The sequence below is a fragment of the Saccopteryx bilineata genome, chromosome 4, assembly GCF_036850765.1.
Source record: "Saccopteryx bilineata isolate mSacBil1 chromosome 4, mSacBil1_pri_phased_curated, whole genome shotgun sequence".
Lineage (NCBI taxonomy): Eukaryota > Metazoa > Chordata > Mammalia > Chiroptera > Emballonuridae > Saccopteryx > Saccopteryx bilineata.
Genome location: NC_089493.1, coordinates 41086679 through 41230857, shown reverse-complemented (window position 1 = coordinate 41230857; position 144179 = coordinate 41086679). Strand labels below are relative to the sequence as shown.

General features: G+C 41.7%; 5 protein-coding genes across 9 annotated transcripts in view; 1 reads left to right on the top strand and 4 right to left on the bottom strand.

The window, feature by feature from the left end:
- Window positions 1–26306: 26306 nt before the first annotated feature.
- On the bottom strand, window positions 26307–28537 carry GPR135 (G protein-coupled receptor 135). The gene has a single exon (XM_066276201.1). The coding sequence runs from the start codon at window positions 28535–28537 to the stop codon at window positions 27035–27037; it is 1503 nt and encodes a 500-aa protein (XP_066132298.1). The 3' UTR covers window positions 26307–27034.
- A 6456-nt stretch (window positions 28538–34993) lies between these two features.
- On the bottom strand, window positions 34994–51484 carry L3HYPDH (trans-L-3-hydroxyproline dehydratase). Of its 2 annotated transcripts, XM_066274190.1 has the most exons (5): window positions 50854–51484; window positions 42590–42759; window positions 39325–39447; window positions 39096–39233; window positions 34994–35505 (listed from the first exon to the last, which is right to left on the bottom strand). In XM_066274190.1, the coding sequence occupies exons 1-5, from the start codon at window positions 51368–51370 to the stop codon at window positions 35380–35382; spliced, it is 1074 nt and encodes a 357-aa protein (XP_066130287.1). In that variant the 5' UTR covers window positions 51371–51484; the 3' UTR covers window positions 34994–35379. The 2 variants fall into 2 exon arrangements, with proteins under 2 accessions (XP_066130287.1, XP_066130288.1); XM_066274191.1 differs by lacking the exon at window positions 39325–39447.
- A 53-nt stretch (window positions 51485–51537) lies between these two features.
- On the top strand, window positions 51538–70538 carry JKAMP (JNK1/MAPK8 associated membrane protein). Of its 3 annotated transcripts, none has more exons than XM_066274194.1 (7): window positions 51538–51644; window positions 53849–53922; window positions 54852–55006; window positions 61708–61914; window positions 63402–63583; window positions 69075–69151; window positions 70271–70538. In XM_066274194.1, exons 1-7 carry the CDS (start codon window positions 51641–51643, stop codon window positions 70487–70489), a joined length of 918 nt encoding a protein of 305 aa, XP_066130291.1. In that variant the 5' UTR covers window positions 51538–51640; the 3' UTR covers window positions 70490–70538. The 3 variants fall into 3 exon arrangements, with proteins under 3 accessions (XP_066130291.1, XP_066130292.1, XP_066130290.1); XM_066274195.1 differs by having other exon boundaries at window positions 51545–51644; window positions 53799–53922; XM_066274193.1 differs by having other exon boundaries at window positions 51555–51644; window positions 53831–53922.
- A 948-nt stretch (window positions 70539–71486) lies between these two features.
- On the bottom strand, window positions 71487–139599 carry CCDC175 (coiled-coil domain containing 175). The gene is made up of 20 exons (XM_066274189.1): window positions 139443–139599; window positions 137591–137676; window positions 135192–135303; window positions 127547–127682; window positions 124470–124698; window positions 120759–120881; window positions 116593–116702; window positions 112294–112375; window positions 110525–110661; window positions 107842–107952; window positions 104738–104809; window positions 103932–104067; window positions 102852–102983; window positions 90484–90622; window positions 86700–86779; window positions 85263–85415; window positions 82232–82334; window positions 80536–80579; window positions 78318–78480; window positions 71487–71569 (listed from the first exon to the last, which is right to left on the bottom strand). Exons 1-20 carry the CDS (start codon window positions 139597–139599, stop codon window positions 71487–71489), a joined length of 2388 nt encoding a protein of 795 aa, XP_066130286.1.
- Window positions 139600–143861: 4262 nt separating this feature from the next.
- Window positions 143862–144179, bottom strand: part of RTN1 (reticulon 1) — a 213250-nt gene continuing 212932 nt past the window's right edge. For both annotated transcript variants that reach the window (XM_066276382.1, XM_066276383.1), the window contains one exon: window positions 143862–144179. This exon is cut by the window's right edge and continues 496 nt beyond it. The gene's annotated coding sequence lies outside the window, so the exon portion shown is untranslated.

The following is a 144179-nucleotide window of genomic DNA, read 5'->3' as shown; positions in this document are numbered from 1 at the left end:
TAATAAAAAAGATACACAAAACTAGATTATGTTATAAGAAAGAGTTTTAAAATATTAATGAAAAAATACTAAATGATAGCTGACAAAAAAAACCAGCACAAGTTGTCACCCCCTGGTTGTTTGGTGTGTTTACTGAAGTAACAAAAGCAAGGGAATTAAAATGCAGTATTTCATCAAAGGTATAATGAGTTTTATGAAATGAGTAAATAAATATTACAAGCATAGTTCCATCAAAATTTTTTCACCCATGGACGGAATGAACATTGCTACGGGCACTTAGAATACGCTGTTGTGTAGATAAACGTTAAAACAGAGTAAGGAAAGTAAATTTGTGATTTCCACATTGGGCGGCTGCCCAGGCGCCCACCTTAGAGAGAACCTTGATTACAAGTGCCATTTTTACAACCGGTTCGCTGAACTCAACAACAAAAAATAAGGTATAGCTGTCTCACGTATGACCCTCTGCCACACCCAGGGCCCTGACTTCCAGCCAGGAATCTCTATAAGAATGATCATTCTGAAGTTTAAATCCTGACAACCTGATCTTTGCCTAAAATCTTTTACTGGCTTTCTTTAATCTTCAAAATTAAATTCTCTTTGGCCTGATTTAGCAAGCTCTCCAGTCTTAATTCTTCTGTCTGCTTCTGCCCCCGACCCCCTGGCTCTCAGTTCAACCAACACGTGAGGTCCCGAGCACACTCTAGCCCTCGGCGTTTCCGCCCGTGCCCCGCCCCCCCTCCCCACTCTGTATGTTTGTACATCTCACTTTCCTTTATGACAGGGGTCCCCAAACTTTTTACACAGGGGGCCAGTTCACTGTCCCTCAGACCGTTGGAGGGCCGGACTATAAAAAAAACTATGAACAAATCCCTATGCACACTGCACATATCTTATTTTAAAGTAAAAAAACAAAACGGGAACAAATACAATATTTAAAATAAAAAACAAGTAAATTTAAATCAAGAAACTGACCAGTATTTCAATGGGAACTATGGGCCTGCTTTTGGCTAATGAGATGGTCAATGTGCTCCTTTCATCGACCACCAATGAAAGAGGTGCCCCTTCCGGAAGTGCAGTGGGGGCCGGATAAATGGCCTCAGGGGGCTGCATGTGGCCCTTGGTGCTGTAGTTTGGGGACCCCTGCTTTACGAGTTAATCTTCCCACTTCTCACTTCTGACCCTTCTTCCCCCTTTTAACTCCTTTCTTGCCTTCCAGACTGAATACAAGCTCTGACTCTTAGGAGGATTCTCTCTGTCTCAGTCTCCAGTCTGAGTGTCTCTCCTGTGGGCTCCCATCACCCTCTGCAGAACGTCACTTGGTGGAACTGCTGAGTGGTTTAGCACGAGAACTCTGGGATCATGTTCAACTCTCAGTGCTTCGTCTTGCTGTCTGTGTGACTTTGGGAAAGTTATTTCACCACATGTGGAGACTGGGGCTTGTAATAGGTCCTTCCTGATAGCTGGTTATGAAGATTAAATGAGATATTTGTAAAAAAGCCCAATGCCAGTTTTAACCATTGTTTTCAAAGTGTCTCGCTTCTCTGGCTGTTGGCACATGGGATAGAGGGAACTCAAGAATTAGAAATTTAGCTTTAGTAATAATAGCTTTTAGTTATGATAGGCTTAATGATTAATTCAGGTAAAAAGCTTTGTTCCACCCTGGCCGGTTGGCTCAGCGGTAGAGCGTCGGCCTAGCGTGCGGAGGACCCGGGTTCGATTCCCGGCCAGGGCACACAGGAGAAGCGCACATTTGCTTCTCCAACCCTCCGCCGCGCCTTCCTCTCTGTCTCTCTCTTCCCCTCCCACAGCCAAGGCTCCACTGGAGCAAAGATGGCCCGGGCGCTGGGGATGGCTCTGTGGCCTCTGCCTCAGGCGCTAGAGTGGCTCTGGTCGCAACATGGCGACGCCCAGGATGGGCAGAGCACCGCCCCCTGGTGGGCAGAGCATCGCCCCTGGTGGGCGTGCCGGGTGGATCCCGGTCCGGCGCATGCGGGAGTCTGTCTGACTGTCTCTCCCTGTTTCCAGCTTCAGAAAAATGAAAGAAAAAAAAAAAAAAAAAAAAGGCTTTGTTCCAGAAGTCGGATACATGATTGTGCCTACGTGACTTGATGAGGTTGCAAGCGATCCACCCTGTGCCCCAGGCCCAGGAGATCCACAAGCATGATGGTATCTAAGCCTGTGTTCCAAGGACAGACGCCTGCTGATGAGGACGCAGATAGGATACTGGTCAGCAGATGAAGAAACGCTAGAAGAATCCCTGGACTGCAGCTTTTACCTAATTAACTTCTCTCCAAATTCCAAACCCCTTACCTACCCTTTTCTTTCCCTTATAGAAAAGGTTGGCTGAGATGAGGTGTTAAGATGGCTTGGGGGGTACAGAACCCCCATCTTCTCAGACTGCTGGCCACCTGAGTAAAGCACCCATAAAGATTCAATCCTCGTCTCCACTTATTTGGCTGAGTGGTGACAAGCAGCACGAACGCAAAAATTTTTCCGCTTTCACATGCACGATTTTGAAGCCAGGACACACATGGATAGTACGCTGCTTTAGAACACCATTCCTCTGCTAAAACTCACAACCGCATTTGTTTTGGAAGGGCCAGGACCAGATGAATACTATAATTGTCTTGATTCCATAATTATTTAGGGATGGGCTCAAGTCTCACGTTTTCTTAGGCACTAGGGCCTTCTACTTTCTTAAGGAAAAAAGAGTGAATGCTTTGCCAGCCCCGGGTCCCCTGGCCTGAGTTAAAGTGAGTTTGGTGGGAATGCCATTAACTTCTTAAGGGAAAGATGAAATTGGCCGGCACCCTGTGTCTGCCTTCCAGTTTGCTGGGGTCCTGGCTGGCCCTGGGGAAGAGAACCCAATGGAGCATGAGCAGAGGCAGCGCACGCTCCTTCCCCGGGGCCAGTCAGCAGCGGGCCTCTGTTCTACCTCAGCACAAACTCTCCTTCTAAACATTTACTTGTGTTTTCAAACTTCAGGTCCAATGGGATCGTAAAACATATTATTCCGAAAGAGATTACCCTCCACTAATTCATTCTACCACACACAGAGAAAAACGAAAACCACGCACAAGCCGATAGCATGGAACTTCTCCAGAGAGCCTTCTGACCACCATGGAGGAAGCCCTCACATAGAGCCGTGGGGAGAGCACAGCGTCTGGGGAAGGTACACGGGCAGAATGAAGACACGGGAGTGCACTTTGTTTCGATTTTCTTTTCACCAGGCCTATCCTTGACTTTTTACAGATTTGCCAGCAGAAGGATCGGGATGGATGAGAACATGGGAGAAGAATGTTCTACTGTCGTTTGTGTTTCTCGGGAGAGCCATTTGCATGCACGTGGATGTGCAGCTGAGAGGCCTGGGTGGCTCCCGCAGAGAGTGGGAAGGGCAAGCCGCTTCCTGGGGGTTGGGATGAAGTGGCCTCTAGCTTTTGGTCCTCTGGGAGCATGCAGCTCATGTCCAACCACAAGCTGTTACCTCAGATGGCCTCACTGACACAAACCGAGTTCCTTGAGGGTTAGCATCAGCCTGGCTGCATGACATCCTCCTGGGTCTCCCTCCAGGAGCCCCGACTCTGACACTGCCACCGATGGGCTGTGAAAATTACTGGGACAAGTGGGATATGGGTTGCTTCTTTTTTAATGTGAAGAATTTTTTGGTTTTTCTCAAAAAAACATCTCTTCTAAATAAGAAAGCAAGAGGGCCTGAGTGTGGGAAGAAAAGTCTAAGCTACTAGAGACTGTAGGGGAACTTCCCTCTGGAGAATACAAGGTTACAGCCTAGCTATGCTCCCTGGGAATGGTTTCGTTTCTAGCGACTGATCTACAGAGTCACAAAATCAACACATCATCATTGTTAGATGTTAAACGTATATTTATATCCAAGGCACTACAACCAAATTATAAGAGCCTTTACTTACTTTTTATCCTTCTACACCCATGCCCCTCCTGCCTGACCAGTAGAAAGGTGATGGGTGTGCTAGCCCTTTGTGAAAGGAAATTGCTACAAACTATCAATGAGAGATGTTTTAGCCATTTTTAAATTAGTGAGAAATAGAATGTTCTTTTTTATGTATTGCTTTTAGAGAGAGGAAAGGAGAGAGGGGGGAACATCAATTTTTTGTTCTACTTATTTATACATTCATTGGCTGATTCTTGTCTGTGCCCCAACGGGGGACTGAACCTGCAACCTTGGCGTATGGGGATGACACTCTAACCAACTGCACACCCAGCCAGGGCAATATTATTTCCATTTTTAAAAATTAGAGTCACACTATAGTCATTCATTGTAAAGGAATAACAAAGTTTTAAAAAGAGCACATGTAGGCTTAAACTTTTGAATATCTTTTTATATAAATATATTTGAGTGTATTTATTTCTAACTGTGAATTTAGTTTTTGTCTCTAAGATTGTGAGAAGTCATTTCCTACAAAATAACCTGAAAAATAGATGAAGTAAGTTGAATTCACACTTTTTTCCTTTAACAAAGGAAACTTTGTTTAAGTGAAATCTTGCTGTGAAGCCCAATATATAAAATGGGTAACTAATAATAATGACAGACAAGCAGCTCTGGCAGAAGGACAGGTTACAGGAGCCTTGCTCTCTTGACTGGCATGTCCACCTCATATTGACACCAAGGGCCCTCTGGACACAGCACATTGAAATAAGCAAATAAGCACATGCAAAGATATTCATTATTAGCCAATAGGGAAATTCAAATTAAAACTACAATGAGCTACCACTGCACACCTGTTAGAACAGCTAGAGTGACAACAGCAATTCTAACCAGGATAAGAAGAAACAGAATCACTCATGCATTCCTGGTGGGAATCTAAAATGATGCAGCTACTCTGCAAAATAATGACAGTTTCCTAAAAAATGAAACATGCAATGACTGTACAACGCAACAATCAATTCCTAGGCATTTTATCCTGGATAAATGACAGCTTTGGTTTATGTGAAAGCCTGCACACAAATGTTCAAATGAGTTCTATTTGTTATAGCCCCCAAGTGAAATAGCCAAGATGTCTTTCAACAGGTGAATGTTTAACCAAACTGTGATAATGTAAAATAGTACTCAAGATAGTACTACAGATTAGTACTCAGCAATAAAAAGGAAGCAATTATTAATATATGCAACCTGGATCAATCTCCAGAGAATAATGCTGTATGAAGAAAGTCAATCCCCAAAGGTTATATACTGTATAACTCTATTCATAAAACATTCTTAAAGTGACAGAATTATACAAATGGAGAACAGATTAGTGGTTGCTGGGGGTAAGGTTGTGGGAGGGGGCAGTGGAAATGGCTATAAAAGGGCAGCATGAAGGATTCTGCTCATGATGAAAATGTCCTGTTATCTTGTCTGTATCAGCATCAATATCGTGGTTGTAATATTGTTCAACAGTTTTGCAAGATGTTGCTGTTGGGAATCTAAATTTTTCTTTCCATGCCTGACCAGGCAGTGGCGCAGTGGATAGAGCGTTGGACTGGGATGCAGAGGACCCAGGTTCGAGACCCAGAGGTTGCCAGCTTGAGTGCGGGCTCATCTCCTTTGAGGAAAAGCCCACCAGCGTGAACCCAAGGTCGCTGGCTCCACCAAGGGGTTACTCGGTCTGCTGAAGGCCCGCGGTCAAGGCACATATGAGAGAGCAATCAATGAACAACTAAGGTGTTGCAATGAGCAATGAAAAACTAATGTTTGATGCTTCTCATCTCTCTCTGTTCCTGTCTGTCTGTCCCTGTCTATCCCTCTTTCTGACTTACTCTCTGTCTCTGTAAATAAATAAATAAATAAATTTTTCTTTCCATAGAAAGTTTAACAATAAATGTTTTTTAGGCTATCAAAAAAGTTGACGTCTCTAAATACTGTGTCTATGATTCTGAATAACCACATATAGCTCTGACTTGGATGTCACATGCCCATATACCCATGTATCAGCTCTAGAGGTGAACAGGATGCCCTCTCAGACAGATGCCAGGCACAAAGTAAAGCTCAACTTTCTGCCTTCCCAATTCCATCAAAAGCACTTACTGGACTTGAGTACTGCTTTTGAGTCAACACAGGATTCAATGCTGAAATTGAACCTGCTGGGTTTTTTTTTTAAGTTCACTTCTGATCTTAACTGGGTAGGAATTTAGGTGATAAGGCAGTGAAAGTAAACAAGAGATAAATAATATCAACAAGAGCTGCTGGGTTGTCTGATTAATTGGCAACATATACCCACTTAACTCCAAAAATATTTGTGGATGCAATTTTGAAAATACATGTTATATACTACAGCAGTCTGAATTATGGCCCCCAAAGAGATTCATGTCTTAATCCCTGGGACCTTTGAATATGTTAGCTTATGTGGCAAAAGAGACTTTGCCGGTATAATCAATTTAAGGGTTTTAAGATGGGGAGACAATCTCCTGGATTAACCAGGTAGGTCTGATGTAATTACAAGAATCTTTACAAAAGGGAAGAAAAGGGTCAGAGAGAGAAGGCAATGTGATAATGGAAACAGATTGGAATGCCTAAGCCAGGGGTCCCCAAACTTTTTACACAGGGGGCCAGTTCACTGTCTGTCCCTCAGACCATTGGAGGGCCGGACTATAAAAAAAACTATGAACAAATCCCTATGCACACTGCACATATCTTATTTTAAAGTAAAAAAACAAAACGGGAACAAATACAATATTTAAAATAAAGAACAAGTGAATTTAAATCAACAAACTGACCAGTATTTCAATGGGAACTATAGGCCTGCTTTTGGCTATTGAGACGGTCAATGTCCAGTTCCATATTTGTCACTGCTAGCCTAAACAAGTGGTATTACACGCATCCAGAGCCGTGAGGCGTGTGTCCTGCGTCACCGGAAGTAGTACTGTACGTGAGCGACGCCGCACTTTGCGGCACCGCCACACACAGTACTCCAGGAGCACAGGATGTGGGTGCATCCGGTGCTCCTCTCATTGACCACAAATGAAAGAGATCCCCCTTCCGGAAGTGCGGCAGGGGCCGGATAAATGGCCTCAGGGGGACCGCATGCGGCCCACAGGTCGTAGTTTGGGGACCCCTGGCCTAAGCCAAAGAATTCTGGCCGCCTCCAAAAGCTGAAAGAGGCAAGGAATGGATTCTCTTCTGAAGCCTTCGGGAGGAATAAGCCTGATGACACTTGATTTTAACCCGGTAAGGCTCATTTCAGACTTCTGAACTCCAAACTGTAAGAGAAGAGTAAGTGTGTGTTGTCTTAAGCCACTAAGTTTGTGGCAATGTATTACAGCAGCAATGTGAAATTAGTATATATCCCATAAAACTCTTAAATTGAAAAAGGAAAAAAAAAGAGAAATAAGATAAAGCAAGAGTTCACTCTTCTGTTTAATTTTATTCAAATATTATTTTGAAGGCAAGATTTACTTCTCATAAACTGCATGTAGACTGTATACCTGAATGTTTACTAAAGAAAATGCCAATCAACTCCCATAGTAAGACACTGGATCATCACTAATAATTGTTTTCTTTTAACTCTGCTGGTAAACAAACCCATATCAGGAATTCTTTAAAAAATCATTTAAGTATGCTTATCATTTGTCTTAGCCTCAATAAGGGTTGAACTCAATAGTCTTCCTTTTCTGTATTTGCATTTTAGAAAACCAGAAGTCAAGTAAAGTACAGCAAAATTATTTATAGCTGTCCATGCATTTCTCTATTCTTTCTCTTTGGAGGCAGCTTTGTGTTCTTTGGCACCACTAACTTTATTATTCAATCATCACCATTCATTTATTTGTTCAATGAGTAATTCCTCAGATATATATATGTGTATAACTATGTGTACATATATAATAAGAATTCAATTATTCCTCTTATTTATAGATGTGTCAAAACAGTGAAGATACTGATTTTCAAAAAGGCTAATCTTGAACATGATATGCTGTATGTAAAAAGATTCTTTAGGACATTAATTACACTGGGAAACAAAATATTTGTTGCATCCACAAAAACACTTATTCTTACCTAATTTGAGTGTGCTGATCTCAAATCTGACATTAGTTTTTCTCTGTAAGCTACAGTTTGTTTGCAATTCAAGATTTTAGGTTTTTATCTTATTGTAAAATTTTCAACATTTAGTTTAACATAATGAAGTAGAATATCTTCTTGAGCATCATCTTTGTGAAAATATAATAATTTATATAATGCAGTAAATACACTAATACACTAAAAGATATGATTGCATCAAAATTTGTCTACCATTTCAAAATAGAACATATTAAAACATTTATTTTAATCATAAAATTTATGCAAAACTTATTTAAATTCTATTCAGGCAAAAACTTGCGTTTGTAGCTCTTGCGTTTGTGTACTTGTTGAGGACAATCTCATTTGATGCTCCAAGCAGTAGTCTGTTCATCACTAACAGCTCCAAGATTTTTGAGAAACTTATCAAGGTGACTGTTCAGGAAGTGAATCTTAACGCTCATGTTATATCCAATGTCGTGGAAAGCCAACAACATCCTTTGAACCAGAAGTTCATAGTTTTCTGCTTTTTTGTTGCCAAGGAAGTTCTTTGTAACTGCCACAGAAGACTGCCATGCTGCTTTCTCCTCCTTATTCATCTTCCTGGCAAATTCTTCGTCAAATATGAGGGTTCGAATTTGAGGTCCATCGAACATATCTGCTTTTTTTTTTTTCTTTTCTAATTTCTGAAGCTGGAAACGGGGAGAGACAGTCAGACAGACTCCCACATGCGCCCGACCGGGATCCACCCGGCACACCCACCAGGGGTGACGCTCTGCCCACCAGGGGGTGATGCACTGCCCCTCCGGGGCATCGCTCCGCCACGACCAGAGCCACTCTAGCACCTGGGGCAGAGGCCAAGGAGCCATCCCCAGCGCCCGGGCCATCTTTGCTCCAATGGAGCCTTGGCTGCTGGAGAGGAAGAGAGAGACAGAGAGGAAGGAAGGGGGCGGGGTGGAGAAGCAAATGGGCGCCTCTCCCATGTGCCCTGGCCGGGAATCGAACCCGGGTCCCCTGCACGCCAGGCCGACGCTCCACCGCTGAGCCAACCGGCCAGGGCCAATATATCTGCTTTTATCTTATCGAAAGACAAGACAGGAAAAGCAGAAATAATATGTTGAAAGCATTCACTTTCTCTATTTAAAGCCTCAACAAACTGCTTCATTAAGCCAAATTTGACGTGAAGTGGGGGAAAAATGATCCTGTCTCAGTTAACTTCAAGTTCATTCACAATATTTTGCAGCCCTACTTCCAGAGCTTCACGTTTTGGCCACTCCTTCTGTGTCCAGTGTTTCTCCAGAGCTCGGCTGTCCCACAAACACAGAAAGCAAGGATACTTCGTGAAACCTCTCTGTTGTCCTAGCAGGAAATTTACCATTTTAAGATCCACACAAATGATCCAGTTATGCTCCTCATACTTCAGAAAGTCGAGGACAATTTTTATGTCATTATAATCTTCTCGCAGATGAGATGAATAACCAATTGGAACCACTGCATAAATATTACCGTTGTGTAGGAGAACACATTTCAGACTCTGTTTAGAGCTGTCAAGAAACAGCCGCCATTCTGTTGGACTGTAAGTGGTAACACCTAGCTGGCTGAGAAGACTACTGATACCATGACAGTAAACAAAGTGTTTGTCTTCAGAAAAAAAGTCCACAAAAATTTGTTCATGCTTCCTGAAATGGGATACTTTAGCTGACTGGTGAAGTACATTCTTTTCTTGAAGCCTGGAGGCTAATAACTCAGCTGCTTTCTTTGACAGGCCCAAATCTCTTACTGTCATTCAATTCAGGTTGGCTAAACTGCTGAGGGGTTAATGACTGCTTGGCATCAGAAGAAGATGCTTCAGATTCTACAACCATTTCCTCATGCATCTTGCCAAAATACACTTGATCACCATGTTCACTTTCTTTGTCCTTAGAAGAAATAAAACCATTGAAAACTGGAACTGGGAGTGTCTCAGAGTGTAGGATAGGTCATATTGCTGAAGGAATATTAGGATATGCGATCATATGCTGTTTTTTCTTGCCGATGCCCTTTGTATGGATCAGACAGAAATAATAGTCACTGCTGTGGTCCTTAGGTTCACACCAAACCATGGGAATACCAAAAGGCATTCCTTTGCATTTTCCTTTTGTCCAGTCACAAAGCATTTTCTCAAAATTATGACACACAATATGAGGAGCCCAATTCTTGTCTTGATCGCCAAGGGGAACTTGAAAATAGGCAATATATGCACGTGTCACAAATGATGAAATATTGCGCCTTTGACGTTGAAGTGTGTAACAGCCACATATATAATAGAAGGTGTCAGGACTGTTCTTACATCTACGCCTACTCGAAGAAGCCATGATTCAATCTTAAAACAAAATAAGAGGGGTTTTTTTTTATCAGATAATAATTTTTTACATTTAAAAACAACTACAATTATGTAAAAGTGATGTTTATAAAACATTAATTGCCTTGTGGTTAAGTTCAACCCAAGAGTCGTTGCCCTTTAATTCCAATTTAAAAACCAATACATGCCATTAACTGTAACAAAAAGAAATTAAAGTTGCATAAAAACTAGAGCATGCACCAAAAAAGTGGATTTCAGACTTGGAATCAATGATGCAGAAATATATAGAAACAGTTCTAAAACCTCATGCAACAGAAAATGAAAAAAAAAAAATTGTTCCCCAGTGTAATTAGTGGTTTGAGAGCATCTAGAAAAGACATTGTGATCCTCAAGAGTCAACAAAGTGGTTTCTGGTAGGCTTAGCATGACTAATCCAGGTGGATTATTAACATTCACCTAATATAGGGGCTTCTGATTAGTTGTGTTGTCCCAACATACCTGTACCTTGCATCCTACAGGATCCAACTGGTGTAAGACTGTTTTCCAGAGTGCCAATTAATATGTAATGACTTGATTAGAACAATGTTCTTACCAAGCTTATATATGTATGGCTTAAAAAACAATCATGATCTACTTTTTTTTTTTTTTAAGAGATGAACTTATTTTTATTGATTTTTTTTTTTTTAAGAAAGAGGGGAGTGAGAGAGAGAGAGAGTGAGAGAGAGAGAAGGGGGAGGAGCAGGAAGCATCAACTCCCATATGTGCCTTGACCAGGCAAGCCCAAGGTTTCGAACCGGCAACCTCAGTGTTCCAGGTCGATGCTTTATCCCACTGCGCCACCACAGGTCAGGCCAAACTTTTTTTTAAAGATTTTATTTATTGATTTTACAGAGATAAGGGGGGGAGTGAGAAGTATCACTCATAGTTGCTCCACTTTAGTTGTTCACTGGTTGCTTGTTGTATGTGCCTTGACTGGGCAAGCCCAGGGTTTCAAACCTGCGACCTTAGCATTCCAGGTTGACTCTTTATCCACTGTGCCACCACAGGTCAGGCAGTCATGATCTACTTTGTAAATGTGCCACACAAGCTTACAAATCCTCGGAGTAGCCCTACAGAATATTTCTATGTCGCCTACTTGAATATCCCTAGGGATAGGAACCTTGTCCCTCCCTGTTCGACCTATTTATTAGACATTTCCTTTATATAGAGCTACACTCTACCTCTATGTAACATCAACTCTTTGTTCATCTGTCCCTCTATTTTAAAACGTGAAGAAGGCTATCAGGCCCTCCTACCAAAATCTTCTTTTTTTTCTCCAAGTTTAACATCAACTTTTTTCTTCACTACTTTTCACAGGACAGTTATTAGTCATTAGGGAAATGCAAATCAAAACCACAATGAGATACCACTTTACATTTATTAGGGTAGCTAACATTAAAAGCAAAACAAAACAATAATCCATAACAAGTGTTGATGAAAATGTGAAGAAATTGGAACCCTCGTACACTGCTCGTAAATGTAAAATGGTGCCGCCAGCTTTGGATAAGTTTGGCAGTTCCTCAAAATATTAAACATAAAACTTCCATATGACTCAACATTTCACTACAAGGTATATACCCAAGAGAAATAAAAACATACATCCACACAAAACTGAAACTGTTCATAGCAGTATAACTCATAGTCGCTAGAAAGTAGAAGCAACCCTCGAAACAATCCATTCATTAACTGATAAATGAATAAACAAAATGTGATATATCCATAACAATGAAATATTTTTCAGCAGTGAAAGGAATAATGCAATAAAAAGAATGAAGTACTGATAGATCAGGGGTCGGGAACCTATGGCTTGCGAGCCAGATGTGGCTCTTTTGATGGCTGCATCTGGCTTGCAGACAAATCTTTAATTAAAAAAATAATAACGTTAAAAATATAAAACATTCTCATGTATTACAATCCAGTCATTTCCTACCACTCATGTTCATGGTTGCGGGTGGCTGGAGCCAATAACAGCTGTCCTCCGGGACAACACCAAATTTTTATTGGATAATGCATAACGTACATGGGTCATTGTATAGCTCTCACGGAATTACATTTTAAAATATGTGGTATTCATGGCTCTCTCAGCCAAAAAGTTTCCCGACCCCTGTGATAGATGCTACAACATAAGTAGATAAACCTTGAAAACAAAGTTTGTTAATGTACAAAGTGAAAGAAGCCGGTTACAAAAAACACATATTGTATGATTCCATTTAGATAGAATGCCCATCGTAGGTCAGTCCCTACAGACAGAAAGTAGACTAATGGTTGCCACAGGCTGGGAGGAGAGGAGAATGGGGAGCCACTGCTGGTGGGGCTGGGGATTCTTTCTAGAACAATGAAAAGTTCTGAAGCCACATTGGTTACACAGTCTGAGTACGCTAAACCTGCTGAATTGTACAAGTTAAGAGTGAGCAATAATATGTGAATGATAGGTCAATAATGCTCTTTTAAAAAGCAGGTACAGGGGGTCCTTGGGCTACAACAGTCTTGACATATGACATTTCAAGTTTACAATGCTCACTCCCATAACTTGAAAAAATTGAGATGTGAATGTTTCCGCTTGTGCTGTTAGCATCACACCTACAGACTACGTGGGTGAACTAGTTTGGTTGCACGTGGTGGAAAAATATACAGTACAGTGTACAGTACAGTATATTTATGTCCTTTTGCTTTTCCTGTGGCTTAGTTGGGTTTCTGTGTTCTAGATTATGATTTTACAACTGTGTTAGGATAGGTAAGTGACTTAGGCAAGGGTGTGTTTTGACTTACACCAAAATTCGGGTTACGTCGCTATTATAGGAATGGGACTGTGTCATAACCCTAGGATCCACTGTATGATGAAAGGCTTTTACAATTTTGCTTTATCATTTCCTATCTTTCAGGCCTGGTTAGCATTGATGTGGTCATGATGTGAACTTTTCAAGGTGTCTAACTGAACCTTGTCATATTAGACAAATTAAACCACACTATTGAAAGCAGGAGATTGAAAAGTAAGAAACCTTAGGTTTAAAAATGTGTTTTATGACTGACTACAAAACTTGGTTAAAATTTTTAGATGAATTAAAAACAGGAAAAGTGGAAGCATGTCACCATTGATATTTGTTTTATTAACTTCAAATGTTATGAAAAGAACTAAAGCAGTTTATTTGATTTGGCTGGATATACATTAGTTACTTAAAAATAAGCATAAACTTAAAATAGCAGGTTTAAAATGCCTGTCTAGTGCTTTAGAACAAATTGCCAAATATTAATTTGTTCTAAGTCTTTACATCTGTTTTATTGAGGTTTGCTAAATGAGTTAACATAAACTCAAGCATAACATATGCCTAGTATATTTTGATAAAATGTGTCACAAACATATACTTTTCCACATATACTTAAAACTAGAAAGCCCGGCGGTCATACGAAATGACCACTGTTCTAGATATTATAAATTGTAATTAAAATGATTTGTGCAAAGGTGTCTGCTAATTCAAACTGAATTACCCAGGGCAGGTGGCAAGGACACCCCTTTGCTTAGTGCCCCATGGGGTTTCCCCCTTCTACTTGCTTAATTGCTTAAAGTAGAGTGCAATGAAGGAAACCACTAGAGGTACATTTCTTAAGAGCCACCACTAGCTCAATAAATAAAGGTGATTTAAATATGTTTTAATCCTTTTTGCGTTTCGGTCAGCATTACTCTGTCGTTTTTTTGCATTTCTCTCCTGCCTTTGTTCACGGGACTCATTTTGCCGAGACAGGCTTTTTTGTCTTGCATCTGAGGCAAGCCTTGTTTCTCTATGCTCATCAGTCTCATTTTGCCGAGAAAGACGCATTTGCTCTGCGACTGAAGCAAGCCTTGTCTTTCTCTGCTCAGTGGTTTCTTTTTGTCGAGAAAGCCGTTTTTGTGCAGCTTTAGCTCCTTTTCTCTCCTCTTCAGTGCTGTATTTTCTAGGAGGCATTCTTAAAAGAAATTACGTTAAGACGTAGTTTTTATGTAAAACAGATGATTGCCAATGCAAACAAATGTTCACCTTCCCCCTGAGCCGCTCAATTTGCGTTCAGCCGTGGCAACTTCACCCCATTGGCTAGTACAGTTACGCAAGCAACCAATAAGCTATCAGCGACAAACAGACACTTAAGCCGCATATAATACAGATATACATTTAAAATAGTTGCTAGGGAACTCTCTCTCATCGTATTTTCCAGGAAAGAAATCTGTATACAGGAAGTGTATTGTAGAGTAGTCTCAAGAATAAAATTGTGAGGAGCAAGAGAAGCAAGATTGGGCAAAAGTAGAAGAACCGTGATGAAATGGCAAGATGGGCCTTCTCAGAGCATTTAAGACCTTGAGGGCTGGGATGCTCCTTCAGGGATGTCCCAAGTCAAGGTAAAAGGACTGGATTTTTGTATCTCTACCTTGACCACTCATTGAATGTCTGCTGCCCCTCCCTCCCCCCGTGAGCAGGCATAGCCCTGGATGAAACAGTTCCTTTCATCTGAGGGTCGTTCTTGGGGAGAAATTAGCTATGAGCCATCAACAGGTAATGCTTCCACCAGCATCCACCACAGGCAACTCCATGCGCTGCCCGGATCCACTTGCTTTGTATAAACTATTCCTTCCATCTGGGTACAGCTCCCTCTGGACTCGGTTGGTCCCTTTTCCTCAGGAGAATAATTAATGAGATGAACACCAATCCCCATGACTGTGGTTGACCTTAGGGATGCCGCCGACATTCCACATCTCCCTTCCCTATTATCCATCCACATTCTCCTCATCCTCGGTTAGTCTAGGTGGCTTCCCTGGTCGGGTAACGCAGACCCTCATTACTGTGTCATCTAAAGCTTTGTTCACTATGCCCTCCTGAGGGTCAGGTGCTGCTCCTGTTCCTTTACGACAAATTAGGCAGGAGAACACAAAAAGATGCCAGTAAGTCACATGGAACCAAACCTATTCTTTCTTTCCCCGTTGTATAACAGAGGGGCTGCCTCCTGCACAGCCTGGGTTTATTTGCATTGTCGTCCAAAAGCAACCTAAGTTCTCCCTCCTGGGAAATCCCGTACCTAATGAGCCTCCACCCTTTGATCTCTTTCTCTATGTCTCATGGTATGACTATTGATATTTTAATGCATTAAAAGTTAAACTGACATTCATTTTCAACTTGCATCCTCTATATAGTTTCAATAACATGAATGCCAACACATTATTTTAGAAATGTTGAAAGTTCCCCAGCAGTGGGGAATCTGTTCAAGAGAAATGTCCCCTTCCCTTTCCCCAAAGGAGTCGCTTAATTTTTAATGGACCAAGGGGGAAATTTCATTCCATGCTAACTACCTACAAGTTCCTCATAATTAGGGTGAATGTTTACTCATCCAAGATGCATTAAAAAAAAAAGAAAATAAAATCATTTTTAGGTGTATAGGCAACATCTGTGTCCATACCATACTGTTTTGATAAATATTTTGTTTATCACACCTGCAGTTTGATCATTTAAAGGTAAGTTTTAGATACACAAAGTTGATTAGTCTTTTTGGCACCAAAGCAAAGAGCCAATCTGGAATCTATTTAGAGCTTATTAGACAATTCACCTCTGTTATTGGCTTAAATGCTTTGGTATACAAGAATATTATTTTTTTGATAGGCTGTCTGGTTATCTGCTTCATGCTAAATCCAACATTTTCTGTTTAACTTCAGATTATTTTTGTCCTGCATCTATCTTAATTATTGATTTAAAACAAAATCTGCTCTTGCCCCTGACATGAAGTTACTCAGGTAGCCTGAGCACCCCCAAGGAAACCAGTTCCTCCGAGGGCACAGGGGCATCAGTGAGTCTCAGGGAGACCCTGACCACTCGGCATGGGCTGCCCTGAGACGCGGCCACCAGGGTCCTCCGAGGGCACAGGGGCGTCAGTGAGTCTCAGGGAGACCCTGACCACTCGGCACGGGCTGCCCTGAGACGCGGCCACCAGGTTCCTCCGAGGGCACAGGGGCGTCAGTGAGTCTCAGGGAGACCCTGACCACTCGGCACGGGCTGCCCTGAGACACGGCCACCAGGTTCCTCCGAGGGCACAGGGGCGTCAGTGAGTCTCAGGGAGACCCTGACCACTCGGCACGGGCTGCCCTGAGACGCGGCCACCAGGTTCCTCCGAGGGCACAGGGGCGTCAGTGAGTCTCAGGGAGACCCTGACCACTCGGCACGGGCTGCCCTGAGACGCGGCCACCAGGTTCCTCCGAGGGCACAGGGGCGTCAGTGAGTCTCAGGGAGACCCTGACCACTCGGCACAGCTGCCCTGAGACACAGCCACCAGGTCTTCTCTAGTCTACTAGCAGGGCCAGCGAGGCACAATTCTGACCTTTAGGGAGAGTGACCGAACATGACGAAGCGAGTTACCTGGCCACCTAGGAATCATTTAAAAAGTTATCATAGGAAACCAATTTCACTCTTATATTTCAAACATACTATTGATGCTTAAATTCAACTGACTGGAAAAATGGAGACCCATCTGACAGCAGAGGGGCCGATGAAGGCAGGTAGGCATGCTAAGGGACAAATCCCTCCTTCTGTGAGCACCCAGATACGACTCTACCCTCATTTCATTTCACTTCCCCTACCTCCTCCTTACTGTCAGACTCTCAGACCTCCAGCCTTCCCTCTGCTCATCCTTCCCCTCTGCTCATCCTTCCCCTCTGCTCTCCCCACCCACCTGCTGTGGGTTCCAATACCAGTACTTCCAGTACCCGTTGTCATTTGGATGGCTCTGTGCTCTTGAAGAATTATTTCTTTGAGTCTCAGTCTCTTTATCTACAGAATGCACATAATAATATCTAGCCCACAGATATAAAATAAATGAAATAATGTAGGCAAAGTACCTAATGGCGGCACTCGACAAATTCTAGCTCCATCCAAAACCCCACTCTCTAAAGAGGAGTAAAGTTTCAGGACACTGAAACTCCCAAATTACAAATAGAATTGTATTTTTCACATAAAGAAATTTGCCTTATTTCTCAGTTGTCCTGGTATATTTTATACACACATCATATGGCATGAAATAAATGATTTAACATAAATTTTTTTTATAAATAAATTTTTATTTTAATGGGGTGACATCAATAAATCAGGGTACATATATTCAAAGAAAACATGTCCAGGTTATCTTGTCATTCCATTCTGTTGCATACCCATCACCCAAAGTCAGATTGTCCTCCATTACCCTCTATCTAGTTTTCTTTGTGCCCCTCCCCCTCTCCCTCCTTCCCTCCCCCTGCCCCCCGTAACCACCACACTCTTGTCCATGTCTCTTAGTCTCGTTTTTATGTCCCACCAATGTATGGAATCCTGCAGTTCTTGTTTTTTTTCTGATTTACTTATTTCACTCCGTATATTGTTCTCAAGATACCACCATTTTGTTGTTAGTGATCCAATGTCATCATTTCTTATGGCTGAATAGTATACCATGGTGTATATGTGCCATATCTTCTTTATCCAGTATTCTATTTTTTTTTTACAGTGATTAAAGCCTTTAAGCAAACTCTTGGCCAATACAGCCAGAATCCATAAAAGAGTAGTGTCCTTAACATGTTCACCAATTAGACATGTATGACATTGGTCATATTTATTCTAAGTTACTTTTTTCAGAAAATTAAAAAGGCAAAAGAAAAAGTTTTAACATCAAACAGTGTTACACCATGTATCTATCTAGTTTTAACACTGTAGCATTGAAAAAGATCTTAATTGTATAAATTATTTATTGTGTATGCAAGCTGTAATTCCTTCTTAAATACTTTAAATAAACTCAGGGCTATTTAGAAATGTTATTACCAATATTTTAAGATATTACATCATCCAATAAGAAGTATTCATTGCTTTAATTTTAAAGAGTGATATTAAAATAATGCCATGGCCATATGTATTATTAAGTATAGAGCTACTAAACAGGTAATAATGGTTTGCCTTATATAGGGAAAGAATTTTAGCCAAAGGTTAATCTTCCTTCTTATTTGACTTCAAAAGCCAAAGTTGAATATATATGACAACTCTTGGATCAAATGTAATAAGAAGCATGAGGACATTTCTTTTTACTATAATTATCAACCTTCCACTCCTCCTGACCCCCAAAAGAGAACCTCTTTCTGTTTCTGTATACTCAGCTTAATTTAAATTATGGATTTAATACACGATACATTTGCCTTAGTTTGGCATAGCACTAAAGATGATACAACACTTCTTTTATTTGATGAAAGCCAACTGTAATCAGGAATGTTAAAGAGTTTGAAGATGATGAATGTTTAGTGTACCATGATGTGCTGCTTTTGAAATGGTTGATACTTTCCCCCTCTTTGAAAACTGTTCTACTTGGTAATAGAGCCCCCTTGTGGGAAATTAATAGTATTTCAGGCTTTCAAATCGCAGATGAAAGGCCTTTTGAGTTTTTCCCCCTTTTATTGTGTGAGCATAGGTAGTGCTATCAAGAAAATATGTACTTGTCTGGGGACCCCTGACATCCAGAAATAAGCAGGCACTTAGTGACTACCAGGGAGTGGTCAAGTCGGTGCTGTCTCTCCTTTACTTTGTTTCTTGTAGCTGAAGGTAAAACAGGGTTAAAAACGTGGGCTTTTTTTTCTACTTAAATTGATTGTTAGGTTATTTGGAGAGAGAACAAGTTGACTAACAATTGTATACTTTTAAAATGGCCCATATAGAGAACGTATTAAATTAGGCAGATGTATGGTATGTTTTGACTTGCTGTAGTGAAGATATTTTCTCTCCTTTTGGCCAGAGAGCACACTGCACTGAGAGGAAAGGGCGTCAGCCAGCCCTGCCCGTGAATGCAGGTGATCACAGCTGTTAGAGGCTGGTGACTTGTGCTTCCTGAGCCGGGGATGCAGGGAGGTCCCCTGAAGGAGAAACAGTCAGGACCAAGGGAGGGTTGATAGGAGGAGATTGTCTTCCACCCCTCCACTCCTATGTGCAGAGGATGTAACAGGGTACTGAATCCTTGGTATATTTTGTTAATCATAATATAACAGTATGATTAAAAAGGTAACATAAAAGACTGGCTGGCTTACAGCTTAACTAAATTTTTTCCAGGATTTTATTTTTATTTTTATTTAGACACACAACACCGAAGTGTTGCTATGGTGCTATATTTTCAGGGGCCTGGGCCAGCCGCTCAGGCCTTACTCCAGGGGTCCCCAAACTACGGCCCGCTGAGGCCATTTATCCAGGTCCCGCTGCACTTCCGGAAGGGGCACCTCTTTCATTGGTGGTCAGTGACAGGAACATAGTTCCCATTGAAATACTGGTCAGCTTGTTGATTTAAATTTACTTGTTCTTTATTTTAAATATTGTATTTGTTCCCATTTTGTTTTCTTACTTTAAAATAAGATATGTGCAGTGTGCATAAGGATTTGTTCATAGTTTTTTTATAGTCTGGCCCTCCAATGGTCTGAGGGACAGTGAACTGGCCCCCTGTGTAAAAAGTTTGGGGACCCCTGCCTTAGTCTGTGGTTCCAGGGCCAAAGGTCTGAAAAGGCCGAGGACCCATTGCAGTAAATACGTGAATGATCTCACTCCTCCCAAGGCCAAGTGGGGAGACTTCCCCTCTCCTTCAACGTGGATTCCTTAACATGCTCTTGGTGGTTTACCGTCATCATTCACTTTTCAAAAGTAACTCATGCTTACTGCAAAAATATAATGGGATAAATTATTCACGACTGAAATGAAGCTCTAATTATATAGTAGTTTGGTAAAAATATTATTTAATAGTAATGGCATTTCTAGATATCCTTTCAGACTCATTTTAATGCAAGTTTGTTTCTCAAAAAATGAGATCACTCTAATATGCTATATTATAATAGACTTTTTATTTTAATAAAATATTATACATATATAACATTTCCTATAAGATAATAAAGATTTCATCATAAAAACCAGCACATGCTGCCCGTTTTCTCTGTGCAGGCATCGTGCTAAGTGCTTTGTATATGTGTGCTGTATAGAAATTACTCATCTTTCTGCCTAGGACTATTTTTCAGAACTGGACATTGGGAGGTGAAGCCCAAGTAAGGAATGGTGGTCCTGCAAGCTGAGAATGTAGAGCGCAGAGTTCAAGGCAGCTGAAGTGACAGGAATCTGTGGATCAGAGTGCCAGAGAAAAGAGTTATATGATAGAGGGAGACAGAAGTGTGCATGAAGGTTCACCCACAGATCTTTGGGACAAAGTTGGGCTGTGCGTATGTAGAACAAATTGCACGATGCCTAGGAGACAGGGGCTACTACTACAGGACTGAGAGATGAACAGAGAAATACTTCAGATACACTGGACTGGATGGTATTAGAGTTCTAGTCCAACCAGAATGGAGATACTTCACCGAGCACCTCAGGCATTTATTTAATACAACTGAAAGATTCAACCTTGGGGATAAAAACGATGCCCTACCAGAAGAACCATATCCAAAGACTAAGGACCAAACTAAAGTATATATTTAGCATATTCGCAGCATGCTGCACCTGAGGTGCAGCACGTCCCCTACGAATGGGGGCTAGGTGAAGAAGAGAACTCAGCCAGGATCACCTGGGATTTAGCCTCTGCCACATGTACCCAGAAAGAGGAGTTCTCATGATGGGCTCGGCCCAGAAGCCAGCATGGGCTTTGACTGGGCTTGGGAAAAGCGGGAGCTTATTCTCCTGGCTGAGCTCACCTGAACTGAGGTTTCTGTCACACCGAGCAGGGAGCAGGGAGAGAGAGTGGGCTAGAATTCAAATTCCACAGGTTCTCGCTTTCTTCGCGAGTCATAGTAGACTCCCTTGAGTAAATATTTCTTCATCTACTCTATGCTCTTAGCACAATTTCCAGAGACTTCAAATGGTCGCTTTTAAAATAATTTTCACATTATCCTGGTTTCATTGGGGAGTAGGTCCACAGAGCTCACTACCATCCCATAAGCAGAACTCCCAATCTATACTTTATATATAACTTTGACTTATTGGCCCAACAATACTAAACTGTTTTAAGGAATCAAAAATGTTAAAAAAAATTATTTTTAAAAACAGCCTGAGACAGCATGATGGGTGCTGCACAGTCCTCTGTGGCACTGAGACAGAGTAACAATCCGTGTCCAAAGAAGATCTCGAAAGTGGTCTGATGCTAGCTAGCGCTGGGTCCTCCTGGACCGAGTGGGAATAATCACGCAGCAAGCAGTGGGTGTGACCATTGATGGATGTCTCAGCGATGCCTATAGAGATGGAGGACCTCCAAAGACTGATGCTCACAATGCCTTCGTGCCAAATAAGCCCCTGGGACCTGAATGCTGCCATCTTCAGTTTCTGCCATCTGGCAGAAGAGGAGATTGTGAGGTGGAAGGGAGGAAATAAGTTGCATAAAAATGACTTCCTTGCACCATGAAAATTGTGAACTAGGCTTTAGATCAGCAGTAAAAGTGTAGGCAATTCTTTGGACAAGTTCAGCTGAAGGGAAGGTGCTGAGGGAGAGAAAATGGGTGGAGGAATAGGAGAGGCTTCCACGCCCTTTTAAGTGAGAGCTTAGGGCATGCTTAAGTGCTCAGGGGAGGGATCTGGGCCTGCAGGAAAGGAAATAATTGATAAACATGAGGTTCCTGAGGCTGAGGCTGGAGAGGGGACTGTTTCTTGTTTTGTTGTTGTTGTTGTTGTTGTTTTACTACTGAAAAGACAGAGCTAAGAACTGGTATAGGCCTTGGCCAGGTAGTTAAGTTGCTGTTAGAGCACTGACCCAATACACCAAGGTTCAATCCCAGGTCGAAGCATATACAAGAATCAACCAATGAATGCATGAATGGCTGAAACAACATTCAATGTGGTTCTCTCTCTCTCTCTCTCTCTCTCTCCCCCTTCCTCTCTCTCTAAAATCAATAAATAAAAATTAAAAATAGAAGACATATAAATTCAGTTTAGTTACCTTTGGTGGCTAAAACATGAGTGTAATGTATCTGACGACCTCTGTTTCTTTGGTGAGGTAGGAGCGATGGTCATCTTCTGAGAAGGGAGGGTCATTTAAAAGTTTGAGTGGAGAAAGTTCATAGAAACCTACAGAGGGCAGAAAGATAAGCTGACAAGCAGAGAGGTCGGGATGGCTGAGCAGGGCGGAGGGCCCTGGTATGACTGTGGGTCTGTGTGCAGAGGGCACTACGGATCTGACTATAACTTTTCTCCAGCTGTGCTCAGCTTCCCTGGAGCAGGAACAGAGAAGAAGGCTGACTGAGATCACTCAGACCTGGGATTACCCTGTAAGTCACTGCTAAGACTCTCTTCATTTATATATATATATATATATATATATATATATTTTTTTTTTCCCTGAAGCTAGAAACGGGGAGAGACAGTCAGACAGACTCCCACATGCGACTGGGATCCACCCGGCACGCCCACCAGGGGCGACGCTCTACCCACCAGGGGGCGATGCTCTGCCCCTCTGGGGCGTTGCTCTGCCGCGACCAGAGCCACTCTAGCGCCTGGGGCAGAGGCCAAGGAGCCATCCCCAGCGCCCGGGCCATCTTTGCTCCAATGGAGCCTTGGCTGCTGGAGGGGAAGAGAGAGACAGAGAGGAAGGAGGGGGGGGGGTGGAGAAGCAAATGGGCGCTTCTCCTATGTGCCCTGGCCGGGAATCGAACCCGGGTCCCCCGCACGCCAGGCCGACGCTCTACCGCTGAGCCAACCGGCCAGGGCCAGACTCTCTTCATATATTTTTTAAACACACATCATATATAGTGTTCTCCAAATTAAACAAACCCTTTCTTTTCAGTTTTACGCGAGCCCTGGCCAGACAGCTGGTGGGTTAGCAGAGGTTGCCGGTTCCGTTCCCAGCTAGGGCACACACACAAAGAGATCAAAGTTTCTGTCTCGGTTCTGCTTACTCTCTTCCTTCCTCTTACTCAAAAACCAATAAATTGGGAAAATAAAAACAATATTGAATTGTACACTTTGGATAAATTTTAAAAATTATGCTACCTGTTTTCCTATCCCCCCCCCCTTTTTTTTGTATTTTTCTGAAGTTGGAAACGGGGAGGCAGTCAGACTCCCGCATGCGCCCGACCGGGATCCACCCGGCATGCCCACCAGGGGGCGATGCTCTGCCCATCTGGGGCATCGCTCTGCCACAACCAGAGAGCCATTCTAGCGCCTGAGGCAGAGGCCATAGAGCCATCTTCAGCGGGCCAACTTTGCTCCAATGGAGCCTTGGCTGCGGGAGGGGAAGAGAGAGACAGAGAGGAAGGAGAGGGGGAGGGGTGGAAAAGCAGATGGGTGCTTCTCCTGTGTGCCCTGGCCGGGAATTGAACCTGGGACTCCTGCACGCTCTACCACTGAGCCAACTGGCCAGGGCCTATCCCTTTGATAATTGTGTTTAACTTCTCTCCTTTCCAGATTTCCCATTGTGTTTTACAAACTAGAGAGGCAATACAATGCAGTGGTTAAGACAGGACTTCTGGCACTGATGTGCTAGGTACACTCTTATGTCTAGCACTTACTTCCCAGGTGAACTTAGACAAATCACATGGTACCTCCTCTGTGCCCACTTTTCTCATCTGTAAAATAGGGGCAGTGATCACAATAGGGGGTGGAACCCCCCACCCCACTCCCTAGGAGGGCTGCTTTGAGGATCAAATGAGCTGATGTCTGTACCATGCAGAGTATGACTCATCGCTGTTAATGTAATTAAAATGAAGTACTCCTCCTGGGAGCAGAATGCGGTATGAAGGGCTGCATTCTGGCCTTCTTGTCTTATGCTATATTGAACAAGTCCCAGTATTTCAGTCTCTTTCCTCTTTTCTCACAAAGACCTTGAAATCATATACTCAGTCAGTGTGAGAAAAGGCCGAAGTCCTAACTTTATTAGAAAGTCGTTCTTTCTCCATCTTTTATTCATGGCATTACTTTTTGTCTTAGTATTTACAAATAGACCAGATTGGTAGCTGGCCTTTATCTACATGTCTTCTGCTTCCAAATCCATCTCCGTTGATAACCACTTCTAGAAATGCTGCACCTTTTCCTCCCCACAGGTAAACTAAAGAGTCATGATTACGGGCAATTTTTATTAAGTACAAGATTCATAATTATGCTGGAAGCCTTGTTAGGGCGGGTACTGTGATTTCTACCTTTTAGTAGCTTTTGTACCCAAGAAGGTACCCAAAGTAAACTAGGAAATAAAAACAGTAGATGATGATGATGGTGGTGATGGTGGTGGTGATGATGATGACAGTCCCATAACTTCTCATCTTTAATGTCCCTTACCATTGATCTTTGTGAGGACAGAGAATGGAACATAGGGTGCTGAGCCCAGAAAGACTGTGCTTCTATCACTGACTAGTTGTATAGCCTCGAGTTAAACACAACACTAGTTCAGTAACTTATTAACAACTTTCTCTTTTCTCCCCTCCTATTCTTGTCGACCATAACTGTTAGAGCCACTAACATGAGATCTCTTCCCCAAGCCATCCCTTTCCTAAAACTTTCTACCACTCCCTACCAAGAGCTAAGGTGGGAATTTCTTTCCTGTCTTAAAGTCCTTCATGCCACCAGCTTCTCACTTCCACTCTCTCAGATGTTCCCTTCATTCACCATTTCATGCTTATTTATTATACACGTTTATGAAATACCTCCCTTCAATTCTTCATCACAGGCAATACCCTATTTGCAACAGGCCAACCCCCTTCCCCCAAGATCTCTCTTTTTCTGATTTCCTAGTCTGTGATACCTTTCATAACTGGAAGATTTTTTTATCATTTCTCCCTAAATTGTAGAGAAATTCCATTTTCTCACAATGCAAAAAATATACAACTTTTTTCCTTTAATAGGTAAATACTCTAGGTAACTTGTTAAATGTCTGTTTGGCTGCATTAAGTCTGTATACGTTTTATCACAAGTACTGAAGAGGAGAGATGATCTCATCCACTTTGTACTACACTGAATGTAGCAAAATACATATAATTTGTAAGCCTCTGATTATGAGGTGCCTTGAAAAGAAACAAGAAAATATCTTTTAAAAAAATCTTTAGCTCTGCCATAAATATATATTTCCATTTTTTATTACAAATTAATGGCATATACCCACCTATCACGCAGAAACTTAAATACAATTAACATCTTTAAATACTTTACAAGAAAAAAATATTGCTATTTCACATGAAAAATTTTATATGATAGCTAATGTATCCTATCTAAAGTACTATCCGATTAAGGCTATGGAATATTGAAGACAAGAGGGGCAGGATGGAGGAAAAGAAAGAAAGAAGAAAACACAAAAAGAGCTCGTAAAATTCTGAGTAGATGAGTGGCATTTAATGAAATTGTACAGACACAAATGCTGAATTGTGCTTCTGAATTTTTTAAAAGCATCTTTGTTTTATACATTTGTAACAATATCTCTAGATTGACTAAAGTACCTCTTTGACTTGCCTGAGTTATTAAGACTCTATAACATTATATAATATTGATAATTCCACAACCAGTCTCTCTTTCTAGTAAAGACTACATTATTTTAGGAAAACCATATCTATAAAGCCAGGATTCATTTTTTAATAATGTACCCAAACTTCCAAAAGTGCAAAAGAGTATGATCCTCTTTGAAAGTTGTTTACTCCGAGAATGGGGAGACTTCTCAAAATATTTTTAGAGTTCCTCTTAGGAAACATCTTCAATTTGTTAAAAGCCACATAGGAAAGTGAAATCTCTTATATTAATATATATATAAATGACATTACTCACTGGATTCAATAAACTTGACTTCAAATTACATTTTTGGCTGCATCCAAAAATCAACTTACCTCAAATGACAAAGATTTTCTACTTTGCAAGTTTTTGGGTTTTTTTTGTCAGGTGTGAAATCATTCTGAGAACAGCATCCCTCAAATGTATTAGAAACAAAAGTAGCAGGTGAGGTAAGGGCAAAGCCTCAAAGCTAGCCAGGGCAAACAATTTTGGGGGTAGGATGAGGAACAGTACAGTACTCTTTGAGTATAATCTTAGAATACTTTTCTAAAACAACCACATTTCTTCATTTTCATACCTTAGGTGGTTGAATTTTATGGTAATAAACTACCTTTTCAAAACCCTTCAATGGTTTTATAATGGGATATGAATTTAAAATTCCCCACAAAGACTTTAGAGGGGTGGGGTGTGAAGGAAGCACACGGAAGTGTAAGGGTGAGAATTTTCTGCTCCCAACCTAAGCACCCAAAGCATGTATCAGAGTAGCATGTGCCAGAAATCTGAAGTTTTGTTGAATGCTGGTGATTTAGAGGGATGGTAAGCAGTTCTGAGGGTCTCTGTTCTTTCCTGAAACTCTTTGTGTTTGAACAAATACTGATTTGCATTCAGTGATTTTGTTTGTTTCACAGTATGATTCCTGTAATATGAGCTTTTCGGTAATTGTGGGGTTTTAGTCATTTTTGGCACTTACTGTTCACAATAGTTGTGTGGTTTAAGATTATTTTAATTTTTGCATCTTACATTCCTTTTGGCACTTTTGAAGGGGACAGTTGTCTTGTATGTTGTTTGGGGGAAGTGGTAGGCCTCTCCCTCTGTAACTTTTTTAAATGTTTGGTTTTATGAAATACACGATTATCCCCAGAATTCTGTATCATTAAATGTAACAGGTAAAAGTCTGCCTTCATAGGCTGTGTATCCCAACCCTTCTTAGAGACTGGTGTCCCCGGCTTCAGATTTAGGCTGTTTGGTCAATGCTGTCACAGGTTCTGGTGGCCCTTCCCGGCAGAAAAGTACAACTGGGTTTTTGCGAGCCCACAAGACCACGTCCCCCGCCGTCACGCTGGTCGGATTGGAAGAGGTCATTCTGGGGCAGGCTCCCAGCGGGTTGGCATAGCGGTTTCGAAGGCGATTGCTCCTTCTGGCCTGTAGGCCGGGTCCCTGGTTGGGCAGGGAAGCGACCGCATTCCTAGTCCGGTAACCCTCTTCCCGACTGCGTCCTAGGAGCAGGGATATGTTGGGGTTGCGAATGGCATAAATAACAGGGTTGATGGCCCCATTGGCCCACGTCAGCCAGACAGCCACCACGTTGAGGAGTGAGGGGGCCTGCGTGGCCAGTGCCTGCTGGGCAGCAGCCAGCAGCACCAGGAAGCAGTAGGGTCCCCAGCAGCAGATGACAAAGAAGATCATGATGAGTACAGTGGTGGCCGTGCGCACCTCGCTGAAAAAACGCAACACATGCGCGTAGGTGGTCACAGGCCGTATGCGCACGTCTGACAGGCGCACGGTCTTGCAGATATGGTAGTGGCAGAAGCACATGAGCAGGAAAGGCAGCAGGTAGCAGGTGATCACCAGCCCCACGCTATAGGCCACACCTAGCTGCGCAGGGTCGGGGGACGTCCGGTACAGGCAGCCGTGGAAGCTCTGCGCCGCCGGGGGCTCCCGGGGCGCACGGAGAAGCTCTGAGGGCAAGGAGAAGGCCAGGGCCGCCAGCCAGGCGCCCACCAGCAACTGCAGCGCGCGGCGGCGACCGATCTTCTCCCGGGGCGGCCGCACGATGGCGCAGTAGCGGTCCAGAGAGATGAGGGCCACGCTGAGCATTGACACGATGCTGAAGCACGAGCTGAAGAAGCGGCTGGCAGTGCAGAAGCCGTGCCAGGGCCCCACGGCGGTGGCTGAGACCCCGGGCGGCGAGAAGAGATCCAGGAAGGCGGCGGGCAGGCAGAGCAGTGCTGTGAGCAGATCCGACAAGGACAGGGACAGGATGAAGGCGTTGGTGACGGTGCGGAGCTGCCGGTGCTTTACGATCACCCCCATCACCGCACAGTTGCCCAGGCTAGACAGCAGGAAGATGAGCAACAGGATGAGCCCCTGGGCCGCCACCACCACCCCATGCGACAGCAGCGGTGCCGGCCCGGGGCCCAGTGGCGGCCTCTCCGCTGCCCCCGCCGCCCCCTCCGCCTCGTGCCAGCCGAGGCCCCCGGAGGCCGAGGCGCCAGTGATGTCGCCCTCGGTCCCGCTCCCGTCGCTCTGGTTCCCCAGCACCGCGGCCCCCGCGGTAGCCACGGTGCTGAAGGACAGCAAGCCAGCCGCCGTCACCGTGGAGGAAGTCCCGCCAGGTGGATCTGCTGCGGAGGGGGCGCCGGGGTGTGGGCTGCCCAACAAGGCCATGCACACTGGCGGGCGGCCGGGCGGAGGCGGCTGCTCCTCCATGGGGCCCCGCAGCGGCCGCGGCTCTGCGCATCCCGCACAAGGGGAGGCGGCCGCAAGGCGGAGGGGTGGTTCAGGGCCAGAGTGAGAGGCCGCCGCCGGGAGCCCGCTCGGCCGGAGGGGTGGCTGTGGCCCGACCCTGCGGAGCCTTTGACGTGTGTTCTAGGCGTTTCCAAGGGAACCGCTTGTTTACGCAGGAGCGCGGGGCGGGACACCCGCTAAATTCCTTCCGAAGCCAACGTATAACTTCGCCTCTTCGCGAGGTTACTCAGCCCTGGGTCTGAGCTTCAGGAAGTGTCAAACCGATCTCCGCAGGGTCCACTTGTCTGGCCAGATAAAGCGGGAGTGGCCTTCCAGATCTTAAACTTGAGGAGCAGAATAATTTAAACCAGGTGTTGTCAAACCTGAGCACGAACGAATCACCTGGAGTTCTTGCTGAAACAGAAGTGACTGGGGTCAACCCCAGAGTTTTAGATTAAGTGGATCTGTCGTCCTGTTCTACAATTTGCATTTCTAAGAAGCTCCCAGGTGGTGATGATGCTGTTGGTTTGATGACACTTTGAGAACCACTCATGTACTGTGTTTATTAAAATACAGATTCACTGGTTGACTCCCAGGATTACTGAGGACAGGCCCATGAATCTAAACCCCATAGGTGATTCTGACACAGGTACATGGAGGAGCTAGGATTATGGATCCTGGAGGCAGAATGTCATCTTGTTTTAAAGAGCCTAGACCTCAGGGCTATAACTGGCTCTCACAAGTGTGGAGAAAGAAGGGAGAGTGATTGTTCCTTTTCCTGTGGCCTGCCCTTCATTAGTCTCTGGAACGTGATGTTTTGAGTTAAGGTATTGCCAACTGGTTAGTCACCACAAATGCAGTATCTGGTTGGGAGATACAGGAACGGGAAGTGCCTGCCTGCCCAAGGAAGCTGCATCTCAGGTTTCTGGGCATGGTTTTTAATGGAGAAAGTGTGATTAACCTTCAGGTTCTGTAAGGCTGTGGTTTGTAAAATGTGGACCCTAGACCAGCAGCATCAGTGTGACCTGGGAACTTGTTAGAAATGAAAATTCTCAGGCCCTGCCCTAAATCTGAATCTGAATTCTGGGCTGGAGTCCAGCCACCTGCCTAGCAAGTGATTCTGATACACAGTCAAGTTTGAGAAACACTGCTATAAAGAATGAGTAGTGCATTTGTAGGTCTTTAGAATCAATGATATTAATGGTTTGGATGCCTAGTTCAATGAGGAAAAACATCTTACTGGAAATTGACAGCATAAATCAGAGTCCATTTAAGGTGGTAAACTAAGACTGGGTTTCTCTGCCTCAGCATTATTGACACTTTGAGACAAAAAATTCTTTGTTGTAAGGGCTGCCTATGGATTACAGATGTTTAGCAGTATCCCTAGTCTCTCTCTACCCATGAGTTGCCAGTAGTGACAACTAAAAAATCTCCAGATATTGCCAAATGTTAATATGGCAGGGGAAATCAACCCTAGATGAGAACCACTGAATAAAGACAAAAAAATAATAGAGCCTTGGTCAGCGGCTCAGTGGATAGAGCATCAGCCTGGTGTATGGATGTCCCAGGTTCAATTCCTGGTCAGGGCACATAGTATAAGTGACCATCTGTTTCCACCCCACCCCACCCCTTCTCTCCCACTTTCCCTCCCATAGGCAGTGGCTTGATTGGTTTGAGTGTGGCCCTAGGCACTGAGGCTAGCTCCATTGGAGCACATCAGCCTCAGGCACTAAGAATGGCTTAGTACTCCAGCATTAGCTCCAGACAGGATTGCTGGGTGGGTCCTGGCTGAGGTGCCTGTGGAAGTCTGTCTCACTATCTCCCCTCCTCTCACCAAAAAATAAAAAATAATATATTAATTTATTTCTAAAATCTTCTCTGTACTATGTTTTCAGGAACAATAAATAAGGATTCTAGCAGAAAGAAACTTACAGTCTTAAGTAAACACAAATATATTACAATATCGTGTTGTTGAATATATATAAAATGAAATGGTATGGAGGTGACTAACGTAGGGTAGCTGGTGAAGACTTTGCACAAGAAGTGATATTGGACTCTCCAAAAAGGGGTGGGGAGACATTTGATGTATATATATAGTCAGAAGGTTAGTGTCTAAGTATTTACTCTTGTGTACTGGCAAGAAGAGTCTGTATCTTAGTATACATGGCAGTAGGGAATAAAGAGAGAAATAAATAATAGACATTGACTGGGGCCCACTTATAAAGGCCTTGTGTGCAGTGTTTCAGAGACTGAACTTCACTGGGGGACGATGGGATATTGGCACTAGTCTTTGAAGGAGTATAAGCCATGGTTAGGCCATGATCAGAAAGACAAGAGTGATATCATACTGTCCTGGCTTTCCTCCTTCCTTGTTTGCCTCAGTGTCCTTGGTCAGTTCATTCCCCTACCTACCTTTAAATGCTAGAGTACATCAAGGCCTAGTCTTGGCCAGCTCTGGACTTCCTCCCTCATCCACTCACACCCAAAGCTTTGAAAACTATTTATTCACAACTCTAAATTATGTCTCTAGCCCCAAACCATATATATCTTGCCACTTGGCATTGCCCCTTGATGTGTAAACGCACCTCAAATGCAAGGTGGCCAAAGTGGAATTCATGATCTTGCCTAAAAACCTTGGTCCTCAATATTTTGTATCTCAAAAGATCGTACCAGCTTCATCTAGGGCTACTAGCCAAAAACTGTGAGTTCTTCCTAGATGAATTTCTCTTCCTCGTCACCAGCCCATGTCCAATCACCAAGACCTGGGAATTTTACTTGTTAAATATCTTTGTATCCTTTCACTTCCTCCAGCACTTCATCCTCCACCTGAATCTTGGCTCTCATCCTCTCTTTGGACTACCACTGTCACCTCTGAACTGAGTCTCCCCACATCCAGCCCCTACTCCACACTATAGGCAGAAAGCTCATTTAAACAAAATGAATTTGATCATGCCAATCACTTATTTAAACATTAATGGCTTACTCCATTTAATTTAGAATAAGGACCTCAATCCGTAATATTTACTACAAGGCAGTACATGATTTCACATCTGTTTCCTTTCTAGTCTCATTTTGGGCCACTTTCTTTCTTTTTGCTCCACTCCAATCACGCTGGCCTTTTGTGACTTCCTTGGGGCATTTGCACCTGCTTTCTCTTCTGCTTGGAAAGCTCTGCCACTACCCCCTCCCCAGTCCCCTTGTCTCCTATCCCCAAGTGAATGTCAGTCTCTCAGGGGAAGCCCTCCTTGGCTTAGGACATACCACTGTCTACAACAGGGGTCCCCAAACTTTTTTCACAGGGGGCCAGTTCACTGTCCCTCAGACCGTTGGAGGGCCAGACTATAAAAAAAACTATGAACAAATCCCTATGCACACTGCACATATCTTATTTTTAAGTAAAAAAACAAAACGGGAACAAATACAACATTTAAAATAAAGAACAAGTAAATTTAAATCAACAAACTGACCAGTATTTCAATAGGAACTATGCTCCTCTCGCTGACCACCAATGAAAGAGGTGCCCCTTCTGGAAGTGCGGCGGGGGCCGGATAAATGGCCTCAGGGGACCGTAGTTTGGGGACCCCTGGTCTACAATTATGTTTTCATGACTGTAACTTGCTTCCCATAGTAGGCTCTAGGCTCTGTGAAGACTAGGACTTTGTCTTTTTTTTGTTGTTTTTTTGTATTTTTCTAAAGTTGGAAACGGGAGGCAGTCAGACAGACTCCTGCATGCGCCCAACTGGGATCCACCCGGCATGCCCACCAGGGGGCGATGCTCGGCCCATCTGGGGCATTGCTCTGTTGCAACCAGGGCCATTCTAGCGCCTGAGGCAGAGGCCATGGAGCCATCCTCAGCGCCCAGGTCAACTTTGCTCCAATGCAGCCTTGGCTGTGGGAGGGGAAGAGACAGACAGAGAGGAAGGAGAGGGGCAGGGGTGGAGAAGCAGATGGGCGCTTCTCCTGTGTGCCCTGGCTGGGAATCGAACCCAGGACTCCTGGACACCAGGCCGATGCTCTACCACTGAGCCAACAGGCCAGGGCCAGGACTTTGTTTTATTAGATTCCTAGCACTTAGCACTCTGGAAAACTGCTAGAAACACACACAAGAAAATATTTTTTGAGTGACTATTGGAGGAGAATCTGGCAACTGAGAGACCCGTTAAGAAAAGACAATGTAATGGCCCAGGGAAGAAACGAAAGAATCTGAACACAGGCCCTGGCAGCAAAGGGAAAAAGATTTAAGGAGGTAGTAGATGGCTTAAGGTCTTTGGATATAAGGAATACAAATAGGGCACTGTCTCCCTTAAGCAAGAAAGGAATTTACTGGAAAGATAGGGGACATTCAGATTACAAAAGGAGAGTCTAACAGCCAGGGTCAAGAACAAGAGAAGTCAGGGCAGCTCTGTGGGTAGAGATAGCAGATACTAATTGAGGGTAAGCTCTTTAGGGCACTATCAGAAATAAGTCTGCTCCAATCATTTTTTAGACCTTATGTCATTTCTCTCAAAATCCCAGGTCCTGGAGGAAAGAGCCTGATTGGTGTCCCCTTTGCCTGGTAGTCCCAGCAAGGCTACATTTAGGGGATGGATAGTCTCTGGAGAAAAGGAGAGTGCTGATAAAAGAAAGTAATAGTGTCATTTTTTTTTTTTTTTCATTTTTCTGAAGCTGGAAACAGGGAGAGACAGTCAGACAGACTCCCGCATGCGCCCGACCGGGATCCACCCGGCCCGCCCACCAGGGGCGGTGCTCTGCCCCCCAGGGGGCGATGCTCTGCCCATCCTGGGAGTCGCCATGTTGCGACCAGAGCCACTCTAGCGCCTGAGCCAGAGGCCACAGAACCATCCCCAGCGCCCGGGCCATCTTTGCTCCAATGGAGCCTTGGCTGCGGGAGGGGAAGAGAGAGACAGAGAGGAAAGCGTGGCGCAGGGGTGGAGAAGCAAATGGGCGCTTCTCCTGTGTGCCCTGGCCGGGAATCGAACCCGGGTCCTCCGCACGCTAGGCCGACGCTCTACCGCTGAGCCAACCGGCCAGGGCTAGTGTCATTTTTTTAGAGAGAAGTGATTCTTTACCATTGAATATTATACAGAATGAGTGGAAAATATTATTTTGTGTGTGTAATTAATTTTAGTCAGGTAATTCAATCACAGACCTAAAAACAGAGTCTATACAGACTTGCTGGATAGTAAAGCCAGTTAAAATGAATTAATTACTTCAGTTTCTGCCTGGTCAGGGGAAAAAAAATATTACTTACCTCATAACAGAGTCTAATGAATATTGAGAGCATCACATGTTAAATAAATTTTTTTTAGATTTTATTTATTCATTTTTATTGGAGAAAGAGAGAGAGAGAGAGGAGAGAGAGAGAGAGAGAGAGAGAGAGAGAGAGAGAAGAGGGGAGGAGCAGGAAGCATCAACTCCCATATGTGACTTGACCAGGCAAGCCCAGGGTTTCGAACCGGCGACCTCAGCATTTCCAGGTCGACGCTTTATCCACTGCGCCACCACAGGTCAGGCCTGTTAAATAATTTTTAAGATTTCATTTTTTAATGACTGATAATGATCACATTTATTTTTAATAGTCTCAGTTTACTAGCAAGAATACCAAGAGTTAACATTTCTTTCACGTTTGAAATCTACCTGGCCATCTAGTTGGTAGAGTGTGAGACTTGTCCCACTGTAGTGATTCACTGACTTTATTTCTACTATGTACCTATATTTCAATAACACAATACACAGCCCCTTTAATAAGGGCCTTAAAGAAATATCAAAGGTCTCATTATATCAGTTGGTCTTCTCACATCAATTTATGAAACTTCAGTTTCCTGTGGTAGGAGCTGGGTTTTGCAGCACAGAGAACATCTGGCGAGAGCTACAATGTGTACCTGAGGCAGCGCCTGTCCCGCTCCTTCCCGGGCTGTGAATGTAAGGTGTTGAGTACCTTATAGTAATCCACCTCCCTTACATCCTGCTTAGAGAGAGCACATTGTTTTACTCAAAAAACTGACTTGGCCCTGGCCTGTTGGCTCAGCGGTAGAGCGTCAGCCTGATGTGCGGGGGACCCGGGTTCTATTCCCGGCCAGGGCACATAGAAGAAGCACCCATTTGCCACCCCCCCTTCCTCTCTGTCTCTCTCTTCCCCTCCCACAGCCAAGGCTCCATTGGAGCAAAGATGGCCCGGGCGCTGGGGATGGCTCCTTGGCCTCTGCCCCAGGCGCTAGAGTGGCTCTGGTCGCGGCAGAGCGACGCCCGGAGGGGCAGAGCATCGCCCCCTGGTGGGCAGAGCGTTGCCCCTGGTGGGCGTGCCAGGTGGATCCCGGTCGGGCGCATGGGGGAGTCTGTCTGACTGTCTCTCCCTGTTTCCAGCTTCAGAAAAATACAAAAAAACCCCAAAACAAACAAACAAACAAACAAAAAACTGGAAGTCTAAAATAATAAACTTGTAAGAGTCATTATTGTGAAGGCTACAATTCAAGCTATTTTATTCAAAGAGCATTTAAAACAAAATATTATAGCAATTACCATAGAATAATATTTCACACAAGAACTAAGGTCTTAGTTTTACATGATTTTTTGGCATTATGTATGTTAGACGTGAGATTTATATGTGTGTGTGTGTGTGCGCGCGCTAGACATGAGATTTATACATATATATGCAAAAATAGGTATAATGACTTTCTATTTAGTCACAGTGTCCTGCTGTATTTTAGAAAGAATGGAACTTGGCTTACATGTACAATTTGGATACAGGTTTCCACATAATTCAGATAAAAATTACTTATAGATAATAACTACTTTAAAAAGAAAACTGTTACAAGTCATAGAAGTCACTTGAGAAGAAAGCCATCCTTCAGTGGGTCACCGTCTTCTACTATAAACCTTGCTGTCCCCGTGTAATGGGCTTGTCCAGATACTTCCACTATGACAGCATTAAAATCACCACATTTTGCTTCCTGAAAAAGGAAGGTGAAACCACAATATCAAAATACTGCATTCATCTTGTATCTGGCTGTAAGTCATCTTGTTGATTTCCATGATTTTAAAGAAAATGCACGAGTTAATACAATAGGCAACAAAAGAAGAGCGACCAGATCAGGTCTGTGTTCACATGAGTCAAGCCGTGGAGGGGGGCCGACCTGAGAGGAGGGGAACTAGGCACCCAGAACTCTGTTGAGAGGTAAGCTAATCCACTGATTGAATCTAGTCACTAGGGTAATTTTTAGTGAGGATGGAGCAAAGCAAAATATGGAGATACTTTAGAGGCAGAACTGACAGACTTGGGGACTGATGTATGTGGGAAGTGAGGAAAAGGAATAAATTAAATATGGCTCTAGATTTTGGCTTGAAAGTGAAGCTGTCACTACCATTAATGAGGCAGGAAAAAAACATTTAGGAAGGCAGGAAGGAAGAACCTTTTAACGAGTCGAGTTTGCAATATCTCTGGGACAGTCGTCTCAAGATAAATGTACTGGACAGTTGGGAATACAAGTGTTAGACCCCGGGGAGAAGCCCAGGGTAGGCATGGTAGGGAGGAAAGTGTGGAAGTCATCATCAGTGGGCGGCTGAGAGTTGAAGCTTCAGAAGTGAGTGAAATTTCCCAGTGGCATCAAATGGCAGATGAAATGAGAAGGAGGCTCAGGATGAATGCTGGGGACCTCTAAATGGAAGGACAAGGAAAGGAGGCGGGGGAAAGAGATGCAGAAGATACTACCAGAGAGCCTGGAAGAGCAGAGACAGCAATGAGAATGTGCCTGTGAAGAGGTTCTGCCAAGTGTGATTAGTAACTATTAAATAAGTAACTTCAGATCTTAACTACGGAGTAGCTTTTTATTTTCTTTTTCTTTTAAATGAGAATAACTGAAGTTTACAGTAAAATGTCAATCATTAGGTTAGGGTACAGCAATTTTGTTATCTTTTTATAAAGCTGCTATAATATAAAGCCCCACTGAAAAAAAATTGCTTTGTCTAATAGCAATGTTATGTAATGCTTACCAGTGTGGGGAGTTCAGGGAGACCCACATTCATAGTCAGGATCTTGTACTGTTTGACCTCTGGCAAATTACCTAAACCATTGAATTCTTTAATTTATCATCTCTTAAAAAAAGGTTGATAATAGTACTGACCTCCTAGGAGTCTTGTGAAAATGAAATGAAATGGTACGCATAAAATATAAAGTGCTTAACTCGGAAGTTGACATGTAGTGAAACACCCAATAAATGTTGTAGATTTTTATTTTATGTTCAATTGCAGACTTGAAGACAACGTATCCCAAATATTTGCATACAATGTAAATGGTTTGGTATCTCATAAGATCATGTATTATGTAGGAATCCCTAACGTAAAGAAAATCAATATTTAGAAAAAACAAACTTTAAAAACATCTATATTAGGATATAAAAGTCTTTATTTGTATAGAATCCTATGTTAAAGGACTCTTTATAAGTAGATTCATTTACTAGATGTAATTATATCATCCTGTAGATTTCATTTATTAATGAGTAAATTCATTAATTAGCTCCATTAGCATGTTTAAACTTTGATTCCATTACAAAAATCCTGATTTCCACAACTTTTCAGGACTTTCACATCTTATTATAAAATGAGACACTCCTACAGAACAAAAACAGAGGCTTGGACACATGGAAAACAGACAGCTGTAGGAGGGGTGGGGGTGAAGGAAGTGGATGAAAGAAGGTGAAGGGATTAGCCGCAAACTTACATATACCACAGGGAGGCAGCAGCCAGGGGAGGGTGGAGGGGAGGGGCAGGTGGAGGTGGGCAAAGAAGGGGAAATGGAGAAGGAAAGAGACTTCGCTTGGGGTGGAGGATGCACAATGCAGTGTACAGATGGTATTATATACACTTGAAACATGTATAGTGTTATGAACCAACAGTATCTCCATTAATTCAATAAAAACATGCCCCCAAAAAGTTATGGGATCTTAAAAAATATATCCAAACCCTAATTTAATGGTTCTCAAACGTTTTGGCACAGAACCCACTTATACAATACCTTAAGGTTTGACGACCTCAAAAAAATTTTTTTTACATGTGTTATATCTTTTTTTTTATAAATAAATTTTTATTTTAATGGGGTGACATCAATAAATCAGGGTACATATATTCAAAGAAAACATTTCCAGGTTATCTTGTCATTTAGTTCTGTTGCATACCCATCACCCAAAGAGAGATCGTCCTCCGTCACCCTACATGTGTTATATCTTATTAATATTTTCTATTTTGATAATTAAAGATATTTGTTCATTAATTCATTTTAAAAAGTAAACTCATTACATATTAACATTAACAACAAATTTTTGTAATTTAAAAAATTTTTTTACTTTATCTTAGTGAGGAGAGACAGAGAGAGAGAGAGAGAGAGAGAGAATGAAAGAGAGAAGGGAGGGAGGAGCAGGAAGCATCAACTCCCATAAATACCTTGACCGAGCAAGCCCAGGACCAGCGACCTCAGTGTTCCAGGTGGACACTTTATCCACTGCGCCACCACAGGCACATAAACAACAAATATTGGTGAGAATAACATTTGCCAAAAAAAAAAAAAAGATTTAATGAGAAAAATGGCATTGTTTCATATTTTTGCAGACATTTTTTGTCTGGCTTAACAGAAGACAGCTAGATGGTCATATTTGCTTCCACATTCAGTTGGTTGGTACATCACATCATTTAGCCTCTGGAGAACTCCACTGCACATTCATGAGAGAATGAAAGTAAAGAGCAAATGATGTCTTAGTATTATTATGAATATAGTTTTGACCTTGTGGACCCATGGAAAGGAGCTTGGGAACCCCCAGGGGTGTTCAAACCATACTTTGAGAACCAATATCCTAGCTAAACAGTTTTTATAGGCCTGTTTTTAAAATTCTCTTCTGAGAGCTGAGTGAAGAAACTCACGTCACATCCAATTACACCTCTTCAGTCTTTTTCTTTTCAATTGTACTTTTTTTAATGGATTTGTTGGGGTGACATTGGATAATAAATATATAGGTTTCAGGTGTACAATTCTACAATACATCATCTGTACATTGCACTGTGTGTTCACCACCTCAAGTCAGGTCTCCTTCCATCACCATTTATCCCAGCATTACCCTCTTCTACCTCCCCCAGCCCCCTCTGTCTCTTGTAATCACCAGACTGTTGTCTGTGTCTGAGTTTTTTTCTTTGCTTAATCCCTTCACCTTCTTCACCCAGCTCAGAACCCCCTTTCCCTCAGACAAACGTCAGTCTGTTCTCTGTATCTATGAGTCTGTTTCTATTTTGTTAGTTTACTTTGTTGATTAGATTTCACATACAGTACTTGTCTTTCTCTGACAGGCTTATTTTGCTTAGCATAATAATCTCCAAGTCCATCCATGCTGTTGCAAAAGGTAAGATTTCCTTCTTTCTTATGCCTGAGTACTATTCCATTGTGTAAATGTACCACAGCTTTTTTATCCACTCATCTATTGATGGGCAGTTGGGCTACTTTCATATCTTCAGTCTCAAAAGTAACACATTTACAAAAGAAGCTAAGGGTGTCACTCACCCTCACAGCCTTCCCTGTGAATACTGAGCCAGTGGCACTGCTTTTAAAGGCTCTGGTCTGGTTCAGTTCCAGAAGCCCCTTGTGATACTGTAAGGCGATTCGGGCTGTTACTCCTGAGCCAGTGGGACTTCTGTCAACCTGTTTCAGAAATAAATGAAGATAAGAGTGTTCATAGTGCTACAGTTCCACATTACATGGCTTTTGTGCCTAAAACTTAGTGTTTTAATACCTGTTCTTCTGCAAACACACAAATGTTGATGGTTGGCTCCTCACTATAAGTGTCTTTCCCATCTGTTAATATAGTTCCATATAGAAAGCCAAGGTCTTCACTATCAGGATGAGTGATTTTAAACTGCAAATAACAAAACCTTATCAACCACATGTAAAATAAATATATTGATTTAAATTTCTATTTCAAATCATATATGTGGGACATTCTTAGACATAGCTTTTCCATCTTTATCATTTTTAAAATACCTTTTGAGTCAAGGCACTAAATGCTAGAAATGGCATCTTTGTCTCTATGAATAAACACAGTTTTATTGGAAGTTGCAGTTCTTAGCATACTCTGAGGCCTTCCTAAGGAAGTTGCCTGGCATGCAGCTTCTGCTAAAGGAACAGTCCTATTTTATACACACACACTCTTGGAAGCACTGAGCGCAGCATGGTCAGTCCACAGTTGGGCCACAGCTGCTCACACAGGAAGAGGATCATGTGGAAAAATCAGGCAATGAGTATCTAGATCTCAAGTTAATCCCACTGACAGAGACAAAGACTGTGAGAGACCATGAGCAAGCAAAAGTTACAAGGACGCAGATGCTATTAGGTAAGAAACAACTGAACCAATAAAGATTTATTTTAAAGAATGAAGTCGGTTGGTATGAAAAGCAGATACAGAGAGAAGCAGGCACTGGCAGGATAGCTAAGTCACATCAGGGGTAAAGCGTGGTCAGGTCAGGCCCAGATGTGCAATGCTTCTCGTTCAATTTTTCCTGGATTTCGGTAACTTCTGATAGTTTGACCAAGATGTTTGCAATCTTACTTCCTTCTACGTGTATCCTTACAGATACTGCTTTCCACTACTACTTGCCTGTCACAAAGTAGTAGAATAGATTTGGATTCTTTTTTTTTTTTTTTTTTTTTGTATTTTTCTGAAGCTGGAAACGGGGAGAGACAGTCAGACAGACTCCCGCATGCGCCCGACCGGGATCCACCTGGCACGCCCACCAGGGGCGATGCTCTGCCCCTCCGGGGCGTCGCTCTGTCACGACCAGAGCCACTCCAGCACCTGGGGCAGAGGCCAAGGAGCCATCCCCAGCGCCCAGGCGCTGGGGATCTTTGCTCCAATGGAGCCTTGGCTGCGGCTTCAGGAGGGGAAGAGAGAGACAGAGAGGAAGGAGAGGGGGAGGGGTGGAGAAGCAGATGGGCGCTTCTCCTGTGTGCCCTGGCCGGGAATTGAACCCGGGACTTCTGCATGCCAGGCCGACGCTCTACCACTGAGCCAACCGGCCAGGGCCAATTTGGATTCTTAAAATTCAAAGAGTCCATTTATAACCAGGTTAAAGGGGCCTGCATACTAGCTATTTGTTCTCCGTCTTCTTGAAGCCTCTACGCCCTACCTGTGCTCTTGCACCATCCAACATCACATTGTTCACAGGTGTGCTCCCCCCACTAGACTGAGCTCCCTGAAGGTGGGCTTTGTTCCTTTGTGTTTTCAGCATCTAGCATAGTGTCTGACTTACAATCAGTTCTTGGTAAGTAACTCTTCATTAAAAGAATGAATGAATGAAGATGAATTTATATATACTAACTTCAGCACCCCAACCATGGCCTTTCCCTAAATCTTCATCAGCATGTGAATGGCCGGCAATTCACAAAGTAGTTCTATTGCCTGATACACTCCTAATAAAACTTCTTCTCACATATTTTGAAAAATCCCTCCTCCCTCAAGTCTACCCTTTACAACCTTGGTGAGAAGTTCAAGCTTCAATGACAACTTCAAAATTACTTCTATTAAGAAATCTGTATCTTTTCCCTTTGATTTCATTGAAAGCAGGTGAAATTATTTTATGCCAAACTGCTAATTCAAAGTATGAGTTGTCTGCTTAATGGAACAGAGAACTGATGTAAATTCAGAAGTTATAATGATAAAATAATTCTATATATTGGTATTGACAGTCCTGGAAAAATAATAATTTAGAACAGGGATATAGTATAAATTTTCATTTTGTTATTTAAGTTATAAATTATGTTAAATTAAAGCTTCAGATATGTTAAATAGGTCCATAATTATTAGTATAAGAATATCAGACACTATCTTTCACAAGTTATTTACATTCAAATGTTGTATATGAGTTATTTATAGGGTTCAATTTGAAGGTGAAATGGCAAACTGGTGCTAGAAATGAAAGAATATTCTAGGTTTGTTTATTATCTAAACTAATTTTATCAGAATAGTTTTCCAAGCAAAAACTAGAGTTAATTGAGTAGTTATTTAACTAACTTCTTAGCCATATAAGAATAATTCACTAATTAAGAATTAATGTTCTCTGTAAAATAAGAGAAAGTCTGACCAGACTTAATGAAATCTATTTTATAAGCTATATTTTATATTCATTATTTTCTTTTTGTTATTATTATTATTATTTGTTAAGTGAGGAAGAGACAGACTCCAACATGTGTCCCCACCGGGATCCACCTGACAAGCCCCTACCAGGCAATACTATGCCAGTCTGGGATCACTGCTCCATTGCTCGGCAACCAAGCTATTTTAGTGCCCCAGGAGAGGCCATGATGCCATCCTCAGTGCTCGGGAGCCAACTTTGCTTGAATCATTTGAGCCATGGCTGTGGGAGGGGAAAAGAGAAAGAGAGATAAGGGAAGGGGTGGAGAAGCAGATGGGCACTTCTCCTGTGTGTCCTGACCAGGAATCAAACCCAGGACTTCCACACACCAGGCAACACTCTACCGCTGAACCAACTGGCCAGAGCCTCATTATTTTCAAATTTCGTGAAATGACCACATATAGCAAACCATATGCATTTAAAATTAATGGAATACTATTATATATGTAGTGTATGTTTATGTAACCACAAATTATATTAGTTTGTATGTATTATTTAAATTAATAATAGTTATCATCATTAAACATATATTATAAGCTTGGCACTATTCTAAGTCCTTTACATGTATTGACCTGTTCTTATAACTCCCTATGAAGTAAGAATTTAATAATTTACATTTTACAAATAGGAAAACTGAGGCACATGGAGGTTATATAACTTGCTCAAGGGTACAAAATTGCAAATGGCAAAGCTAGAACTCTTAGGTAGTCTTGCTCTAGAGCCTGAGAGTCAAACCAGTACCTTATTCTTAGTACTACTAATTATTTAAATACAATGCACAGGGATTTAATTTTCTGTACAGACATGTAGTGTGTATTCCCTCCATGCCACGGGGAAAGACGGTTGTTTGATGGCGGCGTTTGTACTGACCTGAGCTTTCACTGCTTCTGTCACTGTACTTGCTGCATCCACAAGGTCCCTTGTCTTTGCAGAACAAACATCAAGTCCCAACTTTTCAGCACTAAGAAACGCATAAAATGCACCGCCATATGCAATATCCACTGCCACCTTTCCATGGCCAGGAACATCCACCAGGAGATCTAAAAGGATGTGTTTAAAAATAAGTTTGTTTTAGTACTTTAGAAATAAAGATCACAGAATTTTTTATAAGTGTATGTTTGGGATGGGGTGGGGGAGGAGCTTCTTCCTATCATACAAAGGAATGAAACAAAAAATCCATTTTCAAAATGAGTAAGCATCAAGTAAATAATAAGAGCTTTACTTAAGTGCATCTATTTTTAACTTGATGTTTGTATGAAGTATATATTTGAATGCCAAGTTTTCCTTAAATTACATATATATATTTGTTAATTATTATGAGGATCCTTTTTTCTAGGAAACAGCATAGAGGCATACAGAGGAAAATCCCTGGGAGATCAATGTATGAAAGTTATGAAGGAAGATGTAGCTCCCCTTGAATTTAAAAATGGTTTAAAATTTTTTTATTTATTAATTTGAGAGAGAGAAAAGAAGAAAGAGAGAGAAAAATCAAATCTGTTTTCCACTTATCCATGCATTCATTGGTTTGTCCTTGCATGCACCCGACTGGGGATTGAATCCGCAACTCTGTGCATTGGGACGATGCTCCAACAAAGTGAGCACTTGGTCAGGGCGAGAAGTGATTTTTAATAGTAAGGATTTGGAATCCTAGCCACATATTGGTTTTCTTCAGCTCTAATGTCAAAACAAAATGAAAAAAACAAAAAAAGATTTTTTCCTATATATTATATACAAACACATATTCACTTATATATTTCATTTCATGAAAGTATCCTGCAAGCAAATACTCAGAATAAAGCCATTGTAGAATCATTGGCCTTTATGGTCAGTGATTTTGCATCAGGGTTTTTATTTATTTTTTCTTCTTTTCCAAGTGAGAGGGGAGACAGAGAGACCCTACCGGGATCCACCCGGCAATCCCTGCTGGGGCTGATGCTCTGCCCATCTGGGGCCATTCTCTTAAACTATTTTTAGCATTTGAGGTACAGTTTCCAGGGAGCCATCCTCAGCATCTGGGGCCAACATGCTTGAATGATTGAGTCATGATTGCAGGAGAGGAAGAGATAGAAAGAGGAGGGGGAGGGATGGAGAAGCAAATGGTCGTTTCTCCCATGTGTCCTAACCAGGAATTGAACCCAGGACATCCACGCGCTAGGCCGATGCTCTAGCACTGTGCCAACCAGCCAGGGCTCATGCATCAGGGTTTATAATGAGTATTTTGAGTGCCTGACATACCCAGAGTTTCACATGAAGGTCAGTTGTTTGAAATCCTGAATTTGTATTTCCAAAGGAATGGGGCTGGATAATATTTTGGGATGTTAAAACTGTTTTCCCGCCTGACCTGTGGTGGTGCAGTGGATAAAGCATCGACCTGGAAATGCTGAGGTCACCGGTTCGAAACCCTGGGCTTGCCTGGTCAAGGCACATATGGGAGTTGATGCTTCCAGCTCCTCCCCCCTGTCTCTCTCTCCTCTCTCTCTCTCTCCTCTCTAAAATGAATAAAAAAAAAAAAACAAAAAAAAACAAAAAACTGTTTTCCCCCTTCTCACATTTTCCTCTGTCCCTCCTCTGCAATTCCAGTGGATTTGGTTATCACAGCCTCTTGGGGAGGCACATGGCAGAGGAGAAAGCAGGTTTGGTGGAAAACTAAGATCTCAGGGGAAAGAGATTTGTTGGCAAAAGAGTGTTCTCAGGCAGAAATATTTCTCCTGGTCAACAGAAAAATTCCCTCTGGACTGAGAAAGGAGGTTGCAGGTCCTGAGTGCAAGTTAACTTCCCCACAGCACCATGGAGAAGCTGCAGGGTGTGACAGGGGCAGCAAGGAGTAGGGAAGGTAGGGGCAAGGGACACATGCAAGGGGGCAGATGATGCTTCCCTGGTAACCTGTTCAAGTTGAGGACCAAAAGGCCCTCTTCTCCAAGGCTTTGGCTATTTTCAAAAACCTTCATTCACACATATTTCAGGAAAAGGGGCAGCAATGAAGCTAAGTTGCAGATTCAGAAATTAAGTTGTGAAAATAAAATACTTCTTCTATTCCTGAATTTGCATAGTCATACAAAGGTACCAGTATGCTATCAGTTATAGACTAGCTCACAGTGCACTTTTCACATGTGTAAAAACAGCAAATGTGTCATCAAAAGAGTAAAACATGCCTGTGGAACTTAAAAGCAAACTGACTGAAAAAAGGTCTTATCTGGATGCTGGCACAACTTGAAAAGCACATTTAATGAAAGGAGAATGAGGAATTAGATGGAAATAGGGACTGCTAGAAAGCTAAGTGTGGCTTTGGTGTCCTTGTGTGTAAAATGGAATTGCTGGCCCTGGCTGGTTGGCTCAGTGGTAGAGCGTCGGCCTGGCGTGCAGAAGTCCCAGGTTCGATTCCCGGCCAGGGCACACAGGAGAAGCGCCCATCTGCTTCTCCACCCCCCCCTCCTTCCTCTCTGTCTCTCTCTTCCCCTCCCACAGCCAAGGCTCCATTGGAGGAAAGTTGGCCCAGGCACTGAGGATGGCTCTGTGGCCTCTGCCTCAGGTGCTAGAATGGCTGTTTGCAACAGAGCGATGCCCCAGATGGGCAGAGCATAGCCCCCTGGTGGGCGTGCCAGGTGGATCCCTGGTGGGCGTGCCGGGTGGATCCCTGGTGGGCGTGCTGGGTGGATCCTGGCCGGGCGCATGCGGGAGTCTGTCTGACTGCCTCCCCGTTTCCAACTTCAGAAAAAAAAAAAAGGAATTGCTATTCCCCCCCAAAGGGTTCCTTTTGAGAATTCCATGTCATAATGTCTGGGCAGAGCTTGGCACAGATTAAGAATGCAATAAATGTTAATATTAAGGCCAAAAGTTTAAACCCAATGGGAACAGAACTCTTTCTTAAGAGGACCTGACATTACATTTGTATAAAGCCAGTAGCCACAGCCACCATCACAGCTGCCTGGCCAATGCAGGTTCACATTTGTTTTGGACAGATGATAATGAAACAATGGAGCCAAGAACTGGTGGGCCATTAGCTTTAATCCCAGCTTGCACCCGGCAGGAAAGACATACACACACTAGGAAAACACTTCTCTTTCCATTCAGGGCTCCCAAAGCCACTGACTTATCCGAGTTTCCTAGAATCAAGGGTTTCCACCTCACCAGCCTTACTCACCTCTGTTCCTCATCTCCTTCTCTCTGCACAAACTGGCTTCAACATAACGCCATCTTGGCTGCTTCTCCTCTCCTCCACATGGCCTTTCTTTGCTCTCCCCTCTAATGCTAACTGAGAGAGAGAGCAAGCTCCCGGTCTGTCCCCTTTTATAGTGTAGAAATCAAAACCTTTAATCCAATATATATTATACAAACAAGGAAGTCTCTGACACAAAGTCACTTATCTGAGGCATAATGGGATTCCTCATGAGAGTGCACCACCCCATAGCAACAGTCAAGGGTGTGGGGAAAGCTTAGTTTTAAAACTAAGCCTTAGGCTATAACGACTCTGCCTGCCTACAGCCTGTCCCCCACACCCAATGCAAACTATAAGCGAGCAAACATATATATCATATTTACAAACTTATTTGACCAACAATTTGTCAATCAGTATATTCTTTCTAGATTTCATTTGAGATACTCATTCAACAAATACTACCTACTATTCTAGCACTTGAATACAGTGATCCAAACTCAGTTTTCATTTTAGCAGGTGGAGTGGTGGTGGACTCAGTAATTTCCTGAGGTGGGTATGTTGGGCAGATAGAATGTATTATGCTCACTTTGTTAAAGAGGCCGTTGCCCAGGTGATATTAATGTGTTGAGAATCCTTGTAGCCTGGGGCTTGGTTTTGGGATTAAGCCTTTCCCACCCTTTTTGATGTGGGGTGGTACAATTCAATCATGCCTCGGAGAAGTGATTTTGTATTAGAGACTTCCCTATTTTGTATATTGGATTAGAGGTTGTGAAGCTACAATATAAAATGGGGGTGGAACGAGAGTTTGCTCTTGGTTCCTGAGATTATCATTAGAGGAGAGAGGAGAGCAGAAGGAGGCCACGTGGAGGAGGCCAGGAGAAGCAGCCAAGATGGCGGAGTGCTGAGTGAGATGCCAGTTTGTGTAGAGTTTGTATCTGGGATAAGGAAGGAGATGGGGAACTGAGGAGAATAAGGCTGGTGAGCTAGAAACCTTTGATTCTAGGAAACTCGGATAAGTCAGTAGCTTTGTGAGCACTGAATGTGATTGGATTTTGGAGCCAAGTGTGTGTTTTTTACTTGCCTGCCGGGTGCAAGCTAGGATTAAAGATGACAGCCCATCTGCTTTTGGCTCCTTTGTTTCTTTACCGACTGTCCGAATCCAATGTGAACCTGCATAGGCCAGGCTGCTGTGATAGTGGTCCTGGCCCTGGCTTCTGGCTTTACAATTGGCGTAGTCTGTGGCAGGATTCGATACAGATCGGCAAGGAGCCTTTGAGTGGTGAAGTAGAGGACTGGCTAGTGTTAGGGTTCCCCATGGCTGTCCTTTTGGGGATTGTAGGCTGGCTGACTTTTACAGCCATGCGTGAGGAAACCGAGAGCTCTGTGGAAGAGGCTGCCCGGGACCTGCAAACCGAGCAGTGGAAGGAGCTAGAGCAAACGCAGGAGAAACTGATCCTGACCCTGGAGCTGGAGGAAGCGCTGGAGGAGGAGGCCGACCAGGTTTGCGAAATTCGCCTGGAAATGGAGCAAACGCTGGAGGAGGATTCAGAGGTTCGTGAGTTGCAGCTTGCCCTGGATGTTGCAGAGAGCCAGCAGCGGCAGGAGGCCAGGGCTGAGGCTGAGGCTGAAGCTGAGGCCGGGTCCGGAGCTGCAAGGTCTGCAGAGCAGAAGGCGGCAGCAGCCCGGGGCTTGAGCCTGGCAGCGGGAGCTGGTGTTTTCAGTTCCTCTTTGGAGGATGAGGAGAATCGGACTGGAGTTGCAATACGCAGTCTCCATAAGATGAGAGCCCAGCTGGAAGGAGCACCTACTATGGCCCCGGTAGGTCTGCGATTTGGGGACATAGGGCTGGACATGCTTTCTGAAGTAGAGATGGAAATGCTGACTGCCATTGCCATGTGCCCCTCTTTGGGACAGTGTAAGACCTGCGAGGACGGCAGGGATGAGGGGGGTGGCTGACGCCCTATGTGCGTGGACTGATTTCCTGGACTACGACCGGAGTGGGCATTGGCTCCTTTGTTGGATGGACTTACGGATTATGGATTTTGGACAATGTAAAATACCCTGATGGGGGTGGGGGGTGGCTTTGCTGGAAGCACTCCCTTACCCCGGGAAGCTTTTCCCGTGGCTAGAAAGAAGGCCGAGGACATTTTGCGCTTTGGGCTAAGTGCTCAGAGACTGGTGAAGTGTACCTTTGTAATTGTTGAAACTGTATGATTTTTCCTGTTGTAATTTGTGTAATGTTCTAATTTCCTTGCACAGGGATGCCGGTAGTGTAAATTGTGGGTAGTAAAGTGAGCATAGGGGTGGATTGTTGGGCAGATAGAATGTATTATGCTCACTTTGTTAAAAGAGGCCGTTGCCCAGGTGATATTAATGTGTGTTGAGAATCCTTGTAGCCTGGGGCTTGGTTTTGGGATTAAGCCTTTCCCACCCTTTTTGATGTGGGGTGGTACAATTCAATCATGCCTTGGAGAAGTGACTTTGTATTAGAGACTTTCCTATTTTGTATATTGGATTAGAGGTTGTGAAGCTACAATATAAAATGGGGGCGGAACGAGAGTTTGCTCTTGGTTCCTGAGATTATCATTAGAGGAGAGAGGAGAGCAGAAGGAGGCCACGTGGAGTAGGCGAGGAGAAGCAGCCAAGATGGCGGAGTGCTGAGTGAGATGCCAGTTTGTGTAGAGTTTGTATCTGGGATAAGGAAGGAGATGGGGAACTGAGGAGAATAAGGCTGGTGAGCTAGAAACCTTTGATTCTAGGAAACTCGGATAAGTCAGTGGCTTTGTGAGCACTGAATGTGAGTGGGTTTTGGAGCCCAGTCTATGTTTTTACTTGCCCACCGGTGCAAGCTAGAATTAAAGACTATGGCCCACCAGTTTTTTGCTCCATTGTTTCTTTACCGACTGTCCGAATCCTATGTGAACCTGCATGGGCTGGGCTGCTCTGATGATAGTGGCCGTGGCTTCTGGCTTTACAGTTCCCCATCTCCTTCCTTATCCCAGATACAAACTCTGTACAAACTGGCATCTCACTCAGCACTCCGCCATCTTGGCTGCTTTTCCTGGCCTCCTCCACGTGGCCTCCTTCCGCTGCTGGCTCTACTCTCTCTGCTCTCTCATGCTAACCTCAGGAACCAAGAACCAAGTCCCATTCTGCCCCCATTTTATAGTGAAGCTTCACAACCTTTAATCCAATATACAAAATAGGGAAGTCTCTAATACAAAATTACTTCTCTGGGGCATGATTGGATTGTACCGCCCCACATCAAAAAGGGTGGGAAAGGCTTAATCTCAAAACCAAGCCCCAGGCTACAACAATCCTGCCTGCCCCCAACACACATTAATATCACCTGGGTGACGGCCTCCTTGTGTCATCTTTAACAAAGTGAGCATAATACATTTTATCTGCCCAACAAGTGGCGCTCTCAGAAACTACTGTGTTTATGGGGTTGGCTGCCCTGCTGTCACCAGCCCAAATTGGGGTAGTGGTGGATCCTGCTGCCTTGTCATTTCCCACAAAATTTAGAGAGCTTCCATCTGCTACGGGGGTGGCCTAGGTAGCCAAGTGCTTTAAACTGTTGAGGTTTTTGAGATGCAATCTTAAATATAAATTCCTGTCTCCTTCAAGAGCCCTCTCAATGCAGATGTGACTTCGTTTTCTCCTAAAGGTACAAGTGAGATCAATTTGCTCTAAAACTGACAAATGCCTGGGGCAGTGGTCGGCAAACCGCAGCTCCCCAGCCACATGTGGCTCTCAGATTGAGGACCTTTTTAGCAAAAGCCAGTTTAGGAGTACCCTAATTAAGTTAATAACAATGTACCTACCTATAAAGTTTAAGTTTAAAAATTTGGCTCCCAGAAGAAATTTCAATCATTGTACTGTTAATATTTGGCTCTGTTGACTAATGAGTTTGCTGACCACTGGCCTGGTGTATTACAGCATCATTCAGAATCAGGCTAATTAATCTTGAATCCAGATCCTAGAGAAAGATCAAGATTGAATTAACAGAATGATTTGCATAGTTTGAAGACTTTGAAAAAAGGTGATAATCCTATTCCTGGCTGGAATAAATGAGCTCCCAGCTGACTTCCAATCATGACTACTAAAGCATCCTCGCTGACAGAATTCAGCCCTTCGGAGAGATTTCCCTGTATGTAAGGATAATTATTAGACAGTTCTTGTACATGACATACAGGCTTTGTACTAGGGAACCCAACAAAACCTTCTGAAGACTCAGCATAGATAGAGAACTAACTAGTAATCTTATGTATTCTGCAATCTGTCTCTTAGAATGAATATATACCTATATATATCCTCACCAAAACTCAATGAGATAATACATGAAGAAGCACAAACACAGAGAGGTTAAGTAATTTGATTAAAGTTGCACAGCTTTACCAGGTTGTTAGGCTTCGAAGCCAGGCAAAGTCTGTTCCGTTTTTAAAGTATAAGAGCCACATATCCCTATTTTTATGATTTATAAATTGCTTCGTTCATTCTAATCTAATCCCCCCCCCCAGAAGTGGGGAAAGCACTTTTTCCAGGTAAGTTTTAGTAACTTGCCAGTAAGTATAGTGTTTCTAGTGAGGGTATTCTGAGCCAGCCTGGAACCCAGGTATGCTGGCTGTTCTTTGCTCTTTCCTTGACCCTATCAGACCCTGCTTTATCTAACTGGGAAATCTCTAGGAATGCCTGATGTGTGGGGAAAGAGGCTCTAAAAGAAATGCGGAATTCTGTAATTCTGAAGGCTCTCTCAAGACCACAGCAGATAGACCTGGGGGATAATTAAATTGCATGCGCCGCCCAAATCCGGGAGGCTAAGGGCTGACACGCATCCGCAGTGACTCAGAATTACCTGTTTATTAGTTGTAAAGGCTGTGGGGTGGGTTAGTTGCGCGGCGTGGGTCCCAGCCCTGAGACAGTGTAGTTAGTTGGACATCGGGTTGCAACCTGAGGCTGGGAGGGTCCTGCCCGTTACCTGTGGCCAGCGCGAAGGCCGGGACGCTGTGGAAGCGCACCGGGCCGCGGCTCAGGCCGCCCTCGCACTCCACGAAGGCGGCCACCAGCCCGCACGGGCAGTGGATGTTGACGCGGGCCTCGCGGGAGCCGGCCGGGGGCGCCGGCACCAGCCCGAAGTCGAGCGCGAAGCGGCCCAGCGCCAGCACGGCGTGACCGCACATGGAGCTGTAGCCTTCGTTGTGCAGGAACAGGACGCCCAGGTGCGCGTCTGGCAGCTCGCTCGGCACCAGCACCGCCCCGTACATGTCCCGGTGACCCCGGGGCTCGTACATGAGCCGTCGCCGCAGGTGGTCAAGGTGCTGGCGCATGTAGCGCCGCTTGGCCAACAGAGTGGGGCCGATCACCTCCGGGCACCCGGCCAGCACGATGCGCAGGGGCTCGCCGCCAGTGTGCATGTCCACCACCGACAGCGCCGGCGTCCCCGGGTCGTGCGGTGGCAGCCGGGGCACTGCCAGCGTGCTCTCGGTCGTCTGCATCCGGAAACACGACCACAGCCCGGGAGAGCGCGCGCTTCAAACCCAGGGTCCACCCGTGTCCTCGGCTCGAGAGGGTTGGACGCGCGCGCTCCTCAGAGGACCGGGCTTCCGGACCCGGACAAGGAAGCGCGAAGCGGGGGCGGGGCATCGGAGCGGTCGCCCGGGTTACCAGGAGGCGGAACCGCTGAGGCTTCTGTGGCCCGGATGTCCGGGTGCTGCGGCCGCGTCGGCTGATCCTGGAGGCTTTCCAGGAGAATTTACAAGCGGCCAATGGGTGAGTGGTCCCCGGCCCCGGGGAGCATTTGTCAGCGTCCCTTCTTCTTCCTTAGGCGGCTGGCTCCGGGCTGGCCCCGGTGGGCGGCCTCGGGGTAGCGGCTCATCCCCGCTCCTTGCTCCCACCGCTCCGGGGCCGGTGTGTAGGGGGTGCGGTGTGGGGAGAGGTGAGGGTCTCTGCCCCGTACCCGCTGCACAGAGGGTGTCGGCTGCGTGCGGAGAGGGAGAGAGGCCAGGCCTTGTTGTTACGTTTGAAACGTCACTTCAAGTGTCTGTGTCAGTCCCTTTGTTTAACATTCATAAGGGTTGACTTCACATATTAGAGCACAGGCGTTAGTAAGTGCAGAAAAACAGTAAAGGACGCAGAAGCTCCAGCCCACATAACGACGGCCTCTTGTTTCAGCATCAAACACAAGTTTATAGGGCCATCCACAAAGGTTGCACGAATTTAGCTCTCATATACAGAAGGAAATGTAAGGAAAAAGTGAACAGACACTAGGAGTCAGGGTTTTGTTTGGCTGATGGTAAGCTGTTGCTGGTTTTCAGGACTTGGGGTTTAAGAAACTAGTTACTTACATTCAAATGTATTTATTGAGCATCTACTAGACGCGATGCCTGTGTAGAAGAAACTTCCAATTCTGTAACTTCTGCCTTCTCAAGATACCTGAAACAATTAATTTTCATCAGTTAGTTTAGAACATTGTGATTACAGTTGGTTTAAAAATAAGTGCCAAATAAAGCCAAGCAGCTTGTGGGTTTTTTAAAAAAAAAAATTAGAACTCTGATAAATGTGAAAATGTTAAACTTGAGGTATTTTAGTCAGTGCTGTTTCTGTTTTGTTTTGTTTTGTTTTCCTCAGCAGCACCAGGAGAAAGAAATCAGAAGTCCTGTTGAGTTTGAAAGGAGAAAGGGCATTATGGATCAGGCAGTCCATAGATTGTGAATTCATGAAGAATTTGGGAAATGATTGTTCAAGAATAAATATAAAATGCATAATTTTCAAGTTAATTTACATTTGAGCACCGTTGTTTTGGAATAATTCCACACCAGGCTGTAGGCTCCTTGAAGGCAAGGACTCGGTCATGTTCCTCTGTGAAGCTTCAGTTGTCCCTAGCCAGTGGAATCTGACACTTAGTGCATGTTTATTGAATTGAATGAATCAGTGAATGAAGGGAAGCATGTCATGAATGAAAAAATCCTTCTTCAGTAACGTCTCCCTGTTCATGAGGTCATAGACAATCTGTAGGCGCTGAGTATTTTTATTTGTTTTTGTAAAGAGCGGCTGCTTTTTATTTCCCCCAAGCCTTGCAATCAGGGGATTGACTCTAAGGCAGTGGTTTCCAAATACTGGTTGGTCAGAGGCCTGGTGACAGCCTTGGTGAAATTTTCACCTGTCCTCAAAAAATATGACAAAAGTTAGAATAATGTAATAAGCTTTTTATAACAGTGAATTTAAAGTCCTGCTCTTTATTCTGAAATTATGTTCCTTCTGCTGTTCTGGCATTACAATGTGTTCTATTATGAAAGAAGGTGACAATAGATTGTGCACACGTGTGCACGTGTGTGCACATTCATGTGCACTTAATGTCCTGGTTGAGTAAAATGCAAAGTAGTGATCCTCTACTAATCCTCTTATTGAAAGACAATGTGAATTCAGAAGTCTAGACCATCTAATCAAGGGGAGTGGCTGGCTGGAGCCTTTGGAGACAGGCCAGGTTAGGCTTTGAGTTCTGGTAGAAGACTGAGGATGTTAATCATAAGAAACAGTATATATTTTTAATTTTTATTAATTTTAATGGGGTGACATCAATAAATCAGAGTACATATATTCAAAGAAAACATGTCCAGGTTATCTTGTCATTCAATTATGTTGCATACCCATCACCCAAAGTCAGATTGTCCTCTGTCACCTTCTATCTAGTTTTCTTTGTGCCCCTCCTCCTCTCCCCCCTTCCCTCCCCCCCTTAAGAAACAGTATTAACAACAAGGTTCCAGTATAACTTTCTGCAGTGTCAACAGTGTAAAGGAAAAATTTAATTTTTAAAATAAATGTATCAAGGTGTTTGTCATATTGCATATATTTTTTTTACTTGAAACTGTTATTTCTGCCAAATGCTTCACCTGTTATTGCATTATTTTTTTATAATCATAAAAGATGTTACTGTACTGGCATTTGTTTTTAAAAAGCTGTCGATGTTCAACCAGCATGCCTTGGACTTTACTGTGGGAAGACCCTATTATTTAAAAATGGCTCAACTGAAATATATGGAGAATGTGGGGTAAGTCTTAGTGTTTGTATGTTATTTCATTTGTAAAACCTCTTTGCTTTTGAAACTTTTTAACATATATCTTTTTTCTTTGTTCTATTCATTAATTTATGAAAGAATATGTAGGCATTAATAAAATCGTGTTATATTGATTGTGTATAGTAGTACATCTTTCTTGACATAGTTGTGTTTTTAAAAACATTTATAATTTTATAGTAATTTTTAATTTTATTAGTGATACAGTACAGTGACTTGGACATCTAAGTAAATTAACATTACAATTCCAGAAGACTTGTTTGCAATTATTTTTGTACGATGTTAATAACTAGGTTTTTCATTTAGTATTATTCAACCATTTTAGTAACTTAGTAAAAGGACTCCTTTAAGAGCATTATACAGATATAAGTCAGTGGTCCCCAACCTTTTTTGAGCCACGGACCAGTTTAATGTCAGAAAATATTTTCATGGACCGGCCTTTAGGGTGGGACGGATAAATGCACAAAATAAAATTATGCAACCAGCGTAAAAACTGTGGTATTTTTAAATATAATTGTTGAACTTACGAGACAAGCGTCAAGAGTGAGTCTTAGACGGATGTAACAGAGGGAATCTGGTCATTTTTTAAAAAAAATAAAACATCGTTCAGACTTAAATATAAATAAAATGGAAATAATGTAAGTTATTTGTTCTTTCTCTGCGGACTGATACCAAATGGCCCATGGACTGGTACTGGTCCGCGGCCCCGGGGGTTGGGGACCACTGATATAGACAAATACAGTGTAGACTTCTTTTTATTTTACTTACACTTTCTCTTATTTCTAAAAGATGCACATGTGAACAGATGTTTAAACTGAAATGGGATATATTATAGAAAGATTTGGGGGGGTATTCATGTTCTAAATAATCTCTGTACATAAAGTACTGTTTTTGATATATTATAGGTGTGTCCAAGAGGACAGAGAACGAATGCACAGAAATACTGTCAGCCTTGCACAGAGTCTCCAGAACTTTATGATTGGCTGTATCTTGGATTCATGGCGATGCTTCCTCTTGTTTTACATTGGTTCTTCATTGAATGGTACTCAGGGAAAAAAAGGTTAGCACTTTCTACAAATGTATTTGGATGGACTGATGTTGAAATAATTATTGTTTAGAACACCTTATCAAACAGTCACACTTCTGTTGTTTTAGAAGTGGTAAACCTGTTTTTGCTTTATATTCTGGTTACTTTTGATTGTGGCAAGAACACTTAACAATAGGGCATGCTTCAGTAAATAACAAGGGAAGTGTCCTTTTTTTTACTTTAAATGAGCTTGGAGGATTTTTTTATTTACATTTTTTTTAAAAGAATTTTTGTGTGTTTTTTTACGATTTTATTTACTGATTTTAGAGAGATGAGAGAGAGAGAGAAAGGGAGGAGGGAGGAACAGGAGGCATCAACTCATAGTTGCTTCTCATATGTGCCTTGACCTGGCAATTCCAGGATCCTGAACTGAACCCATGATCTCAGCATTTCAGGTCAACGCTTTTATCCACTGCGCCACCACAGGTCAGGCTGAAGAAATTAAAAAAAATTTTTTTAATTATATTCTTTATTGTTTTTTTTGTTTGTTTTTTTTTTTTTACAAAGAATTACTTGTGTTTACAAAGTTCATTGTTCTAGAGCTAATACTTTGTGGTTTAATTTACTACTAGTAATCTAGTATAATATAGTTAAATGATATAGCTGCAACCTAGTTATGAAAAGTCAGGCTAACACATTAACTCCATAAATATTCATTTAAGGACTGTTTTATTTTTAGATCAGAGGAGGAGATACATGAATAACCAACATAGTTTATGGTCATAATCCTGTAGAGAAGACAAATGTAATATAAATGTAAAATAAATCAGTCTTAAAAGTGTATAAACAAAAAGTCTAAAAAGCATTGTAAACAAAATGCTCTGGAATCGTAAAGAATGGAAGAGAGAAATCGGACCTGGTAGGATCTGAAAGACTCGAGGAAAAGGACCATTTTAGGCAGAGGAAAGGGCTTGAACACTAGCAAGGAGGTAGAGAGTGTGTGCGCTGTCGGGAGGGAGCGGAAGTAGTCCGGGCTGCCCACAGTGTGGGGGTGTGAAAGCAGCTGGTGAGGAGAGTGGGAACGGTGGGCTGAGGCCGGAATGTGGAGGGTTTGATGAGGTTATGAACTTTCCTCTACTGGGAATGGGAACCACATTCTGCCTTAGTATATTTTAGCCATACTGGCCAGTCTGCCTTCTCAACACCTGTCCTGCTGTAGATCCGCTCCCTTTCCCCTCCCCAAACTCTCTGCCTGAAGTAGTGTTGTACTTGCTTGTCCCTGTGACTGCAACTTTTTACCAATCTGCCTTTTTCCCTTCAGATTTCAGTTCAAATGACACCCACTAGGCGAGGCCTTCCCTGACCCAGTCTAAATTAGGTCTGTCCCCTTCTTTTTCTTTGTTAATGGCACTCTTCATCTTGTTGATTTTGTTTTGTATTTAGCACTCTATACCATTTATAGTTACCGTATGTTTCGCTCCATAAGATGCACCTGACCATAAGACACACCTAGGGTTTTAAGGAGGAAAATAATTAAAAAATATTCTGAACCAAATGGTGTGTTAAAATAATAAAATACCGTATTTTTCATTCCACTTTTGGGGGGAAAAACTGTGTGTTATGGAGCGAAAAATATGGTAGGTATGTTTGTTTTCTCAGTCCACATTCCTCCCACCCCTGACCATGAGCCCCAAGAGGGCAGTGGCCATCTCTCTTGTTCTCCGTGGACTCTGCAGAGACTGGCACAGCAGCTGGCACGAGAGGTGCTCACTTAGTATTTGCTTGGTGAAGACACAGGGTGAAGGGTTTGGTTTAGAGAAGTACCGTCGGTGGGTGTATATTTAGGAAGGTCACCTCTGTGGAGGGGAGATGAGAGATATATTAGAAGAAACCGTGATGGCCAGACTCCCATCATGGGAATAGAAGTGGAAAGGATAGTCAGATGGAAATGGAATTAGCACTTTTCGGGATCGTACTTAATAAATCCACAGTGATTATTTATGCTGAAAAAACTTTATTTTTCAGAAGAATCTATAAATAGATGTTTTAAAAGCAGGTTTCATTCTTTTCATTTTTGTTATAGAATAATGAGATGACAGTGAGAAAGGTAGAGTACACTTAAAACTAAAATAGAATAAATGCTCAGTAATTATTGAAACTTCTCAGCTCAAAGTAGAGAAGAGGTGGAGGTAACAGGAGTACCTTCCAAATGCTTTAGAACTAGAACATTTCTAGGGAGACTCTTAGAACAGAGGGTAGAGCTTTGTTTTGAGGTAGAACAGAGGAGTGATCATTGTTTAGACAGGAAAGGAGGTGGATTAAAAAAGGTAGCTATGCTTTGCATAGCCAGTTGATAGCAGGGAACTCAAGGACCATCTGTTTTGTTTTGAGACGTATTTTTAATGAAAGAAGCAGGTGCCTAGTTATCTGAGGCGAACCAGTGTTCTCAACCTCTTTTTCATTGTTACCTCTTTAAAGAGCCTTATAGATGCCTTTCATTCCCTAATTCCACCTACCCCCTAGAGATTTCTATTGATCTGTTTACGTAGTGTCTGTATATATGTACTTTATGTATAAAGTGTGGTAGTATTTTATCCACAAGGACCAATTCTTGCCCTCTGGGAGTGACATCACCTATTAAGAATACATGGGCCAGACAGTGATCAGAACTCTTCTTCCCAGTGCTCCTGCTTTCCCTAGAGTTTGTTATTAAATTTGTTTATCTTTAAGGCCAGGGCAGAGATAGGCAGCAATTGCATATTTTTATGTAATGTAGTCAGAGGCTGTGGGTTTTTTTTGTTTTTTTTGTTTGTTTGTTTTTTACAGAGACAAAGAGAGTCAGAGAGAAGGATAGATAGGGACAGACAGATGGGAATGGAGAGAGATGAGAAGCATCAATCATCAGTTTTTCGTTGCGACACCTTAGTTGTTCATTGATTGCTTTCTCATATGTGCCTTGACCACGGGCCTTCAGCAGACTGAGTGACCCCTTGCCTGAGCCAGCGACCTTGGGTCCGTACTGGTGAGCTTTGCTCAAACCAGATGAGCTCGTGCTCAAGCTGGCGTCCTCGGGGTCTCGAACCTGGGTCCCCTGCATCCCAGTCCGATGCTTTATCCACTGTGCCACCGCCTGGTCAGGCCAGAAGCTGTGTTTCTTATGTAATTTGTATTTATATAATTATAATTTTTCAGATATATTCATCCAGCAGTCTTTAAGGGTAGTTGCAGTAAGTGGCCAGTTTCAGAGATAACTAAAATGTGGCTGCTCATAGTCCAATGGATGAAATGATAACCCTTCACAGTATATGTGAGGTCCTATCATACAGGTATGGGCAGAGATTTAAGGCTGCATGAAGAAGTTAATTTTGCCTTCTCAAATTGGATGGTGTTAATAGAAGAAAAACCTGACTTTAAGGTAGACTTTGAGAAATGATTTTTTTTTGTCTGTTTTTTACAGAGATAGAGAGTCAGAGAGAGGAATAGATAGGGACAGACAGACAGGAACGGAGAGAGATGAGAAGCATCAATCATCAGTTTCTCGTTGCGACACCTTAGTTGTTCATTGATTGCTTTCTCATATGTGCCTTGACCGTGGACCTTCAGCAGACCAAGTAACCCCTTGCTCGAGCCAGAGACCTTGGGTCCAAGCTGGTGAGCTTTGCTCACACCAGATGAGCCCCTGCTCAAGCTGGCAACCTTGGGGTCTCGAACCTGGGTTCTTCTGCATCCCAGTTCGATGCTCTATCCACTGTGCCACTGCCTGGTCGGGCGAGAAATGATTGTTTTTGATAGAAGAATTGAGGAGTCTGTCAGATGTAAGAAAAAAGACATGCAAAAGTATAGAAGCAAAAAAGAGCTCAGTATAATCAAGAAATGAAGGTGCTGTGAGAATGAATGAGGCCAGGATTTCAAGATATTTGGGGTTTGGGGAGTCTTAGGAAATGTTCGTAAGACCTGGGGAAGACCCCATAGCTGATTGTGAAGGATGCACAGCTTGCCACGATGGGGAAATGTGTGTGAGGGTGAGTGTGAAGCATGCCCAGGCGTGTAAGGGGTGAGAAAACAGTTATTTAGCAGAGCCATGAGGTATGGAAGACAGTGCTGGTGAGGAGTATTGTGCAGGTGGGACTCGGTGAAGCAGATTAATAAGCAGAGTTTGAGAATCAGATTTTGTTTTTTAAAGATCATGTGGTTGACTGCAGATGCAGTTGGATGGAATGGGTATTATAAAAAGAGAACAGTAACAAAGTTAAAACAATGGCAAGAAGTGATGAGGTTAAAATTTTGCCTCTAAAGGTGTGAACTCTGTAAGGAAACAAAAGATTGGATTATATGTCAAGATGCAAATGTTTACTTATGTACAGTGTTTTCATCTGTGTAAGATGGTGCTAGAGTTCTCCCAACAATATGGGATAATCATGAGCTTCAAGTGGCCTTCTGCATGAAATTACTGAAGTCTGTGAAAGACACCGCTGGTCTCCCTGGAGTTAGGGGAGAGCCCCAAGAAACTATTTTCTTTCAGATAACAAACGAACCCACTCTGAGCTGGGGCCAGTATGGATGGGGGAGATGCTTGAGGTTAATTGCTGATAGCAGCAGTGCTATTTGGATATGGAATCGTGGATAGCCAGTGCCAAGCCCAGACTCTTAGGGGCTCCCAAGGTAGTGGTGGGCATGGCTGCTGGCAAAAGCAGTAAGTCTTCTTTGCTAGAAAGCTTCCCCATTCTCAGTTTAGGCCTATAAGACTCTTGTTTATTAAGATCTATTAATGACGTCCTAATCTATGACTAGCAAATAAACAGTGTGACTGAGAGTTGGTAGTCATAACAAATAATTTATTCTCCCAGAGGACTTTGATAATGGACTTTTAGCTATAAAATATCTGTTATCTTTGTAATGTTTAAAGAAATAAAGGTTGCAGTCACGAAGATCTCCAGTAAATAAGAGATTATTAGGAACGAACAGATTTTTTTTAAAAAAAGGACTGTTCTAGAAATGAAAATGTATACTTGCCCCCCAAAATGGTAGGTCAATTAGCAGATTAAACAGTCGAAGGTAGAATTAGTGAATTAGAAAATATATATACAAAAAAAAATAATGCAGCACTGAGAGGAAAGGAGAGAGAAATTATGAAATATGTTAAGAGATGTGAAACAGAATGAGAAGCTATAATATGTGTCTGTACTATTTCCTGGGAATCCACTCAGGTTCAATTAAACATTCAGAGTTAGGAGACTATCACAGGTCATACCGATGCCAGGATGGCTCAGCCTGGCAGCACGAGCCATTCCTTCTCAGCAGTAGCTTTTTTTTTTTTTTTTTTTTGTATTTTTCCGAAGCTGGAAACGGGGAGAGACAGTCAGACAGACTCCCGCATGCGCCCGACCGGGATCCATCCGGCACACCCACCAGGGGCGATGCTCTGCCCACCAGGGGGCGATGCTCTACCCCTCCGGGGTGTCGCTCTGCCGTGACCAGAGCCATTCTAGCGCCTGGGGCAGAGGCCAAGGAGCCATCCCCAGCGCCCGGGCCACTCCTGCTCCAATGGAGCCTTGGCTGCGGGAGGGGAAGAGAGAGACAGAGAGGAAGGAGGGGGGCGGGGTGGAGAAGCAAATGGGCGCTTTTCCTATGTGCCCTGGCTGGGAATCGAACCCGGGTCCCCCGCACACCAGGCCGACGCTCTACCGCTGAGCCAACCGGCCAGGGCCTCAGCAGTAGCTTTTAAGCAGTTCCTCAGAGGCGAGGAAATGAGACCCACACTGAGTACATGTGGAGTCGCCTAGGCTTAAAGTCCTATGCCCTAAAGGAGCTGGAGTGGTCTTGAAGCATTAATACAATAGGAATAAAAACATTAGAAAAAGTGATAACATTTTATATAATGGTTACCTCTAGGGTAGAGATAGAAGTGTGAAATGGGCAGAACAGAGGTAGATAAAAGCTCTGAATTGGATTAGGTGGTGAGTTTGCAGTATTTATTATACTTTATAACTAATATATTACATATAATTTTTCTGTACTTTTTTATATTTAAGATAATTTAAAATAATGCATAAAAAGCTTTAAGAAATGTTTGCCCTGGCCTGTTGGCTCAGTGGTAGAGCGTTGGCCTGGCATGTGGAAGTCCCACGTTTGATTGCCGATCAGGGCACACGGGAGAAGCAACCATCTGCTTTGCCACCCTTCTCCCCTTCCCTCACTTCCTCTCCTGCAGCCACAGCTCAAATGAGCAAATTGGCCCTGGCACTGAGGATGTCACCATGGCCTAGCGGCCTCAGGTGCTAAAATAGTTCGGTTGCTGAGGAACGGAGCAGTGGCCCCAGAAGGGCAGAGCATCAGCCCCAGACAGGGGTTGCCTGGTGGATCCTGGTCGAAGTGCTTGTGGGAGTCTGTCTCTTCACCTCCCTACCTCTCACTTGATTAAAAAAGAGAGAAAAGTTTTTCATAGCAATTTGGCAAGACACTAAAGATAAAGGTAGATCTAATTTCTGCTGTTCTGCATGTTTAGATGATACTGCACGGTGTTATCCCTTTTTTTAGTAAACAAGGTTAAACTCTTCTCAAGTACTTTTCATATATGTTTAGCTTTTTCTACTTATTTAGAAGATTTTTAGTTTCAGGAGGTAACAGTTAAAAATTTTTTAAAAAAAATCATGTCTTAAATTCCATGCAGGTTTTATTAAAAGCCATTTAGCACTAAAACTTTTCTGGTAATTGTGCTTCTTTTGTTTGACCAGTTCCAGTGCACTTTTCCAGCACATCACTGCGTTATTTGAGTGCAGTGTGGCAGCTATTATCACCTTACTTGTGAGCGATCCCGTCGGTGTTCTTTCTCTCCGCTCCTGTCGGGTGGTGATGCTTTCTGACTGGTACACAATGCTTTACAACCCCAGTCCGGATTACGTCACCACCGTGCACTGTACTCATGAAGCAGTCTACCCACTGTAAGTATTTCTTCAGACTTGAGACCATTTTTAGCAAATGATAATGCTAGATTTCAGTCATTTCAACAGGATGAGCATTGTAAAATGGCGTCTAGGCACTGGGGGAAATAAGTGGAAATTATTTCCTTAAGAAATGCATCGTCTGATAGGAGAAAATAGAAGTACATCTTAGTTAATAGAAGTGGAAGGTTTTTTGTATTGGTGTTAAAGTGTGTATAAAACACTTGCAAAATAAACCATATATGGTTCTTTAAAAGGGATTTATAAGGAAAACCTTTTAGGTATGCAACAGAGAAGCAACTATCTGACATAAGGGAAGGACTCTGGATTTCAGAGCTAAAAACACGCTTGAGTTTGAATCCCAGGTCTGCCTGTTGTTGTGTTAACTTGAGCATCTGAAGAGCCCCTTGTAACTCAGTTTCTCCGTTGCTCAAATGAGAATGATGATCCCTTATAAGGTGATTGTGAGGATTAAATAAATTCGTACATATCAGATACAGTATATGCCTTATTATGGGAAGCACCTAATAGTAGCTGAAATTACTAGAGTGTTTGGGGTTAATATTCTTTGTTTTTTGTTTTGTTTTCAAATAAATGAAATTTCAATCAGAATGTTTTGTTTTAAAAATACAAAATTTATAACATTCTGTATAATATCCCAGATTACTTCATTTTTAGGTTTTGTGTAAATTGTTGGTGTTCCTTTGATGTTGTCATACTTGGTAAAGGTACAGTAGAAGAGTCTGGTGTTTATGTTTTCATAGAGCAAGTTTTCATTACATGATATGCTCTATGAAACAGCCCTTTTTGAGGAAGTTTTTTAATAGTATTAAACATCAAAACACACATGCATATATGTAAAAAGGTAATTTTCAAAAAATAAGATCCAGATATAAAGATATGAAAATCTTTCCACATGTGCAGTTTTAAGCCTTGCAAATCATTTATTCCATGTATATATTCTCTCTCTCTGGCTCTCAGGCTGTACATATATGTATGGCTAAAATGTATATATAAAGAACTGATAAAGCCCTCTGTTGATTTAATAGAGCTGTCCCCTCAGCTTCAACAAATCAAATGACTACGTCATATTCCAGCATAAATATACTGGAAAGCTTAACCAGTTTTCTATTGTTGAATATTTATTTTCTTCCTGAGTTCTCTGTATTATGTGATCCAGTAAAAACCTTGTTCATAAAGATTTTTGTGTATCCCTGAGTATTTTCCTTTGATACATTTCTATAAGTAAAATTGCTGGGTTGAAGGATTTACACATTTTTAGGGTTTTGGATACACATTCCCCAACTGCCTCGTGGAAAGGGACTGGCATGCACTGTACAGCAACGTTTGAGTCTTGGCCAACCTTCCAGCAGTATGAATATTCAAGGGTAGACTTCATGTCCTTTTACCTTTTATAGGATCTTTGATTTGAAAATGATCAATTTTAAAACATATTTTGAGAATAGAACTCTTTCTTTATTTTACAGGTACACCATTGTGTTTATCTATTATGCGTTCTGCCTAGTGTTAATGATGCTGCTCCGGCCTCTCCTGGTGAAGAAGATTGCCTGCGGGCTGGGGAAGTCCGATCGATTTAAAAGTATTTATGCTGCACTTTATTTCTTCCCAATATTAACCGTGCTTCAGGCAGTTGGCGGAGGCCTTCTATGTAAGTTTGATGGTTAGCTAATATATTTGTTGTTATACGTGATGACCAATATTTCCTCTAAGTATCATTTTGGAGCTCTTTTATTTTCATTTTTTTTTTAGCAAGAAAGAGAGAGATAGGAAAGGAGAGAGATGAGAAGCATCAGTTCTTTGTTGCGGCACCTTAGTTGTTTATTGATTGCTTTCTCATATGTGCCTTGACCCCGGGGGTGGGGAGCACTCCAGCCGAGCCTGTAGCCCTTCCTTGCTCAAGCCAGTGACCTTGGGCTTCAAGCCAGTGACCTTTGGGCTTAAGCCAGAGACCATGGGGTTATGTCTATGATCCTGGCTCAAGCTGGATGACCCCGTGCTCAGACCAGTGACTTCGGGGTCTCAAACCTGGGTCCTCTGCATCCCAGGCCAACACTATATCCACTGCACCACCGCCTGGTTAGGCTGGAGCTGTTTCTTTAAAAAAGATTTTTTTTCTTAATTCTCAAAAATAAACCATAGTATATATTTTTGTAAAAACATATAATAAGCCTTATTTCTATGTAGAAAGTACTTTGTATTTGAAGCTTATAACCACAACAGAAAAAATTGTAAGACCTAAGTATAAATTAGAAAATTTGCATATAATATATGTAAATGACTCTTGGTAATGTATAGTGTTATCATTGTTAGGTCTTAGATTTCCAAGTCTCTTTATGAAAACCTTTTAGATACAGTAAAAGAATCTTTAGACTATTCTTTTTGTGTGTGTGTGTGTGCAAGAGACAGAGAGAGGGACAGACAGGGACAGACTAGAAGAGAGAGAGATGAGAAGCACCACTTCTTCATTGTGACACCTTAGTTCATTGATTGCTTTTTCATATGTGCCTTGACTGGGGGAGGGGGGCTATAGCAGAGCTAGTGACCCCTTGCTCAACCCAGTGACCTTGGGCATAAGCCAGTGACCTTTGGGCTCAAGCCAGCAACCAATGGGTCATGTCTATGATCCCACACTCAAGCCAGTGACCCTGTACTCAAGCTGGTGAGCTCCCACTCAAGCCGGATGAGCACTAAGCCATCAACCTCAGGTTTCGAACCTGGGTCCTCTGCGTCCGAGGCCAATGCTTATCCACTGCGACACCGCCTGGTCAATAGACTATTCTTGATTTTAATATTGCTATCTGTTTATTCAGCAACCATTTAGATAAATTGTTATGCAAAAGAAGAATAAGAAAAAGTTGGTTTTAAAGGGCTCACATACTACTGGGAAAATCTGTAAGAGCTGAGAGGACATACTGTGCTGCTTATTTGGATAGGGGGCATTGACCATTGCAAGGATGTTAGATACCATGTTTTATACGGAGTCCCCCAGGGTACGGAGGGCACATCTTCTGGCCGAAAGTAACTAGGCAGGATTGGGCATCATTATGCAAGTCATGTAGCTTGGTAATGAGTTTGGTTCAAGATTAGGGTGGCATTTTGAGGGTAAGACCAAGGGAAACTGGAGATTAATCGGGGTTTTATGTTCATTCTTACTGTGGTTTACAGCCATATTGTTTCAGTTGACCTGCGCGGTATTTGAAAATCTCTAGTTCTGTCTAGCCCCTGCCATTCTGTTTTCTGTTTACGTCAACTGTTTACCTGGCTGGCTGGCGCTCTCGGCATTTGAGGTTGCTGTTCTCACTGTAGGAAGTGGAGACGTACTCTGAAAAGGATTCTAAACTCCTTCTTTAAGGCAGAAGACAGGCAAGACTAGGTTTGTACCTTAGGATGGAAGGTGGATTGTCAGGGAAAAGACCTGGGGCGTCAGTTGAGAGATTATTGCAGCAAGCCAGGTCTGACTGATGGACCTAAAGCAGAAAAACACTAGGACGAAAAGCTACTTTGAAGGTAAAGTTAGCTGAACGAGGGAACTGATAAAATACAAGGGTTGAGACAATGGGAAGAGAATATGATGATAAAGTTGCTTTCTGGCTTAGTAACTGGTGAATGGATAAACTGAATCTTAAAAGAAGCAAATAGGTTGGTGAGAAGTGAATTCAGTTTTAGCTATTCATGGAATATTCAAAATAGTACAAGTCTGGTGCTTGGAAGAGCTGTCTGGGCTGGAAAGGTTTAAGAATTGTCAGCTTTCCACCAGACCCATGCTGGCATAGTGGATAAAGCATTGACCTGGGATGCTGATGTCCCAGGTTCAAAACCCCAAGATCGCAGGCTTGACAGGGTTGCGGGCTTGAGCATAGGATCATTGACATGACCCCATGGTTGCTGGCTTGAGCACAAAGGTCACTGGCTTGAAGCCCAGAGTGCTGGCTAGAGCAAGGGGTCACTGGCTCGGCTGGAGCCCCCTGGTCAAGGCATATATGGGAAAGCAATCAATGAACAGTTAAGGTGCTGTAAATACGAGTTGATGCTTCTCATGTCTCTCCCTTTCTTTCTCTCTCGCTTAAAAAAAAGTTATATCCTAGACTTCAGGTAGTGCTATTCTAGAGAACCTTTTGGTTAAGAAGTGGAGGAAAGGCCCTGGCCGGTGGGCTCAGCAGTAGAACGTCGGCCTGGCATGTGGGAGTCCCAGGTTCGATTCCCGGCCAGGGCACACAGGAGAAGCGCCCATCTACTTCTTCACCCCTCCCCCTCTCCTTCCTCTCTGTCTCTCTCTTCCCCTCCCGCAGCCAAGGCTCCATTGGAGCAAAGTTGGCCCGGGCGCTGAGGATGGCTCTGTGGCCTCTGCCTCAGGCGCTAGAATGGCTCTGGTTGCCATAGAACGATGCCCAAGATGGGCAGAGCATTGCCCCCGGTGGGCATGCCGGGTGGATCCCGGTTGGGCGCATGCGGGAATCTGTCTGACTGCCTCCCCGTTTCCAGCTTTGGAAAAATGGAAAAAAAAAAAAAAAAAAAGAAGTGGAGGAAAGGAATAAAGGTGTGAAAACCGGAGGGATTTGGAAACTTAATCAAAGTAGGCTACCCGGCATTATTGCTTCCTTCATTATACCTGCTATCTTGAAAAATACCTGTTTCCACACTGAATGTCTTACATCATTTTTATTAACAAGCCTCTACTCAAAACATACACATAAGGCCTGACCAGGCAGTGGCGCAGGGATAGAGTGTTGGACTGGGATGTGGAGGACCCAGGTTCGAGACCCCGAGGTCACCAGCTTGAGCAGGGGCTCATCTGGTTTGAGCAAAGCTCACAGCTTGGACCCAAGGTCACTGGCTCGAGCAAGGAGTTACTCGGTCTGCTGTAGCCCCACCATCAAAGCACATATTAGAAAGCAATCAATGAACAACTAAGGTGTTGCAACAAAAAACTAATGATTGATGCTTCTCATCTCTCCATTCCTGTCTGTCTGTCCCTATCTATCCCTCTCTCTGTCTCTCTGTCTCTGTAAAAAAACAACAACAAAAAAAACAGCCCTGGCTGGTTGACTCAGTGGTAGAGCGTTGGCCTGGCATGCAGGAGTCCCGGGTTTGATTCCTGGCCAGGGCACACAAGAGAAGCGCCCATCTGCTTCTCCACCCCTCCCCCTCTCCTTCCTCTCTATCTCTTCCCCTCCTGCAGCCAAGGCTCCACTGGAGCAAAGTTGGCCTGGGTGCTGAGGATGGCTCTGTGGCCTCTGCCTCAGGCGCTAGAATGGCTCTGGTTGCAACAGAGCAACGCCCCAGATGGGTGCAGCATCGCCCCCTGGTAGGCATGCGGGTGGATCCGGTCGGGTGCATGCGGGAGTCTGACTGCCTCCCCATTTCCAACTTCAGAAAAATACAAAAAAAAATAAAAAAGAAATAAAAACAAAACAAAAAAAACCCCACAACCCCCCCCCCCCCCAAACACATACACATACACATAGGGAGGATCAAGGATTTATTCATTCACACCAAATATACACCTGTGCAGTCTGAGATTAGTCACAGGGAGCATCCTACCAACTCATAGTTTTATGATATTAAAAAAAAGAAAAAGATAATTTTTGGTTTGTACGGGTGTTTAGTCAGTTCTGGCTGCTGTACCAGAACGCCATAAACTGGTGGCTTACAGATGACAGCAGTATTCTCTCACAGTTCTGGAGAGGGGGAGATCCAGGAGCAGGGCCCCAGCGGACTCGAGGCTGGGGGAGCTCGCTGTGTCTTTCCGTTGTAGAAGCAGAGAGAGCTCTGGGGTCTCTTTTACAAAAGGCACTAATTCCAGGCCCCACCTCCAGATACCATCACGTTGGGGGTTGGAGTCCAGCAGAAGAATCTGGGGAACACAAACCATTCAGTCCATAACAAGGGGATATGAAAGTCTGAGCAAAGTAGAACAGCAAGAGCTTCTGGTATTGAAAATGCTCGGGTGTCGGGAGAGAGACTGGCAGTTGTTAGGAAGACGTCAGTGACAGGCTTGCACCTGCCTGGGAGGGTTTTTGAAGCCAGTTTTTAGTGGGATCTGCATCTGAATCATCAGGGGAACTAAAATTCGTATTTCCAGGCCCCACCACTGGTCCTAATGGCTCAAAATCTCAAATTGTTTTAGGTCCTAGAGCAAGACCGTGCTAAGTCCTGCCCTGAGCCCAGGACCTACTCCCCACAGGTTTGAGGTTTAGGTCTTCCTAGCAACTTCCTTTTCCTCCTTAGGCCTTTTTTACTGCCAGGTCTTAAATTTGTATCATCAGTAACATTTTTTAGCTAATTATAAATGAAATGTGATTTTCTTTTTTTTGAATGGCTGGTTGAGGACCTAATCACTGTCTATGAAATAAAAGGTTTGAAATCTCAAGTGAGCCATTCATTTATTCAGTAAATTGAAATCAGGCCTTTATAGGTAAGTCAGAGCTTCTGGCTTCTGCATCCTGAATTAACATTTGAAATTGTTCCAAATGGGTGTCGCTGCAATATAGAATGCTTGGTTTTATAAACTGAAGTTAATTGTTTTAAAATAATTGCAGGAAAAACAATTCAGGATTTTTTTCAGTTTGTCCCTTTGTTTTAGAGTGCTGTCCATTTAAAACATTTAAGAGAAAGGCGGTGTTTTGTAAGAACGTTTTGCGTGCAGTATCATTACAGCGCTGTGTTTGAAGTGTAGTCAGTAGTCTCCCTGATCCATGGCTTTGCTTTCTGTGGTTTCAGTTACCTGCAGTCAGCAGTGATCCAAAAACATTAAATGGAAAATTCCTGAGAGAAACAATTCATAAGTTTTCAGTTGCATGCCATTCTAGCATTGTGCTGAAATCCTGTGCCCCCCAACTCGTCCTGACCCTGACGCGGATCGCCCCCCTGTCCAGGGCGTCCGTGCTGCACAGGCTCCCACAGCTGCGGAGTGGGGCGGTTGAGACAGAGACGATGGCCTGCAGAGCCGGCAACACTGACTGTGGCCCTGACAGAAAACGTTTGCTGACCCTGCCTGCGGGCATGAAGGCTCAGGTCTCCCACAGGACTGACTGGTTGAGAAAGCTTTCAATTATGAGAACTAGACTGTTTGAATTTTTTGATGGTTTATTCAGAAAACTTGCTTAATTTTCACCATAATACCAATGTTTGTTTTTCAGATTATGCCTTTCCATACATCATATTAGTGTTATCTTTGGTTACTCTCGCTGTATACATGTCGGCCTCTGAAATAGAGGTAGGAAAACTACTTCCTTTATTAAAGGGTTTTTTTTTAATAGATTTGACAATTGAATAGGACAATAATACACGTGATATGACATAATACAACTGATTTAGTAATCCTTGGCTAATCGATGTCACTAGGTAGCTGTTAGCTCATTGGTTGTGTTTATGAGAGGTTGTATACTGGACTGTATTTGGGAAATTAGTGAAGTAGTTAGGCTCTATCAAGCATGTTGGAGAAAAAAAATCATTTCACATAATTTTTCCATAGGAAATATTTAATTATGAGATTAACACCATTTCAAAACCAAAAAATGCTTTACAGAACTACTTTTAAACTTTGTTTTACAGTAGCAACACTGTCATCAATAATTATATTATACATTCTCTACCCCTTGTATTTTATCCCCAGTTTTATTTTTTTGATTATGGATGTTTACTTTTGTCCTCTAACATCTATAATAGTTGGGTGATTTGGAAATAACTAATTACAATATTAGTTCTGATACTGTTTCTGTGTTGAGATATCACCTTTGTGCCTTTAACTTTTTAGAATTTCAGTGGAAGGTCACTATTAGAAAGGACTCTTTATTTTGAGGCTAAATTCTAAAGGAATCAAAGTATCAAGTGCCCTGGTACTGCTCCACCCTGTACTTGCTAACCCAGTGCCTGTGTGCAGTCTTTAACTGCCCATTACACTGGATAAGACACATGCTTTCTCATAACTCTTAACTTAAAAAAATTCAACCCAGAGAAAGTAAGTTGTTAACTATGTTGGAATGCTTGCTGTTGATGCTTCTCTTTCTGTCGCAACTGTGACAAAGAGAGAGGGAATAACTTTTAGGGAGAATAATATAGTAGAGGAACTAGACAATAGTTTGATAGTGATTATTCAAATACTTTCCTTTGTATATGATCCCCATTTCTCCTATGTAATCTTTAATCCATATTGCAATAGGTATAGTTAAAGAAGATAAAGTAGTAGTGGTCCCTTAGGTCCCTTTTAGCTCAAACATTCTATGATTCTGAGGTTATGACTGCCAAATACATTTAAATTAAAATATAATAAATTATCTAGCTGATTCAGTTCAATAATCTGTTTCTCTTTTCTTGCCATTATAAAACTATATAGAGCTGCTATGATCTTCTGGTCAGGAAGAAAAGACTCATTGTTCTCTTCAGCCACTGGCTACTTCATGCTTATGGAATAATCTCCATTTCCAGAGTGGACAAACTCGAGCAAGATTTACCCCTTCTGGCGTTGGTTCCCACACCAGCCCTTTTTTACTTGTTCACAGCAAAATTTACTGAACCTTCACGGATACTCTCAGAAGGAGCCAATGGACACTGAATATAAAATGCCAAAATAACCCCCCCAAAACAAACAAAAAACCTAAAAAGTATTCTTAAAAAAGTAAAACAATTAAATGTATTAGTACTTTCTGTCATGTACGGGAATAAGGTTGTCAGTATAGCTTAATGTTTTTGGTTGTTTGGTTTGGTTTTGGTTTTAACTTGAGACTCTGTGGTTAGACTTAAATACTATATATACTACTCTGTTATTTAGTATAATCCACTAGCCACTGGCAGCAGGCTCTTAGAAGAAGCCCATTAGGAAGCACTTGCCTCTTGTGACACTTTAGCAGTTCTTTAGAGAAAAATCACGTTTCTGTGTACCTAGCAATATGTGATTCTGTCTTTATAAGGAAAACTTGAACAGGTAAATGGGAAATCCTTAGCTTTGCACTGCTGTGCATGCCTGTGTGTTTCTGTTTGTTTCGGAAGCATAAGGAATGATAAAGACACACATACCTGTGGGGGCTGAGAGAAAACATGGAAACAAAGTATGTTATTTTTTGTTATCTATTTATTTTCACCAATAAAGTATTTTTATCCATTATAAAAATAGAGCATAATTTATAAAACAGGTTTTCTGTTTCCAGGTCGTTTGGTTGAAGATATTTTCAAATTATTCCTATTTCTGTAAAGAAAAACAATGAAAAACTTAACTACAGAAAGTCTCAAATGTTCTGACATTTGAATTTGACTAATTATGGAAATTAAAAACTTTAGGTAGTGAGATTAATGTCTTTTTCCCAAAGGAATAAATTTAGGTACTCATATATTTCCTTCCTCTTCCATCTCATTCTTTAAGGATGCATACACATGCCATAAGTTTTTTGATTCTAAGACATTTTTTCTCACATCATGACATTTCTAAATTAGCCTGCATCTTATAATTGATGGCTTCTTAGATTTATTTTGTTAAAATGTAAAAAGTGCACTCACTTTATGTAGTTTTGTTTATGCCTTTTGGATTCACAGCAGTTGTATCATTGAAAATATTGTTAATTTTTCTTTAATACGTTTTTCACAGTACGTGCAACCAGTGGGAAATGGACTTTTTTAAAACGTCTGTGTTTGTTCTTTTCTGTAGGAATAAAAATAAAATGTAAAAATTCTATATGTGATTCACACAAGGTTTGGGTGGTTATCAGTGTCCATTAAAATTCTAAGCTGCCCACAGAACCCCTGGACAACTGTGTAACTGGAAAGGGGGAGGCTTGGGGGGTCATGTGGCCGAGAACCAGAACTATTTTTGTCCCACTACATGGGGAACCATTTTAAGTTATCCTTTCTGGTGTATTCTAGCAGGAAAATGGGTATGCCAAAGGAGAAATCACACAAGTAATTCTGATTACAAGTCCTCAAATGCAAAGAATTCAGGAATACTTAATACATATCTGCATTTTTAATCCGTGTTCTTAACAAGACTAGAACAAACATTTCACAGCAACTGTAGTTGCTAATGTTATTAAATAATTTGTTAAAGTGTGTTTATTAAAAATATACAAAAACTATCTTTGTCCTAGCTCAACTTTGTTTTGACTTAGGTCCTTGCTATAGTAATTATTTGCTAACCAGTGCTGGAGAGGTCACTTAAAAGTCAAAATATTTTCTTGATTAATTTGGGTCAATTGATCAATTTAACAGTCACACTGGTGCATATTTGTCTAAAACCATTGGTTCGCAAGGCTTGACTGCACATTGGAGCCAGCTGGAGAGATTTCACAAAGCATGCCTGGCTCCCTCCCCCAGATTCACGCAGGGTGGTCTCGAGTGCAGGGCGAAGGGTTTTTAAAACCTCCAGGTGATTCTAACTAACATTTTGAGAACCATTGTCTGAACTCTCTAAGATCTTAATTTTTCCAAGAGAACTTTTCACAATTTCTGGGCAAATGACTTTTTAAATTATTATTTCTTACTGAAATTTTGATTCTGCTAGATTATCACTGAGTCTTTTCCAGAATTAAATGATCAAATACAGATAACTACATCCAGTTATTTTCCACTACAATAACAAAAAATAACAGTTATATGAATTATTTGATCTTTCTTTAAAAATATCTCTTGGCCTAAAATGTCTCTCTAGAGCAGCTATCGAGTTATTTGTCTAGAACACATTATCTGAAACCTAAATTATAGTATATGATATACAGTATAATTCAAGGACTTTTGGACTTTTAAAATTCTTTTAATACCTTCTTTTAAAAAGTCTGTACTCTGTTACTATTTGGTTTAGGTATACACTAAGAATTAACTTTTTACCTTTTGTTTATAAAAAAGAATTTTAAAGCAACAACGATTTTAGTTTTCAGGCTGAAGCCTGGTCCTTCACATTCTGACAGGCCAATCAGCCCCCAGCAGAAATTTCACGCAGCCATGCTATTACAGTTCTTGGCCGGGTCATGTCTGCTGCTCCTTTGGGAAGACATCCCTGTGTGTTCCCAACACCCAAAAAGACTTTAGACGTCCCACTTTACCCTCCCCTGTAGCCACTCAGAAGAAGTCCATTAGATTCTAACTATCTCTTGTCTCATTTTCACAGTATGTGCACTTTGAGGTTCAGAGACTGGGTGTCATTCAACTTTAAGGACACCATTTGCTCTAGTGGCAGATTCAAAGATGTTCAATATGTTAATGAAGCAAGTGCAGTGTTCCTGAAAGAGAGGGTCAGGACCTGCAGGGATGCAGTGATATAATATGTCCAGAAGAGGGCAAGGGGGAACTGTTGAGCTAGAAGAGATTAAGGGCTTCTCTTGAAGTTCATCTGGGAGAGAAGCCATTCAACAAGAATATTCAAAAGCTAGGAAAGAACAGCCTCAGCAATCTTGAAAATGAAAAACAAAGTGGGAGGTATCACACTGCCTGATATCAAGTTATACTACAAGACCATTATAATCAAAACAGCTTGGTATTGGCATAAGAACAGGCATACAGGTCAATGGAACAGAACAGAGAACCCAGAAATAAAACCACACCTTCTTGGTCAATTGATACTTGACAAAGGAGGCTAGCAGAGGTCCCCAAACTTTTTACACAGGGGACCAGTTCACTGTCCCTCAGACCATTGGAGGGCCGCCACATACAGTGCTCCTCTCACTGACCACCAATGAAAGAGGTGCCCCTTCTGGAAGTGTGGTGGGGGGCCGGATATATGGCCTCAGGGGGCCACATGTGGCCCGCGGGCCGTAGTTTGGGGAAGCCTGGGAGACAGTCTCTTTAACAAATGGTGTTGAGAAAATTGGACAGGTATATGTGAAAAAATGAAACTAGATCACCAACTTATACCATCCACATAAACTCAAAGTGGATAAAAGACTTAAATATGAGTCGCGAAACCATAAACATCTTGGAAGAAAACATAGGCAGTAAACTCTTGATATCTTTCGTAGCAATATTTTTGCCATATCTCCACCGGCAAGTGAAATAAAGGACAAAATAAACAAATGGGACTATATCAAACTAAAAAAGCTTTGGCACAGCAAAAGATACCATTAACAAAAAGACAACTCACACAATGAGAGAACATATTTGCCGATACATCTGAAAAGGGGTTAATAACCAAAATTTACAAAGAACTTGTAAAACTCAACACCAGGAAAGTAAACAATCCAATTTAAAAAAGGGCAAAGGAACTGAGCATACATGTCCTCCAAAGAGGACATACAGATGGCCAATAGGCATATGAAAAAAATGTTAAACATCACTAATCATCAGAAAAAATGCAAATTAAAACCACAATGAGATACCACCTCACACCAGTCAGAATGGTGCTCATCAACAAAACAACACAGAATAAGTGCTGGCGAGGATGTGGAGAAAAGGGAACCCTCCTGCACTGCTGGTGGGAATGCAGACTGGTGCAGCCACTGTGGAAAACAGAATGGAGATTTCTAAAAAAATTAAAAATCAAACTGCCTTTTGACCCAGCTATCCCACTTTTAGGAATATAATCTAAGAATCCCAAAGCACTAATTCAAGAGAAGACATGCACCCTCATGTTTATGGCAGCATTGTTCACAATAGCGAAGATCTGGAAACAGCCCAAATGTCCATCAGTGGACGAGTGGATTAAAAAACTTTGGTACATATACCCAGTGGAATACTACACGGCTGTGAAAATGAAGGAAATTTTACCTTTTGCAATGCCGTGGATGGACCTGTAGATTATTATGCTAAGTGAAATAAGCCAGGAAGAGGAGGACAAACATCATATGATCTCACTTATATTTGCAATCTAATGAACATGGTGAACTGAGGAACAATAGAGGCAGAGGCAGAGTCACGGGGAGCAGAGGGACAGCTGTCAGAGGGAAGGGGATGAGGAGACCAGATCAGAGGTGGCGAAGGGATTAGTGAAATTATTCATAGGGGTCCTTGGGTTATGAAAATTCTATACCTACGCAGTGATGTAACCCGAATTTTGGGGTAAGTTGAAACACAAACAGAACACTTGTGCTTTTATTTATTTTATTTTTTTATTTTATTTTTTTTTAATTTATTCATTATAGAGAGGGAAGAGAGAGAGAGAGAGAGAGAGAGAGAAGGGGGGAGGAGCAGGAAGCATCAACTCCCATATGTGCCTTGACCAGGCAAGCCCAGGGTTTTGAACCGGCAACCTCAGTGTTTCCAGGTTAACGCTTTATCCACTGCGCCACCACAGGTCAGGCACACTTGCGTTTTTAAAAGTCCAAAATGGTGTAGGTAAGGTACTGGGGGACACCAACTCCCTCATTCATATGCCACGTTACTGCATATTCTTCCACCACATGCAACCAAACTAGTTCACTCATGTAGTCAGTAAGTACAACGTTAATGGCATAAGCCAAAATACGTCTCAATTTTTCAGTTTTTATGGGAGCAAGCGTCGTAAAATCAAAACGTTGTATGTTGACTGTCATAACCTGAGGATCCACTGTATACATAATACACAGATATAGATAACAGGGCAGCAAATCCCAGAGGGAAGGGGGGAGGGAGTTAGGGAGAGGGGGGCCAAGGGGGTGTAATGGGGGCACATTGTTGGGGGGTGAGGGTGTTGTATTGAGTGGGACACCTGAATCCATGTTAACACAACAAATTAAAAGTTTTAATTAAAAATGACATCGGAAAAAAAATCTAGGAGATTACAGGCGACTCAGAGATGGCCAAGTAATTCAAGCGGCCAGACTGACCTTTATCACCTCCGGAGGGGGTAGATTTCAGGGATCTGATGAATGCCTAACAGAGGTCTAATGCTGTTATCATTTATATTTTACAACCAGGAAAACTGAGGAGTGGAGTTTAAAAAACACGTAAGAAGGAAAGCTGAGATTCGAGCCCAGGTGGTGCCATGCTCCAGGAGCAGAACGAGTAGAGTTAGGGGAGAAGAACTCCCCCTCCAGCCCTCAGGTCCACGTCCAGCTCTGCAGATACCTCTCCTGACTCCTTAGCTAGGTCAGGTCTCCCTCTTAGGTTCTTGAGTTCTTAGGCCCCAACTTCAGTATATTATGGCACTGAAATTTTTCATCTATTTGTTTAACACCTGATTTTCCCACTACACCAGGGGTGGACAAACTATACCTCAGGAGCAATTCTGCTACCACAGCAGAGTTAAGACCTTTTTTTTGGCTGGCAAAACCAAAAATATTGTCTGGCCCTTTAAAATTTGCCGACCTCTAAACCTGACTGTGATTTCCATTTGGGCAGGGACTAGATCTGTTTTCATTCACTCTTGTAACTCTGCAGCCTAATTAATATAACACGTGGCACAGAACAAACAGGCAGTCAGCCAATACTTGTTGAATACAGTTTAGTGTTAATAGTGAAACATGGATGGAACCTAAAAACAGGACCAACCAGAGAAAGGCAGATATGTTCAATATGGATCAGACGGGATGTTCTGCTTCAAGTGAGCCCGCTGCCTGCTTCCTCGAGCCCAGGGCCTCCAGCAGCGCACACTTGAAGCCTTCCTTTTCCATGGGAAACCTTTCCCACTATCCTGCCTGCCTGTGAATCTGTGCCCACAGTGTCAGTGACTTTGATTGCCTTGCTATCCCCAGCTCTGCGCCTCTGCTCGTTCTCATGTGAGTGGTCTTCCTTTATATCCACACCGCAATTCTCCATTTTCCATAGCTTATCAAGAAGACAGTCCTCAAGACCCTGGCCAGCTGGCTCAGTGGTAGAGTGTCGGCCCAGTGTGTGGAAGTCTCATGTCCGCCAGGGCACACAGGAGAGGTGCCCATCTGCTTCTCCACCTTCCTCCTCTCCTTTCTCTCTGTCTCTCGCTTCCCCTTCCTCAGCCAAGGCTCCACTGGAGCAAAGTTGGCCCCGGGCGCTGAGGATGGCTCCATGGCCTCCGTCTCAGGCACTAGAATGGCTCCGGTTGCAAGGGAGCAATGCCACAGATGGGCAGAGCATTGCCCCCTAGTGGGCATGCCAAGTGGATCCTGGTAGAGCGCATGCGGGAGTCTGTCTCTGCCTCCCGCTTCTCACTTCAGAAAAATACACACACACACACACACACACACACACACACACACACACCATTCCTCAAAATATATACATGAAAAACGGAAATATGGTATCAGTTATTTAGGGAGCATAGCTCTTCAATACAGCCTATTTAAGTTTGCTCCAACACAGATTCCATCGGGCTTCAGACAAAAATGGAAGGTTCGCTCATGTGAAAAATAGTGCAGTTGACACTTAGAGATGATTTAGCTCTTAAAATGCTGCCTGAGCTAGGGTTGCAGTGGATGGCTTGGCCTTGCATAGAGAATGCAAAGTGGAGCAAGACCCACCAGGCACCCATCACGCACTTATACGTAAGTACCACCAGGCACCAACAGGAGCGCCAAAACAGCTTTTTGACGGATGAGAAGCCAAAATTTATCACTGGCTGCAAAAACATTATTTCTTCTGTCAGTAATACCCTCAGGACAATGGTTTTTTACCAAATATTGAAATGTGTTCTTTTTTAAAATTCTATCACTTTCTTCTCATTTTGCTTTATTAGATTTCATTTTACTTTCTACAACCCATCTTTATAATTACTTATCTAATGATGATGCTCTTGAAAATTAAATCTTAATAACCTCGAATAAACCCACACACCTGCTGAATGACATTTTTCACGTCACCACTCCCTCGCTCTCCTGCATTCTCTCAGCCTGCCTTCTCTCCCTCCACCACCGCACCTTACCAAGGGATTCTGCCCCGGGACCTCTGGGCTGCACTTGTGCAGGGGCTCGCCTCCCCTTCTCACTGCATCCCTAACCCGGACAGAGCTCCCACAAGACATCAGAGTGGGAATCAAGGGGGAAGCTGGTGCTCCTCTGCAGAGACCGGGCTGCTTGCCCACGAGGAAATCAATATTGTTATATACGATCTATGGACATCTCGGAAGCCCCAGAAAGCATCACCAGATTTGCAGAGAAGGCAAGAGTTGCCGTTTTCAATACTAAACTCACCCCGGGAAGAAAAGGTAAAATGATGTTCGGTATCTTCTGTTTATGAAGACAAGGAAATGTGTGAAAGAGTTTTAAAAGACTGCTTTGGAAAGTGTTTAAACTAAGAGTTTAAAAAATCAGAAAGAAGTTGAGATCCAGTTATTTAGAAAACTCACTTAGGTGGAAGGGAGATTTGTCTAACACTGTTGTACTTCCATGTTCAACCCCACAGATGGGGTTCAATGTTCACCTGAATGCCTGGGACATGATCAAGGATGGATTAGTGGGGATAGCTAAGTTATTTAGTAGGCACTCTTATTTGGGAGAGGGACCTTTTTTGATGTCACCAGCTACTGTAAAAGGGCAGAAAGTTCTTTGTTACCCAAAGCTTTTGATGCTACTTACTAGGAAGGTCCTCAGTGGATTCCTGTTCAGTAAGAGAATGCAACTCTTCGAGATTCCCTTGTAACCAAATACTGAGATGCTCAACTTTTCCATCTCTTTCACGCAGCTTTTCTATTAGGTTTTTTATTTCTTGCAAGGTTTCTTTACAATCGTTTACAAAAGCCTTAAAAAATAGCATTGAGGGTGTGAATATAAATTATAATAAAATAAAAATCATATTCTGTACAGTGACTCATATCCAAGACAAAACATATATGCAAGGTTGGTAATAGTCATGCCAAATAAATGTGCGTACACAGCAAATGCACAATGTTTTATAAAAGATCTCAGAAAAATAGATCAGTGAGATTTAATATATTGCTCACCAAACTCAAAATTTTTTTTCAATGGTTGACTTTTTTTTATTGAACTATAATTGATAATTGATATATAACATTACATTGGTTTTAGGTGTACAACATAAGTTGATATTTGTATATATTGTGAAATGATGACCGCTACAAATCTATCTAACTTTACCACCACACACAGTTGCAGAATTCTTTGCCTATGATGAGAACTTTTAAGATCTATGTATCTCTTAGTAACTTTCAAATATATATGATACAATATCAACTATAGTTGCCATGCTGTACATCTCATCACTTACTTTATAATGAAGTTTGTACCATTTGATCTCTTCCCCCATTCCATTCCATCCTTCACACAACCCTAACCACAAGTCTGTTGTTTGTATCTATGTGTGAACTCAAAATTTTAACTGGCTAGGATGATGATGGCGGTGGTTGCACACAAAGCCCGCTTACCCTCCGAGCAGCACAGAATCGCAGAGGAGATTTGTTGTTAAACAATCGCATAGCGTCAAGTTTAAGAGAAAGGACTTTAGAATTGGGCTGAATCTCCATTTTAGATCTCCATAAGGTTATTAAATGTTTGGTCTTGGGCAAGTTACCAACATTCCCTGAATCTCAGTAGCTTCATACTTCCACCTTACTTACCCAGTGTTTTAAGGGGTAAAAAAGGATTGTGTTAAACCTCAAACATGTAGGAAGTGGCCCAGCTCACTTCTTTCCTTTACACCAGTGGTCCCCAACCTTTTTTGGGCCATGGACTGATTTAATGTCAGAAAATATTTTCACAGACCGGCCTTTAGGGTGGGACGGATAAATGTATCACGTGACCGAGACAAGCGTCAAGAGTGAGTCTTAGATGGATGTAACAGAGGGAATCTGGTCATTTTTTAAAAAATAAAACATCGTTCAGACTTAAATATAAATAAAACGGAAATAGTGTAAGTTATTTATTCTTTCTCTGTGGACCGGTACCAAATGGCCCACGGACTGGTACTGGTTCGCAGCCCGGGGGTTGGGGACCACTGCTTTATTTACTCTTCTGAGAAGCCAAGGCAGCCCGCTGCTGCCCTCTCCTGTTGCTTCTTCTGCCTTAAGCCCTTCCTTGTTTCACTGATCCCACCGGCTCTCAAAATCACCTGGACTCAGGCTGTGAAGTCTTTCCTGCATGAAATCAAGAACTCCCACAGTCCAGGCTGGCACTAGGCAGACCTGCTCTGGGCCTTGTTCCCGTCCAGTAACACAAGCACCTGTCAGTAGAAGTCTTTTTTTTTTTAATTAATATTCAGCTTTTTACTTATTGGAAGTAATCTTGTGGTTCATAAAGGTAGAAATGATCATTGTCTGAACACATCAGACTCATTCAAGATGTATAAATAATAATCAGACCTGAAAAAAGATGTTCAAAGGAACGTGTTAGAGTTTTTGGATTTCCTGCTCATTGCTGGCAAACCCAGCAATTTAGATGAGGCTTCTTCTTAGTGGTAGGACTTCTGTTCAGTTAGATTTCAGGCATAGGTTCTAATGATAACTGTTCTTAGTTTAATTGTAATTTTGATGTGGTTGTGGGAGACTTCAAGTACCCCATTTACCTAGGCTGCCATCTTGACAGGAACCTCCAATAAAAGTCTTAATTTGAAAACAGTGACGTTCTCATTTGAATTAAAGTGGTAGGGTGGGGAGACAGTTTCCCAAAGGACTGAGATTTCACAGTGACATTTGGCATAAAGGACACACTAAATCTGTGAATGCCCAGTGATCCTGACCTCCCCCTTTATGGTGTACTGCACACACACATGCACACACTTATTAGGTAGGTAAGTGCTCTCAGAAATAGGATACTTACGGAGTTAACACAAAACACTCACCTTTATAGTGATCTGAAATTCAGCCCACACATCCAAATAGCGTGCTAAAATAAAGATTTTCAAAATGCAAAGGTTACTGAAACAATTTGAACATTTTAATAAAATGTTATCTGTTTTTCCAAAGTTGGTTTTATGTAAAAATGTCTAACTTCCAAAATGACAGAAAAATTGGATTAGACTTGCCCTCCCACTGCAAACAAGCAGAGAATGGGACACCAGATGCGTGAGAGAGTGGGTCCTCAGGTGATTCCAGCCCCCAGCTGCTGAGTTACACCCCCACGGCAGGTTGCCCAGCTGATGTCTCATGGAGCAAACCTGAGTTGCCACCTCCAAGCTCTGACCAAATTGGCAATTTGTGAACAAAGTAAATAAATTTTAATATTTCTTGTGCTGCAATAGTTCATTTGTTCAAGACATTATAAAAGATGAAACACCAAGTGGACACAAAGCACATGATAAGATACTAGACAACATCAATCATCAGGAAAATGCAAGTTAAAACCATAATGAAATAAATACCATTATATACCTACTAAAATGGCTACAGTGTTAACAACTTTAAGTGGTTTTTTTTTTTTTTTTTGTATTTTTCTGAAGCTAGAAAAGGGGAGAGACAGTCAGACAGACTCCCGCATGCGCCCAACCAGGATCCACCCGGCACGCCCACCAGGGGCGATGCTCTGCCCACCAGGGGGTGATGCTCTGCCCCTCCGGGGCGTCGCTCTACCGTGACCAGAGCCACTCTAGCGCCTGGGGCAGAGGCCAAGGAGCCATCCCCAGCGCCCGGGCCATCTCTGCTCCAATGGAGCCTTGGCTGCGGGAGGGGAAGAGAGAGACAGAGAGGAAGGAGGGGGTGGGGGTGGAGAAGCAAATGGACGCTTCTCCTATGTGCCCTGGCCGGGAATCGAACCCAGGTCCCCCGCACACCAGGCCGACGCTCTACCGCTGAGCCAACCGGCCAGGGCCAACTTTAAGTGTTTTGACCATTTGAAGTTTGGGTGAGGATGAGGAGTATCCTGTAGCTAGTGAGATGATAAATTTGTAGAATCACATTGGCAAACTGGCAGTTTTTTTATAAAGTTAAACATATACTAATTGTATAAACCAGTAATTCCTCCTTTTGGCATTTACCCCCCAGAATGAAAAGAAATATTTGCAACCCCCCCCCACTCTCACAAAACACTTGTAAATAAATAGAAACCCCAAATGGGAGATAATTCAAACGTTCTTCAGCTGGTGAATGGATAAATAAAATATGGTGCAGCAATATAGTGGAATGCTACTTTACAGCTACAGAAAGGACCAAGCCAATGATTCATGCAACAACATGAATGGATCTCAAAAACCGTCTGCTGAGTGAAAGAAGCCAGATACAAAACTGTGTGTATTCTATCATTGCATTTATACTGATCCTTAGTGACAGAAAGCTGGCCACCGGTTTCTGAGAACTGGAGGTGGGGTGGGACACTCCTACAAGGGAACACAAGGGCAATTAATTCTTCAGAGATGAAAATGGTCTCTACCTTGTTTGTGGTGGTAGTGGTTACAGTGCTGAGCACATTTGTCAAAACTCAATGAACTTAAGATGGGTACATCTTATTGTGTGCAAATCAGTAAAATTTGATTTAAAATGGAGTTAAACAAAACAAAAACTTCAGTTTTTATTTGGAAAGATGCTCTGTGACACAATGCTTACTGTGATGAGTTATCAGCTGCCAAGACAGGCCACTTGAGACATGCGTGATGTCCTCTTCTCTCTGTGCATATTGTGCTATCTTGCTCTTCAAGCGCGCGATATACTGGAAATTAAAGGCAGGCACTTGCTTTAAGCAGTGTAGTTACTGTAGATTCGTTATCCTGTGGTCATTCAGCAAATATTTATTGATTCTTCCTCTGTGCCACCAACTGTTCTGAGTGCAAGGCTAACAGTGGCGAACAGAGCCCTTGTCAAGCTTACATTCTAGTGAGGGAGATAAAAGATCCTGCTCTCTAGCAAGCATTTTAGTTCCCACATAGGACTTCATCTGAATACAATCTTACATGAAAAGAAAATAAAAGGTATTCTGCCGAAATGCATCACACATATACATACACATCAAAATTGTTCTTTATGCAAAATGGTGTGCAGCGTCACAGGCAGACACGCTGCCTGACTGGAGATTCCACAGAGAGGAAGACCCCAGGGAGAGGGTTCCTTGAGGCAGAAGACCCCACAGAATCCTCACTAAGTCGAAGGTCTCACTGGGTTGGGTGACAGTGGTAGCAATGGTTTGGATCTTAAAGTCATGGCTTTCTGTTCTGACCACCCAATACTCAGAAACTCTAAAGTATCTGGGAACCTTGAGGGTACGGGCTTTGGGATATAAGCCTGGCACCGGTCTGGTTTCAACAGAGAAATAGTCGATACTAGATACTACCCATAAAAATCTAAGAAACAATATGCAATACCATAGAAGGCAATGACACAGAACTGTTGTTAAGCACATGGTACCCTTGATCTTGTGTCAGTACTCACATGGCTTGTTGACAGATTTTATAGTAAACCGAAGTCAAGTCCAAGCCATCATTCCTGCCCCTCTTTGAACACGGATCGCTGTAGACTGGCTCAGTTAGTTCAGCTGGCCTCCCATAACTCTAACATGTTCACACACTGAATTGTAATTATCTATTTATATGCCCACCTCCTCAGCCAGATGGTGAGCTTCCTAAGAGTTTGGGGCAGTATCTTAGTCATCTCTGCACTCACTGCACCTCCCCTCGGGTTAGGGACTCAGTAGGTGCTCAGTGTTTGTTGAGTGAATGGATGTAATCAATAAAATAGAGAGTGGTGAATGAATGAGATAAAGTCCAAGGTCATCCAGGGGAGTAGTAGACTGGGTACTGAATCCAAACGTAGAACTTTTAGAACCAGCCTTTCACATAGTCATTCATTTGCTCACTCATTACCAAAATAGCAATAAAGTTTTAATTATTTTAATAAAGAATATATATCATCTTAATAGGAAGATAATATAATGGAATATTTCCATGAGTGGATAGAATTCCTCCCAAGTTTCAAGGGCTGGAACAAAGATGTGTTGCATGTGTGTGGGTTATTGATGACGGTACCCGGGCTCTGTGGAGCATATTTGCCTGTTCAAAGTACAGGAGGTCTTTGGGTTACAACAGTCTCAACATGTGACATTTCAAGTTTACAACACTCACTCCCATAAAAGCTTTAAAAAATTGAAACATGAGCGTTCCGACTTCCACTGTCAGCATTGTACTTACAGACTACATGGGTGAAGTAGTTCGGTTGCGCGTGGCAGAAGATGACGCAGGAACGCAGGATGTTTGTGTTTCTATGTTCTAGATTATGACTTTACAACTGTGTTAGGATAGGCAAGTGACTTAGGCTAGGGTGTGTTTCGACTTATGCCAAATTTTGGATTACATCACTGTCGTAGGAATGGAACTAGGTCATAACACAAGGACCCCCTGTACATTAGTACCTTTTATGCCATTTTAATTCTACCAAAAAACACAGGCTATTGGTGGGAAAACTGTTGCCATTGAACTAATGACCACAATTACCCAGAAAGGTAAAGGGAATTTCTCCTTAGAGTCTTATTGCTATAGGACTGCTTTTATTTTTCCAACTGTTAAAAAATCCTAAAAAATCTAGAGTCTCAGTTTCTTCATCTATAAAAGGGATAGAACATATTATCCACATTAGAAGATTATTGTGATCATCAAGTGGAACTGAGTCCCTCTCATATTTGAGGAATTGTACAAAAACACTTAGAATACACTGATATAGTTCCTGACCTAGCGGTCATTATGGTTTACTAGGAAAAAACAGATACAATCAATACAAAACAGACAGATAACCTAATTTTTAAAATGGGCAAAAGAACAAGCACTTCACAAAGAGGGTATACAAGTGGCCAACAACATATGGATAGGTGTTTCATTAATCATCAGGAAAACACAAATGAAAACCACAGTGGGGCACCACTGCACACCCTCTACAATGGTTAAATTGATAAAGACCAAGTTTTGGTGGGAATGTGGGACAGCTGGTATTCTTGTACCTTGCTGCTGGAGTGGGATCATTGCAGCTTCCGTGGGAGACTGGCACTGCCCCTAATGTGGACGATGTGCATCCCTACGGCTCTGCGATGCCATTTGAGTGTGTACCCAACAGAAACATGCCCATATGTTCATCAAAAAACATGTACTAAAATATTCATAGCAACACTACTTGTAATAATAGCCCACATTAGAAACTCTCCAAACCGCCATCAGCAGTAGAGCATATAAATAAATTGTAGTACAGTCATACAGTGGAATACTACACAGTACTAAGACTGAGAAAACCCTGACCACACACAATAATAGGGATGGCCCTTGCAAACAGAATGTTGAGCAAAAGTGTGCGGGCTGTATCATTCCACAGAGAATGTTCAAAAACAGGCAAAGCTAGTACATGGTATTAGAAGTGAATATAGGGCTGCCCTTGTGAAGGGATCAGTGACAGGAAGGGACACAGAGGATATCTGTATACCATTCGTGCTTTAACTCTTGATCTGCGAGCTAGTTACTCAGATGTCTGTATACTTATGATTTGGGCATTTTCTGTATAAAAGCTTCATTTAAAATCTTTTAAGAGTTATTCTCTCCTAACTATTACAGGTCTAAGCCATCAACCAAAACCACTCTGCACACTGAAGTGCTCTTGAACTTACTTCTTTTAACCTTTTGTTTTCCAGGAGCAAAGCATCTGTTATTAGGTCATGACAATAGATTTCATTTTCTAAGTTCTTTACAATTTCAAAATGACTGTTGAGTTTATTGCTTTCTTGATCTCGTAATTGTTTTAATTCTTGTTTTACCTTATCCTGCTCAAACATAAAACCCACAGTTATCTCACAGAGTTTGATGAACAACACAGCAAGCAATGTATTAGACTGTCTGGACCACATTCAGAGAGGAGTCCTAATCGATTCCTGAATCACAGGCGGAGGCTATGATTAGCTTCCCTTAGAAAAACTGTATATAATTCTAAAGCTGATTCATGGAAATTTATTCATGGACTTTGGGAGGTAGACCACCTCACAAAATGGAATATATGTTGATATTATGAATAATTGTCTGGCAAAAGCAGGGAAGAGGAGGGTGAAATTTGTTGAGGACTTTTAGAAAGGATTTATATTTCTTGAAGGAAAAGAACATTACTTTGTGGATTTTTCAGAATTTTCTGTTTTCTCAACTGAGTCTCTATAACTATTATATTGTTATAAATCACATCATCTTTTTATTCATTGTATAATTATCACTTGCAGCATCCTATTAAAGAAAACAGAATTGTATATATAGTGTACTTACCTATAATTTTCTGCTTCATATTTCTTCATATTCTAACACCCATAACATGTTAAAAGTTACTTTTGGTATCAGTGCATCTCAAAAAATAGACTGTCCATTTTTAATTAAGCAATTCAATGTTTGTCATTAACTATTGATTATAAAATTTAAAAAGGTAGTAAACATCTCTTTACCTGCTTCCATCTCATCTATTCCCTCCTACCCTGCAAAATCTGACCCCTTAATCCTTGTCTTCATAGGGCTTTATCAGGATAACAGGTCTGAAAGAACCTTCCTTACAAAGCACAATTCAATCTCTGAATTATAATAAGGACAATGAGGCTGCCCAATGATTTCCTCATGGCTACATGTTAGTTGATTCTAAAGTCCCTGTCTCTCTTTCTATTTATATATACACACACTCATATACATATATATGTATATGTATACGTATGATCATATATGTGTATGTTGTGCCTTAATGAATTTATTTATTTTAAGATTTTATTTACTCATTTTAGAGAGGAGAGAAACAGAGAGAAGGAGGGAGGATCAGGAAGCTTCAACTCCCATGTGTGCCTTGACCAGGCAAGCCCAGGGTTTTGAACAGGCGACCTCAGCGTTCCAGGTCGACCCTTGATCCACTGCGCCACCACAGGTCAGGCTGTACCTACAATTTCAAAACACTGGTATTAAAAAGGTAAGTGTCATCAATGTGGATTTCTTGCAAACTTCAGTGGTGCCAGGTAAGTATTACTGTGGATATATATATCAGCATTCTAATAAAAGAAAAGCGAATAAATGCACTGATTCTTTACCATGTTGTTAAGGGATCTGGAAGTTTCTCTTGTCATTTGAGAAATCTGATCTCTCAGAAAAATCTCATCATGCTTTTTTGCTATAAAAAAAGAGAGATTAAAAATTAACTACCCACAATGTTCTTTGGTTTAAAAAAGATATTAATCAAAATAAGACATACATCTGGTTTTAAAAGTCAATAACTGTGCCTGACTAGGCGGTGGCGCAGTGGATAGAGCATCGGACTGGGATGTAGAAGGACCCAGGTTCGAGACCCCGAGGTTGCCAGCTTGAGTGTAGACTCATCTGGTTTGAGCAAAAAGCTCACCAGCTTGGACCCAAGGTCTCTGGCTCGAGCAAGGGGTTACTTGGTCTGCTGAAGGCCCACGGTCAAGGCACATATGAGAAAGCAATCAATGAACTAAGGTGTCACAACGAAAAACTGATGATTGATGCTTCTCATCTCTCTCCATTCCTGTCTGTCTGACCCTATCTATCCCTCTCTCTGATTTTCTCTCTGTCCCTGTAAAAAAAAAAAAAAAGAGTCAATAACTGTGGTTTATAACAAAAACCAGTGGTCAGGTGCTCCTCTGTGCTGCCTCCACTCGTGTCTGACTCTTGAGAATCAACCATTTTTAAATCTATTTTAGCTTTTTCTTCTTCTATTTTCTTTAAAAACGCTTACATGGCTCTTTCTTGATTTGCCATTTTACGACATTTTCTACTTACTTCCTAATCTAGTAGTAGAGGAGGACATAATAGGTCACCCCCCCATACCCCACACAACTCACCCTAAACCCCCACCTTTTCTCCCTCTAACCTCCCATAAAGCTGTGGTTTATGTTCAACTGAGTAGATCACTATGAGAATGTAAATATCATCCACTCCTGAGACAAATGGTGTAGTAGTGTGATTACATTTCCTTTCTTGTATAAAATTTGTTTGTTTGTTTGTTTTCTGGAGTTAAAGGTCGCCTCATTTTATTTTTATTTGGTCAATTTTCCATGAACATTTCATGGTCCATATCAAAATCTGTTGAATTATAAAATCTGAATATGACTTCCCACATGGTCCAACCCATAGGTAATCTATTAGTTCCCTCCCCCTCCCACCCCGCAGCTCCTGTACTGATTTTGGGCCTGATGCACAGCCCACCTCCTGCGACTTCCCTCTGTGTCTCGCTCATGTGGGACCTCCTGTTTCTTGAATCTAGCATCCTCCTCTTTTTCTTCATTTATTCCCAGAGGCGGTTTAACAGTGAGCGCACTGGGCACGCGCTCTGGGCCCCGACTTCTGAAGGGCCCTGCCAACCCCAACTTTTCACTTTTTTCTAATGACACCAAGTTTGGTTTCATATGTGCAATTTTAACATTAATAGCACATAATATTTTTTATTTATTTAAAAATATGGTTAACATGTATATATTTTTATTTTCCCTCTCTCTTTTTTTTTTTTTTAAGGGGCCCGATATTTTCTTCTGTGCCCGGGGCCTCAATCGACCTTAATTTGTCTCTGTTTATTCCCAGTTTGTTGAAGCAAATTTTGTACTAGCTTCTTGAGACAGAGTAAATAAGATATTTTGAGATCTTGTACCTCAAAATAGGTCTATATTCTAAACTTATACTTGCATGATAATTTGGGTGGGTAATTAAGACAAGAAATTATGTAATTCCTCTCAGAATTTTGAAGACAATGTCTCCTAACTTCCAGTATAATTATTGCGGTGACAGCATCCGAAACAATCTGATTCCTGGTCTTTCATGTGAGATCCATTTTTTCTCTCTAAAAGCTTTTAGGATTTTCTCTTTTTCCCCTGAAATCCCACAGTGATGTGGCTTAGTGTCTGTCCTTCCATATATTGGACAGAGGATTTAATGGCTCTTTCAAATATACTGCTCACAAGAATTAGGGGATATTTTATCACTTCATGATAAAATTTATCATATGATAAAATCATTAAATAAAATTTTTGTGAGCAGTTATATAAAATGCATATTCTCCAGTTCTAAGACTTATCTTTGTATTATCTTTGATAACTTTATCCTTTTCATTTGTTTCTGTTCTTTTTTTCTGGCCTTCCTATTAGATATATGATATCTCAGAATGGTAGAATTTTTTTTATCCTTTTATCCTGTTCCTTATCTCCAATTTTTAAAAAATTTTTAATTTAATTTAATTTTTTTACAGAGACAGAGAGAGTCAGAGTGAGGGATAGACAGGGACAGACAGACAGGAATGGAGAGATGAGAAGCATCAATCATTAGTTTTTCGTTGCGCATTGTGACACCTTAGCTGTTCATCTGTTCATTGATTGCTTTCTCATATGTGCCTTGACCATGGGCCTTCAACAGACCGAGTAACCCCTTGCTTGAGCCAGCGACCCTGAGTCCAAGTTGGTGAATTTTTTTTTTTTCTCAAACCAGATGAGTCCGCGCTCAAGCCGGCAACTTCGGGGTCTCGAACCTGGGTCTTCCGCATCCCAGTCTGACGCTCTATCCACTGCGCCACTGCCTGGTCAGGCTCTCCAATTTTTTAAAAAATGTTTGGAGAGATTTCTTTAACTCTTTTTATAATCCTCCTATTGATGTTTTAAAAGTTAGTTTATTCTATTTTTCATTTTTAAGATTTTTTTCTTGTTTTCTTGTCTTTCTTTTATGCATCTTGTTCTTTTTCATAAATGCAATACTTTTATTTCCCTAAGAATATACCTGTAAAGTATATTTTCTATAATATATAGAGAATGTATTTTCTAAGAATATGTTCTAACATTCTTGGTGTTTTCCAGGTTCCCACCAAGTTCCGTTTTTCTGTCTGCATTAGTTTGTTATTCATGTTGGAGTTGTTCCTGAGATGTCCGGTGACCTTTGACTGTCTAATACTATTGAAGAGTGAGACACTAAAAGGTTTGGTTCCTGGGTGCACTTCCCTGTGCACTGATCAGGAAAGGACCAGCCATTTTTGTTGGGAGACCCTCAAATATTGGAGTCTATGGGGCTTTTCTCGGAAACTTCGGTTTCCTTAGAGAAGAACCCCACCATCTCCTTCTTCAGGAAGGGAAGAGATTGAAGAAGAATCATAACACAACCGACTGGCTGGCGGCCTTAAGCCAGCTGAGAGCGGATGAGCATCTCAACCCGGAACCTGTCTTCCGCTCTCAGTCGTATCTGACACCCTATCATTTAGAATTCTGGATCTGTGAACTTTTGGGTGCACACATCTAATGTTTGTGGAGAAAATGATGATTTTTTACATTAAACACACAAGGTCATGCCATGTAATAGAATGCTTTCAGACACATTTCACTTTCTCTCCAAAGCTCCCAGATGTAAGTTGTGTTCTTACATACACCTGCCTCAGGGTAAGTTAGTGAAAAAAAAAATGAGGAGGGGTACCTAGTTAATAAATGGTTAAAGTCATAGCTGAAAATTATATAATGTGCAAATTCATGTTATAAAACAAAAAAATTTCCACATAGTATAAAGGAGTATAAAGAAGTTTATTCTACCTTTACCAAGTACAGAGAGATACCACAAGATAGTTGCTATTAATTCTTAATTTTAAACAGTCTTTAAAAGAGTAAAGGAACGTTGACAATAGCAACAGTATGATCTTGTGATGTAGAGGAGAGGAAATTCATAGATAAGAAAAGGAAGGAAAATGAAACCCTGGAGGATAGAGTCAAAGGTGACGGGGGAATTGGAGCAATTGCACCCTTGCTCTGATGTGTGACCCGCCTCGTGTTAGAAGACAACAATGAATCCTTACCTGGGCCTAAGGTCAATTACTAAGGGTGTCATTCCTACCTGTAAGAACATCGTTGAGCTCATCAAATATTTTGCTTGTGTCCCTATAGGACTCTTCTGCCATCTGAAGATGGGGAAGGTACTCAACGAGTTCATCTTCCTGGAGTTTGGTAGTTTCTGTTTCCTCAACAAATTTTTGCTTTCAAGAAAGGAAAGAAAGGAAAGCTGATTATGAGGTATGATTTTGGAGACCTGACATAACACTCTAGAGTAGTATATAAATTCTTTGAGGGAGAGCTCTGTCTTGGTCTTCTCCTCGCCTGAGGTGCATAGCAACATACCTGGCACATAGTAGATATTTTAAAAATATTTGCTGACTGACTCACTGACTCTCTGGCAATTATAAACTAAAGAGATTAGATTCAACAGCTTTCCAAAGATCCTTTCAGTCCCATGGGTCTATTGCTATAATTCCACTAATGCTACCATGTATGTAGCAAACCCCCCAAACCATTTGAGGAATTTATCTTGGTTGATATTTTAATGAAACAACAACAACAACCAGGCCCCAAGACAGAATATACACAAGTTCTAAGCAATGTGGCTATAAGTAAGAAATGGGAAGGGGGTAGCAATAGTTGGATATAACACTACAACAAATGGGTCCAGAGTCCCCGAAGCAGAACATGAATTTGCCTGCTTAATTATTCAAACTCAGGTTCTATTTCATTTCAAGTGGAGTAATAAGAGCTGGACCACTTTTTTATTTTAGAAAGTCAGGATGAATTTGAAATGGGGACAAAGGCAGAGACGGCCAGCTGATATTTACTGCCCAGTCTCCTGTCCTTGAGTATCCGGGCTCCTGAGTTTAGCAGCAATGTATGGCCGCTAGCTAGAGTGATAGCTCTGTTTCCCTGGCAGGTAGGTGTGTGAGCAGAAGTGGTTTGTGCCGATTCTGGGCCTGGGCCTGCAGCAAGAAGGGGTATGTAGCCCTTGGCCCTTTCTGTCTTCCCCTGGATGGAGAGGATGAGAATGGAAGCCACCACCTGGACCCACAGATGTCAGCCTCACGCTGAGCAGGGCAGAGCTGCCTTCCCACCCTGGATTGCTTTCTCTCAGCATATACTGAGAACGAGAAATAAATGTCCCTCTGGCTGTAATGACCACACTGGTGGGTCTTCTCAACTAGATACACAGACTTGTAAGATTTGAACAGGACATATTTGACCCAGTTTCCTCGTATAAACTTACATTTTAATTTTTATCCAGGTTATATCTGCACATAAGTTGAAGAAAACCCTGAGTGCCAGCAGGGTAGCAACAGGCAAGCTTCCCCAGCAGGGGGCACCCTAAGACACAGCTCACCAGAGGCAAACGGTCCTTTGACCCCACCAAAGTGTTAACTCAGATGCTAGAGACAGAGACCCACACAGGTGTATGCAATAGCCCCGTGTTCAAACAGGACTCAACATCTCTTGGGCATACCTTTTGGATCCTTACAGGGACATGCTTACTTAAAATAAAGGCACCAAACCCAGGAGATCCAAATGTCACAGTTTCCCTCCAGTTATTCTACTAATCTCAACATAGCATATCAATCAGGATTGTTCTACCTAAGACATGCTCCCTGATAATACAACCGGTAGTCCACCTGCACCGGGCTACAGGGGCAAGAAGCCAACAAGTTAAGTCAAGGTCAAATTCTCAGTAAAGGAGAGAGGAGTGCTAACCCTGTACGACACATCTTGGTAATGTTCATTATATTCTGGCATCTGACACAGCAGCTTGTTCACACTCTAATGCGCAGAGTGATACACCACCCTGATCTGTCCCTTTCCGAATTGCCTTTAAAATCCTTATAAATAGGCCCTGGCCGGTTGGCTCAGCGGTAGAGCGTCGGCCTGGCGTGCGGGGAACCCGGGTTCGATTCCCGGCCAGGGCACATAGGAGAAGCGCCCATTTGCTTCTCCACCCCCCCTCCTTCCTCTCTGTCTCTCTCTTCCCCTCCCACAGCCAAGGCTCCATTGGAGCAAAGATGGCCCGGGCGCTGGGGATGGCTCCTTGGCCTCTGCCCCAGGTGCTAGAGTGGCTCTGGTCACGGCAGAGTGACGCCCCAGAGGGGCAGAGCATCGCCCCCTGGTGGGCAGAGCGTCGCCCCTGGTGGGCGTGCTGGGTGGATCCTGGTCGGGCGCATGCGGGAGTCTGTCTGACTGTCTCTCCCCGTTTCCAGCTTCAGAAAAATACAAAAAAAAAATCATTATAAATAAACATACAAAGAAAAACACACACAAAACACAGTAATTTACAAATATCGCAGTGCAGACTCAGGAGAAAACTATGCCAGAACGCAGTGTTAAAAAACTCAGTAGGATGACGTCAGAGTAATGGCGGAGTAGGAAGCGATACCGATAAATCTCCCCCAAAACTCAACAAGATCTTCAACCAGAAACAGAAAAACCTATACTTGGAGCCTCCAGATGCTTCGCAATACACCTGAAGGTATGGTCGAGTGAAAAATTGGCTAAATATATAACCAAACCCCGAAGGAAATAGGGAGTAAGAAATGCTCCACCTTCCTCACTAACCTAAACAGGGCGGCTTTCTCTGGTAACTGTGAATATAGAAACTGAGGCGGGCAAAGGGGGTGAATACATCCAGGCTGCGGCACAAAGGGCCGAACCAGGCTGAGGCACGGAGATCCTAGCCGAGGAAAAACTGATCCTGTGGCAAGCCGGGCAATACAAGCTAACACTCGCGCCAAACCCAAACAAAGAAAGACAAGCGGGGCAGCCATTTTACCCGTTCTCCTGGTTGGTGCGCAGTTAGTGGGCGAGAGATTTCTTCCTAAGCCCCGGAAGTGGGTGTCCGTGTTACCCCACAGAGAGGCAGGGTCAGAAGCCTTTCTGTGGGCCGAAAGCAGAATCTCTGGGCAGCCCCAGTGCCCTGGGAAAGCTGCGCATGGGAGGGAGCAAGAACTAATTCCAACGGTGGAAATTTTCCGTGCTGGTGAGGGTTTCACTCAGAGGGAAACGCGGCCGGCCTCATATCCTGGTGTGCGCGCGCGCAGATAGGAAGTGAGCGATTCCTCCGAGTGCCTCCGCAGTGCGCGCCCGTGTTATCGCACAGAGGGGCAGAGTCAGGGCCTTTGTGTGGGCAAAAGCGGAATCTCGGGCCGCCCCAGCGCCTTGCAAAAGCCGCGCACGGGGACGGAGCGAGAGCGAATTCCAACGCTGCAACTTTTCCATGCGGTTGGGGGTTTCACTCAGAGCGTGAGACTGCTGGCCGGATATCCTGGTCTGCCCGCGCAGATAGTGAATGAGAGTTTCCTCCAAGCGCCCCGGAAGTGGGCGCCCGCCTGTGTTATCGGACAGAGTGGCAGAGCCAGAGGTCTTTGAGTGGGTAGAAAGCCCGCCTGATTATGCTAGCAGCTCTGACTGACTGAGCCTTACCCAGAGCCCTGTGCTGAGTGGGAATAGAGTGGGGAGTTGCCAGCTCTTTGAACCTCTTACTATCTAGGCAGAGGCAGCAGCAACCCCATAGCTGGATTATCAGGCTACTAATTGAGGAAGGAAAGACTAGGAGAAAGGCTCCAGGAACACGGACTCTCTCACTGTCGGAGCCTATAAATGCTAATGAACCTCGACTGCCAACGAGACTAAAGCACAATACATGACATCGCCATAGAGACTTATCAACTACAAACCTCTACCTGAGCGTGCCAAAGGGGCAGAACCCGGGGTACAGAGTCACCGACCAGGAAGAGGGAGAGAAAAGAAAAAGCAAGAAGATAACCTCTCAAAATCAAGAATAATGTGCAGACTTTATAACCTATCCCATTTTATTATATTTGTTCGTTTGTTTCTCTTATCTTCATTCTTGATACTTTTTTTCCTCCTCCAATTTGGCCGATTAACTCTCTGCTGGTCTTACTCTCTCCTCTCCTTGAACTACACTACCCATAAGTGTTACATCTCCCATTATCTTTTTTCTCCTCTTCCTTTCTCTCTATGAGGGTTGCACTCCAAAACCCTTAACTCTCTCTCTCTCCTTTCTTTTTTCTTCTTTTAGTGGTTCCTTCTTTTTCTCTCTCTCTCTCTTTCTTTTCTCCCTCTATATTAGTTTCTTCCTTTCTCCTTTACATCTCCTCTCATTCAAACCTCAATAACAAACAAATTCTCTTATCTGGGACTCAAACTTATGTTTGTGGCAATTTGGGGGTTTTTACTTCACCTTTTTAACTCACTAGCAGTGCTCCCATCCCTGGATCTCCATTTTATCTAGTTCTTGTTCCACTAAATACAATAGTATTTTTTTAATTTGTCCCCCCATTTTTCTGTTTTCCTCTTATTCCTCTCATCATAACTCTTAGACAACCAACACCTAAAAGTAAATCATTTTATTCTTGACCCAAATTTTTTCCTTATTTGCTTTTTGTGGGTCCATACCCCCCCCCTTTTTTTTTTGCCCCTTTATTACTTTTCCCCAATTCAGGCCCTCCATCACAGGCATTGTTTGTTATAATTCACAGTTCACCACAAGATTTTCTCAAGAAAAAGGGGAGAGGAGAGGAAAAAAGGAGGGGGGGAATAATTTCCTTTTTTAAAAAATTATTATTTTATTTTATTTTTATTTTGTTATTAATTTTTTAAAAAACAACAACTCTTTTTTATTTTTTTAACTTTTTATTCTTTATTAAATCTCATTAATACTATCAACAAAACCACCCTCAGATGCCATTAAGGAAGAGAAAATCGAATATCATGGGTACAAAAGAAAGAGAGGTAACACAGCTAGATGAGGAAAAATCTATGGAGAAAAAATTTAATATATTGGAAACCTTGGAGCTAAATGACAGAGAATTCAAGATAGAAATACTAAAAATCCTCCGAGATATACAAGAAAACACAGAAAGGCAATTTAGGGAGCTCAGAAAACAACTCAAAGAACACAAAGAATATATGTCCAAAGAAATTGAAACTATAAAAACAAATCAAACAGAGATGAAAAACTCAATTCATGAGCTGAAAAACGAAGTAACAAGCTTAGCTAATAGAACAGGTCAGATAGAAGAGAGGATTAGTGAAATAGAAGACAAGCAACTGGAGGCACAACAGAGAGAAGAAGAAAGAGACTCAAAAATTTAAAAAAATGAGATAGCCCTACAAGAATTATCTGACTCCATCAAAAAGAATAACATAAGAATAATAGGTATATCAGAGGGAGAAGAGAGAGAAAATGGAATGGAGAACATACTCAAACAAATAATAGATGAGAACTTCCCAAGCCTGTGGAAAGAACTAAAGCCTCAAGTTCAAGAAGCAAACAGAACTCCGAGTTTTCTTAACCCCAACAAACCTACTCCAAGGCATATCATAATGAAGTTGACACAAACCAACAGCAAAGAAAAAATTCTCAAGGCAGCCAGGGAAAAGAAGAATACAACATATAAAGGAAGGCCCATTAGATTATCATCAGATTTCTCAGCAGAAACTCTACAAGCTAGAAGAGAGTGGACCCCAATATTTAAAGTCCTGAAAGAGAGGAACTTTCAGCCACGAATACCATACCCATCAAAGCTATCCTTCAAATATGAAGGAGAAATAAAAACATTCACAGATACAGAAAAGATGAGGGAATTTATCATCAGAAAACCCCCACTCCAGGAATTACTAAAGGGGGTTCTCCAATCAGATACAAAGAACAAAAAAAAAAACAGAGCCACAAGTAAAAGCTCCAAGAAGAACACAATAAAACCAAATTTAAACTGTGACAACAACAAAAAGAAAGAGGGGGAGAAGATGGAGATTAACAGTAGCAAAGGACGATGGAGTGCAAAAGTACTCACAAAATAGTTCGCTACAATGAACAGGGTAGGGACCCTTTTCATTACTCAAAGGTAACCACCATTGAAAAAACCACCACAGAAGCACATGAGGTAAAAAAGATAGCAACAGAGGAAAGATGTATGGAATACAACCAAATAAAAACAAAAGATAGAAAAATGAAAGAGAAGGATCAAACAAGACACAAAACTAACAGAAAGCAAGATATAAAATGGCAATAGGGAACTCACAAGTATCAATAATTACACTAAATGTAAACGGATTAAACTCACCAATAAAAAGGCACAGAGTAGCAGAATGGATTAAAAAAGAAAATCCAACTGTATGCTGCCTACAGGAAACTCATCTAAGTAACAAGGATAAAAACAAATTCAAAGTGAAAGGCTGGAAAACAATACTCCAAGCAAATAACATCCAAAAAAAAGCAGGTGTAGCAATACTCATATCGGATAATGCTGACTACAAGACAGAAAAAGTACTCAGAGATAAAAATGGCCATTTCATAATGGCTAAGGGGACACTGAATCAAGAAGACATAACAATTCTTAATATATATGCACCAAACCAAGGAGCACCAAAATATATAAGACAGCTACTTATTGATCTTAAAACAAAAACTGACAAAAATACAATCATACTTGGAGACCTCAATACACCACTGACGGCTCTAGATCGGTCATCCAAACAGAGAATCAACAAAGACATAGTGGCCTTAAACAAAACACTAGAGCACCTGGATATGATAGACATCTACAGGACATTTCATCCCAAAGTGACTGAGTATACATTTTTCTCCAGTGTACATGGATCATTCTCAAGAATTGACCATATGTTGGGCCACAAAAACAACATCAGCAAATTCAGAAAAACTGAAGTTGTACCAAGCATATTTTCTGATCATAAAGCCTTAAAACTAGAATTCAATTGCAAAAAAGAGGAAAAAAATCCCACAAAAATGTGGAAACTAAACAACATACTTTTAAAAAATGAATGGGTCAAAGAAGAAATAAGTGCAGAGATCAAAAGATATATACAGACTAATGAAAATGACAATACGACATATCAGAATCTATGGGATGCAGCAAAAGCAGTGATAAGAGGGAAGTTCATATCACTTCAGGCATATATGAACAAACAAGAGAGAGCCCAAGTGAACCACTTAACTTCCCACCTTAAGGAACTAGAAAAAGAAGAACAAAGACAACCCAAAACTAGCCGAAGAAAGGAGATAATAAAAATCAGAGCAGAAATAAATGAATTAGAGAACAGAAAAACTATAGAAAAAATTAATAGAACAAGGAGCTGGTTCTTCGAAAAGATCAACAAAATTGACAATGAATACCACTGAGATAAAGGATAATCCATGGTTTAGGATACGGATTCAAGTAAAGTGCACAAAGTCATGTCAAACAGGGATATTTACCCTAAGGGGCTATTGAGTCAATGGTTTCAGGACATAGTATTTTAAGCTGATACGAATGTACGCCTACGCAGGCGCAGGTGTACGCAGGCGCAGGTGTACGCAGGCGCAGGTGTACGCAGGCGCAGGTGTGTGCCTACGCAGGTGTGTGCCTACGCAGGTGTGTGCCTGCGTAGTTTTGATGGCCCATCAAAACTAATCACAATACCACAGCCTACTCCCCCACTCACAATTAATCCTAACCCCCCATAAATTGGTGACGGTTTAGAAGAAAACCCTACAAATCCAATTACAAAAATAACACTCAAAATGAATGCAATATATGTCATCATAATTCCTACATGGCCTCTATCCATGACTTATGACATGAAAAATCACCGTTGTATTTCAACTATAAGAATAATGACAAACATCCGCAAATCCCACCCACTATTTAAAATCATCAACGACTCTTTCGTTGATCTCCCCGCACCTTCAAGTATTTCTTCCTGGTGAAACTTTGGCTCTATTTTAGGTATCTGTCTAGCAGTGCAAATCCTAACAGGCCTATTTCTTGCAATACATTATACCTCTGACACTGCCACAGCATTTAACTCTGTAACACATATCTGTCGAGATGTAAACTATGGTTGGCTCCTCCGTTATCTCCATGCCAATGGTGCCTCCATATTTACCAAGGAAAGACTTACCAAGGAAAAAAGAGAAAGAACTCATATAAACAAAATCCAAAATGAAAGAGGGGAAATCACCATGGACACCGTAGATATACAAAGAATTATTGTAGAATACTATGAAAAACTTTATGCCACTAAATTCAACAACCTAGAAGAAATGGATAAATTCCTAGAACAATACAACCTTCCTAGACTGAGTCAAGAAGAAGCAGAAAGCCTAAACAGACCTATTAGTAGAGAAGAAATAGAAAAAACCATTAAAAACCTCCCCAAAAATAAAAGTCCAGGCCCTGACGGCTATACCAGCGAATTTTATCAAACATTCAAAGAAGAATTGGTTCCTATTCTACTCAAAGTCTTCCAAAAAATTGAAGAAGAGGCAATACTTCCAAACACATTTTATGAGGCCAACATAACCCTCATACCAAAACCAGGCAAGGATGGCACAAAAAAAGAAAACTACAGACCAATATCTCTAATGAATACAGATGCTAAAATACTAAACAAAATACTAGCAAATCGAATACAACAACATATTAAAAAAATAATACATCATGATCAAGTGGGATTCATCCCAGAATCTCAAGGATGGTTCAACATACGTAAAACGGTTAACGTAATACACCATATCAACAAAACAAAGAACAAAAACCACATGATCTTATCAATAGATGCAGAAAAGGCTTTCGATAAAATACAACACAATTTTATGTTTAAGACTCTCAACAAAATGGGTATAGAAGGAAAATATCTCAACATGATAAAGGCCATATATGATAAACCATCAGCTAACATCATATTAAATGGCACTAAACTGAAGGCTTTCCCCCTTAAATCAGGAACAAGACAGGGCTGTCCACTCTCTCCACTCTTATTTAATGTGGTACTAGAGGTTCTCGCCATAGCAATCAGACAAGACAAAGAAATAAAAGGCATCCATATCGGAAAAGAAGAAGTAAAGGTATCACTTTTTGCAGATGATATGATCCTATACATCGAAAACCCCAAAGAATCCACAAAAAGACTACTAGAAACAATAAGCCAATACAGTAAGGTCGCAGGATACAAAATTAACATACAGAAGTCAATAGCCTTTCTATATGCCAACAATGAAACAATTCAGAATGAACTCAAAAGAATAATCCCCTTCACGATTGCAACAAAAAAATAAAATACTTAGGAATAAACATAACAAAGAATGTAAAGGACTTATATAATGAAAACTATAAACCATTGTTAAGGGAAATTGAAAAAGATATAATGAGATGGAAGAATATACCTTGTTCTTGGCTAGGAAGAATAAATATAATCAAGATGGCTATATTACCCAAAGCAATATACAAATTTAATGCAATTCCCATCAAACTTCCAATGACGTTTTTTAAAGAAATAGAGCAAAAAATCATCAGATTTATATGGAACTATAAAAAACCCCGAATAGCCAAAGCAATCCTAAAGAAAAAGAATGAAGCTGGGGGCATTACAATACCTGACTTCAAACTCTATTATAGGGCCACGACAATCAAAACAGCATGGTATTGGCAGAAAAATAGACACTCAGACCAATGGAACAGAATAGAAAGTCCAGAAATAAAACCACATATATATAGTCAAATAATTTTTGATAAAGGGGCCAACAACACACAATGGAGAAAAGAAAGCCTCTTCAATAAATGGTGCTGGGAAAACTGGAAAGCCACATGCAAAAGAATGAAACTGGACTACAGTCTCTCCCCCTGTACAAAAATTAACTCAAAATGGATCAAAGATCTAAACATAAGACCTGAAACAATTAAGTACATAGAAGAAGACATAGGTACTCAACTCATGGACCTGGGTTTTAAAGAGCATTTTATGAATTTGACTCCAATGGCAAGAGAAGTGAAGGCAAAAATTAATGAATGGGACTACATCAGACTAAGAAGTTTTTGCTCAGCAAGAGAAACTGATAACAAAATAAACAGAAAGCCAACTAAATGGGAAATGATATTTTCAAACAACAGCTCAGATAAGGGCCTAATATCCAAAATATACAAAGAACTCATAAAACTCAACAACAAACAAACAAACAATCCCATAAAAAAATGGGAAGAGGATATGAACAGACACTTCTCCCAGGAAGAAATACAAATGGCCAACAGATATATGAAAAGATGCTCATCTTCTTTAGCTATTAGAGAAATGCAAATCAAAACAGCAATGAGATACCACCTCACACCTGTTCGATTAGCTATTATTAGCAAGACAGGTAATAGCAAATGTTGGAGAGGCTGTGGAGAAAAAGGAACCCTCATCCACTGTTGGTGGGAATGTAAAGTAGTACAACCATTATGGAAGAAAGTATGGTGGTTCCTCAAAAAACTGAAAATAGAACTACCTTATGACCCAGCAATCCCTCTACTGGGTATATACCCCCAAAACTCAGAAACATTGATACGTAAAGACACATGCAGCCCCATGTTTATTGCAGCATTGTTCACAGTGGCCAAGACATGGAAACAACCAAAAAGCCCATCAATAGATGACTGGATAAAGAAGATGTGGCACATATACACTATGGAATACTACTCAGCCATAAGAAATGATGACATCGGAACATTTACAGCAAAATGGTGGGATCTTGATAACATGATACGAAGCGAAATAAGTAAATCAGAAAAAACCAGGAACTGCATTATTCCATACGTAGGTGGGACATAAAAGTGAATCTGAGAGACATTGATAAGGGTGTGGTGGTTACGGGGGGGGGGGGGGGGAGGGGTGAATGGGAGAGGGAAAGGGGGAGGGGGAGGGGCACAGAGAGAACAAGATAGAGGGTGACGGAGGACAATCTGACTTTGGGTGATGGGTATGCAACATGATTGAACGACAAGATACCCTGGACTTGTTATCTTTGAATATATGTATCCTGATTTATTGATGTCACCCCATTAAAAAAATAAAATTATTTAAAAATAAAAAAACTCAGTAGTGTGGTATCGATGTTATGCTCTCTACTAAAGAACAGCCTGGGCTGGGAGGGGGAGGTAAGGAGGCCTGTGAGTGCGTTAATTAGGTCCCATTGTCTGCACTCCACCTCCATACTCTGGTCACACTGCTCCTTGTGATTCCTCAGATAGGACTGTCCTGCCTCAGACCTTCCATGAGCCCCATGCTTTCGGCTTGGCCTGCCTTCTTCAGGTTCCCACAGGCGTGTGCCCTCCTATCCGGTGGGGCTACAGCCCTCCTTCTCTGACGACCCTGTTCCAGATGGCACACACACCACGTCACACACACCTGCCCCGCCCCGCCCCCCGTCCCTCCTTTCCTTTTCTCTCTAGCATCGATCACTGATCACCGTCAAATGTACATGCTCCTTTGTTTAGCTTGTTTATTTTCAATCTCCCTGCACTGGGATGTAAACTCCATAAAGGCCAAGCCTTATTTTCTTAGTTGGTTTTTCTTTCCTTTTTTAGCATCTAGAAGAATACCTGGCACCCAGATATGGTACAACCACCGGAGAAGTGTTTCTGACCCCAACTACTCTCCATCTGTTCCTTCTCAGTTTGCATCAGTTTGAGCAAAGCTTCCTCTCCTTTGTTCCCTGAGCTGCGCCGGCTCCCACTGCACCTCTTCCTGTTTCAGGCATCCCCTTCTGACACCTCTTCCCTGAGCGCCTCTACTCTCATTTTGCTGATTTTCCTTGGCACTGCTATGAAATTATTTATTTTTTTAATTCACAAAAGAATGTCTGATCACAATTTTCATGTGTTCCAGCATCTGAATGTTCTACATTTGCTGGAAAGCGTTGGTCCCTCTTTCACTCGTTTCTCTCATAGAGTTTCCATGTGGAAGAGACATGTCTGCTCTTTCTTGTCCATGTTAGAAACTGGCTTTTCTCGGACTATTATCTGCAGAGGATTTCTGGAAGATGTAGCAGGGATTGTGTGTGTGGGCGGGGAGGAAGACTGGGCTTGGACCAGAGTAAGATCGAAACTCTGAAATGGAAGGGCTCCCTACTTCGTCGCTACAGCAAGGAACTGTTGCCTTCACGTAGAAACCCTCTTCGGGAATGCTGGGCCCCTTTTTCTTCTTCAAACTGAATCAAGGTTCAGAATCAAGGCTTCTCCCACCAGCTCTTCTCTCCTCGGCTTCTCTACCACGAAACACACCCTTGCTTTCCAGGGTCACACCATCACCTTGAAAAGGTGCGCCTTCTGTTGCTGCTGGCCACCTGCCACCTCGGGGCCCCTGGGTGCTGCTGGTACCCCTTCTCTCCGCCTCCTTAGCAGCCCTGCCCTGTTCTACCCCAGGTCAGCTCCTGTGGGTTCCCAAGTCAGCACAAAAAGATTTCTTGTTGTTCTATTTCCTTTTTAGGAAAAGAAGAAACATTCAGAATGAAATCGTAACCTTGTTCATACTAAAAGATTTATTCTAGATTTAATTCAAAAGAGCATGAATTTGACCCCTCTCCCCTGCATACAGCCATCTTAAACGTAAAATAAAATTTACCTCATACTTTTTCAATTCTTGAACCAACTTCTTTTCTTTGATAATAAACTGCTTCTCCTCTTGCTTTAAGTCTGCTGTAATTTTTTCAATCTCTGCTATATATTCAGTGATCTCCTTTTCTCTGGAATTGGTCTAATTAGAAAAAAAAATAGAGATTTGTCATTTGTCTTGTAGCAGTCATCCTTACATTTTTAAACAGCCAGATAAATTACTATGTCTTTGAATGGGATTTGGCTCTTATTGCATGTCATTATGTTTCAGTAGCCACTGAGAAGTTGTTTTTTCCCCCTTCAGAGATTAATTTCTTCACTAAAAATATCCATAAATGACATGAAGAAATGGAGAATGGGAGTGGTGGACAGTGGAGGGTGAGCAGAAGCTAAATAACTGGTGTTTGGTCTCTATTCTCAGATAAATTCCTGAAAAACTATCCAGTTTCTGATTACAGACTTCAAAAACCTGTAGAATTGCTACTTTGTTTGCTAAATTTCCTATAGTTGGCCCTGGCCGGTTGGCTCAGCGGTAGAGCGTCGGCCTGGCGTGCGGGGGACCCGGGTTCGATTCCCAGCCAGGGCACATAGGAGAAGCGCCCATCTGCTTCTCCACCCCTCCCCGTCTCCTTCCTCTCTGTCTCTCTCTTCCCCTCCCGCAGCCAAGGCTCCATTGGAGCAAAGATGGCCCGGGCGCTGGGGATGGCTCCTTGGCCTCTGCCCCAGGCGCTAGCGTGGCTCTGGTCGCAGCAGAGCGACGCCCCGGAGGGGCAGAGCATCTCCCTTAGTGGGCAGAGCTTCGCCCCTGGTGGGCGTGCCGGGTGGATCCCGGTCGGGCGCATGCGGGAGTCTGTCTGACTGTCTTTCCCCGTTCCCAGCTTCAGAAAAATACAAAAAAATAAAAAATAAAAAAATAAAAAAATTTCCTATAGAGTTAATACACAGCAAATGGGTACATTTCTTAAGAAAGTTACATAATCTACCCTAAACATGAAGTCAGCAGAAAGGAGAATACCTTTCGTTTAAATTAGATGTTTAAGGAGAACTACTAATATAGGGAACTAGTACTAAGTCTGTTGAATTCCTTTACCTCTTCAAGTAATTTAAGGCGTCTAGCTTCTGCAGCTTGAATTTTATCCAAAAGTAGTTGTAATTCAGCTTTTATATTGGATAGCCAACATTCATAGTTTCTTTTCAAAGAACCTACTTTCCATTGCAATATAATACTAGCAATTACAACAAAAAGAATCATTATTAATCGATATAACAGTCTGCTGAAAAGATGAAGGAATGAAAAACAAAACAAATATTACATAAAATTGTTTGTGCTATTGTTGATACAGATTGCACATTAGCTGGAAAAAAAAAAGACAAAATGTTAACTGTCTTCGTGCCAGATAGGCAAAATGTAAGACACTTCCAAGTAAGGAGCTGTGTGGGCACATCCAACAGGCCAGTGGATGAACCACACTTGGCAGCTTGCCTACTTTATGTCAAGGATAGAAATCAGAAAGGTTCAGGGGCAGGAGGAAAAAGAAGAGGTTCAGGCAGAATAGTAATGGAATTACCTACATTCCCCAAAGTGCTAATGAGAGATTTCAAGCTTCTAGGTTCTCAAATTTTTCTCTCCACCACAACATAAAAAAGTTACATATTCGGGGGTAAAAATGTGCAATTCGAATCTTATAAATCATATTAACACCAATGACAATAGTAAAATAAAATAGAGTTAAGTTTTCCAAGCTGCTTCATAGGTGCAAGGTGCAGATCAAAATATTTTACATGGAGCCTCTCATTTACCATTCATGGCAACCTTACAAGACTCCCTACTTTGGGGCACTGTTCATTCAGATAACATGCACTGTTTACAACACAAAGGGACTTCCTTTTCTTTACCATCTCTGACGTTCTCTTTCCAGGTTATCAACCAGGACTTTTATTTGTTTCGCATAGGCTTCCTTTGCTGCTCTAAAAATAAGAAAAAATATATTGGATTTGGCATTTGTGGGAGCTGTTAGAATATATAAAACTGTAATATATGATTCTTATATACAATAAAGTTACTGCCTAATTGGGAGACAAAACAAGTCTTGTGAAACAGCTAAAGACTTTAGTGGCAGATTGATAGAAAGACAATTACATTCTGTGCAAGCACAAACTATGCAAGTATTGAGGTGGGTATTCAAAGATAGAGAACAGATGCAGGAGGGCAGTTGTGGAAAGGTTATTGGAAGTTAATGTTTAATAGAAGGAGGAATGTGGATCGCCACAAGGGAGGTGCAATCTCACTAAGGAAAAGACATCATTATTTGCAAAGACACAGGGGAAAGGAACAGAAAGTCAGTAAGTACTCTTGTGACCAAGGCAGACTTGCTGCAGATGGAGGACAGGAATGGAAAGAACCCCATGACATAGGAGGGGTTAGAGTTAACAACCTGGTGAGGAACTCTGAATTCTAGATTGAGTTTGATTTGATACAATGTTTAATTCAGAAAGTCAATAGAAATTCTTGAACTAGGGGAAAATAGCAATTAAGAATGGAAGATTTGAATCTAAAATGGATGAAAATGTAAAGACTTTAATATAAATATTGGCAGTTTTTTTTTAATCTTTATTCCCTTTTCCCCCATTAAGTGCTTCATACACAGAGGTGACCTGAAGGCCACATAAGGAAAATGTGATTGTTATATCTTTTTAAAAGATAGAAAATATTCACAAATGAAACTTAAACTATGAAATGCTGTTAAACGAACTAGAAACATACTGTGCTCACATTATTTTTCTCTATTTGAAATCACAGTATGGGCTCTCAATTTCTTACCTAAATAAACCTAATTTGCCCCAATGTTACTGATTTTATTTATTTACGTATTTAATTTAATCCACAAAGGAGTTGACTATTTAAAATAAAACAACAGTAATATAAAAAATCCTAAATGGATGCCAATATTGGGCTACAAATTTGGCTCTGAGCTTCCTGGTGACTAGAGTAATGATGACACAATAATTTATTATACATTTACATTATTCATAAAAAAATAAAATCACAATCAACTCAATTCTATTTTCCTGCTTTTTGTAGTAAAGAGTTTATAGCTTGCTATTTATAGTTTCCATTTCTATATTAGAATTTTAAAATCAGGTATAGGCTCACGTGATAAAAAATAGATGTTATTTAACAATATATGGACAAGCAACCAAAAAGCTACACTTCTTGATTTGTCTACATTTCTGTTGGTATGTGTCAAATTTTCATCACCATCTATCTTAGTTTTCTATAAGTTGGTCTCTTCAATGTCTTATATTTAAATTCTTTATCTATGATATCATTCTATTTTTGATAAGCAAACAGAAAAATCTGACTTGTTTTTAAAGGTCTAGTCAAAGTTTTAAATCTTTGTATAACAAAGAACTCCTTGAGTTCACTTTCTTTCATCCTTCTCTAATTGTGTTTTTATAATTCTCACTATTCTTCAGTCACATATCATTCATTAGTTATTGCACGTGTTGTCTTGATCATTGGTCCAACTAAAGTATGATATAAGTTGCTTCATGCCCAATGTTAGTGAGAGGATAAAATGATAGAATATTTACATAGGGTGCAGTGGATAGAGCATCAGACTGGGACGCAGAGGACCCAGGTTCAAAGGCCAGAGGTCCCCGACTTCAGCATGGGTTCACCAGCTTGAGCTTATGGTTGCTGGCTTGAGTGTTGGATCATAGACATGAACCCATGGTCACTGGCTTGAGCACAAAGGTCATTGGCTTGAAGCCCAAGGTTGCTGGCTTGAGCCTAAAATCGCTGGCTTGAGCAAGGGGTCACTCACTCTGTTTGTCAAGGTACATATGAGAAAGCAATTAATAAATAACCAAGATGCTGCAATGAAGAATTGATGCTTCTCATCTCTCTCCCTTCTTGTCTTTCTGTCCCTATCTGTCCCTCTCTCTGTGTCTCTCTCTGTCTCTGCCACACACAAAAAATCTTACTTGGGGCATTTTGTAATAATTATAAAAATAAAATATACATGACCCTCTTTGATCCAATATTTCAACTTCTAGTACTTTTAATAAAGAAATAGTCACATAGGTATACAGAGATCTGTTAATGTTAAGTTTGAAAATTGTTTGTAATATAGAAACAGAAAAAACCAAATGTCCATCAATAGAGTACTGGTTAAATAAAATACAGTATAATCTGCAAAAGGAATACTATGCAGTTAGAGAAAAGAATAAGGTCCTGTGTATGATTTTTTTCTTTACTTTGCTTCAAACTCAATAAGTAAGTGTAAAAATCAGTACCTAGAATTCCCATATATCTTTCACCAACTTTTCTAAATGTTGCAATTTTACCATGTTTTATCATCCTCTCAGATAAAATTTTTCCAGCTTTACTGAGCTATAACTGATATATAGCATGTGTGAGTTACCCAGATATAATTAGAAGTAGAAAAAATCCAATTATAAAAGAGTACAATCCAAATTTCAGGTATATACACACACATATATATTATATATACATACATAAACATATATAGCTAAATATTAATACATATATTAGAAGGCAGGTATAGCAAACTGGTAACAGTAATTATCTCTGTGGGAGAGATTAGCTAACTTTTACTAAGTTACACATTTATATATTTGAATTTGAAAATCAGGTATAGGCATTACTTATCTAATTGGAAAAATTAAAATAGATATTAAAGTGATTTAGAATGGAGGTCAGTGTTGTAATAATGCTTGGGTACATTCTTGTTACCAGACCCCTAACTCACCCATTCTTCATGCCTAGGAACTTGTATAGAACTCAGAACCTGTCTATCATTTCAATGAAAGATTCAATGATAATAGCTTTTCAGGACTGTAAAACAAAGAAAGCTAATTATAAATTTCCTTTTCTATAGTATATTAAAAGTTGACATAGATTTGTTGTTACAATTTATTAAAAAATAAATGCATAGAAGAATGAAGATTAAAAATTTTAAATGTAACAAACATACCGATTAAGTCCAGTAAGTGTGACTAATCCTTCTTCCATATTTTTGATGTCTACTTTTCTTTGGGCTAGAAAGTTTTCTTTATGAGCAATAAATGACAGTTGGTTTTTATTTCTACATGGGAAAAAAAAGCAGAGCTATTATATGTTAAAGGTTTAATTAATCACTTTTAACTCCACAGCATGAGAAAATAAGCCATCAGAAATAAATATTTCAAAATTATTTCAGAAGATTTAGTTCATAAACTATTTACCCAATGAATTAGTAAAAATAGGAACAAAGTTTTCCACTTGTGGTGGCTAAATTTAAATTAATGAAAATTTCCCAAGCCATGAAGAGAACATTAGTTACAATAGTAACCATAAGACAGTAAGAACAGCCCTGTAATATTTTCTCCCTTTCAGTGGGTGTGTCTCTCTTACATTTGTCAATTCTGCCATGTTCTTTTGTAAAGGTAAAGGAGTCAATCAGACCAATTTGTAATACTGGCTCTACATCTTCTCAAGAGTGTGATCTTGAAAAGAAACTTGCCTTGTTAATAAGCCTCTGTTTCCCCACCCATAAAATGGGATTACAATACTTCTCTCACAGGGTATAAACAACATACAGCCATTTTTATAAAAAGTGATTATTTTTTGTCTCCAACATGCAGAAAGAATATTAGAAAGATTATGGTGTTGTTCACATTTCCAGACATTTATAAGAATGTACCTATAACAAAAAGTACTTTATCTAAGTATCCTGTCTTCTTCAAAACTACCATGGACTAAATGTGTCCTCCACAAACTCATGTGTTGAAACTTTAACCAACAGTGTGATGATGGCATTTGAAGACGGGGTCTTTAGGAGAAGATTAAGTTTAGATGAGGTCAAGAGGGTGAGGTCCTCATGAAGAGATTAGCATCCTCAAAAGAAGAGACACCAGCATGCTTGTTCTGTCTCTCTTTCCGCATGAGGACACAGTGAGAAAGCGGGCATCTACCGGCTTGGAAGACAGCTCTCACCAGAATGACTATCCTGGCATCCTGATCTGGGATATCTAGTCTCTAGAACTGTGAGAAATAAATTTCTGTTGTTTAACCCACCCAGTTTAAGGTATTTTGTTATAACAACCCAAGCTGAACAAGACAAAAAAAAAAAAAAAAAGGTGGTAAATGTTTTAGTGTTACAATTATTTGTCATCAGTACATTTTTATGTTTCAAACTGATAGCTTAGCATTGACCTGAGAAAAGTCTTTGCCTGAATAATATGAACAGTATTATTATCAGTAGGTTGTTCAATGGGATGAGATAAATGATTTCAACAACTTTCTGTAGTTTAAGTGCAACAACTCTGACCATAAACTCAGCTTTACAGTAAGTGGGTCTGGACACTGTAATTACATGTTCATGAGATCTAACTGGAAGTGTAGTGATGGATTATTACTTACATGATTTATACTTGTAAAATGTTATTCTGTGGTGTTCATTGTGAAGGCATTAGTGAATGTCCACAACCTGCTAAGCAATGTATAAGATTTTGGAGAAATAGTGCTGAGTCAGACAGAGCAACTGCCCTCATCTGCTCACAGGTCAGGACATAGGGATTTATACCCAGTAGATTACAATGCAGTAACTGAAGAAAAGAAATGACATTAGAAGGATGTTTCAGAAGGATTATTCTAGTGGAAGGGAAGTAGAAAAGATAAAGGTGGTAAAGCAGAAAGTGGGAAGAACTTTTAAGGGGTAAGCCAAGCCAAAGAGACTGAAAGGGGTGAAATGAATGAAGTTGGAGAGAAGGATAAGATATATTTGAAAACTATCTGGGAGGTGGAATTGACAAGTCATAGTGGGTAAGTGGAGTTCAGTGAGTAGTAAAAGACAGGGATTTCCTTGAATAATTTCCCAGTCTCTAACATAGAGACTGGTGTCAGTGGCCAGACCCTTCCGTGAGATAGGGCTGTAGAGGTACAGAGCCAGTTTCTGACGCTGTCGATCTCATAGTTTCTCTAGCTTGCCTGGTAGGGTAAAAGTCTGGTTATTTTTTCAAGAGTCTAGTAAAGAAGTAAAATTAATGCACTTCAAGTCTGTGCATTCAATCTGACCCATATGAGGGAAGTATTATTCAGTGTTATAGAGACAGATTAGGAGTGTGTTTATTATTAGGTAAAGAATATTTTTACTATTGTCAATAGATTTTAAAACTTAGATACGCGGCCCTGGCCGGTTGGCTCAGCGGTAGAGCGTCGGCCTGGCGTGCTGGCGTGCGGGGGACCCAGGTTCGATTCCCAGCCAGGGCACATAGGAGAAGCACCCATTTGCTTCTCCATCCCCCCCCTCCTTCCTCTCTGTCTCTCTCTCCCCTCCCGCAGCCGAGGCTCCATTGGAGCAAAGATGGCTCGGGCGCTGGGGATGGTTCCTTAGCCTCTGCCCCAGGCGCTAGAGTGGCTCTGGTCGCGGCAGAGCATCGCCCCCTGGTGGGCAGAGCATTGCCCCCTGGTGGGCGTGCTGGGTGGATCCCGGTCGGGCGCATGCGGGAGTCTGTCTGACTGTCTCTCCCCGTTTCCAGCTTCAGAAAAAATACAAGGAAAAAAACCAAAAAAAAACCTTAGATACTTGTAAGTGAAGAGTTACCACTTTGATAGCAAGGAAGCACCCCACGACTAAGGCATGTGGATTCATGCACGGATCATGAACAGAAACATACTCGTCATGAATTTTCTTATACTGCATAAAAACTTTATCCTCCTCCTGCAAGACAATCTTATGTTGTCTGGTAAGAGTGTACAATTTATCTTGTAGATCTTTGTTTTCTAATTGATCTTTGTATAGTTTTTCAGCAATCTAGGGGGAAAAAAAAGTAATTGAAGTAGGAAGACTTGTATCACAGTTTCTCTGAGGGGAGGCAGGGTCAGGTGGGCAACTCTCTAAAGCACTGAGTATATTGCTTACCTCACAATGACTATGTCACAAAAGTGGAGTGATTTAATTCTATATCAAATATGCAGTTATACATTTTGGAGCCTCTTCCATAAATTATTACAAAAGTATAGAAAGATGGTAAACACTGATGCAAAAAACCACAGAGTAATAATTCATAGTGAAATAAGAATTAGGATTAATAAACTGGGATCATTCCATTCAGGATATATATCTTTTTTTCCCCTGAAAATAAACTACATACACTGGGGAAGTAAAGTATGACATCAACAGAAGCTCTTGCTCAAACCCTCTTTCACTGCATGTTACTTCTTGTTAAATATTTCTATTTAAGGACAAAGAAAGAGTACTCATTAGTGTTCTGAAGGAGGTAAAAACTTTGTGTTTAAATATTTCTACTGTATTGCATCAAACAAGGTGGAAAAGATAGCTTTAGTATCAATGGTGGGCTGAATAGCTCAAAATAAGCCTCTGGCTGAGGAGCGCTAAAGCAGCTGGATGAAAACTTTTTTTTTTTAACTGTTGAAGAACTAACAAGATAATGAGGATCTACTGGGCCTACCTCTACGAGAAAGCAAGAATCCATAGTGTAAGGCTAGCACTAAAAAGTCCTTTTACTTTTTACCCTTAGGACGTTTACAGATACAGAAGAAATCACCTGAAAACTGAGTTTTGGTTCTGACATGACAAAGGGGACAAAAATAAAAATTTAGAGCTCATCCAAATGTTTAGTCTGATAAACCTCCCATTGTATGAGTCTGGGGTCCCAAAGAGCTTCAGCCTCTGGTGAGGGAGGACTTGGAAGCTAATAAGCCATGGTCCATGATCCTAAAGGAACCCAAAGGTAAGATTAAGGTGGTCTGGGATGGGTGTGCATGTATGTTTGTATATATACATAAATAAATTGGGTCATATTATGTGTAATGCTTGATATTCTATTTGTCACGCAATAATATATTATGACATTTAATTCTGTTAAAATTTAATTATTTTCCCTATAATTGTTCACCTATCATAATAAATGCTTCATGGAATATCTTGTGGAGAAATCTTGGTTTACCCCCATGATTATGTATTTAATATATCCTATTTCTTTTAATCTAAGTTTTAAAATGGCTAGTGAATTCTCCTGGGGGCCAGATCTGTCTGAAATATATATTTCACCAACGTTGTTAAGTACGATACAGGTTGCTATGCTTCACAGGTATCACACAACGGCAAGAAGCTCCTTATTTTTCTAATTAATTCACATGAAAAATGTCCATTAGTCATGGATAGTCTTAATGTAAAATAACTACATCCCACATGAAAAGTTAAAAAATGATTCATCTTCATAGAGACAATTTTTGCCCTTTTACATACTTAAAGTACTATGGGAGGAAATAAAATCTTTAAATCAATAATGATGAATAATCATGATTATTATTAGTTAATGAAAAATCTACTCTTGGAAAATATCACATTTCTCACATTTAAATTATTAACTAAAAATAAAATCTAATTATAACCTAAAAGTCATCATTTTTGTCTTCCTACCTCCTTTATCCTCTGCAGTAAGTCATTCTTTTCAGCATTAGATGCCTCTTCCAGTGCTTCCTTGCTTTTCAAAAAGAAATTCCTATGAACAAAGGAAGTCAAACAAATTCATATGAAGACATGTTTTTCAGCAAAGCCACATCGCCCTATGGAACATATTTATTTATATAGCCAACATAATAGAAGATGTTACTTTTTGGAATTGATGAATGAATGCTTTATTATTGTACTCAGTCATTTAAGAAGCAATTACTGAACAGCTGCACTTTGCAGATGTCATAGGTATTAGAGACACAGTACAGGCAAAGTACCCATTCTCATAAAAGTTGCACCCATGTAGAGTGGTCAGAACATAAGCGAGTTATCAAAAAATAAATAATATACTTCAGATAGTGTTAAGTGCTCCAAAGAACACAAAGTGGGTAAAGGAGAAAGAAATCCCGAGAGAGGGGATGCTACTTTTCAACAGGGAAGAAAGACCTCTTGGAATGACTTGTAGAAAACCTAAACAATGAGAAGGAACCAGGTATGTGAAGATCTGAAGGAAGAGCGTATCAGGTAGCAGAAAGAGCAGGTGACAGTATCCTGAGACAGAAACAATCTTGGTGTGTTTTACAAAGAGAGGGGTATAACAAGGCTGGAGAGATAGGCAGAGACTAGATTATATAGGGTCTTGGGGACAAAGTAGAAGTTCAGATTTTATTCTAAAAGAAACCAGGGACAGATTTTTAAAGCAGAGGAGTCCACATGAACCAATTTAAATTTTGTAAAGATAACTCTGGCTACTTAGTGGAGAAAAACAGTATAGGAAAACAAACCATGGAGAAGGCTATGACAGTAATCCAGAAGAGGTAACGGTGGAGGTGGTGAGAAATAGTTGGATTCGGGATATATTCTGAAGATGAAGGCAACAGGACACGCTTTTGGAGGTGGCTGGAGTTAGAGTTGGGTTGGGTTAGGCAGTGATGAAAAGAGGCATGGTAGATGATGATTCTATGTTTGGTTGTATTAACTAGGTAAATGGTGACATGGGAGGCTGAAGGAAGAGCTGTTTCAGTGAGTTGGAGGATTAAGAATTTCTTTTAGAATGTGTTATATTTGAGATATTTCAAAAAAGCCTTCAAATGGAGAGGGGAAATAAGCTGTAAAGGATATGCATTTAGAGGTCACGGTTGGATATGTAAATTTGGAAGTCACTGAGATACAGAAGGAATTTAAAGCCACGAGGCTGGAGGAAATCATGTATGGAGAGTGTGAATGGAGAATCTAGATTCTAGAGTCAGAAAGAACTTTGAAACAAGTGAAAAGTCAAGAGAAAAAAGAAGTAGGGTAGTGAGTGAAATAAGAGAGTGTGATGTTTGGCAAACCAGGTGAAGAAAGCGTTTTCAGAAGGTGGAAGTGATTACCTACATCAAATTCCATGAAGAATTCAAGAACTTTAAAGAATAGATTAGATCACTAAAGTTTGACAGGATGAAAGTCATTGGTAATTTTGACAATTTTGAAACCACTTCAGCCCTTCTAAAAAGCATCTATAATTTTTATAGTCTCCCACACTGTAATGGCATTATATACTCTCGGTCACAAATTGGGTGTCATTTGCATACAACATTTAGCTTCTAACACCCCACTTCCAGGGTGTTAAAAACCAGCCCAATGGCAAAGAAAGATTATAATAATTTAGAAAGGTAGGCACTGATTCACCTTTATTTTGCAAACACATTATGCTGAATATCAATAATAATTTAAAAACAACGATTAAACTATTAATATCTCTCCTAGACTTGTGGAGCATTTGAAGCACTCTTAACTGTCTAAATATAGAATTTTCTCCGGGTTATGGGATTTTTTGTTTTTCCTCAATATTTTGACCTCAAAATAGGTAATGAGCTTGTAGGTTAAAGATTTCAGGGGGTGAAAAAAATTTTTTTCTTTTTTATTCAGGGAGAGGAGAGGAGGCAGAGACAGACACCCATGTGCACCCCAACTGGGATCCACCTGGTAAGCCCACCAGGGGGTGATGCTCTGCCCATCTGGGGCCCTTGCTCCATTGATCAGCAACTGAGCTCTTAGCACCTTAGGCCATGGAGCCGTCCTCAGTGCCCGGGCCAACTCGCTCCAATCGAGCCACGGCTGCAGGGGAAGGGGTGAGAGAAGCGAGAGGGGGAGGAATGGAGAAGCAGGTGCTTCTTCTCTGTGCCCCGACCAGGAGTCAAACTCAGGACTTCCGCACACTGGGCCAACGCTCTACCACTGAGCCAACATGATGCCAGGGCCTCATAGGGTGAAAATTAAGGCTCGTAGATTAAGATCTTCCTATTGGAAGATGAGCTATCCAAATTATTTGAGTTTCTTATATAATTTATTCTTAAAGAATCTTAGAAAACAACGCTGTTTGGTTCTTGAAATTCACCAGGCAAGAATAAGAACTAGGCTCCCTTTTCCTACCTCCATAGATAGAGAAAATAAACTAGGTGAGAAATTTTTAAAAATGCAGAGAATTTTTTTTTAATTTGCCAAGGAAAAAAGTAAAGTTTTATTAATAATAAGGGGTAACCTATATTCTCAATCACCAAATTAGTCAAAAGCACTTTTCCTCAGTGAGATTTCAATGAAATAAAAACCGTTGAAAAGCTGGGGTTGAAAAAAAAAAAACAAACCCAAAGATGAACCATTATAAATGGAAGATCTATGAAACCCTTATTTTCTTCTTGAATATTTATTTAAAACTAGTTAGCTAACATGAAAAATGTTTATAAATAAAACTTCATCAGTGTAGCAGGATTTTTAATCATAACTTCTAGAAATAATTTAAGAGCTAATCTTGACCTTCCGCTATGATTCTTTGCCTACTTTTTCTTTAAAACATGTATAGATTAAAACCACTGGATGACTTTCAAAGAAATAGATTTTTTATTCTGCGTGTGAATTGTGATAATACTTGAGTTTTCTTATTTTAAATCTGGTACTGAGTGCAAAGCTTATTGCCTATTTTATGGACCAAGGATGACAATTATTGTACTCTGCAATTGCAGTTTTAGAAGATAATTTGAATTGAAAAACATTCAAACCTGTGTATGTAGAAATGAGCTGCCATATTATAACAGGATTTCACACATGAAGTTACTTGTCCTTTGAAGAATCCGGCAGTTCACAGTCTGTCTTTTAAACTGTCTTTTAAAGTGACCCTGGGGGTAGGCCCCGAAACCATATTTATATTACAAGATCCCACCTTCTGGTCCAGACCTGAGCCAAACAGCTTTTGATGGGCAATCTGGAAATTCTCCTGGAAGAGAGTATCTTGGCCAGTCTCTAAAGATAGATGGGCCTGTGACAGGTAAACTCAGAGAGTTTGGAATGGCCAGGCTTAGCCAGGGGCTCACCAGGAGGAGACACAACATGTAGATAAAGAGAAAAGGATGAAACCCTTTTGCAAAAGGAAAAGAGACTGGGGGCCTTGGGATGGACTAGAAAATTGCCTTAAGTTTCTTGTTCCAGTTCCACAGGTAAAAGTTTTTGCTCTGAGGCTTCCTTGTATTTTCTCAATAAATTTAGAAGTCTCCCTTGGCTGAGAACAAGCACTGTAACTGTGTGGGCAGGTGAGTTTGCAGCATTGTGTGGGCCTCACTAAAATAAAAGGCCTTCCCGGGGCATATCTGTTGGCAGGGAGTCAGGAACTAAAGTGGGAATAACATGCATCACAGAGTCCCTTCCATTTCCTAAGCTGACTGCATCATTCTCAATATTTTCTCTTTATGTCCTGGAAGACTGATTAATTTCTAAATAAAGATGTGCTTTTATAAAGCTGACAGTCACACAAATTTTGTAAATGAAAAGATTATGATTTTCATCTAATAAATTATTTATTTATTTTCTGAAGTGAGAAGCGGCGAGGCAGAGAGACAGACTCCCGCATGTACCCGACATTGATCCACCCAGCATGCCCACCAAGGGGTGATGCTCTGCCCATCTGGGGTGTTGCTCTGTTGCAACCGGAGACATTCTAGCACCTGAGGTGGAGGCCGTGGAGCCATCCTCACTACCTGGGCCAACTTTGCTCCAATGGAGCCTTGGCTGCAGGAGGGGAAGAGAGAGACAGAGAAAAAGGAGAGGGGGTGGGGGTGGAGAAGCAGATGGGTGCTTCTCCTGTGTGCCCTGGCCAGGAATCGAACCCAAGACTTCTACATGCCAGGTTGACACTCTATCACTGAGCCAACTGGCCAGGGCAATAAATTATTTTTAAGTGAAAGAAAAATAACATCTAGAAATGCTTCAGTAAAAATAAAGTATCATACTTACTTTTTATCCTCCAAAATACAACAGGCTTTCTCTAGTTCTTCGATCTGTTGTTTCATATCTCTTATTGATTCATGTAGCTGTGCTATCTCTAAGTTGTGATCACTAAGAACCTTTTGAAAGAATTTTCAAAATTATGGCATTCAATCATTGTCAAATAATTCATGACAGCAGTTCAAATCACTAAATATTCATGCGTCACCTATTCAACTTATAATTGGAGGTACCCTTTAGTTAAAATAAAAGCAGTCATTATAATTGTTTCTTCAAATTACAACCTTGGACAGAAATAATTTTGAAATCATCAGAAAAGATAAACAAAATTTGGGAGGAAGAGCAACCAAATATAGCAGCAAGGATGTGAAAACTATAAAAACAACTTTCAAGACATTTCTTGACTATCATTTAAAAAAATAAACAAATCTATATTTTCATAATCATCTTCAAAATGTTACTCCAGGATAGTAGAATGAGTATTATAAACTAGTCATAGTTTACAATATGTGACAGCTCCCCAAAACTATTTCTTTCTCTAAAGCACCCACATGACTAAACTTCTGGGCCATAACTAGTTCCAAAGTAACAAGGGTCTGAAATCCTGGGAATGCCATCAAAAATTGGCAGAATGTCTGAAGGACAATGACCAATGATCAGGATTAATGACTAAATGTTGAAGGCCACCAGGCTTCTGACATTGGTTACCTCTAGCCCTCAGTTTTCTCTGGCCTGGATATGTAGGTCACCTTGAGAATCACATACCTTGATTCTTTTCTGCCAACATGACATCAGCTTAAGCAGGCTGAAAAATTTTTTAAACTGAAAGTACCACATGAGAAATAATCTGATATTTCTTATTGTCTCAGTCCATAGCCAAAACAGTGTTTTCTGATCTTGGGCAATAACAGCAGCAAGTTTTACCAAACACAACGCTCTCAGCTAAGAGCCATGTAGGCATGACCTTACTTGATCTCCAAAGTCCTTTGAAATAAGCAATAATATTACCCCATTTCGTATGTTGAGAAAACTTTAGGCAAGTAAAACGAAAACTTGAACCCAGGTCTCTGTGACACTCAAATTTTTGCTTTAATCACTATTCTCAGCCCTGGCCAGTGGCTCAGTGGATAGAGTGTCGACCCAGCATATGGATGTCCCGGGTAAGATTCCCAGGCAGGGCACACAGGAGAAGCTTCTGCTTCTCTCTCCACCCGTCTCCCTCTCCTCTCCCTCTTCCCCTTCCATAACTAGTGGCTCAGTTGGTTCTAATATGGTTGGGCACTGAGGATAGCTCCATTGGAGCATGTTAGCCTCAGACATTAAAAATAGCTCAGTACTCTCAGCATTGGCTGCAGACAGGGGTTGCCGGGTGAATCTGCAACCACCTGGAGTCTGCGAAGTCTGCCTCACTATCTCCCCTCTTTTCACCTAAATTAATTAATTAATTAATTAAGAAACCCCATTATTCTTCACTGGTAAGGTGGAGTGAGCATTAGCAGGCTAGATTGGAGTGAAGAAAAAGGACACCATCAAGCCTTGTCTAATTTGGCCTTAGAAATATTTGGAGTACAGATTAAAAAACATGTACTTCATTTTCCCAAGCTAGGATTGGGAGGGCACATGGTATATGATTTATGAGGGCCAAACTAGAGATATGAACTTAGATATGCAAATAAAATCTGATTTATACAACTCCTATGTTCTCTTTTGAGTCTACCCTGACTCATATCCCCTTACTATGTTGATATTTCAAAAAATAGATAATGATATTTTTAAATGCACACATTTGGTGAAAAAATTTATTTTACTTATGTTTTGTAATTGGATTTAATAACTGATATTAACTGAAATTATCAGAACCGTCCTATAAAAAGTATAATAGCATTAACTGTTATAGTAATATAATGTTATAGTAATTAAATATATAGAAATATAAAAATATAGAAGACATAAGTAATTAAGATATTTTATATAATATTTAAATTAATTAAAGAAGTTAAAGATACGCTGTCTGGATAAGAATTAATATAGTGTGTGCAGATGTGATAAACAGACTGACTTTTGAGCAGGGCCCTGTTAGTGAGTGTGTGAAGTTATACATAGATAAGAAGTGGCTTGATGTCAAACTCTGTAAGTTAACATAAACAAGAAACTTCCCTAGGAACATTTAAAAAGTGGCTTGATGTGACATTTCAGTAGATTAACATAAAAAGGAGTCCCTGTGGGGAACTCCCAAAAAGGTGGTTTGAGGTGATAATTCTGTAGATTGACACCTGTTAGAAGACGTTGGCCAGAAAAAGTACTAAAACTGAGGGGCCCCCTGCTGCAGTAGTCGCCCAGACTCACTCGAACCTGAACACCTGAAAGTGAACTGTCTCAACACTGCTCTGAGCTCTGACCAAAGACAGCTGAGAGGAGCTGTCTTAAACTGTACCCGACGGGGCCCCCTTAAGCTGTACCCAGGCACGCCAAAAGGATTTGTGAGTAATAAACTGCCTGTGTGACTCTTGCAACTAAGTTTGTGTGTCGGTCTCGTGTCTTTCCTCCGGAGGCAGTTAGTGTCGGCACTGATAAGTAGAATCCTCATAGCTGCCTCAAGAGTAGTATGAAAGAGACTGCCAGCCCTGCGGATAAGCAGCAGGAGTGTCCCACAGCACAGGAAAGTCGAGTCAGGGCTCTAGTGGGACAACTAAGCAGTCTGATAAGAAGTGTAATGTTTCACTATTACTGTTGCCTCATATAGAGTTTTACACATATTTTTCAGTACAGATAGAAGAGATACCTACAGATAGAAGAAATAAAGACTCAATTCAACTAATTGTGATAGAAGATTAACAGGCAATTCTGGCCCTGGCCGGTTGGCTCAGTGGTAGAGCGTCGGCCTGGCGTGCGGGGGACCCGGGTTCGATTCCCGGCCAGGGCACATAGCAGAAGCGCTCATTTGCTTCTCCACCCCCCCTCCTTCCTCTCTGTCTCTCTCTTCCCCTCCCGCAGCCAAGGCTCCATTGGAGCAAAGATGGCCCGGGCACTGGGGATGGCTCCTTGGCCTCTGCCCCAGGCGCTAGAGTGGCTCTGGTCGCGCAGAGTGACGCCCCGGAGGGGCAGAGCATCGCCCCCTGGGCAGAGCGTCGCCCCTGGTGGGCGTGCCGGGTGGATCCCGGACCGGCGCATGCGGGGTCTGTCTGACTGCCTCCCCATTTCCAACTTCAGAAAAAAAAAATAAATAAGGATGATGTTCACAAAATAGTTAACATAGTACAGACTTTCACTTAATGTTATTAGTTTTAAAAAATAGAACTGTAAGCCCTGACTGGTTGGCTCAGTGGTACAACATCAGCCTGGCATGTGGAAGTCCCAAGTTTGATTCCTGGTCAGGGCACACAGGAGAAGTGCCCATCTGCTTCTCCACGCTTCTCCCTCTCCCTTCTCTCTATTTCTTTCTTCCCCTCCCACAGCCAAGGCTCCACTGTAGCAAGTTGGCCCCGGGTGCTGAGGATGGCTCCATGGCCTCTGCCTCAGGTGCTACATGGCTCTGGTTGCAATGGAGCGATGCCCCAGATGGGCAGAGCATCACCCCCTAGAGGGCTTGTGGGGTGGGTCCCAGTCAGGCACATGCGGGAGTCTGTCTCTGCCTCCTCACTTCTTAAGAAAAAAAAAAAAAAGAACTGTAGAGTTTTGAAGTATTTTCCAATTCATATAAACAGTCTTCTTTCCATATTCATGCTCCTGTACCTAATACAAATAGAGAACTGAAATTCCGTTTTCTCATCACATATTCAGAATTAAGGTATCTGCCCATGGTTACTCATTTTGTTATGTAAAATAAAGCAATATCACAGAAATGTTATGTATGGTTCTGTATGCATTTGGTTGGTTCTGTGTACATTTAAAAAAATCATTTTTACATTATTATGGCCCATTAGCTGTAATTTGTACCTAAGGCATGCTAAACTTCCTTCTTCCCACTTATTCCTGAAGAAAACGAATGTACTATCAATATAACACTTTAGATGAAGTATCAGAAAATATTAAACATGACAAAAATATTCTCCCAGAATGACAGGAAAGTAAATTAAAATCAACTCCTTTTTTTATAAACACCTGTTACCGGTTATAATAAAAGTAGGTATTGAGGTGCCTGGGTCAGGCTTGAAAAACAGTTTATTCTTTCTTACCACTGTGTGAGTAGTAACTGTTTCTTTAATTTCTGTCTCTGTAAGCCTTAATTTATCCAATCCTTTCTTCTTTCCATAAGTGTCCTGTCTTTTAAATTCACAGAGTTTTCTATATTCATCAATCTGTAGTGATAAATATAAACCAATCAAAAAACTTATGAGAACAAAGTTTAGAAAATATTTTTTTATTATGTCAGCCTAATTCATATTCAATCTAAGTACAGTATACCAATTGCCACTGTAACAATTCATTAGAAAAATACCATAGCAATAATTACAAGATTTATAGTATGCTATGCAGATTAGGAGAGTCAAAGAAAGGAATAAAGAATCATCTGGAAACCTAATTTTACATTATTTACTGGGAAACAAAACAGACAAAAGACAGAGTAAATAAAATCACCGAAGACAGTGCAGCTTACAATTCTGGACAAATTCTTACCACTTTACAAATATATTCTCATCACTTGTCAGAATATGAAGTAAGTTGCTCTCTTATTGAAATCAAACACATCAATAGACTTTTCTGGCAAAATGAATTATCAAGCAAAGGTAACTATTAGAGTAGTAAGGCCTGAGAAAGTATATTCAATTCTATATTAAACAATTATGAAAACATTTTGGCTGGCTTTCCTTTAAAGCCACCAGCCAAGTCCCCCAAAGTGGCTAATCTGAATAAATGTGATTATTATTATCAAATCATCTCTACACCAGAACACAGCTGAAAGAAATGTTATGATTAACAAATTTTGATGAAAATTGCAATTCTATGTTAATGCTTTGCCTTAAGCTCCCTCCCAAGGTCTTGCAACTATAGAAATGATATTAGCAAAAAGTATTTTGTTTTGGGCTAGGGAAGATCTTAGGGGTTGAAGATACTCTGATACCTGTAATAGTTTTTCCTTTTTCGTAGTAAGTAAAGGGAATTAACAGGCTGTTACCACGGCCTATCACCTGCCTTGAGTGAACATTGGTGGTTGACTCCTTTGTATCCACTTCAATTAGTCTAGCCCTCCGAGACACAGTATTCTTTTAGGGCCCATTATTGATTATTGTACTGGGGTGGGTGATCAGACATGGCAAGAAGACTTGTGGTCCTTGGTTAGGAAAGGCTTTCCTATTCATACTTGAATAAGGAAACAGAGTCTAGTTGTCACTGGCAGCCATCCTATGACCATGATGGAAACCGGTCTTCAGATGAAGGATGGAGGAGAGGAGGGACGAGCCACAGAATTAACTAGTTCTGGACACTGCTCTACACTGGGAATTCCTACAGCGTGAGATAACAAATGTCATACTGGCCAAGCCAGTTTGAGTCAGGGCTTCACCATTTGCATCTGAAGGTATCCTAACTGGTGTCATTTTCCAGGGGGATCACCACACTAACTGTGGGCCAATTTGGCCACCATTCATTTAGGCATTGCTTATGGCTACTTTCTGCTACAGTGGCGGAGTTGGGCGGTTCATAGCCCAGAAGCCCCAAATTTACTATCTGACCCCTTGTAGAAACTGTTTGTAGACCCTGAGATAGACTATTCACATAAGGAATAACCTGTTTGCAAATTCCCTATTTTAAGCTCCCCGTGATTCCTTTCTTGCAATTTCACATTTACGTTAAAGAAGAGAAGGGGAGATAAACTTCCCCAGAGGGCTTAAAATGAAGTTAAAACTCATTCCTTCAATGAAGTAATGTTATAGAGTGGCTCCAGGTGTGGGGCGTGCTAAGGCGCTGTTGGCAGTGCTGGGATACAGCAGCGAAGGGTACAGAAATCCCTGCCCTGGGGACCTTCCTTCTGGCAGACCTGATGCCATCACTGATGGACCAATGAGGTTCCAGGGGAAGTAAAAAAAGGGCCAAGGCTCCCCACTCCTCACCCCCACTCAGCTGTGCCCACACAGACACACCCCGCGCCTGGCCCCTGGAACTGAAGTGAGCCGCGGCAGCCCAGCGCGCCCGGGGGTCTGGAGTGCTCAGAGAACAGAAGGGGGCTGGGACAGCGGGTGAACCCAGCGCTACTCGGCATCACTGTCAACAGCCATGAAAACGGTAAGACTTTTGGTCTTTGTTGTCCTGAGATTTCCATTTTCCCGTGATAACAGTAAGTCCAAGGTAGGTCTCACCCAGTGACGGGAGCCTCTCGCTAGTTTTAAGACATGGATTTCAGCCGATTCCAGCACTGCAGCCCAGGCTAAGGGCCGCAGTGACCCTGCTCTGGTCCCCGGGCTCTCACAAATCCGGCTGAGCAGCTTGCAGATGGCCCCAGGGACTCCCTGCCAGCTCCTTCACAAAAAGCCTATTCCAAGGATGACAAGGCTGAGCTATCTATATTCAAGATGAACAATCCATGGTTTTAGTGTAAAATGATTCCTGAAGACACAGGTGCTTTGAAGAATTAAAGACGCTTAGACCTGACTGGGATTTTTGAAACACTCTTTATCATAGAAGCAAATCACCATAAAACCCAAAGATGGCCCTGGCCGGTTGGCTCAGCGGTAGAGTGTCGGCCTAGCGTGCGGAGGACCCGGGTTCGATTCCCGGCCAGGGCACACAGGAGAAGCGCCCATTTGCTTCTCCACCCCTCCGCCGCGCTTTCCTCTCTGTCTCTCTCTTCCCCTCCCGCAGCCAAGGCTCCATTGGAGCAAAGATGGCCTCTGCCTCAGGCGCTAGAGTGGCTCTGGTCGCAACATGGCGACGCCCAGGATGGGCAGAGCATCGCCCCATGGTGGGCGTGCCGGGTGGATCCCGGTCGGGCGCATGCGGGAGTCTGTCTGACTGTATCTCCCTGTTTCCAGCTTCAGAAAAATGCAAAAAAAAAAAAAACAAAAAAAACAAACCCAAAGATGGTCACTGCCAGATTGTATTTCTCTAAATTTGTAATGAAGACTCAAGAAAAGCAACCAAGTAAATATTCCTTCCTTCTTCCCCGCCTTCCTTTTTTAAAAAAATTATTAAATATAGCAGTTGTGAATTTGAACCCAATCTCTTGCATTTACAGTTTGAGGTTATGGCAACTCCAGTCCTGGAGAGGGCAGCACCAGGAGCTCACCTGTAACTCTCAGGAGCGAGGCCCCACAGCAGAGGAAGGAAGGAAGAGGACTGACCCTGGGACGCCCTAATACGGAGACAGTTCTGCCTCTCTGGGGCAATCAAAGGCAGAACCAAGAACCACCAACAGTAAACCACTCTCAAGGTGAATTTTAATTAACATGGACTAGCAGACAGCAAGAAGCTGTCACTATTCCTCTGGCCCCCTCATAAAATTGCTGGTCTCGGAATATTCTTTTCTCTTAGGGCCTCTGGCCCCACCCAGCCCCTCTGCAGGCCTCCTCTCAGATTCATCCATCAGGGGCAGCGGCTCGGACAGTGCTGAACTCCCTGGTCCTGCCACACCACACGGCTCCAGAACTGTCAACAGCAACCAGATGACATGGAGACAGACTCCTTGTCTCTGTAGGGCTGCATATGAGGACGGGGCCAGTGATACAAATCCTGTCACTCATACTCCTTCTCATGAACTGAGATGCTGCTGTACAATGAAATGTCTTCCCTGAGGGGGCTCCACTGTCCTCAAATCTCTGTTCCCATCCCAGTGTTCACAGAAGACACCATGGGAGTGCTGGCTAGTGCTCAAGGACAAATAAATTATTCCCCATTTCATGCCTGAGGTTCTGTACAATTCTGTGTTCTAAAAGAGAATCCACGCCACTTACCATTTCACTCAACTTTCTTTTTTGTTTCAAATATTCTGCTCTTTCTTTTTCTATTTCTTCCTCTAGATCTTGACTATATTCTGCTTGCACTTTTAATTCTTCCCCCTCCAACTTTATTTTGGTATAAGTCTGGTTGATGTAAATAATGGTAGCGGCTTTTTTCTCCATCGTGTGGTTAAGTGACAGGACAAACTTTTCATGCTCCTTTGCCAGCTCCTCTTGCTCTTCACTGGGAGGAAAAAAAAAAATCAATCATGGCCTGAAAAATATAGCCTTTAGGATTTAAAGTCTGTTTGGTGAGATCGACCACCATAAAGAGGGAGATTTGAAGGAATACTGATTTTAGGATTGGACTTGTCATTGCCTAAACTTGGCTGAGATGACAGATGGAACACAAAACAAGTGTCAACCTGTAACTGTTTACCACAACAAAGATGTCACATGGTCCTGCCTCACCCCACCCATCCCCACATAGCAGGCAGTAACTATGGGATATTTTGGTTTAGAGTAAACAATGATTCAGGCCCTGGCTGGGTGGCTCAATGGATAAAGCTTCATTCCCTACTCCTTGAGGTCCTGGGTTCGGTTCCTGGTCAGGGCACATACAAGAAGCAATCAATGAGTGCATAACTAAATGGAACAACTAAGTGGAAAGGCAAGCGAATGCTTCCCTCTATCTCTCCCTTCTCCCCTCTTTCTCAAATCAATGGGGAAAATTTTTTAAGTATTCAATGATTCAAAAACAGTTTTGCACAGGTAAATGAAATCTGGCCAAATGGTTTGCTATGTAGCATTGGCACATCTCTCTTGTCATCCTGAGATACATAGTTCAGTCAAAGAAAGATAAACATTCCAGCACACCCCCTCCCCCCCCCAGCCAACTTCTGATGCCACGGCCCTGCCAGCAGGGCCTAGGAGAAAGCTAGTCTTCCTCTCATGGACAGCAGTTAGGCAAGGAGAGGGTCCATCTTCACTGTTCAGAGGATGCCTGAAACCTAATTTGAACTCTCTTACCTTCTCCCAGCTTCAGCCAAATCTGAGTTCGAAAGGAGACCTTAACCTCACACATCAGTTGGTCACATTCAGTGAAGGAAGACCTTAAGACTGTTAGAAACATCTACACTAGGGCTAACAATAAACGATTTGGAGGAGGGACAGTTGGCCTCATTTCTTTATTTTTCTTTTTAAAAAGCTCCTGCAATGTAAAGACCTTTTTCCTTTTTCTAGTCCCTGGGGCTAAAGACCTTAGTGCAGGTGGTTGTGTGCCAAAGTTCAGGAAAATGAAAACAGATTGTTGGTAAGTTTAATTTCCAGCCATCAACTCCACAGAAATGCAATAAACAGAAGCCTAGCCCAGAAGGAGTCAGATCATGGGTGCTTTGTGGTCTAATAGAGGAAGCCTTCTAACAATGAATAGACCCGAGGATTGAGTAGCTTCTAGAAAGCAAAGTGAAACAAAGTAAGTCAAATCAAAGCCCCTAACTGGGTGTCCTGAGATGGGTGAAGAGCACGCAGACCCCTGGCACGGAACAGAAAGCAGGCACAGTGAAGAGCCTGCAGGTATTGAGCTTCGAGGACTGCATGAGGGGACGACCTGTCAGAGAGGGAGGGCACCTTGATACATACCTTTCTGTGGAAAATGGGAGAAACAAGTGATTGTAGCTTGACGATGCTAGCTTATCGAGCAACCCACCTTAGGTTTGTCACCTGCCTTTCTATAAAGATGTCTCTAGTGCAGTGATTCTCAGAATGTAGTTGGGACCTACCAGCAGCCTCAGCCTCAGCATCACCTGGGGACTTGTCAGATATGCAAGTTCTCACCCTCACCTCCAAGACTTACCAAATCTGAAAGTCAGGGGGTGCGTGTCCCCAGTAATTTGTGTTTTCACAAGCACTTTAGGTGATTTTGATGTACAATGGAGTCTGAGAATCACTGGTCAGCAGGGGTGTGATGGTGCTGGCCAAATGATAAGAGTATTCCAGCTTGGAAATGGACAGTCTAGTCTGTCTGTGGCAGCTGTGGCTAGCAGGCACCATGTACCAATCTGCACGGTGAATCCCTAACAAGGATTAGAGAGTGCAGCATTTCACAAACTTACGTGAGGATGAACTTTCTCTATTCTGGAGCGTCTCCCAGAACAGGTGTTCTGAGAGCCTGCTTCAGGGACAGCGTCCCTGAGTCTTGAGGAGTCCACCTCACTCCCTGTGTTCTGAAATCTGGGGCACCAAGCAGTCCTCTGATTTAGCTTCCCGAGATTTTTTCTCCTATGATGAGGGCTCTTTAAACATTTCTCACTTGGACAAACTGACATTCTGATATTTACACACTAGCCTTGAAAACTTACTCACAGTTCAGAGGAGTCCTTCCGAGTTTTGTTTTGTTTTTCTTTTTTCTTTCAGCATCTCTCTCTTCCTCTATGAGCCAGGTAAATCAAGACTTATAACCCCCATTTAACAGATGGAGGAAATGAGGCCCCCAGGGGTGAAGTGCTGGCAACACAGCCAGGAATAAAGGAACGAAACTAACATGGGTCAGGTCCTGGGCTACCAGCAGTTACACATACTGTCTCACTTAATTACAGATAAAATCTAGAACCCTCTCCTGGGAACCGATCTTATCCCTAGCCATTAGTAGATTATGACTGAATACATTAAGGAATAAAGCTAGCTATAATATATCTGGTTTGATATTTACACCCAGTAAGATTTCTTCCTTTGGGGTATGTATGGTTTGTAAGTTTAATTTCACTAAAATGGAAACCGAAACCTAAAATCACCGTGTGCTTCCACCCGTGGACGTGAGGAGCCAGGCAGGGTGTGATTCACACACAGTAGTTCTTGCTGGGAAGCGACTGCCTCTGACCACAGTGGTTGAAGATTCTCTGCTGTCTTTCCCAGATCTCTGCAGCCATCACATACCCCTCATGAGCCTGGGTCCTCTTCTCCAAGTGATTTCCACCTCTCACCTTGCGTGGCAGCAGTTCAAGTCAGAGGACAAACAACTGAGCACGATTTTCCCACTCCAGCCCCAGATCCCCAAACTCCTTCAGTTACTGGGAAAAAAAAAAAGTACCTACCCCAGATATTTATTTCTTTCTTTCAGATCAAGTAATCTCTTCTTCAGAAACTTTATTTCATTATCGACCTTAGTAATTTTTATTTGTAATTGGCTTATCTCAAAAAGGTTTAATCTGCGAGCGTCTCTGACACACTCTTAAAAGTAAGCGGAAATGTTACTGTTATTTGAGAAACAGCACAATTGTAGGATACTGATTTTTCAAATCATGAACAAATTGTCTTTCCTTAAAATAGTCTTTTAATTATGCTCCTGTATCAGACACCTCTTCCTCACCCCTTAGGACCCCTTCAATCATATCCATCAATTATTTCCCTTATTTCAGCTGTTGCTGTGGTGACTAGCTTTTTAGAAGCTCTGAGCAACTTCATACCGATACAGTCTGACAGCAGTTGATTCCTGCTTTTTCTATCCACTTCTCACCTTCTGCCTAGGACTTCCCTGTTGCCTCTACCATGGGACTTTTTAGACACCCACACCCATGCATGGAACCCAAAGTGTAGAAAGTGGGGCACGCATTGGACCAATGACTGACAGGAACTAGCACCTAGATCAGGGGTAGTCAACCTTTTTATACCTACCGCCCACTTTTGTATCTCTGTTAGTAGTAAAATTTTCTAACCGCCCACCGGTTCCACAGTAACGGTGGTTTATAAAGTAGGGAAGTAACTTTACTTTATAAAATTTGTAAAGTAGAGTTACAGCAAGTTAAAGCATATAATAATAATTACTTACCAAGTACTTTATGTCGGATTTTCGCTAAGTTTGGCAGAATAAATCTTTATAAAACAACTTACTATAGTTAAGTCTGTCTTTTTATTTATACTTTGGCTGTGCTGCTACCGCCCACCATGAGAGCTGGAACGCCCACTAGTGGGCGGTAGGGTCCTGGTTGACTACCACTGACCTAGATGGTCCTGAGAAGAGGTAACTGGCCTAGGGGCATAAGCTCATGCTTCATTTATTGCATCTGACAACAGCCAACATCATATTGCACCTCATATTAGCTCCTCCTTCTCCCCGCTCTGACCTCCTTATTCCATTCTCCTCATCCTTGAACTCCCTAATAAAATAATGGTGCAAAAGTGCTGCCTCCAGTTCTTCTGTCTAGGAAACTCAGGTGTTAAAAAATAACACTAATTATTCAACAATAAATAACAAAGCAGTATAATCACATAAGACTTTAGAATATTATCTCAGTGCATGATAGATAAGAAGGCATGAATTTTTTTTAACATTGCTGTTTAGGAAAGTCCTGGATGACATTTCCACATATCAAATTTCCTAGAAATGAACTGTTAGCTTCCCTGAAAGATCTGGGCTATTTTTTCTAGGCTACTACTAGTTAGATTGTTCACTGTAGTGGGCTTCTCAAACTCTGTGTATCAAATATACATATGCAACGCCTAGAGATCTTGTTGAAACGTAGATTCTGATCTAGTAGTTTGGGGATGAGCCTAGAGATTCTGCATTTTGTAACAAGCTCTCAGGGGACATTCATGCTGCGGATCTAAGAACCATATTTTGAGTAGCAAAGCTTTGTTCATAATGCCAATTAAAGTTCCTTGGTAAAGTATTCAGCATGTATCAAGGATATATATGGTAATGTTCCTTCTAAAATATTTTTTCCTGATTATAAAAGTAGCCCAACCTAGAAATAAAGGCCCTGGCTGGTTGGCTCAGTGGATAGAGTGTCAGCCTGACATATGGACTTCCTGGGTTCGATTCCCAATCAGTGCACATGAGAAAAGTGACCATCTACTTCTCTCCCCCTCCCAATCCTCCATCTCTCCTTCTTCACCTCCCACAGCCAGTGACTTGATTGGTTTGAACACAGCCAGGTGCTGAAAATAGCTCAGATGGTCCCTGAGCATCAGCCTCAAGCACTAAAAGTAGCTCAGTTGATTTGAGCATTGGCCCAAGATGGGAATTGCCTGGTGGATCCTGGTCAGGGCACATGCAGGAGTCTGTCTCATTATCTCCCCTCCTCTCACTTAAAAAAGGAAAAAAAAAAATGAAAATAAAGAGCAACCAAAAAAAATTAAACAAAAGCACTCTTATTTTTCTCTGCATGGATAGTTTGTTGTATTTCCTCTGCTAAACTAGATTAACACCATCCATATTGGTTTATAACCAACTATATCACTCAGGGTCTAATTAGGTCATTGAAATCTTATAGTAAATTGATAGGGGAATTTTAATATAAAGAATTATGAACTATAACAGAAGATTAGAGTAATGAGAGAACGAATAGTAAGAAAGTAAAGAGAATGTTAAAGAATTCACGAGAGCAGGCAGAAGGAACAGCCACTATCCCTAGGGCTGAGCAAGAGTGCTCACGAAGAAGTGGCACCTCCAGGCCTGAGACCTGGACCTCACTGGAGCTGACTGTGGCTCACTGGATAGCTCAAAGAAATGCATGAAATGCTGGGCTGGCAACCTGGCTTCTAGAGTATTGAGGGAACATGTTCGAGGGAGGGGACATAATCTAGAACTCCCTGCAAAACCAGCCAAATTGGTGCAGAAGCTGTCCCTGGGAAGGCAGCTCACTGGTAGCACTGTGCCATGATGTTGCCCAAGGGGCACTGGAGGAAACTGCTGGCACTTGGGACTACCACATGCTGGCATGGAGAAGCTGCATGTGCTCCAAGAGTCTGCCGAACTAAGCACCCTGAAAGCAGGATGAGAACCCCTTCTTCCTCTTGTATCCATCCTGGGCCCTCTAATGACAAAGTTTTATTTTGTGCCGGCTGGAGAAGGGGAAATTTACAGGGCCCAGCTCCTTCAAGGCAGAGCAGACAATGAAGGCAGACTTCCTTCTTCAAGGCAACAAGTGGAATTAAAAATTGAGACTACAGTTTTTGGTACGTCTCCCTGGGAAACAGATTCTAAAATTTGTGTGTAGAAAATGTATTGTGTAGTGTTCTCAAAAAGACCTCCAAGGAAGTAAGGGAAGCAGGGCTGGGCAGAGGAGAGGTTAAATGGTGATGAGCTTTAGAGCTCAGACGACACTGTGGGGTTGCTCTGCACTGAGTCAAGGGAGGAATGCCTTGTACCCAGAGTGACCGACCAGCAGCACATGGGGAGGAATGTAACCTGGGTGAAGCCTTCCTCCTCTGCCAAGGACAATTCCAGTGGAGGAACTGAGATGTGAGCCTCAGCCAACATTCCTGGCAAATGGGAAAATGAAGTTGGACCCTTACCTTACACCACATATAACATTTAACTAAAACATTACAACCAAAAACCTAAATGTAAGAGCTAAAACTATAAAACTCCTATATGAAAAAAGGGGAAAGGTTCATGACATTGAATTTGGCCAGGATTTCTTGAATATGAACCCAAAATACATGCAACAGATAAAAAAATAAACTGGACTACATCAAAATTTAAAACTTTTCTGAATCAAAAGTGACTATCTTCAGATATATGGAAAAGATTTATATAGGCAGATGGGGATCCTCAAACCCCTCAGCGAGATCTTCTGAGCATGGCTTTTAAGATACCAAGAGGCAGAGAAAGCCCAATAGAGATCAGGGGAACTACCAGCTTTTAGGATACGCCCTTAAAGGCTCCAACGCCCCAAAGGGGTCTCATAGGATGCCATCTGGGTCCTGCTTCAATAGTGGAAAGGAAGGTCATTGAGCTAAAGCCTGCCAGACTTACATGCCTCTGCTGTGAGGAAACAGGGACACTGGAAGGTAGGCTTCCCCCTCGCTCCTCTAAGGGAGGGTTCAGTCTCTTCCAGCCCTGCTCCAGCCACCTATGACCTAACCTTGCCCAGAATGCTGGGGTTTGCCACTGAAGGCTGAAGGTGCCCAGGGCCATCGGCCCCATCTACGACACTGTGGACGAGCCTAGGGCATTTCTTCCAAGAAGCAGGTAAACTGATCTCATTTGCACAAGGGCCACTTAACTATGTCTTGCCTGAATAGTCAGGTTTTTTATTCTTCCCTTGCAGATCTCTCTTGTGGGTGTTGATAGTCCTATTTTCTGCTGCTTTGTTTAATATATAGTGTTTCCTTTATTCCTCCTACCTCAATGCCCCACTCATATTTCAGGCTGGGACCTACTCCTAATTTAGAGCTCTCTTTCCCCCTTTTGCCAACTTCTATTATGAATCTACCTTTGCCACCCAGCTTAGTGTATCCCAAGGTTCTCTTTACCATGCCACAGTCGCAGAGCTCCAGGGAAAAGCAACCTGGTCTCATCTCTCTAGGCAGAGGAGAACAGAAGCTCCATCTCCACACATGCTGCAGATGGCTTTTCCAGTCTACCTGAATCATTACCAGCTAGAAGCAGCGGTCATTGGGACTTGGACATGAGCTGCAAAGTATAGAATTGTGACAACAATTCCAGTGCCATGCGGACTTTTCCTGGATGTGGACTTTTCCTGGACTCCTGCTCCTTGCGACAGCTCCTAACAGACTGAACTGGGGTTGGGTTACATTTTTCAGGGATTTGGCATGGTGTTGGGGCCAACTTGGACTTGGTGAACATGTTCAGGACACTACTCTTTTATGGATTCTTTCTGTATTGGCTAAGAGTTTGCTTAAAGGCTTTAATCACTGTAAAAAAAAATAGAAGACTGGATAAAGAAGATATGGCACATATACACCATGATATACTATTTAGCCATAAGAAATAATGACATCAGATCACTTACAACAAAATGGTGGGATCTTGATAACATTATACGGAGTAAAATAAGTAAATCAGAAAAAAACAAGAACTGCAGGATTCCATACATTGGTGGGACATAAAAACGAGACTAAGAGACATGAACAAGAGTGTGGTGGTGCCCTGGCCGGCTGGCTCAGTGGTAGAGCGTCGGCCTAGCATGCGGAGGACCCGGGTTTGATTCCTGGCCAGGGCACATAGGAGAAGCGCCCATTTGCTTCTCCACCCCTCTGCTGTGCTTTCTTCTCTGTCTCTCTCTTCCCCTCCCGCAGCAGAGGCTCCATTGGAGCAAAAGATGGCCCGGGCGCTGGGGATGGCTCTGTGGCCTCTGCCTCAGGCGCTAGAGTGGCTCTGGTCGCAATATGGCGACGCCCAGGATGGGCAGAGCATCGCCCCCTGGTGGGCAGAGCATCGCCCCTGGTGGGCGTGCCGGGTGGATCCCGGTCGGGCGCATGCGGGAGTCTGTCTGTCTCTCCCTGTTTCCAGCTTCAGAAAAATGAAAAAAAAAAAAAAAGTGTGGTGGTTATGGGGTGCGGGGAGAGGGAAGGAGGGAGAAGGGGAGGGGTGGGGGAGGGACACAAAGAAAACTAGATAGAAGGTGACGGAGGACAATCTGACTTTGGGTGATGGGTATGCAACATAATTGAATGACAAGATAACCTGGACATGTTTTCTTTGAATATATGTACCCTGATTTATTGATGTCACCCCATTAAAATAAAAATTTATTTATTAAAAAAAAAGTGACTATCAACAGAGTGAAAAGGCAACCCATGGAATAGGACAAAATATTTTCAAATTATGTATCTGACAAGAGGTCAATATCCAGAACACATAAAAAAATACCAATAAAACAAAACAAACAACCTGATTAAAAGGTTGGCAAAGGATCTTACGGATAGAAAAAAAGTTTTTTTTTAAATAAATCAAAATGTGACTACGGACTGAACCTGACAAGCTCAGAGAAAGCCTACACAATGGCCTTGGGAACTCAGGGAACTAAAGTAAACACAGGATGGTCTAAATCAGGGGTAGTCAACCTTTTAATACCTACCGCCCACTTTTGTATCTGTTAGTAGTAAAATTTTCTAACCGCAGTAACGGTGGTTTATAAAGTAGGGAAGTAACTTTACTTTATAAAATTTATAAAGCAGAGTTACAGCAAGTTAAAGCATATAATAATAATTACTTACCAAGTACTTTATGTTGGATTTTCGCTAAGTTTGGCAGAATAAATCTTTATAAAACAACTTACTATAGTTAGATCTATCTTTTAGTTTATCCTTTGGTTGCTCTGCTACCGCCCACCATGAAAGCTGGAACTCCCACTAGTGGGCGGTAGGGACCAGGTTGACTACCATTGGTCTAAATCAAACCTTTCTGACTAAAAGCAATTTATAGGTAGTCAAGTCCTAGGGAGTTATTCTCTATCTGAACTAAGGTCAATGCTTGCTTTGAAGCCTGTCTGTTACCTTTTGCATCTGCAATAACAAACCCGATAACATGCCTTTGAAATGTAGGGGAAATATTTCTCTGCCCCCCTCAGGGGAGGCATCCCACCAGAGCAGGAACCAGCAAACCCCTTCATTGTTATTATCATGTTAATTAACTTACCTATCTTGTGTCTCCCTGTGAAAAGAACTTTCAGCATATACACTTTTACTTCTTACCCAATCTCAGAGATTTCCCCGTTTTACTTTCTCCCACCTCCCTAATCTATCACCAATCAATTTCATGTAACCCCCTCACGTCTTCCCCTTTGATTCTAATGTATAAAATAAGTGGTGACATTGCCATTTTCTGGAGCATTTTCTCAATCCGTTGAGACTTTGCTTCCCGGCAATTGTTGACAGCTTGACTCAAATAAACTCAGAAAAATTCTTACAGGTTTGAAAACTTTTTTTTTTTATGTTGACAATCTGAATAGACATTTCTCCAAGGAAGATCTATCAATAACCAATAAGCATATGAAAAGATGCTCAACATCATTAATCATTAAGAAAATTCAAATCAAAACCACAATGAGATACCATTTTATACCCATTAAAATGACTATTATTTATGAAACAGAAGCAGAAAAAAAAGTATTGGCTTAGTATGGAGTAATTGGAACCCTTGCACTTTGTGGGTAGGAATGTAAACAGGTGCAACCATTGTGGAAAACAGTATGGCAGTTTCTCAAAAAATTAAACATAAAATTACCATTTTTATCGTACCACCTATTAATTTCCTCCTACATCCATACCCAAAAAATTTGAAGCAGCAATTCAAATTGATATTTGTATGCTTCTGTTTATAACAGCTTTATTCACAATAGCTGAAAGGAAATAGCCCAAGGGTCCATTGGTGAATGAGTAAATGGATTAATAAAACATGATGTATACGTAAAATGGAATATTATTCAGTCTTAAAAAAGGAAGGAAATTCTGATACATGCTACAACATGGGTGAACCTTAAAGACCTTATGCCAAGTGAAAAGAGCCAGTCACAAAAGGACAAATACTGTATAATTCTACTTATATGAGGTACGTATAGTAGCCAAACTCATAGAGAGACAGAAAGTAGACTTGTCAGTTAGGCCAGTAAAGCTGACTAACTGGATAAGTATCAATTTGGAATGGGCCGATCAATATATTTTTAGTCTGTTTAGAAACTAAATTATATAAATATAAGATATATAGATATATATTGCTCACAAAAATTAGAGGATTATCAAAATGAATATGAAGCACAAAATATCCCCTAATTTTTGTGAGAAGTATATATAATTTTCACTTAAACGGTCAGGAAAATTATTATGGATCTCACTGTTTGTGTCATGTACTTCTAGCTATATTTTGACCTGAAATAACTACACTGATCTTATTTAATCACAAATTAAACTCATCTTTTTACATAGAGATGTAGTTGGTTCTATTTTCTTATATGATAAACTAAATTTCTATAATTATTAACCTCAAAATACCTTCCAATTCTGTGCCCGCATTATCAGGAAGAGTTTCCAATATAAAATACAATCTGCTGAACTCCATGCTTTCAATTTCCAGAAGATCAATGGTAGCCTTTCTCATTTCTTCCTAAAAATTTAAATTACATATTAAAATAATAAAATTTATCTCCTGAACAATGTCCTATAAACATTTTCAGAGGTCAAAATTGGATTTTCATCAAATACCTTCAGCTGCTATTTTTATTTGGATAGAAAGTAGAAGAAGTAACTACAATCAGTTTTAAAAGTATCATTTTTAGTTTACCTTTTCATTTCTGCTTATTTTCTTCTGCTCAGAAATCACCTTTCCCTATGTGTGTTTCCTGTTTTCAATTTCAATCAATTTAAAGGTAAAGACTTCAATAAGTAGGGTAACATGCAGAAAAAAGCTACTTAATTAAAAAATAGAAAATACTTATAAAAATATGCTTAGGTCTAAAGAGAGCAATGATTCTCTTATACATATCTACAAATCCAAACAAGAAGTCAGGTGGGCCTGTTATTATTATTATTAATAATTTATATTTTGGGGGTGGGGTTATTTGAAAAAAAATTCAAAAATCTGTTCATGAAAAAGCAAATAAATCATCTTTTAAATAAATGGTCCTAATAGTTATAGTTACTTTGTAACCTGAGAAATTATCATTCTATTTCATGAATAATAAAACACAGTTTATATAATTGTACATATAGTAAGATCACTTTTTTATAAAATAAAACTCAATACAGGCATCATCTATACCCTGACAGCAGGAAGTACATTCATCGAGTTAATAGTGATTATTTTAGGGTGGTGGGATCATCACTGTCTTTACTTTCTTCCTTTTCCTTGTCTATGTTTTTCTAAGTTTTCCAGAGTATACACTTAGTGCTTTTATAATAGTGAAAATCTGTTACTTTAACAATGGTGGGATCTATCTCTATTTAAGAGAAGTCACAGCTCAGATACTAAATGGACACATACTAGATACTTTAATAAAGCCACAGTAAATATTTTAATCCCTTCATTTCCTGGAGAAAAACATAAGTAAAGGAAAGCAGAGGGAAGGTTTCTACAAGGCCACAGTGCAGTACAAGATGGACAAATTCTGTTACATGTATTCTAAATGTGTGTACTCTATACGTATTCAATCAGGTATAATTATAAAGTATAATTCTGTAGTCTATTCTATATACATATATACAACTATATATAATTACATAAAGTATATTTGTAAAGTAATGATATTAATTTTTAGCAGCAGTTTGTAGACCCAAACTCATTTATTTTATAGTTGTATTTCTATATTTTTAGATATTTGATATGCAGTAAATTCTTTTTTTTTTTTTTTTTTTCATTTTTCCGAAGCTGGAAACGGAGAGGCAGTCAGACAGACTCCCGCATGCGCCCGACCGGGATCCACCCGGCATGCCCACTAGGGGGCGATGTTCTGCCCCTCTGGGGCGTCGCCCTGTTGCATCCAGAGCCATTCTAGCGCCTGAGGCAGAGGCCACAGATCCATCCCAGAGCCCGGGCCATCTTTTGCTCCAACGGAGCCTCGGAGCCTCGGCTGTGGGAGGGGAAGAGAGAGACAGAGAGGAAGGAGAGGGGGACAGGTGGAGAAGCAGATGGGCGCTTCTCCTGTGTGCCCTGGCCGGGAATTGAACCCGGGACTCCTGCACGCCAGGCGGACTCTCTACCGCTGAGCAAACCGGCCAGGGCGATATGCAGTAGATTCTTATTCAAAATTTTTAAATCAAATGAAGAGACTTCATCATTTGACTCTTCCACGGAAGCATTGCAAACATCATCCAGGACCAAACAGAAATGTTTGTGATACTTCAAAAGAAAATTCTTTCAATATTTCTTTGTGGGGTTGAGTTAGTATAACTAAAAGTATTTTTGTTCATTTGTGTATACTGAACAACACAGTCTGCTTCAGTGAAATGGGAGCCCAAACAATCTCTCACCAGTTAGATAAGGAATGGCTTCAAGAGAAGTGAATTCATTGCCACCAGACATGCAATTTATTTCAGAGGTTGTTTGTGTTAAACCATGTTTACATAATGGTGTCCCCAGCATTGGCCAGTTTGGTTCAGCCCTTAAACTGAGCTCTGTTATGACCTGTACCGCCTCGCCTTAGCTGGCTTGCCCTCCTCCAGATTACACGGCTCAACTCAGTGTTCTGCGTGGAAAATCGGGCAGCAGTCTACAGCTGAGCAACACTGGTTAAAATGCTTAGTAAATGGAGAGAAATTTTTTTTTTTACTCAGGGTAAATATTTTCCCTATTTATCTACTGAAATACCTTAAACAGAGTTGGTGCTAAATTAAAGTCAGATGAAGAAATAATTGGAAGATGGAAAAAAGAAAAGCTCTTATAGATAATACAATACCAATTTCTTGACAGCTACAGCAATGTCGTTAAGAAAGATCCTAGCTTCTTCATTGCATTTGAAATAGTCACTTTGCAGTGATTGTTCTAAAAAAAAAAATTTGAAAATTAAGATCTCTTATTTGTCTGTCCAAGTTCTATTTAGTCCTTTAAGATGTAGTAGCTCAAATGCTTATTCAGCTGGAAATTTCATCTTCTATCTCTGAATTTCTATAGCACTTTATATAAATCTCTTTTGTACTTGTTATTTTCTATTTCATAGTATTCTAATTTAGGTACATACTTTATGCTTCTCGAACACAAACTTCTCTTAAGAGCCATCTTTGCATCTTTCATGGTAGGCAGAGGGATGTATAGAGGATAGGACAAAAAATTCAACAAACATTTATGAACAGAACAAATATAGCAAGCCTATACTATAGGTTTTTTTGGAATGTTTTCACATATATTTGTGTGTGTATATATGTAAATATGTATCTTAAATATGGTATTTTGCCCTAAACCACACATTTAATAAACTGTATAAAAATCTAAGCTGATTCTTGTAAATTACAATGATTCCCAATTCACAGGTAAGAAATCTAAGATTTTGAGGTCATGTCATATGTTCAAGGTAACAGAGCCCATTACTGAGTCTGGATGCAAACGCAAGTGGTGTGACTCCAGTGTCCATGCCCTTAATGGCCCTACCCAACTCTCAGAAGAGTAAATAGCCATTTCTGCTCTCAGTTCTAGGCAACTTGGATTCTCTCTTCATGAACTAAGCTCTCAAACCAAGTGAAAATCAGTTACGAGTTTGCAAGCAAGTGTGTATTAGGGTGGAATGGATTATATGCTATTTTGTTTCCTTTCTTCTAGCAAATGAATGAAGGCCCAAGCCTGTTACCACTTGCAAATGGGCTGGAGAGCTACATATTTTATAACTCACACTCAGGACAAGAGGTTCAATGAAGTTTTTTCCTAAGAAAAACTTTCTGAGGGTCCAAAAATTATTAGCAGAAAAAAGTATTTTGTATCTAAGTACTAGGACTGAATGGATATATTGATCTATAGCAGATGACCTTGGACAAATAGGAAGCATTTAGGTCTCTTTGGTGGTTAACATTTTTACTGAAAACACATCTCCAATCTTGAAAGAATTGTGAAGTTAAATTACTTCATCTGAGAAGGAAGAAACTATCCCAAACTAAGAGAAACATGATGATGGATATCAACATGAGTATCTAGAAACGATGAAATGATCAGAGGAAAGCACGGAGATGCTTAGTTGTTTGGTCTAAATGGTTTATGAGCTGATCAAGAAACACTGCCCTTCCTTGGACTATGTCTTACCTTAAGCTTAGATGACTTGATTACAGGTTCAGCTTTCAAATGAAGAAGTATTTTAACCTGGCCTCATCCGTTAGCATCTCCTAAACATCCTTCTCTAATTTTCCTTGCTTAATACAATAGGAGCTTCTTAAACACTCTCTTTCTTGTTTGCCAGCCAGTTTGCAATGGCATTGTTAAAAAAAAAAAAAGTCAACAAGGGAAAAGATAAATTTGAATGCATACTGTAAATATTGGGCACTTTTGTCGGCAGGCAAATGGCAATGGGTCTGGGAGTCCAGGATTTGTCATCAGCTACTAGTATGACTTGGGCCAAGTCACTCCAGTGGCACCACAGCAAAAGAGCTGAGCCCTGGGTTCCGTCCGGTCTCCTCTCTCTTGCCCTAGGAGGTGCAGAAGACGCTGCGCCCTAGCCAGGGAAGCTCTGGGTTCCGGAGGACGGTTCTCACTGAGGGTTCCCGCTGAGTGCCGCCTAGGCGCCACCTCTCAGGGGACGTCCCTCTCAGCGCCCGCGGGCCTCTTACCCACAGCAAAGAGCTGCTCCAGCGCTGAGGCCGCGACCGAGGAGCCCAGGGTGGAGGGGACGGTGCACAGCTCCAGGGATGGGCCGGTGGAGACCGCGGTCGGCTGCGTCTTCTTTTCGCCGAACCTCAGGTCGAGGGACCAGGAGTGCAGCGCCATCTTGCTGCTCCTGCGCAGCGCCCACCTGGCCGGAGGCAAGGACCGCCGGTTGCCAGGGACAACAAGGATGTTGACGCAGGCGCCCGCTCGTTGCCCTCACGCTGGGTGGGCACCTCCCCTGGTCTCTAGCTTTGTCCACAATAATTAAGCGATCCAAAAAGGATGAGCCTTTAGCTGTCCTTGCTCCTATTTCCATTGCTCGTGGACCTTTGGAATCATAATGATCATCACCATTAAACGAGTCTCTGTGTCAGAAACTACAGGAAGGGCTTAATTTTCACAAGGCTTTGTGAGGCAGTTCTTTTTTTCCTTTTTTCTTTTCTTTCTTTCTTTTTTTTTTAAATCTCCACTTTTACCGAACTCTACTAGTGGTTTTAGATGGGTTTAGGTAGTTACACACCTGCAGTCATTTTGTGGTTTCACAAAATGTCCATGGCTGATTTAGTTTTTACCATAACTATTCACGGCGATAATTATGATTATCCAATATTTTAGAAAATCTTACTGAGGTGAGAGTTATTGATCTTAGGGATAACCTCTGGTTCAACCCTTAGAATGGCGGTCTGCCAGAGCTCCTTGTGACTGTGCTACTTGGGCAGGGTGTGCCCCGGACTGGACAGGGTGTCTGCAGAGCCACGGAGGCGTGACTGCGGAGTATGGGGTGCATGGAGAGAAGACGCAGGAGCCCAGCTGGGAATTTGGATTATGATTTTCCTGTCCGGGGCCTTGAATTCTGACCCAGGAGTTTGGGTTTTATTGCTGCAGGCACGGGTACTATGATTTAGGAAGGTGAAGAACAGATTAGGCTGCTCCCTGCTGGCAGCTGCTAGGTAATTCAGTTTATTTCTGCCTAAGGTAACGCACTATGGTGGAGAAGAATATCCTTATCAATTACAGACATTATGATTTTTTTCGAGAAAACATCTACAAAGTAATCAGAAGTTAAATTGGGCCTGAAAGAACCAACTCATATTTAGCATAAATGCCTTATTTTTAAATTATTGTTATTAACTCACTGATGTTTTGGATGGCATCCTTGTTTAGAAAGGTAGCAATGATGATTGTTAATGCTCACTTAGTATTTTTATAGACATTTCACACACTCAGGATCTTAAAGTAACTGTTAGGTGACACACGCACAAGGCTTCATGAGCTTTAAAAGAAATTTATTTATGCATCTGAGGGCAGATGGGCTCAGACCCTAGTGGCATCCGTCCCGAGGGTCTGCGGAGTTTAATTTTTATAGGGTTAATGAACAAGGCTTAGTCAGGAAGTTAGTTTGGGCACGAAAATTTGGGGTGTGGTGAGGGGATCGCTTTCCACCTTGCCAGGGTGGGAGGGTGGGTGAGGGGACGTGGGTATCAATCAGTCAGGTTTGCTCAGGTGGGGAGTCATGGGAACTGCCAAATTCAATGCCAGATTAAAGTTTAACCTGAGGTTTTTTGCTAAGGGGCCCTGGACCTGAACCTAACAGTAGCAATAGTCTCATTTTCTTTATTTTAATTAATTTAATTCCTATTTTTTACAAAGTTTCTTAGATATGATGAGTCATCTGAAGACGATTCAGTCAAGATCTCTGAAGTATTAAGCTCTCTATTTGATTTTAAAATCTTTGTCTTCTTTCTCTTTTTGAGGGTGTGGAGTTGAGGATTTCCAGAGCTCATTTGGAAAATAAAAATACAGGTAAGTCTTTGCTGCTCTGAACCCCGTTCCCTCCTACCCCCTCCAGGGCCTCCCTTAATCAGCTGTGGTGTCTCCCACGTGTTCCTCAGAACTCACGCCCTTTCTCTCATTAGCTCCACGCCTTTCCTAAACCCCTTTGTCACCCTCCCTCTCTGTTTCCCTTCATTATCAAACTTCTTTTTTTTTTAATTAAAAAATTTATTTATTTATTTATTCATTTTTAGAGAGGAGAGAGAGAGGTAGAGAGAAGGGGGGAGGAGCTGGAAGCATGAACTCCCATATGTGCCTTGACCAGGCAAGCCCAAGGTTTCAAACCAGCGACCTCAGCATTTCCAGGTCGACGCTTTATCCACTGAGCCACCACAGGTCAGGCCCATTACCAATCTTCTTAAAAGTAGGGTCTCCATTTTGGCTATGACGCATTTCTTCACCCGGAATTCTAAACTGCCTCCTCCTCATCTTCTAATAGTCTTTTCTCGTGCTCCATTCCCATCCATCTCCTTTCCTGAAGAATTTGGCACCATTATCCAGTTGCCCCAACCTTTCTTTAGAAACTCACCTCCTGTTTGCTTCTGGATATTACTTCTTCACTTCCTTCCCTGGCTCCCTTTGTTGTCTTCCTCCTATTTTCCCAAAGAGGCGATCAGCCTGGGCTCCTTCCTTGGTCTTCCTTCGTACCTTCTAACCCCTCCTCTAGAATACAGGCGAGTTTACACAAGTAAACTCTCAAGTTGTATCTCCTGCCCAATCTCTCTTCTAAGTATCAATCTTGTAAACCAGCCTAAACATTCTCATCTAGCTACATTGTGAACATGTTAAATTCAACCTGTTCAAAATCAAAGTCTGCATTGCAGGTGGTTTCTGTGCCTATTGAAACCACACTTGTCTCATCAGCCTGTCTTAAAAGCTGCCTCATCCATAAATTTTCTTTGGAGTCTGAAGGCAAAGGACCCTATTGTTCGACTTGGCCAAGTCTGTTTATTAACCCTATCAAACCGCTACCACATTGGCTAACACCAAGACACTCGTGGTGCTCTTCTACATCTCCCACCTGCTTCTCTGCACTCAGAAGGGAGTGCTAAAGTTTGGGTGTTCGGAGATGCCCTATTCAAGGTCAACATGGGGATTGTTAGAACTCTATAGTAGTAAAGCAAGGCCCAGCACTTGGCCACTCAAGTGCATTCCAGTAAGAGAGAGTTGTCCCACTTACTGCTCAGCAGTCATTCCTCACAGTGAGAAACGAGTGGAGAAAGAAGTGTGAGCTCTGTATGGGAGCAAAAGTCTTCACAGTGCTGTAAGGGCCAGCGTGAGGCTTGGGATGATGCTCTGGGTTGAACTGTGTCCCCCAAAATGATATGTTGAAGCCCCAAACCCCAATATCTCAGAATGTGACCTTATTTGGTTGTTAGGTTGGGCACTAATCTGATATAACTGGTGTCCTTGTAAAATGGGGTAATTTGGACACAGAAGGCAGATGATGTGAAGTCACCTAGGAGGACGACACCTGTGTGCCTGGAGTGATGCACCACAGATTGCTGGCCACCAGCAAAAGCTAGAAGAGGCAAGGAGGGAGTCTCCCCCAGAGCTGACAAAAAGAGCGCAGCCCGCTGACACCTTGGTTTCAGACTTCCAGCCTTTCAGCCTTACCTGACAAGACCATCCCCACCCCAAGCACCTTACAACCCCATCCCGCTTATTACTCACTGCAAGTGCCACACACTTGCATGTCTTAGCACCCGAGTTCATGTTCTTTCTTCATACTGGAATGACCCTTCTTTATCTGGAAGAAGCCAGGACCCAACCCCAAAGCCAAAGTTCACCTTCTCTCTTGCTCCTATTTCATGCTGCCTTTTATTTAGTTAGCATTTCCACATAGCTGTCACCCATCTCCCCCATCGTGGCTGTTGGCACAGTGTCCAGTGCCCTTGTGATTTCCATGAGTGCTTATTCAACTTATGTACGAAACTGGTCAATGGCAGCTTTTGTTAGTAACTCTTCCTTTTTTCTCCCACTACTTTTATGCTTCCCATTGCTACAACCTTCATCCACTTAAACCTCGTCATCCTTGACTTTTGACAGTAACAGTGAAATAAAATATGCAACTGGACTTTCTACAAAAGAAGCAAGAAGACTTATCTTGGTGATGGCACGAATGTTAGTTATGTTACACAGTTCAGAGTCTCTCTTATTCACAGCCCCATGCTCAGTGCTTGACACATAGTAGGTGCTCAGTAAATAACTACCAAGAGAGGGAATTCACAGCAATTATCATTGCTTCATGCCGCAGTTGTGTTGCATATTATTATAAGAAGCTAATGGAAGGTTTTAGGATCACCTTAAAATATCTGCATCAACCACATAGCATAATATGAAAAGTGTTTTCCAGTTTTACTACTCTCTTCGGTGATTTCTATTAATAGCCCAGAGTAGTCATACACCAGGTTGGAGTTGGATCATGTGGTCCAGGAGACAGGAGTAAAGTGAGCACGTGGTCTCGGCCTTCCAAGCATGTCCTCAGGAGATTTCATCTCTTACAACTTTTGCATTTTCTGATCAGACCACAAGAAGAGAGGGAGATGTTTTTACATTTAGTAACATTTATTTATGCATTCAGTATCAAGTACATAAGTGCAAATATCCAGAGTCCATAATTAAGTCCATGAGGAACTACAGAGAAAGTAATACAAATCGTAATAAAGTGAACATGCTGGCACTTTTCAGTTACCACACATGTAAGTCAGCCCATCAGTCCCACACAACAAAAGTACTGCGTGTTTGTTTTGGATTTATTCATCTATGTAATTATTTTAAGTTATACAAAACTGATCACCATAGAAGTACGGTCGACTGTTTTTATTTTTACGTTGTGTGCGTTGGAAAAAAACACTAAAACATCG

Coding starts and splice junctions, on each gene's coding strand:
- GPR135 (XM_066276201.1), bottom strand. CDS start 28,537: ATGGAGGAGCAGCCGCCTCCGCCCGGCCGCCCGCCAGTGTGCATGGCC.
- L3HYPDH (XM_066274190.1), bottom strand. CDS start 51,370: ATGCAGACGACCGAGAGCACGCTGGCAGTGCCCCGGCTGCCACCGCAC. Junction 42,760..50,853: donor GGCCTTCGCGCTGGCCACAG/GTAACGGGCAGG, acceptor ACATCCTTTTAG/ATCTCCTGGTGGATGTTCCT. Junction 35,506..39,095: donor TCACAGGGAAGGCTGTGAGG/GTGAGTGACACC, acceptor TTCCTTTTTCAG/GAAGCAAAATGTGGTGATTT.
- JKAMP (XM_066274193.1), top strand. Junction 55,007..61,707: donor TGGTACTCAGGGAAAAAAAG/GTTAGCACTTTC, acceptor TTGTTTGACCAG/TTCCAGTGCACTTTTCCAGC. Junction 69,152..70,270: donor TGTCGGCCTCTGAAATAGAG/GTAGGAAAACTA, acceptor AAAACTATATAG/AGCTGCTATGATCTTCTGGT.
- CCDC175 (XM_066274189.1), bottom strand. CDS start 139,599: ATGGCGCTGCACTCCTGGTCCCTCGACCTGAGGTTCGGCGAAAAGAAG. Junction 112,376..116,592: donor TGTATTTTGGAGGATAAAAA/GTAAGTATGATA, acceptor CTTTGTTCATAG/GAATTTCTTTTTGAAAAGCA. Junction 82,335..85,262: donor AAAACAAAAGGTTAAAAGAA/GTAAGTTCAAGA, acceptor TTTAATTTCCAG/TATATCGCGCGCTTGAAGAG.